The sequence below is a fragment of the Anolis carolinensis genome, chromosome 2, assembly GCF_035594765.1.
Source record: "Anolis carolinensis isolate JA03-04 chromosome 2, rAnoCar3.1.pri, whole genome shotgun sequence".
Classification (NCBI taxonomy): Eukaryota; Metazoa; Chordata; class Lepidosauria; order Squamata; family Dactyloidae; genus Anolis; species Anolis carolinensis.
This window is the reverse complement of record NC_085842.1, coordinates 307,314,629-307,458,807: the sequence shown is the minus strand read 5'-3', so window position 1 is coordinate 307,458,807 and position 144,179 is coordinate 307,314,629. Positions and strand designations below refer to the sequence as shown.

The 144,179-nt window shown below is 40.9% G+C and overlaps 1 long non-coding RNA gene across 3 annotated transcripts; it reads right to left on the bottom strand.

Annotated features, from left to right (window-relative positions):
• Window positions 1-47,284: 47,284 nt before the first annotated feature.
• On the bottom strand, window positions 47,285-114,911 carry LOC103279524 (uncharacterized). 3 transcript variants are annotated; one of them, XR_506849.3, is made up of 6 exons: window positions 81,838-83,918; window positions 78,736-78,859; window positions 52,452-52,526; window positions 50,057-50,175; window positions 48,594-48,737; window positions 47,285-47,529 (listed from the first exon to the last, which is right to left on the bottom strand). It is a non-coding gene; the product is annotated as an uncharacterized LOC103279524 (long non-coding RNA). The 3 variants fall into 3 exon arrangements; XR_010003646.1 differs by lacking the exon at window positions 81,838-83,918 and adding an exon at window positions 114,038-114,911 and having other exon boundaries at window positions 47,285-48,737; XR_010003645.1 differs by having other exon boundaries at window positions 47,285-48,737.
• Between the last annotated feature and the right edge of the window lie 29,268 nt (window positions 114,912-144,179).

Genomic DNA, 144,179 nt, shown 5'->3' with positions numbered 1-144,179 from the left:
AAGCTTATACTCAGTCTATGAAAACTTATGCCACAAACTTTGTGCCTTAAATCTCTAAGATGATACAAAATCTCATTCCTTACAGGGTATGAGAAGATTGTTGCCATATAGGCAGCAAGACCTAGTGGCTTCTGCATCAGAGGGGCAGTGAATCCATCTGAACTGTTTTTATTCCAAACCCTTAAAGAGCTATCCATGGTGCTAAATCCTATTCCAAAATTGGTTCAACACTTTGAAAAGTGCCTTCAACAGTGCAGATTTGCCACTTCTCTATGCCCAGTAGTTTCCCAAAATTCCTGGTCATGCAGAGAAGTTCTAAATGGGGACATGCAGAGGCTGTTTTCAGATCTTCAGATCTTCTAATGAAAATGCAATATTTGGGCTCATGGGGAATTCCTGCTTCATCTTGATGTGTTCCAGTCTCTCATAGTTGATGTTATAACCACTTGATTCAAACGGAAACCAATCTGATTGTTTCAGGCAGTGTGACGTTTGGGCAAATGATGGATGTGCACAGATGGATGGCCTATGGACAAATCCAGTTCCAAACATTTGTCGCTTTGGAAAAAATGCTGCAGAGGAATTTCCTCCAATGTGCTACTCTATGCCAAGGAAAGAGAAAGTAGGGCAAGAAAACCGGGATTTCAGCTGGGAAACAGAACCATGGACAGCACTAGGAGGAATTGAGAAATATTCTGGCTGGATAGAGGTACCAGACAGCAGCAAATTAGGCTGTCACTGCAGCAAATGTCTGGAGCTAGCTGAAGCATTAGGTCAGGATTAGGGAATGAGTGGGCTACCTGTGTTGATGGGCTTTATTATGGGGGGGGGGGGGGACTGAGGCAAGGAGATACAGTTTAGCTATGCAACTAAGATATCTATATAACTAAGTAGTTCATGCAGAATTCTGGTCAGGAACAAAATGGTTGTGGTGGGAAATTCCAAGATCCCTAAAGAGCCTCCTTGGATATCAATCTTTGTTTTTCATAGTTGGCAACATGTTATCCATTTATAATGCTCACCCATCCCCAGCCAACTCCTGGAGAAAAGAGGTACACTTTCCATATTTCTGCAGCATTATACCTCATTACTCAGTTTTTTTTAAAAAAAATGTCAGGAGCGACTTGAGAAACTGCAGGTGTGAGAGAATTGGCTGTCTACAAGGATGTTACACAGGGGACACCTGGATGTTTTGATGTTTTACCATCCTTGTGGGAGGCTTGTCCCCGCATGGAGCTGGAGCTGATAGAGGGAGCTCATCCACGCTCTCCCCAGTTGGATTCGAACTAGCAACCTTCAGGTCAGCAACCCAAGCTTCAAATCATCAGTCCTATTGGCACAAGGGTTTAACCCACTGCGCCACCGGGGGCTCCTATTACTTAGCTAAGATTAAATGAAAGATGAATCCAGATCCTCACATTCTTTTATTGGTGGAGACCCTCCCCTTTAGGGTGCTCCTGCCTCTCATCCAACCTTTGAACTTATGAACAAATCAAAGGCTCAAGACAGATGAATCATTTGTTCTACAAAGTTATAATCACAGTTAGCTACATCAAGACTTAAAAAACAAAGAAGAAAAATCTCCCGTTGACAGTTGCCCTCCTCCCACGGCCCAGACATGCATAGGATTATGGATTCCTGACATCATTTCTGTGATCGTTTCAATTACAGTAAATGTGATTATTTACAGGGACACCAGGAGCTTTGCAAAGGAAGGAAAGAACTTGCAAAGGGACATGGGAGTTAGGAAATGTTGCAGAGTGATTCCCATCTGGCTTGTATGAAGAGGCAGAAGGAAATGGCTCTTCACTTGGCACAGCTGCCTGCCGGTGCAGGAAAGCAGAGGAGCAAAGTGGTTCTGGGAAGGTAACATTCAAAAGTTTTACACATGCCAAAAAGCCTCTGCAGTACCAGCCAGATTTCCTTTTTAATGGTTATTAAGTAAAGGCACACTTTGCACATGGGACCAAAGTCTATTGGTTCAGACTAAAGCTGGCTTATTTAATCAATGGGATTTTCCTATGTGCAGAATCATGATTCAACAATGGATGTAATGAGGCTATTGTAAAGGAGACTAACCAATAGGATTCAGGCCCTGTTTTTCAAACTCTGCAGAATATCATATTGCTTACTAAGGGTGTATCTACAAGGTAGATCTAATTCAGTTTGGCCCCACTTTAACTGCAATGGTTCAATGCTATGGATTCCTAGGATTTGCACTTTGGTGAACCACTAGCATTCTTTTGAAGAGAAAACTAAAGATTGTGTAAAACCACTAATCCAATGAATCCATAGCCTTAATGGCAGGATAGGAGTGACAAGATGGAGAAACACATTTTAATACAAATCCTAGGAATATTTGCAAAAATAAAGAATTGAATATAATTGCTCTGATTTTGTATGAATTTTGGTACATTTTGTTCCTCAATATATATAGCTACTAGCTGTGCCCAGCCACGCTTTGCTGTGGCAAAGTGATGGTGGTATTGGTTAAAAATTGTTGTGGAATTTTTATTTGATGTTATTTGCATTTTTTAATTAATTTTATTGTAACTTATCTTTTTATTTATTATATTTTATTATTTTCTTGTATTATTGTTAGTTATTTTCTGTTATTATAGTATTTTATTGTATTAATTTTTAGTGTTTTTAATTATTTTTTAGTGTTTATTATTATTTTTATTGTATTATTTGTATGTATTTTATTTTTATTCTCTCATTATTATTTGTGTTTTTATTATTTTATTTTATTATTTGTATGTATTATATTTTATTATTTGATTATATTATTTTTATTTATAAATGCACACTGAAGTGGATTATATGGCAGTGTGGACTCAAGATAATCCAGTTCAAAGCAGATAATATAAGATTATAAATGGGTTATATAGCTGTGTAGAAGGGCCTTGAGTCTACAATGCCATATAATCCAGTGCAAATTGATAATCTGTATTTTATAGGCAGTGGGGAAGAGAGAGTGAGGCCTGAGTAGGTCGCTAGGAGACCAAGTGGGAGGAGCTTAGCCTTCTAACTGGCAGCAATTGGCTAAAGACAATTATGCCTCTCCCTCTAATTAGGACTTTATTTTTCTTTTCTTTTTGTTGTCGGAACATAGGGGCAAGGATGGTGGATTGTGCTGCCAAATTTCTAGGTTCTGGGGCTTGTACTTTTGTTGTTTAGTGGCAGGGGAGGACACCATTTGTCTTTTATATATATAGATGTAAGCAGTTTTCAGGAGCCCCAGTGGCAAAGTGTGTTAAAGCACTGAGCTGCTGAACTTGCAGACCAAAAGGTGCCAGGTTCAAATCCCGGGAGTGGAGTGAGTGCCCGCTGTTAGCTCCAGCTTCTGCCAACCTAGAAGTTCGAAAACATGCCAATGTGAGTAGATCAATAGGTACCGCTCCGACGGGAAGGTAACGGCGCTCCATGCAGTCATGCTGGCCACATGACCTTGGAGGTGTCTTTGGACAATGCCGGCTCTTCAGCTTAGAAATGGAGATGAGCACCAACCCCCAGAGTCGGTCACGACTGGACTTAACGTCAGGGAAAAACCTTTACCATTTACCTATGGTTTAAATCTGTTGTTATATGCTATTTTAGATACGACATGTATTTTATATTTTATGTGAGGCATTGAATTTTGCCATTTACTCTGCTGTGAACAGCTTTGAGTCCCCCCAGGGGTGAGAAAAGCGGTATATAAATGAATTAAATCAATAAATAAACCCAACTGCTTCCACATCATAGAATCATAGAATCATAGAATCATAGAATAGTAGAGTTGGAAGAGACCACATGGGCCATCCAGTCCAACCCCCTGCTAAGAAGCAGGAAATCGCATTCAAAGCACCCCCGACAGATGGCCATCCAGCCTCTGCTTAAAAGCCTCCAAAGAAGGAGCCTCCACCACGGCCCCGGGGAGAGAGTTCCACTGTCGAACAGCTCTCACAGTGAGGAAGTTCTTCCTGATGTTCAAGTGGAATCTCCTTTCCTGTAGTTTGAAGCCATTGTTCCGTGTCCTAGTCTGCAGGGCAGCAGAAAACAAGCTCCCTCCCTCCTCCCTATGACTTCCCTTCACGTATTTGTACATGGCTATCATGTCTCCTCTCAGCCTTCTCTTCTGCAGGCTAAACATGCCCAGCTCTTTAAGCCGCTCCTCATAGGGCTTGTTCTCCAGACCCTTAATCATTTTAGTCGCCCTCCTCTGGACGCTTTCCAGCTTGTCAACATCTCCCTTCAACTGTGGTGCCCAAAATTGGACACAGTATTCCAGGTGTGGTCTGACCAAGGCAGAATAGAGGGGGAGCATGACTTCCCTGGATCTAGACGCTATTCCCCTATTGATGCAGGCCAGAATCCCATTGGCTTTTTTAGCAGCCGCATCACATTGTTGGCTCATGTTTAACTTGTTGTACACAAGGACTCCAAGGTCTTTTTCGCACACACTGCTGTCAAGCCAGGCGTCCCCCATTCTGTATCTTTGATTTCCATTTTTTTCTGCCGAAGTGAAGTATCTTGCATTTGTCCCTGTTGAACTTCATTTTGTTAGTTTTGGCCCATCTCTCTAGTCTGTCAAGATCGTTTTGAATTCTGCTCCTGTCTTCTGGAGTGTTAGCTATCCCTCCCAGTTTTGTGTCATCTGCAAACTTGATGATCGTGCCTTCTAACCCTTCGTCTAAGTCGTTAATAAAGATGTTGAACAGAACCGGGCCCAGGACGGAGCCCTGCGGCACTCCACTTGTCACTTCTTTCCATGATGAAGACGACGCATTGGTGAGCACCCTTTGGGTTCGTTCGCTTAGCCAATTACAGATCCACCTAACCGTAGTTTTGTCTAGCCCACATTTTACTAGTTTGTTTGCCAGAAGGTCGTGGGGGACTTTGTCGAAGGCCTTACTGAAATCCAGGTACGCTACATCCACGGCATTCCCTGTATCGACCCAACTCGTAACTCTATCGTAACATATATGATTATATAAGAAGTCATAGGAAATCCTGGTTATCTATCCTCTAACACTGTGTCACATCAGAACATCAAAAAACTATTTTTCCAAACTCTGTATCTAGTACATGGTCCTATAAGTAGTTGTACAGCTAGTAAATGAATTGAAATACTTAAGATTAAGGAACATCTGAAACTGCTTTGGAGCTATATTATTTTGAGAAGAGAGTAAATGATTGAACATACTGATACTTAATAATTTGAATCTGTCTCTTCGATCTGTCTGAGTAGACTCCTGTGAGCAGCTGCCTTTTTTCACTGATGGTGAAGAAAGGTAGGTATCACCCCTTACTCCAATGTAGTTATATTTGCATAATGCACCAATGCAATTCTAGTATCTCTCTTACTCTCTTTCTCTCACCCTCCCTTCTCCACTTCCTACACATCTATCTACCTGTGTTGAAATTGTCTTCCTCTTTATAGAACATATGAGCAAAAACACAGTCCACTGAATTCTCCCATACTGTCATCAGCTATCAAAGAAATATTAGATTTCAAGGAGAGAAATATTGAGACATGAATGTCGGTTAGGTAGGTAGATAAAGAGAGAGGAGGGGAAGGAGGGAGTGAAAGAAAAAGCAATAAAGCAAAACAAAGGAGAAAAATGTGGAGCCAAGCTATTTAAATAGACGGAAGAAATGGAGGCCTGCCACAAAGATACTGAGAAGATAAAAGCAGAGGCCAAGAGCACATAAAGCAGAAGGCGAGGGAGGTGGAGAGAGAATTTGACTTCAGCCAAAAGCAGAGATTATAGTTCCAGGGCTGTTAACTCCTCCTGGCACCCTGGGAGATGGGCGTTTTTCATAGCTAGGCTAAATCAGGGGTTGAAGGATTTTCAAAGATCAAAACATGCATTAAAGAGCGCTGTTTTGTTCCCCCGTCCCTGAGTGAGGCAAAGTCCAGGTTAGCCTTTACGGGGTCAGTTTTCTTTGAAGGAGGAAGTACGGGAGGCTTACAGTGTTTGTTTACAAATGAAGACCAAAGAAACAGAGGACGGAGGAAGAGAGGAAGGATGTTCCCAGAGAATTATACGAGGATATGCATATTTCTTGGACATTTGGATGTTCTTTTTTTCATATGAATGTGTTCATATATGTGTGCCTTTTTTAATCATATACACACACACAGGATGAAAAGGGACACCCAAGAAATGCGTGTATATATATATATATATATATATATATATATATATATATATATATATATGAAACAGAAACAAAAACACACAATTTAAATAAAATGAAGACTTGGAACTGCAAAAATTGCATGATTGGTATAGTCAGGAGGACATATAAAAAGGAAGTATTGTCTTCACAGAACATATAGGTAAACTGTGGGACTTTTTTTCATGTCAGGGGTGACTTGAGAAACTGCAAGCCGCTTCTGGTGTGGGAGAATTGGCCGTCTGCAAGGACGTTGCCCAGGGGATGCCTGGATGTTTTGATGTTTTTACCATCCTTGTGGGGAGGCTTCTCTCATGCCCCCGCATGGAGCTGGAGCTGATAGAGGGAGCTCATCCATGCTCTCCCCAGGTTGGATTCGAACCTGGCAGTCTTCAGATCAGCAACCCAACCTTCAAGTTAACCCACTACCTCACCTGCCACAAGGTATAGTGATGACAGCTTTGAATGAGGTTGAATAAATCCATGAAAGCATTTTATTCTGGCTATTAGTCTGGATGGCTCTATGTCCTCTCTGGTAATAGAGGCAACATGCTTCTGTATATACGTTGCCTGAGAGGATACAGATGCACTGAACTCCTATTAATGGGTTTCCTGTGGGAAATTGATTGGCTACTGTGGGGAACAACATGTTGGACTAGATAGGGTGCATCTCCACTGCAGAATTAATGCAGTTTGAGACCACTTTAACTGCCATGATTCAATGCTATGGAATCATGGGAGTTGTAATTTTAAAAGGTCTTTGGCCTTCTCTGTCACAGAGGGAGGCTGACTCACCAAACTAAAAATCCCATAGCATTGAGCCATGGCAATAAAAGTAGGCTCAAACTGCATTAATTTTACATTGTTTCATCTAACCTGGTTCATTTTATGTTCAAGCATAAAAGTACAAGGCTTTAGGACTTCAAGGGAGCAGCCTCCATGCCTCATGCTCTTGTCCACTTTGAGAAACTGCTGTCACATGGGCCATCCAGCCCAACTCCCTGCCACTCTGGAGAAGCACAATCAAAGCATAATCCAAGCACCCCTGACATGTTTGGCTCAGATATAGTTCAATTTCAAATACCTTTAGACCTGCTGGTTTGGAGCTTCTCCTTTACTCAACAATGAATCACTTTCTCTCTTAACCTCTCTAAAGAAATGTTCAAGTTCAAGCAAAGGCACCGATTGTCCATGGATTGCTGAGATCCTTGGAACCAGGCCAGCCATTCCCCCAAATGGAGCTGAAGGTGAAATGCTTTCAAAATTCTCTCTTACAAGTTAAAATATTGATGTGCTGGTCCTCTGCTGGATTCCCACCCACTCTGAGGTTCAACGAATTCACGAGGCTCCTGCTTCAATTGGCATTGATGGGAAACACTGAGGGCTACTTTCTATTTTAAGCTGGGAGCAGGTGAAAGTTTGGGGAATGGGGAGTAAAAGCCAAGGGCAAAGAAGAAGGGCGAAAGGAAGATATGGCTCTACTTTTGTTGGGAGTAAAATGATTTAATATTGTTGTCATGCCATATTTGATAAAGGGATGGATAAAGTGTGCTTTTCCAGATGCTGCCAGATTGCAACTTCCAGTGTTCCTCCCTATATTGTTTATAGTTAATGGGAGTTGCAATCCAAAAACACATAAGGCTCTACTTTGTCTGTTATTAAATCTGACATAGACATTAGACTGGGAATACTTGTGCGATTTGCAAGCCAATCATCCTGTCATTCCAGTTCTTTATTGACGACGGTCATTGTTCCTGTTTATCTTACTGAAACCATAGGCAGAAAGGGAAGTTTTTCAGCCCCTTCCTTCCTTCCTTCCTTCCTCCCTCCCTCCCTCCCTCCCTCCCTCCCTCCCTCCCTCCCTCCCTCCCTCCCTTCCTTCCTTCCTTCCTTCTTTCCTGGTTACCAAAACAATGCAAACAATGGCATTATACTAGGGATTAGACAAACAATGAAAAATGGTCAATAAAGTGAGTCTCATCAAACCCTGATGAGAAGAATCTTGAACTGAGAAGAATTTTCACAATTCAGGAGTTATGCTATACAAATTTCATTTATGATAGTTTTGTGTATTCATGATGCAAAGGTTTCTGCACAGACAGCAATATTTTTGCAGATAATTCAGTTGTTTGTGCAAAAATCCCATGTGCATACTTTGTGCACATGTACTTTTCATCCCTTCTTATGTTTAATTTTTGGTAGCATTAATTATTCTAGATCCTGCAGCTACTCCTGGATAGAACAGACCTACTATATCAATAGAACTTATCAGTATGTTGACTCACCATTCAACAATTGATTTAGTGGTTGCTAACAAAAAGGATTCAGGCTGTATAGTCCAATATGTGCAGGCAAGTCTTTTTTGCAATGAAAGTTACCTTTTTGGGACTACAATTCTTAGAATTATTGAGATTTTGAATGGATGTACATGTTTGCAATTGAATTTACATCTGCAGGAAATAGTGGTGAGCAGTTTCGCAAGATTCATATTTGGCAAGAGACTGCTGTGGTGTTACTACGAAGGAGAGCCAGCAAAGTGACCTTCTCACATTGGTCCCATATGCATTCAGCTTGGTGTACAATGGCTAGGGAGTGCCAATATGTATCAGGACAGTCTGCTGCACATTGAAATATTCTTTCTGGTACAACTCAATAGGAGGGTTTTATAGAACCTCTTCTATTTAGCTAAGTATGTGTATTGCTTACAGTTGCTCAACATAATCTGTAATAGAGAATTATACCTTTTCTATCTCTGAAATATTCCCTAATCCCTATCCATGCTAATTGTGTTCATAGTGGGAATTCAAATACCATAATCCAGGTTGCTATGGCGATCACCAAGTTGGGAGTTGTAGCTTTTCATCATCAGGAGGGCCATAGTTTCCCCATCCCTATGAAGCTACCAGTTCCCTTTCCCTTCGTGTTTATGAAATTGTTTGCAACACAGACAGGCCTCCGTTGTCCTTCATTGAAAGTCCCCCCACATTCATTGCAAAGATAATCTTCCTGGGAAACAAAATTGTACACCATTACATTTAATGTGCCATCACATCAACTATGTAACTGTCTCTTTTGCTGGGAGTAAAATGTAGGACACCCTGCTGCTGACATCAGAAAGTTTTCTGCTTAGAAATGACCTTGAAAGCATCCTGACTGAGCTTAACCAATGGATGGGAAATGAGATGAAAGCCAGCCTTGCGCCTAACAGAGTTAGCAGGCCATAGAGGGTTTTAGAGGTCAGGGCTGAAACCGTATGCTTTGGGAAAGGAGAGATGATGGTGCTGGAGCTGAGTGTGTGTGACTGTATTTACTCATGTGGGGTGTAAATTGTCCACTATTTTGTCATGACATATGATGAATAATTTCTGTGGTTTTTCTCTTTGCCCTCAGAGAAAATGAATATTTCAGCATATCTTAAAGTGTTTCAGGAATTATGCACATGTGTGATTTGCAGCAAATAGTGCTTTTCTGTGCACAAAATGCTGACCAAGATCCTGCATCATCAGCATCGCTATTGCAATGGACAATGGCAGCCCCCAAAACCCTATCTTTGTAGCCTTGTGATTCATCTGAACAAAGTATTTCCAGCGCAGAGTGAAGTGCTGAGGAATTACATTGGCAATGTCATCCTGTTTGTAAGGCACATCAAGAACAGATCTTGAAGTCCTGCTACATCTGCTTGTCTCAATGCATCCAAGACCAGAAAAGTGTTGAAGATACCATTCCACAGTTCCTCGATTTTCAGCAATTTAGAAACACTTTGGTCAGCGTTCTACAGAAATACAAAGACTGGAAAGATTGGAAAACGCTGGGAATCCTGTTTATTATTTCATGATTGTTAACATGAATGCCCAGGAGTTATGAAAGCATGTAGGCCCATCTTTGTTGTTGTTAGCTACTGCCAAGTTGACTTCAGCTTATGGTGATCCCATGAATACAGTCTTCTAACTTTTGAACAAGATGTTAACCACTGTCTCTAGAAACCACTGGCTGGTGTTCTGTATTAGAGTTATACACTGAGTTACCTTGCATGATGGATCTGTAACTATTCCATGTTCAGCGAGACTACATATTCAGTTTCATGGCTCTTTTTCCATGATTGTAAATGTCTTTTCCTAGCCCACCTCAACAGCCAGCAGCATCACTGGGAGAAAGAGGTCAATTCAGTTGTCAAGGAAGTTAAAAGTTTCAGCTCCCTCCTGCCAGTAAGTGAGATTGCCAATTAGAAACAGGACTCTGGTCACGATTCCTCATTGTAGCCTTACATGCCGATGGAAGAGAGTGAAAAACAATTACTTGATATGTCCCAATTGCTAGTTCAACAAATCTTCTTCACTCATAGTGGCTGCTGGGTGTAAGGTAGGTTTGAGGGGTCAGGCCAAGAGATTTGGTAGTTTGGCTTGGAGTTTCGGCCTAGACTGCTATCAATATGCAGACAACACCCAACTCCTTCTGCACCTGGAGCCTGGAACAACGTCAATTCCAGACAATTTCACCCTATGCCTGGAGGCTATGTCAAACTGGCTACGTGCTAGTAGACTGAAGGTGAACCCGGCAAAGACTGAGATTCTCTGGCATGGCTGCTCAGTTGGTTTGACCCATTTGCTACCCACCTTCGATGGTGCTGCCCTATCTCCTTTGCCTACCGTTAAGAGCTTGGGTGTCATCTTGGATTCGCAGCTGATAATGGAAGCTCAGGTCACTGCTGCCAGCAAACAGGCCTTTTTCCATCTACGTCAAGCGAGGCAATTGGCACTCTATCTATCTGATGAGGCTCTGGCAACAGTCATCCACGTCACGGTCATGTCTAGGCTGGACTATTACAATGCCCTGTATGTTGGCCTTCCGATGTCTATGATGTCTACAACCCGAAAGCTCCGTATTGTTCAGAATGCGGCAGCCAGGCTACTCACAAGAACACCCATGAAATGCCACATAACACCAGTCCTGCAGCATTTGCATTGGCTTCCAACTGATTATCGTGGTTGCTAGTTCTGACCTTTAAAATTCTTTATGGCCAGGGCCCATCGTACCTTAGGGATCGTCTCTCCTTCTTCCATCACCGGAGGTCGCAATGACCATCCCAACGCGACTTACTTTATGTACCGGGTCCTAGAGAAGTGCACTTGGAAAGGACCAGTTGCAGAGCTTTTTCTGTTACTTCATTTTTGCCCTCTCCTTGGTGACATGGTTATTGGAACTCTCATACTGTATCCCTGTACTTTATGCTACTGTCAGTGCACAGAGGATATTTCCAATGGTGAAATTTTTTATGGAATGATTGGTGCGTTCTTTTCAATTGGCTGGTCAGATAGACTGCCTTTCATGATGTTCCTTTTGTGTGATACGAACTCAGCAGTCTTTGTTTTCTATGGCACCCATAGGTTCTTCAGCCCTCCAAAGATGCCTGCTGGCCAGTCAGAATTTACACATCTGTCTTCTCAATAATGGGACTTTATAGTAGTAGTAGTAGTAGTAGTAGTAGTAGTAGTAAAATATCCACATCATTTGACTTAGAAAAAGGAAAAGAAAAAGAAACCAGCATTTCAGCTGATAGCAGAAAATAATGCAGTGTCTGTAACTGTGAAATGTTGCTCTGAAAAAGACCAGGGTGAGCCAGCAATCAAGTGGGAGTGAGGGGGGTGAAAATAGCCTCCATGATATTGAAGGATGAACTGCTTTGTGTTACAAAACTGTCAACTGGCAAAAATGGAAGCTGCTTCTGTTTTTCCTCCTCCTCCTCCTCCTCCTCCTCCACCTCCTCCTCCTCTCCTTCTCTTTCCCTTCTCTTCCTCCTTTTGTGTTGTGACTTGTGTGTTGGGAGAGAGCCACACCATGATTCAAACAGACTCTCATCAAAAGGAACTTCTGCTCTGTACAAATGGCTCAACAGACACTCACTGCAATAGAATGAAAACATCATTGTCACATGCCAGATGATATGGGGAGCAAGCTGGCCTGTCAAATTCTAGGGCAATTGGATTGATTTGTGTTTTGCCCACTTGTTTTGTTTTGAAATGACCTGCCTGAAATGCACATATACACATGCACTGAGATTGCAAAATTGTACAGTGATTTGGAAAGCCTTTGGAATATTGTTTGTACTGTGGCTGCAGGACTTTGTGAGAAGGATATAAAATCCAGGGCTAACTTGACAGAGAAAGAGAGAAAGATATTTAATTCACTAATGGCATTTGGGTTATAAGTGCTGGCCAAAGCTAGGTGTTTATATGTGGAGAAGGAGGCTGTAGAATATGGAGTCTATTCATCTGGAGATTTTAAACAGAAGGTGGATGGCCATCTGTTGGGAGTGGCTTTAAACTACAGAAAAGGAGATTCCACCTGAACATCAGGAAGAACTTCTTGACTGTGAGAGCTGTTTGGCAGTGGAAGTCTCTCCCGCCGAGTGTGGTAGAGGCTCCTTCTTTGGCGGCTTTTAAGCAGAGGCTGGATGGCCATCTGTCGGGGGTGCTTTGAATGCGATTTCCTGCTTTTTGGCAGGGGATTGGACTGGATGGGCCATGAGGTCTCTTCCAACTCTTATTTTATGATTCTATGATTCTATGAGTGCTTTGATTATGTGTATCTGCATGGCAGAGGTTTGTACTGGATAGCCTTTGCAGTCTATCATTCTATGATTCTGCATTACGTCTGAAAGCAAATAATGCAGTTCTGGAGCTGAAGCATGCAATGAATGGAAGATTGAATGGGAAGTTCAGCCAGTCTTACACATTGGTTGGGAAAAGGAGCATAGGACCTCCATAAAGGCCAAAACACAAATAAAAATATTGCTATTTTTAATCTAGGAATTTCTAGATCTAGCATTATGACTCTATGGTCAACATCTGCCAGAAATTGACCACAGAAACACATTGGTGAAAATAAAGAGTTCTGGAGAAGTGTTTTCAGTGGAAGTTGACCAGAGAGTCACACTTGAAAACATTGAGATTCCCAGAGAAAACATTTCAATCCATAAACATTTAAATACACAAAAATTAAACCCACAAATGTGGAGGGTTAATTGCATATACACATTCTTCTAAGCTCTTTAAGTGATGGAATTGAGTGGGATTACTTTTTCTAGTCTATCTGGTGAGGACATGTTTCCTGACTATTGGCCCTGCCTTTGTTCTTGATTCACTGGCCGATAAATATATCTTTATTCATACAGGCATTTTAATGATTAATTCATTACTAGGAGTCTTTTATGGGGTATATGTGCTGTATTATTTATATTATTGATGCTTTTACAATGATTTTATACTTTTAAAAATGATGGTGCTTTAACGTGACAATTTGTTTATAGTTTTTATTATCAGGGTGTATCTATACTGTAGGAGCCCTGGTGGCGAAGTGTGTTAAAGCACTAAGCTGCTGAACTTGCAGACCAAAAGGTGCCAGGTTCAAATCCCGGGAGCGGCGGGAGCGGCTGCTGTTAGCTCCAGCTTCTGACAACCTAGCAATTCAAAAACATGCCAATGTGAGTAGATCAATAGGTACCGCTCCGGTGGGAAGGTAACGGCGCTCCTTGCAGTCATGCCGGCCACATGACCTTGGAGGTGTCTACGGACAATGCCGGCTCTTTGGCTTAGAAATGGAGATGAGTACCAACCCCCAGAGTCAGACAAGACTGGACTTAACGTCAGGGGAAACTTTTACCTTTTTATCTATAATGCAGTTTGACACCACTTTAACTGCCATGGCTCAATGCTAAGGAATCACTGCTGTTGTAGTTTTACAAGATCTATAACCTTCCCTGCCAAAGAGTGCTGATGCCTCACCAAACTACAAATCCCACGATTCCATAGTATTGAACCATGGAATTTAAAGTGTTGTCAAACTGCATTAATTCTACAAATGTAGTTGCACTTTTAGTCAAGGAAACTGTGGATCCTGTGCTTGTGGACCTGAGCAGAGGTATTGATGTTTTGGACATCTATCATTCATAGGGTTGACATAAGTTCAAGTCAACATGATAGCAATTAACAACAAAAAGGCATTTTGAATCCTACATTGGGGAAAAGGTGGGAAATGAATAAAATGAAAAAACAAATTGCTGCTTCAGTAACCACTTGGAAAACAAACAAACAAACCTGAATCAGTTATCCCAGCCAATCAGGGATCACATGCTGAGCAGAGCAATGATATTTATGCTCCCTCACTGTGTGCTGACATCATGGAGGAGGGGAGAAACTGCTAAAGCCAGCCAGGAAATTACAAGACGGCAAAGCAAATGAAGAAGCTGACAATTTTCCAAGAGGCACCAAACAATCAACAGAAAAGAGGGACATTTCTCAACCCTCTTGAAACCATTCCTGGAAAACAGCAAATGGTTTCAATTTAGTCCTGTGGCACGATAAATAATACTAAAGGGCGAGTGAGTGGAAATATGACTTGGATAGCCGAGTCCCGATGACATGTACCTGTACTGAGATGGGGCACAGGATGCTGTTGTTGTTTCTTCCTCAATACCCTGAATGTTCAGTGACAAACAAACTGCAAAGTGGGAATATATATATATATATATATATATATATATATATATATATATATTGCAGCAAGGATAATAATAATAACAGTGTCAAGGACACCATTCAAGATGACGCCTGGAGAGCTATTTGGTATAGTCCTATTTACGGCCATTATAAAATGCCTGTGGATAGTTCAACGACCGGTTTTCAAGAGTCTTTTTCTCCTGTTTGAAGGATCAGGAAAATCTATCAGCTGGAGAAATTAAGCTATTTTTCTTCAGGGGGAAGAGATGGAGCGGGGAAGCTTCATACATTAAAATGCTGGCTGCAGATTTGAGATGAATGAAAAATTGGCTGCATATAAATGAGCCTTGCAGAAAGATTTTTAAAAGGTTGAAAACTGGCTGGTTGCAGTTGTTGTTTACAGTGGGTAGGATTCCAGGCAACCATAAAGTCTAGAATAGGAGGGGGATTATTTTTACACTCTTTGGAATGTTGTTTCATGTATTTTAATGATTGCTTGGATTATGGTGGCTTGATAGATAGCTGATAATTGTATTAAATGTAATGCTGTGCTGCACAAGGCTCTGTATAATAACCGAGTTGTGATAAGTGAGTCAAATCCTCAAAAATATCAAGTTGTACAGTCTTTTTAAAATGGCTTCCTCAATCATCAGAATATAATTGCAGGAAATTCATGGGTGAGAGTATCTTAAAATATTTGCGAGGAATGCCCTCCTCTAGTTCTCACATGGAAGTTCTTTGTACAGGGAATATCGCAAGAAATAATCTTCATTCTGTGTTGTAAAATGAACACTACCAAGAAGTCACGACTGGTCCATATGACTATGTTTAGTCCTCTGTGTCCATGGATTCTGTATCCATAGATTCATCAACCTTGCTTTTGCCATTTTATATAAGTGACACCATTTTAATATACAATTGTATATTATGGGGCTTGAGCATCACAGATTTTGGTATCCAAAGAGTTACTGAAACCAAACCCCAACAGATATCAAGGGCTAACTCACTTACACATAGGCAGAACCTGTCTTTGATATCTGTTGTTTGTGGTTGTGGTTATGGTTACATGTCACTTTAGAAGTAGTGGCCGGCATTATGCATTTCAATTGCAGATTCTTAACTTAGAGTTATGGACTCATAACTGGTCCAAAAGCCTCTATATTCTGCTAGCCTAAACAACCTAATTCTGTATCCTGAAAAGGAGTCTTGTCCAGCTGTCAATTGGGGTGCAAGAAGGATAATTGGTGTGCAATAGCTAGTGAAACAGAAACAATGAAAAGGAGAACCCTGATTCATGATTCCTTGTTGCATACTCAGTCACTGGAGCAAGAACTGGATAAAACCAGTCTAACATCAGAAAGTGCTATATTGACACCCTTTGGATAGAGTGTAGAGCAGACTATTTATATCTTACCTTTTAAGCTTTACTAATGCTTCCTCTCCAGGACATCTCCATCTTCCAATCTGTATTTAGAAATAGGATACAAAGCATTCATGGCACCTCATATAGTATGCCAGTACAGTACTACATAATATGGGCCTGGTATTATTTCCTTCTATAGTAATACTGAGGGTGGTGATGATGAATAGTGGAACTGCAGAAGAGCAGTAAACCTTTCCTTGAAGTTTTTGGCTAACCTGAGTTCTCCCTTGGTGCTTTCCTTGCCTTGCAACATCTTACTTTTTCTTCAGTGTGATGCCCACCTTTGCTTTTAATTGTGTGCCTGTGGCTTTAAGCTCTTTGCCCTCACATAAAAATGACAGGAGATGGCTGCCGAGTACCACACGACAATAAGACATATTTCATATTATGTGTTTAAGATCCAATCAAACACACTTCACTTTCAGCAAATGGGATAAAGGTAGCTGTACAGTTGCTGTAATGAGATATGATCTGGATGTGTCACAGGAAGGATTACATTTATCCAATGGCAACAGATTATACCAAATATGTTCCAGGCATGAGGAAGTGCAAGGATGAGAGGGCAACCTCAAGGTAAGGCAGAGCCAGAGCTGGGAGGAAGAAAGCAGCAACAAATTGAACCTGAACCTGAACAAGAAGTACAAATGCTAACATTTTCTGCAGAAGTTAGCCAAGATTTGTGAGCAATTGGGTGCCGCAAACTTTTCCCAGGCACTGTCTATCCTACGTCAGGCCATACTGGCTAGTGTTTGGGGGAATATAGTCTAAAGGTGTCTCCTTCCAAACTTGGAGGGGGAGAGGAGTATACATATTGAGTGGTGAGATTACTGGCAAACACATTTAAGAGTTTGGCTGGCTTTAAAGGACCTATCCAAGGTGCTGAACTTACATAAGAACTGGGTTAGGACTTTTGACAACTTTAAAGTCTGGTTTAAACCTAAATTGGATTCACCACTCCACTGAAATGAAAACCCACAGCTACAACTGAGTAGCTATTTATAGTAGGACCTCATAGAAACTGCACTCCAGAATTTAAAGGAAGGTAGGCTAGCTTCTCTCATTGTGCCATGGCCTTCATATCGTTTTTAAAAGTATTTTTAATTTTTTTTAAAGAAGTTACATTAAAAGTTATAAAACAGAGAAAGAAAAAATTAAGAATTAAGATAAGAAGTATACAGTAGAAACATAAAAGGTGCAAAGAAAAAAAGCAGCAAAAGACATAGAAAAGAAGAAAGAGGGAATAAATAGAGAGAACAGAAAAGTAGTTGACTTCAAATCTATTTCCATTCAGCTCCGGTTGCGAAGTGTGTTAAAGCACTGAGCTGCTGAACTTGCAGACCGAAAGGTGCCAGGTTCAAATCCTGGGAGCTGAGTGAGCACCCGCTGTTAGCTCCAGCTTCTGCCAACCTAGCCGTTCCAAAACATGCCAATGTGAGTAGATCAATAGGTACCGCTCTGGCGGGAAGGTAACAGCGCTCCATGCAGTCATGCTGGCCACATGACCTTGGAGGTGTCTACGGACAACGCCGGCTCTTCAGCTTAGAAATGGATATAAGCACCAACCCCCAGAGCCAGACATGATTGGACTTTTTTACAGGGAATAATATTGGCATCACCCTCCAGGTTTCTTAGTATTGACTCTTGTTTCGAATGAATCTTCAAACCTTAAAATTTGTAAATCACTTTCTTCTTCATGCAAAAAGTCTACACAAGGTTTCCAATCATTCAACAATTTCCCCAGTGTCCATACTTTTAGTAAGTAGGTTAATTTATCCATCTCAGCCAAGTCCATCATTTTTTTCATTCAATCTTCTGTTGTCGGTGCTTCTGAGTTCTTCCATTTCTGAGCGTAAAGCAATCTAGTGGCTGTAATCATATATTGCAACAATCTACCATAGTCATTTACATCAGTCAGGCCCCTTCCACACAGCTGAACTCTAGTAGCGATCATTCGGTCTACTAGGGTCCTCTTCAGCTGAATTGCTCAATAAAGACTCCTTGGCGGATTTTCCTTCAACTTTGGCGGACCTTCTTCATTTCGGCTTCAGGTTGTATTGCGGCTCGTAATTCTCCTTTTGGCTTCGCCAAGGTCCATTCTCTCAGGACCGGATCGGGTCTCTCCTTAAGGGCCCGATCCCCTAAAACGCGGTCGACAACACTAACATGGCCCAATCCCAGATTTTCCCAAAGCAGAGAGTGTCTAACATGCCCAGGATCATCTAGTTGGTTTTCTGGACTGGACAGGGATTTGATTGCTGGTTTCCAGAGTCAATGCTCAAACTGCTACACCAAGCTGGCTGTCTTTACCTAACCCAGCATTATTCCAATAAACCCAGGAATTGTCTCATTGCATGGATCTTTCCAAATTCTGCTCCAGCTTTCCAGGGATAGGTGACTGTTAGTGACTGAAATACTTATTTTCAGGTTGGACAACTGAGAGAAAACCATGCTTTTTAAAACTGTTTCTAGGCTTTCAAAAGGGTTTAAAAACAGCACACATACACACACATTTAAAAAAATTAAAAAAAACATTGGGGGCAGATCTGATGGAGTATAGAAAAAGGCGGCAATTTGCAGACCAAACTTTACCCAACTCAATATAAATCCTTTTTGAAGTGCAGCTACCTTTGAAACTTAACTGGTGCAAAATATTGCAGCCAGACTGTTCACTGTGGAGCTGGATACAATGGCTATGGAACTTTTTGTGGCAATAGCTTGATTGGCCAGGTCACCCATCCCTTTTCAGGCTCTGTATGTTCTCTCTGGTGGGACAACTGTGATGTTTCCTGAATGGGAATAATATCTTAACCCAAATGTAGGGATCCTTTTACCATCTGTGTGATTTGGCTTACAAGTCCCATCAACTCTGCATGGAATGATCAGCAATACTATGAATAGACAAAAACATCTGGAGGACCAAAAGTACCCATTGTTATTGTTGTTTGCATTCAACTTGTTTCTGACATATGGACACTCTAAGACAAACCTATTACAGGGATTTCTTGACAAACTGTATTGAGAAGAGGTTTGCCATTGTCCTTCTCTGAAGCTGGTGAATGTAACTTGCCCAAGCTTACTCAGTGGGTTTCCAACTGCTGAGCATACATTCGGACCTTAATCACCAATTGTCTGCATGCCATACTCAAACCAATCTCCCATGCTGGTCCCCTGCCCTTGCTTTATCTAAGCTTTTCTCAGTGTAACTTGAAGCTGCATTCTCTAGAGACTTTCAACAATCTATATTTAATTTGTGAACATTATAGAAAACAAGTTTCTCCTGCTTTTCTTAATGTTTCTAATTATTTTCTTTCTTTCTAATGGTTTTTCCAGCTGGGAAATGGTACAAAGAACACGTGCTAGTAGGAAGCAGACATTTGGCTTATTTCTGTCTCTTCTTTCACTTTCTGCATTTGTTCTTAAGCATTCGTTCCCCTGCTTGGATTGAAACTGCCAGCATCTTCCTTATCTTGAATTGTTTGCTCAATGTCATCACAGATTTGGAACTATTTTATAAAATGGAGTATTTTCAGGTTAAGTGCTGGGCTGGAGTAATGTGCCTTAATTAGTCACATTAAAAGTGTTGATCAATACTGGAAATAAATGGCGCTCTCGCCTGCCCAGATGGGCTCCAGTCAAGATTCTTCCGCTCTCTGGCCATCCTGCTTCTATAAACAGAAGCCCATTTTCAGTTTCCATTGCCTCCAGTTACTTTTTGCAGAGTGGGGAAAAGCCATCTATTATTGTTATTTCCCACTCTGCCCCCCCCCCCCGCCAATAAACATCATGAAGGATGCCAAGTGCCTTCCATAGGTAACCACAAAGTGATCTTCCCATCAGCTAGAGTTTGTGGACTTCAGTTGGGACTTTGTTATTGAAATAATCTGGGACTGAATTTAATGCCAGGGTTCTGCAAAGGTGGGTAAGGAAGCATAAGAACCAGCCTCGCGCACCCTTTCTCTCCCCCCTCCTGCTTTTGCTGAGATATCTGTCAAGAGGAAGACAACAACATAGTAATATATTTAGCTTTAAATGATCTAATAACACTGCTTCGCTCACACTTACTGAGTGTGCGCCTTCCATTTTACTTTTATGGTGTGCAAGGTCTCAATTGATGGGAATGGATGGACCACAGGGGCCCCAAGTCATAAATTGGCTACTATATTATTAAATGTGACTGCCTTGCTGGTGTACAGGAAATCTCTGCTGTACATTTTGCTTTGCGCATGGAAGTATATCTAACCAGACTCAAGAGGCAGTTCAGCCATGCGTATCTTGCTTTTGAGAGGCACTTGCAAACTGACTTGAACAAGGCAACACAGGTGGAGGGTTGGATTTTGGGGGAATGCATCTGATATTTGCTCAGAGGTATCCAGACCAGGCGTGCAAGCACACTATACAATTCTGGAATGTCTGTAACATCTAACGGCTCTGTTTCTATCTCACTGAATCCTGGGATTTGTAGTTTAGTGAGGGATTTAGAATTGTCTGCCAGAAAGTTATAATGCTGCAGTTCAAGAGAATGTGAAAAAAATTCATCACTAAACTACAACATCAAATGGGCGATTCCATTTCTGTGGGATGAAAACAGTACTTGCATCTGAACACTGAAAATATACAGGGAATGATGGATAGCTTTAGCAGTTTCAAATGCTGGGCTCCTTTTATAAAGCTTCCATTTGGTGATTTAAAAAATGACCTGCCAAATCCTTTCCATGTTGTTTTCCTTCAGGTTTTTTTTAAAATGTCAAATATAAGAAGCACCCTGGAATGCAGCAGATACTTCCTATGGAGACATCCATGACACTCCGATGAGAAGAATCAGGTGCACGTGTCATATTTGGATGAGGCATTCTTGCTCCAAATATCCACTCAGCCATAATTGTTATGAATGACTTGTTTAGCTTATTTTTTCTTGGAAGCACAATATACATGGCCATGAAGTTGGGGATGTTCTCCTGCTATCACGTTTTTCAGTCTCCCACTAATACTAAGTAAAAGCAACATGGAGCTTACACCCCATTGGTTAGGCCCAACTAGAGTAAACAATACCATCAACGGTGAATCAATACACAGGTACATCCAATTGATTTGGTGGATCTACTCTTTTTGAAAGCGACTTAGCATATAAGCTATGATGTGACATAATCTTGTTCAGTATTTCCATGAAAATGCATTGGACTTTTGATGCCAGTAAACACTGTCAGACAGCACCAGGAATGAAATATTATTTGTGTTTTGTGACTCACTAAATGTCAAAATGCACACCTGATTACACAACCTAATGCACAATGGAAAGTGTACTGTAGCTAATTTCACCAAAAACATTCAATCAAAAAGCATACAAGCCAATAACCCTATAAGGATGAATTTTTAAAATAGCAGTACACATTCTAAGGGCCCTACTACACTATCCTAAAACCCGGAAGGTACTGGGTTATTTTAACCCATTTTCTCCCGGCTTGCTGTCCCCACCCCCAACCCAAACCCCAGGCTTTCCCTTGGGGATGGCTTCCAGGGTGACCTGGAAGAAATCTAGTCCCCCCCCCCCCAGTTCCCATTTTCCCCTCACCCAAGGGTCCTGCCAAAAATGATGCTTCAGGAGGTGGGGGGAGGAGGAAGAGGGAAATACCCCCACATGCACCTCCTGATGTGTTATTCTTGTGCATCAGAACTCTCCGGAGAGGCCTGTGCTGCCAGCAGGCCCTGCGGGTAAGTTTTTGAGGGAAAAATAGGGTGTTGAGGGGGGGGGGGGGGAGGAGTTGGGCACTATCCTGCTTCTTCAGGATCCAGGAGCCCAAAGAACTGTAGTAGCTGTGAAGATTGACCCTCGGGACTCGGAAGCAGTCCTGGGAATCAATCCCCACAGGGCCCTCACCTGGAAAGATCTGGACCTTAGCTTAAGGTCCAGATCTTCCCAGGTGTTTTAGTGTTCTGGAGCAAAGGGAAGAATCCCAGTTTTCTCCAGATTGATTCGGTTTTACCTGCAGCATCATTTAGATGCCCTCAGTAAAACTGAGACAGGTCCCACATTTTGTCTGAAAGTGCCCTAACAAAGTGTTCCATTGTTTTGGACTGACCATCTCCTGACTAGGTTTAGACCTACCAGAGCCTCAAACCTCCGCAAGGGTGGGGGACCCATTAAGATGGTTTGCCCCAGGAGACTTATGGATCCGGATGGATTCCTGATGTCTCTTGGGGAGTTTCCTGTCATAGCGGCAGACGATCCTGTCAAAGCCTTGATCAATGTCTGGAACATGGAGGCAACCAGAGTAGTGGACACTGAACGTCCTCTCTCGCTTAGCAGAGCCAAATCATCTCCTTGGTTCACCAGGGAGCCAGTGGTAATGAAGCAGGAGAAGGGAAGACTATAGTGTCTCTGGCGAAAGACTCAAATCTGACCGGACATGGGCTAAAGCCTCACTTAGGCCTACTCCATGGCAATAAAGGCAGCCAAATAGGCTTTCTCGACTGCTTGTATTGTGTCTGCAACGAATAGATCAACGAAGTTGTTCTGAGTGGTCAGGGGCCTCCTCCACCCTTGTTCTCAGGAGAAGGCTCCTGATCACTTGACAAATCAATGTGGCAAATTTGCCCATCATTTTTCAGACAAAGTCACTTGGATATGTTCTGAACTGGATGCCAGATTTATGGTAGTGCCAGTAGATGTGCCTGAGGCATATGCTTGTCCTATTTTGTTGGATTCATTTCAACATCTTTGGCGTGGTGGACAAGATTCTTGGAGCTGTGAGAGTGATCACGTGTGCTCTAGACCCTTGCCTCTCCTGGCTTATCTAACTTGCCAGTGGAGGATTGGCTGAGTAGTTCACGAGGATTATCAAGACCTCATTGAGACATTACCATCTTGCTTAAAAAAAAAATCGTAAAACCAATTCTTAAGAAGTTGTCCCTGGATTCCTCTGTATTAAATAACGACCGGCCCATTCCAAATCTTCCGGTTTTTTATTGTTATTAATTTATACTTTTCAGTATTTTGTTATATTTGTATACTGTTGCACTATTGAGTGCTTTCTGTGAGTTACTCCAAGTCCCTTTGGAGAGATGGTGGTAGGATGCAAATAAAATTCATCATTATTAAGAAAGTGAAATATTCATTTTGCAAAGATTCAATGCGAATGCCATTTTGCTAGCACTGGAGCATACTGGATGTTGGATCTTGCTGGGCATTTTTCTGCTGCTATTTCTCCTTTTGGCTTTCTTTGTATGTGCCACTTTTGCATTTTATTTTTCTGGTGGTGTGAGTGTTGTTTCCTGTTAAGATTGTGTCTTGGAAACAATTTCAAGGCATTCCTGTGGGACAATAACATGGATGGTGAATTTCCACAACTGACATTATGAAATAAATGCTGCACACCCTGCAGGCTGATCTTCATTTTGTTTTGCAGTAATACTGCCAAGGAATCTGACTGCCTACAGAAAATGTAAACCACTGGCTAGGGCATTTTAAAATTAAAGTTTCCTTCATCATGCAGTTCTGTATTTTCCTCTCCACACATGTCTTTCTGTTTAGCCTACATCACAATGTATGCACTAACAGAAACAGCTCCTTCATTGCTGCCTTTCTTTTTAAAGAGACATTCTGCAATTAATATCTATTAATGAATACACTTCCAATTAATTAAATAATTAATTCTTCTACTTCTAAAGCACCCACCACATAATATTCTCTGGGTGGTATACAGTCAGATAAAAGTAAAAGGCAACAACAAAACCAATTTAAATATTTGTTCAGAGGGTGTTTGTCTTTGACTCCCTCTGAGACCGAGAAAGTGTGACTCAGCCAAGGTCACCCAGTGGGTTCCCATGGCTGAATGAGGGATTCAAATCCTAGTCTCTATTTCAGTAGTCCAATGCTCAAACTAAACAAGTAAAAGCACCAGTAGGATAAAACTACAGTTTTCAAAATGCTTCAGAGAGTAGAAAAGGGGTCTAGTTGGCTTTTCCTTCTTCCTGAATGTAAAGCCAAAAATTGGCTGAACACTAACGTTGTCCAATGGTCCCAATTTCAAGGGATCTGTGACTGCATCTGGCTCTAAGTCATCTGTTGGTTTATGGTGATGCACTGAATTTAATGAATTGTCTTAAGTAAGGAATACCCAGAGGTGGTTTTTGCTAAATCCTTTCTGTGAAATATAACCTACAACAGCTGTTGGTCTCCCTCCCAAGTACTAACCAGAGCTGACCCTGCTTAACTTCCAAGATCAGATGAGATTACGGTATTTAAACCCAATTAATACCTTGTTGTTCCTTTTCCACAACTGCCTTGAAAATGTCCCAGTTACACTCGCTTCCTACTTTCTCCTTTTGTCCTTTGCTTATTTAGTTGTTACAAATGTCTTTTGCTCTCAAGTATCCCAGGAAGAGGAAGAGGAGAGGAGGTGATGGAATCTTGCCTTTCCTAAAGTCAGTACATAAGTGCTATGTTTTTGTGGCTTGAAGTGATTGTTTTATGTGTTCTTTCTTTGTGGTCTGACCACACCCTTTTGACTACACACTGAAATGCCTTGATCATGTCAGAGCAATGCAAACTCCTAGCCCACAAGCTCAGGCCTCATCAACTTGGTTTACTTTCAAGGTTGGTTCAGGATCAACGTCAGGAGAAGACCCAAGCATTCTGGTGTCCTTGGAGAAACCCTGTGGCTTGAGGCCATCACTAAAACAAACCAAAGGGATCCAAACTACAGTGAGCTAATTTCCAGATCTGGAGATCAGTTCTTTATTGCCAAGAAGGTTTATTTTTCAGCGAGGAGGAGTTTGATTGCCTTCTCATAAATTAAAAAAAAAAGGTCCAGCTCTAATTTTATACCGGAGAGGGCTGGTCTTTTTAATACCACCTTTGTCATTTTGATCACACAGTTTACATTTTCTCAAATGTTTTCATCATAAACTCATCCAAATTTTTTGGTAAAGCAACTGTGAATATTCTTCACTTTCAGTTTCCAGGGTTCTTGTGGGATAACAATATTTCCTGAAAAACACTTTCTGCAAATATTTGCTTTTTTGAATTCTGTGAGGTGGCTCCATACTGACACATGTAAAAAAATGAAACTTGCTTACACAGAGTCAGAGATGTAGATTCTGACTAGCTGCAGTCTCCCTCCATGGCCACAGCTTCCCTACTCTACACTGGTAACTTAATTTTGAGACTTCTGAATTCCAAGAATGTCTTCGTTAAGGAGTAATTAAACATGAACCCAAACCATCAAGAGCTTGTATAGTTGCACTTATACTAACCACGTATTGTGGGGCCAGGCTGGAGTATTATGCTCCAAAGTAGCTCCTGAGCAGCATGATGGTGGCCAGCTGCACCAGGCCAAATGCACTGCAGCACTACGATACTGTGCAAATGGTTCAGGCAGGCTGAGAAGGTCCAACTAAGCACCATGAGAACATCACCGTTCTCCCCATAGAGTGACCCTCTCCCTCTTGCTGGTCATATGGGCACCCCATTCTGATATCAGCAGGTTCTCACAGGAAGCTTTGTGTTTCACAGGAAGTGGCAACGGAAACAGGCAGACACCCATCTTCTTTCCAGGCACTGATGTTGGCAGTGTCCATCAGGACAGCAAATCAAAACAGATCAAACCCGATTCACCTGCCCAAACTTCCATAACACCCAAGGATACTCTGGTGTTTCTAGCAAACTCCAGTGTATCCCTTGACTTTACTCAAAGCAGAGAAAAGTTGGATTAAGGGCAGAAAACCAGAAGTTGCTATGTGTCATGGAGGCCCCTTCCACACAGTTGTATAAAATCCACATTGAACTGGATTATATGGCAGTGTGGACTCAGGTAACCCAGTTCAAAGCAGATATTGTGGATTATCTGCCTTGATATTCTGGGTTATATGTCTGTGTGGAAAGGATCGGAGACCGACAGTGCTGAATTCAAGGTGAGTCCTTTATTGGTTTTTGCAAATTAACTGTGATTCTCACTTATTGTCTCAATTACTGAACAGATACCAGACATAGTTTTTACCCTTTTGTATTGGTAAGATTGTGTTAATATAACAATCATCATGTAGTTAACCTTCACATAATAAAAGCCACCTATTACTGAAAGGACAAAAGTGGGGATGAATGTGACTTGATCATCTTTCAAGAATGCATTCATAGAGATGTTTGAATAGTTGTACTGCAGTGCACAATAGAGAAAGACTAATTCTATGAGGATTTCTGCTGCTGTCTGAATGTTCAGACTTTTGCAGTCTGGCATCAAACTGGCCCCAAATTGTCAGGGCAGCTTTGCTCTGTGCTGAAATTGCCTCCCTCATCAAAGTGCGGTGCTTTAGAATTACTGGAGAGAGAACCAGTTATCTCAGGAAAATGCCAGTATCTCAAATGGAGAGGTTCCTCTGTGCTTCACTATGTGCAGTCAGTTGAGATGAGAACAAGTCAAGGCCAGGCAAGAAGAAAGGCAAAATCACAGGAGAAGAAAGCCCACATTGTCAAACATATTCATGGGAAACAAACAGCCACTTCCATTTAGCGTTGGTTTCCAGCTGTCATGGCTGCAAACAGCTAATTAAAAATTGCGACTGCCGCAGTGGCACAGTCTGTATTGGGATACAACCTTCAACAAAACACAAATAAAAGGGCGCCTCTCTGTGTGTGAGAGAGTACGTGTGCCTTCAAGTCTAGCTCTCCATATTTTGAAGCATCCCGGTTTTTGATCAGCCACAGACTGGCAGGCCTGAGAAAGATGAGGTAGTTGATAACACAAACTGCAGTATACTATCGGAAGCTGTCGCTGTCTTTGCAGTGAGAAGAGATTGGGCTGTCTGTGCCGCAAATGAAGAAGGGAATTGCTTGGAAGTTTTGCTTTGTAGCTGAGATGGCAGTGTGCTGTGCGCTCACACACCGAACAAGGGAACAGAGTGTCTTGTCTCTCAGTTGTGCTGTGTGGGCTGAGCAAGCCATGCTGTGGTTGGAAAGCTTGCTAGTCTTAGATATTCACATCTACTGCAAGGCTTGTGGTTAGATCATGGAAGATGCAGAATTGAGGAGTTGTTATTCCTGCCTACTGGTATTATAAGTACTGGTATCATACTTTTTCCAGGACAGAAGTCTTATAATATAAATCTAGCAGTACTCTTCTATTGTGCAAAATGAGCAGAGGATCATTTGGGATAAGGAGGTGGTTGGCGTAGCAGGTTGATAGCCAGTGCTGATGATTAATGGGCTCTGATGGTTACTTGATATTCCGAGAATTTGAAATGTAGGTCACTTCCTGGTAGGAGGGTGGAATTCTAACTCAGATGGCATGTCTCAAAAGAGTTTTTAAAGGAAGCAATTTTGAATCAGGATAAATAGAGAATAAGAGTCTTGAGATTTTGAAGCCAGATTGCAGCTTCTTCTGGGACCTGTGAGGAGATGATACTGCTTTGGAAACAGATGCTACTTAAAGACTTAGCATTGTGGGTTTCCCCCTTATACCACTGGTGGGCAAGACAGAATTCTGGAGCCAAATCCAGCACATAGAGTCCAAAACTGATTCTTTGGAGTACCTTAGACCATTCCTTAAAATGTGGGTCTCAACCTCAAATAGGGTCCACTTTACTCAATGCTGGGGATCTGAAAGGTTTGGCAACAGTAAAAAATTTTGAATGTTAGCTGGTGTCTGCTTTAGACATTTAACATGAATCTGTTGTGTAGTGTTTAGTTACAGCTAACTCTGCAGAAGATGCTTTAGCTATACTTCATAAAAAGGAAAATTGGACTGTTTAGTGAGGCTTACAAATGCTGATTTGCTATCAGTAAATGTTTGACTTGTATATTTATTTTATATACATGTATCCCCAGGATCACGTAAAAATTTATAGGGCTAAAAAGGGTTGCGAGTGGTAAAGTTTAAGAAGCACCGCCTTAGATTGCCATTTTGCTTTTCCCATGGTATAACTGGTGATTTCTCAACTTCTATATGGGTTTCTCATATTCTGAAATTTTGAAATGTCTCTCCAAAGACTGAAAGGCTCCAAATTTCATCAGAGCTTGAAAGCTAAGGACCTCATCACCCTAGAGCATCTATCCACGTTAAATCCAGTTTCTGTTTCTTGCATATTTCTACGGTTTGTAGTTTAGGAAGGGTTTTTAAAATGCTCAGTCATAGGCATACTGCATCTCCTTAAACTACAAACCCCAGAATTCTGTGGGAAGCAGCAATTGGATTTAAAATGGATAGATGCTTTAGTCCAGAATTTCTCAAATGGTGCTCCTCCAGAGGTTTTGGACTTCAACTCCCATAATTCCTAACAGCTGGTAAGCTGGCTGGAATTTCTGGGAGCCAAAATCCAAACGCCGGAGGAGCTACAGTTTGATAAACACTGGGATAGGGGACCATTCAGGAATACTAAGTACTGCAAACTATATTTCAGAGGAAGACAATGTCAAACCAATTCTGAATATTCCTTACCTATGAAAACCCTATAAAAATTCATCTTGACTCAATAAACAACCTAAAAACACACACACCAGACTTGCCAGCTGCAGTGGCTTTAAGCTAAACTATGACAATATTTCAGGTCCCACCCTTTTATGCTTGGGTCTGTCTACACTTGGTCACCAAGAACTTATCTGAACTCTCCAAAAACTATATTTCATCTTCAGATAAAAGTAGCACCTTACTCTTGCACTGTGCATTAATTTGATATTTGCAGGTGAAAAATATAGAGATAAACTAATCTGTCAGTTTTAATTTTTCCAACTTTTAATCTTCATCACATTTACATTCCATCCCAGTTATGAAGAAATCTGAGAATTTTATGAAGTTCTTTTAAGAGAAAGCAGAAGCAAAACAACATTTTCAACTAGCCCCAGAACAGATATTCTGAAATAACATAAGTCTTTAGTACTTTTGTTTCACTAGGATGTGGATCCAGTACAAATATTAAGTTTTTAAGCCTCCTAAGAATCATGATTTAAACTATCAAAGTATAGATGTGCAGGTCTTTTGGACAAAGATCCGGAAATGGTTATGGGTGCTTTTTTCTTCTCCGGCTCTCTGTCTGTCTTGCTCTATCTCAGCTTCCTAATTCATACTTGAAGGTTACATCTATACTAAGGTTACTAGATCTCTGGGCTTGGCCCTGAGTCTCCAGTTTTCAAGAGTCATCTACAGATAGACGATATGGGTATGAGTTCTCCCATTTTGGTGGCTGCAGCTCCACCAAAGAGGCAAGAGGAAATTACCATGTCCAAATCTCCATCTCGACTAATAGAGCAACAGCTTCCTAAAATATGTAAGATTTAGTTTATTTGTTGCTGCAACTTGTAAAGACTCTGCAAGGTCTTTACTTAGCTTTCTCCTTTCTTCCTATGACTTGCCCTCTGCTCTGCACCCACCTGTAGGCAATTCTCCTTTATAAATCAGTAATGTGAAAACACCTCAGTAAAGAAAGAAACAGTTCTAGCAATGGGCATAAGTATGGTACTGATCTCTTGGACATTAAAAAAAATTGCACTGCTTCAGTGGACCAACCCCCAGGGTTTTGTTCTCATTTTTTGATGTGCATTTTAGATAAAAATGGCATATATCATAGGGATGCCTCTAAGGGGAAAAACATATAATTTCAAGATAGGCACAGGAGTTAAGGAGTCATGCTGAATGAAAACTAATTTCAATTGTCTGTTTCTGGGTTTTACTCAACTGACAGTACCAAAGTCATAGAAAAGTTAAAGCCTGATAAGGTTGCCAAATGAAAACTGAAGATTGCTTCTCTGCCTTTAATAGCTAGGTATTAAGCCTCTCTGAGTCCCTTGTTGGGAGATGGGGCAGAGTATAAATAATGTTATATTATTATTATTATTTTATTGTATGACACAGCAAACAAGATAGATATGCTGGATTTCGTTATTATTATTATTATTATTATTATTATTATTATTATTATTATTATTAGGTAGAAGGGATACATTCCGCAGGTATTGCTTGTCATGCAGGTGTATGTGTGTGCCTTCAAATTGCCTGTTGACTTCTGATGACCCCATGTATTTCACAGGGTTTTCTAAGGCAAGGAATACTCAAGGGCTGGATTGCCAGTGGTTTTCTCCTCTTCGTTTTCTTCCTTCACTTACTATTTCTGGGAATTCACATTTTCCAACCAGGTTTATTAGCCAGCCCACTGTGGGATTTCCTCAGCAATTCAGCCAGTGCAAGAAATTGACATATTGAAACTATTAGTCCCAGAAAATTAACATCACTTTGCTTACTGTCTCTTGCACATGAGTCACATGCATTACTTTCTTCAATCCATGCACTTTCTCCTGATCAGTGAAGCTTTCCATGTAACACAGATCAATTGTGTGTTTGTCTTGTTGACTAAGCAATTCACCCATCTTGCTCTTCTCTTGTGGACCAGATAATGTGAACTAATTAAGGAAGGAGCCCGCAACCATGGATAAAATCATTTAATTCTATGCTTAAAACATGCTGTAAAGATTTACTGGGAGAGTGAAGGATTTTGTTGCCTCTAAAAGAAAAACTCTGCCAGAAAAGGGATAGATTCTTGTAGCCACTTATACACGTTGAGCAGCTATACCTAGCAGCTATCCAAAATATGTGGAGGCAGGACTTTGCTACAAATCTACATAGCTAAAAATTAAAGATGGACAAAGAAACATTGGCTAAGATCCTACATCAAGGAAGCAGAGTGCATATGACAATCCTTTTCTGCCTGTCTTCAGGTTGTTTACTATTAATGGCATCTATTTCATGGGATTTTATTGGCCATATTTCAAAGGCCATATTACTTTAGTTTCCTCTGAGACTGAGAGAGTTTAATTTGCCCAAGATCACCAAATGTGTTTCCATGGCCCAGGGAGAGATTTGAACCCTGTTCTCCAGAGTTGTAATCGAATACTCAATTATACCATACATTATCATATTATATAGCATAAATTAGTATATTATTGCACACTTGAATGTAAAAATAAATATGGAACATATGACTGCAATGTGCAGAAAGCAGAATGTGTTAGTGCATCACATATTCAAAAGCATTGCACATAGAACCTCTACTTCAGTGCACATTTAAAAAGTCACATAAGGGAAATGTATATATGAGTAAATAATTAAAAGATCAGCCCTAATCTTTACCACGTCAGTTGTTGACACTAGGTTTGGCATTGTGGCTTGATTTCTTTCTATCAGCAGTACACATCTCCCTCTTGGTGCCTAATGATTCCTGGGTTTCTTGGGATATGAGAGATTTCTTATAGAAAGGTTTTTAAAATATGCTATTTGACTAATTTTATGACAAGCAAACCAATAGCAAAGAAAACAGCCAAACAACTGCCTCAATATATTTGCAGAACAAATAACTGAGAGCTAAACGTGGCATGCTCTATTTGAAGGAATTCATTACAGGGACATTAAATATTTCTGCATAAGATTTTCTTTTCAGCATTTGGACCATCTTTGCTGCCTCTTTTAGAGCTCAGTCCATGCATGTTAAATGCTCCTGCAACAAACAAGACCTAGGAAATATTGCAAAAAAAAAAGTAGTATTTGTCGGGTGCATGTACTCTGTGGGTTAGAATATTCTTCTTGTGGTACTTGGATCCCCAATTAGAGTTCTCCACTGGAAAAATGTTGCTTTACTGAGTGAAAGGGGCCTAGTTCTGGTCTTTTCCCTAGATAAAACCTTTTACTTTGGTGGTGGTGGCGGTGGTGGTGGTGGGGAAACATTAAAAATACATTTTATTTGGTGAATCAGAATCAGCCCCTAGCCTAGACCCTGATCACCAAAGCTTTCCAAGCTTAACATGTATAAAATAATTTCATTGTTTTAACCAGCAAACACAGTAAATGTATTTTGATGCATTTTGAAAATCAGTATAGCCTAGTGATTGGCTTCTGCTATTTAGCCCAGCACTTATATTTGTGCAATCAATGGGTCAAGACTTGTTTTTATAATACATGCAGAAGCTGAAAATTGTGAGTGGCGCAGAGTTAAAGAACTCTGGAAAGATTGTTATGTTTAAAGACCTCCAAGGAACAAGAGTATGCCACCCTTTGAGGAAGCCCATCCCTATGTCAATAAATACATTTTGAATGCTTAGGTGGAATCTCTTTTCATTTAAATGCACTGGTTCGTGTTCTAGTCTCTGCACCAGCAGAAAACAAGCCCACTTCATCTTTCCCATGACATCCCATCACTTCTTCAAAGATAGCTACCATGTCATCTCTCAGATTTCATTGGGGTTCTTCACCCTCCTTGAAAAAAAAAAAGACCTCTTCATTTCCATCTTTGCCAACAGTGGCAGCCAATGTATCTTATGTTAGTGCAGTGATAAACTTGCTCCAAGTTTTAATCTAAACTCGCCCCTGGGCACACAGAAGACCGGGCAACTTGGAAGGCACTGAACAGACTGCACTCTGGCACCATGAGATGCAGAGCTAACCTTAAGAAGTGGGGCTACAAAGTGGAGTCCACAAGATGCAAGTGTGGAGAAGAGCAAACCACAGACCACTTACTACAATGCAGTCTGAACCTTGCCACATGCTTCTTACAGCAACACCAAAGACACTCAAAGTGGCCAGCTTCTGGTCAAAGGAAATTTAGGATAATGCCAAGTGTTTAACTTTGTTTATGATTTTTCTATACATTATAACTGCATTCTCAATTTGCTTCTGACACAATAAATAAATATCTATATATATAAAAGGGTAATGAAATTTCGGCCTAGGACAAAACAACAAAACTACACACCCTAGAAACACTAAACTTGGCAGCACAACCCCTCGTCCATGCCTCTACGTTCATACAACAAAAAGAAAAGAAAAGAAAGTCCTAATTAGAGGGAGAGGAATAATTGTTTTTATCCAATTGCTGCCAGTTAGAAGGCTAAGCTCCGTCAGGGGAAAACCTTTACCCTTTACCTTAACTACCACCAATACCTCAATACCTCAATACTTTATTTCCCATACCAACATACTTCGCCACAGCAACGCATAGCCGGGCACAGCTAGTCTACATATAAAGTCAAAGGCTGAACTAATCTGAAAATAGCAACCTCATTTCAAACTCAGATTGGATTAATTGACATGGAAGCCACCAGCCTCTACTACATATCCCATAGTGATGCCAGGACAGAAGTAGGCGTTAATAGTGAACTCTAGACAATATTTTCATGCAGAGAACAAAGTCTGATCTGAAAAACCACAAGAACAATGAATTGGAGCCTCTCCAAGGAGGATCACGGTTCTGCCGGGGGCAGAGATAAGACATGCGACTGAATCTTCATCCTTCATCTTCTCATCTGCTCTTCCCCCTTCTCCCTCTGTCGCTCTCTTTCTCCATCTCTCCTCCAGCCTACTTCGTGACTTTGTTCTCTGTCAAAAGGCACAGTGTTGAGGAGAAGCTGCCGCTCTTTTGTGCCCAAGATTTGAATTTGACCCCCTGCAACCTTAAAAAACAAATCAATACTCTCAGGGAGAAGCAGTGGGTGCTGCTTTCCAAGGCTCGCTCACAGCAGCAGAGCAGGGCTTTTAGACAGATGTTATCTGGTTCGGAGACTTCTGAATACTTGAGTGAGGTTGGGTTTGTTCATTGGGGCCGTATGTTTCCCTTTTCTTCTTTCTTTACTCTTTCTTTCTTCCTCAGCAAAGTGCTCTCAGTGTATACTGTCCTTGTTTTCTTTAGACAGCTCCAGAGAATCACCATACCTTTAAATAAATAGTCCTGCTTCAGAAAATACATCAAATAAATACAGTGGCCTCCAAAGCCAGGCAGAAGGCTGGCAGGAGGGTTGGTGGAAACAGACTGCATTTACATTTAGAGAAGCACTGGTGTGTGACAGAGGTCATCGGCTGATGGTACAGACCCTCAGTCAGAATGAAAAATATATGAAGCAGAGCCGCATGGCTTGGGGGTGGGAAGAGAAGTGGAAAGCAAGGAAAGCATTAATGATACCCCTTTGGATTTGGGCCTCTTTCCCCTCCGACTCCATTGAGACACAGCCACCAAATGTCTTGATTCAGCAGGGTCACTCCTAAATCATCCTGTTATCCTGCTTTCTTCGGCTTCTTTTAAAATGTCCCTGTTTCTTTCTCCTTCTCCCACTTTCCTCTCTTTGTCCTCAGCTTCCTTCACTGAATTCAAAGTACAGAAATGGTTTGCACCAAATTAACTGGTGGCACAGTGTGTTAATGCGCTGAGCTGCTGAACTTGCAGACCAAAAGGTCCCAGATTCAAATTCTGGGAGCAGAATGAGCGCCTGCTGTTAGCTCCAGCTCCTGCCAACCTAGCAGTTCGAAAACATGCAAATGTGAGTAGATCAATAGGTACTGCTCTGGCAGGAAGGTAACAGCACTCCATGCAGTCATGCCAGCCACATGACCTTGGAGGTGTCTATGGACAACGCTAGCTCTTCGGCTTAGAAATGGAGATGAGCACCAACCCCCAGAGTCAGTCATGACTGGACTTAGCGTCAGGGAAAACCTTTACCTTTACCTTAAATTAACTTATCACACAAAGAGGAGAGGAGGGTGCGGACGTTTACTCTTTCCAGAAGGTGCAGGCAAAGCCAATGGCTGCAGATGCTCCTAGCTTTTGTGCTCTTCCTCATCAATAACTTTTGTCATTTTGATCACACTCTGATGTTGTTTGTCTGCACAAGTCCTAATTTTCATTTGTGAAATGTTGGATGGTATAATGAGATGGCCTTTGTTACTTTCCAGATAAACATTCCTTATTTATGACCCTGGATTATTTTGCACCTCAGGCCTTCTTCTCAAAAACAAAGAACCAGGGGCCACTATGGGTGCAGCTACACTGTAAAAGAAATACAATTTGGCATCATTTTAACTGCCATGGCTCAATGCTATGGAATCCTGGGAATTGTAACCTCGTAAAGCAACAGGACTCTTTGGCAGAGAAGGTGAAAGACCTTGCAAAACTACAACTCCCATTAATCCATAACATTGAGCCATTGCAGTTAAACTGCATTAATTTTTCATGCAAATAACAATAGAAATCCTTCAAATGAAGAAACCCAGGTTCCTATGTGAAAGATTCTGGTCTAGCCTAGCCCTGGCCTGATAGCTTTCAATGTGTCAGGAAGTTAGGGTGCATAGGTAGTGGAAGATAGGGCATAAATTCCATAAGGGAACAAGAACCCATCTGATCTTGAAAGCTAAGCACAGTTTTTGGATGGAGACCAATAACAAATGCCAGGTGCTGTAGGCTGTATTTCAGATGAAGGAATTGGCAAGACAACCTCTGTATTCCTGTGCATTCCTTGCTCGATGAAATCCATGGGGCCACATAGGTCAGAAGTGGCTTGAGGAGACATACACATAGGTTGGTGGAAGAGCATTGCTGCTCATGAGCTCCAATCTACAGTCTGGAGTGGTCCGATCCAGCCCTAGATTTGCTATGTCACCTGCCATTTTCAAGAAGTAGCCTCAGACTCAATGCTTTAATTTTTAATGAGTGGTTTTCATTGCTGAAGAAAAGATCCATAACAATTTAGGTATTCTCAAGGCTCATCATGCTGGTCTACTGAACATTCAGTGGTCAGAAGCAGGTGCAAGCTTCAAAGTGATCCAATTGTAGCAAAAACCAGTGACTCCAAAATAGGTCAAGCAGAGGATTATCTCCTGGCCAGAGAATATGAATAAGTAATTCCAATTCCAAGCAGTATATACCTTTGTTCCCCTTTGCAATTGTTGTATGCCTTCAAGCCAACTCTGACTTGTTCTGACCCTATTGTAGGGTTTTCTTGGAAAGATTTATTGCTTTCCTCTTGGACTGAGAAACTTGACTTACCCAAGTGGATTTCCATGGCTGAGTGGGATTTGAATCCTGGTGTTCCACAATCTTCATCCAGCTTTCAAACCACGACACAGGTTCCCCTCTTGCTTCTCAAAAGCATTTTGAAAATGTGACAAAATCTCAAGGGCTGTTCTTCTCTGAAATGTTAATTTCAGATATGATATGCTTACCTATGTCATCAGTGATGAAAACTACGCAAACATACAGAAGCTGTAAATTTGGAGTTTGGAAAAACTACATTTGTGGGCCTGATCCTTACCGATAATAGTGTAGGAGACCCAGGGAATTAATTATTAAAGTCAACACATATATACAGTATATCTCACTGATTGCATATCTCTCTTCTATTTGGAATTCCCAAGAGCATTCAGGTCATACTGGATGGAGGAGTTCAGGAGTTGCCAAGCAGAAGTAATTCTAAGCACTACAGAGCTTTTCATGTCCTGAATATACATGAACTGGTGCTGAGCTTTCTGTCTGTTTATGATCACTACTCACATGATTTCAGAACAAGAACTCCTCCCAAACCTCAGTTTATAAGTTTGTTTGCATCATTGAGCAATGTTGCATTACCAATGTCATCTAGGGTCTTTTGTATCTCATAGAACCCCAATGAAGATAAAATTGGAGCGAGATAAAGACTGACATGCTACACTGGAATTATGTAGTACAGGTTGAGCACCAGTATAGGTTGAGCATCCTTATCTGGAATTCCAATATCTAAAAAAGTCAAAAAAGGATGACTGAGATAGTGATACCTTTGTTTTCTGTTGGTTCAATATACAGAATATTCAGAAAATTTGTTTCATGCACAAAATCTTTAAAAAATATAAAATTATTATACAAATCATTGGACCACAAAGTCCAAAAGTAGTCTGTACTCAATTATTTCTGGGAGAGGAGAAAAGTGGGGATAAATCTTTCTTTTCTCAGTAGGCTCAGAAAAACGCAAACTGTTGCAGCCTCTTCTACTCGTAGCTTGTGTTTTCTTCCCCATCAATAATGTTTGCCGTCTTGACTGTGCTCTAATATTGCTTGGCCACAGATGTCCTAGTTTCCACCTGTGAAATGTTGGAGGATATGTGTTAGCAAGAAACAATTAGGTGGAAGTCTATAGTTATGCCGTAGAGCCCAGCCCTTTGCTACAGTTCTGAGGACGCATCTATTCAGAACGATTCTGGCCAGTGAGATTAATCATTATAAGTACTTCCCCCTCTTGTAATGCTTTTAGGTCCTGAAAGTTGCTAGGAGTCCAAGGACAAAGGTTACCAGGAGGTTAAAAGATAAAGTACAAAGATATGTTTACCATCCCGGAGGGTTTTGGTGACAAAGCAGATGGGCTAATAGGAACAAAGATAAGACTAATAAAAGTATTAATGAAACCTAAGGGACTGTGGACATTTAATTTGGGTTTGACCATGTGTTTCTTTTAAAGAAAAAAATGAACCCATTTGACTTGATTGGTTGTTACACTCAAACAGAAGGGGGACGTTGAACTCACTGTGTTCTGGCATTCATCCTTTCTGAAGCAGAATCCAAAAGCTTGAACATTCAGGCAAATTGCAGCAAAATGAGATACATTCAGCTGACAGGTGATCACCATTTTTTATTTTACAAGAAGGCTATTTTCTCAACTGAAAGCATAGTTAGTGTCAGTACTACTAATGGAGATTCTTAACTGCATTTATTTGCAGAATTGAAATAAGTATAGTATAAGCCTCACATCACTCTATGGGAAGGTTTGATACAGCCTCCTTTCCAGCCCCATTGTGCATCATTCACTACTTTACCAGTTGTCAATTTAGGGTTGTTGTACATTTTCTAATAAGATTTAACATGTAAAACAGAACTTTCCAAATATTTCATGTTGGTGGCACATTTTTTAGACCTGCATCATTTCACAACACAGTAATTCAATTTACCAGCAAACCGTGGCTTAAACCAACCTCTTACAAGAAATACAGATACATACTTAAATTGTAATAATGAAATGCATGGGGACACAATGTATCTCATGAAAACCTTTCATCTATATTTTAAATATATATGATTTGTAAGATAATAACATATATTTCCAAGATTTTTCTCATTTCTCGTTACATTGGTGCGACACACCTACACATTGCACCCATCACACTAATGTTTCATGACACATAATTTGATATAAAATGTTGAAGTCTACAGTACTTTCAGTCAGTTCCAGGCACTGCCTTTTCTTCCAGATTTTCCATTGTCCTTGCCCCAATTCTGCAACAACAGAGCACATTCAGTACTGACTGGATTGGGTTACAAAAGTGTAATATTTAGGGTTTGACCCCTAAATATTTTTTTCACTTCTCCAGCTCTTATAGTGCTCCAGTATCTCTGATCACCTCCCTCTTGTATGAGAGCAGTGCCATCTTGGCTACATAAGAAGCAGCATTTGATGAATTGAGATGGCTATCGGTAAATTTGATAATATTATGATAATTTCTTGTAACAATGTCCCCTTTTCATGTCTTTTAATATACACAGTTCTTCACATTCACTGTGGTTCAGGACACAAGACCCCATGAAAGTGGAAAAACTCCAAATAAAGACACTGCTAAAAAAAATGGCCTAGAGAACAACTCTCTAGGAATTTCTAGGTCTTCCAGCATAAGTGGAAAATGGCCACTACACCTTAGGATGGCAAGTTGTCTTTGGATTGTGGAGGAACTTGGTCCCTGGAGCTGAATTTGGCTTTCATTAGACACCCAGCTCTACAGGGTTTTCTAGTTGTCCACATCCCTTACCCCAAGATACTATAGAACCATAACATTGGAAAAGACCACCCAGTCCAGCCATCCAGTCTAACTCCCTACAATATAGAAATACATAATCAAAGCACTTCCGATAGATGACCATTCAGCCTCTATTTCAAAACCTCTGGAGAAGGTGATTCCAACACATTCCATGGCAGTGCATTTTGCTGTTGAACAGCAAAAATTGGCAAAAAAGCACAGTGTGACCACTTTCACAGAACTATTTCTCCATATATTACAGGATGAATTTCAAAAGTGTTGGATGAAAACCACTTTCTTTACATCTAGGCAAACTGCTATAGACTGGGCTACATGGTCATCAAGACAGATTTATCTTCCAGCCCCATCTCTTTACAAGTGAGACTGCTGACCTAAATGTTGGGTTTCTGACCTGAAGGTTCCCATTTTGTATCCGGTTGATGGGGTGAGCTCCCATCTGTCAGCTCTAGCTTGCAGGGACATGAGAGACACCTCCCAGCTAACACATCTGGGTCTCCCTTGGGCAACATCTCTGTAGATGGCCAATTCTTTCACACCAGAAGCGACTTGCAGCATGTTCTCAAGTCACTTCTGACACAATTAAAAAAAAACCCCTCTCCATCTACATGCTAACACTACTGGCAAGTTTTTTTTTTGCTTTGAAAAATTATTTGTTTGGACTAGAATGTCCAGAATTCCTTGGCCAGATCATCTGGACAATTCTGGTAATTGTGGCCCTAAAAATTGAATTTCCTGAGTCTTATTTCAGGGCCATGATAACCATCCTTCTCTTTGTCTCAGAGAAGCAATATTAGTGCAGTAGATTTGCCATAATGTCAGTGTCTGGTATATCATGCAAACCGTAAGTGTTTGGAAAGTCTCTGATGGCAACGGCCCATTAAAGAACCGTTTTAGATTCCTGGAATTAGTGATAGTTAGATTAAGAAATGCAGCTCTGGAATTAGCAGAAATGTCTAACTATGCCAAGGTAAGGGACAAAATATCACAGTAATTATTCTCCGGGGGATCAAGAAAAAACAAGACAGAGGAAATGACTAAGCGTCTGCATGCCATTAAAACAAGAGCATGGAACTGCTTGGATTAATTGTGAGCACTCTAATGTCGAGGCAAGCTTTTAAATGGGAGAGGATTCTGTCTTCCAGAGGGCATACTGATGAGAATCAGTTCAACGCAACCAGAGGTTTTCTATTCAAAGGGGAAAAAAACCAAGTGGTAGGTGAGCTGAAAATTGAAAAAAATCACTGGGGGAAAGCCTATGTCATTTTGCCTCCTGAGGCGAAAGGCAACATGGAGCACAAATGAAACTCTATCACATGGGTCAATGTCCTCCACTACACCTTAGGATGGCAAGTTGTCTTTGGATTGTGGAGGAACTTGGTCCCTGGAGCTGAATTTGGCTTTCATTAGACACCCAGCTCTACAGGGTTTCCTAGTTGTCCACATCCCTTACCCCAAGATACTATAGAACCATAACATTGGAAAAGACCACCCAGTCCAGCCATCCAGTCTAACTCCCTACCATATAGAAATACATAATCAAAGCACTTCCGATAGATGGCCATTCAGCCTCTATTTCAAAACCTCTGGAGAAGGTGATTCCAACACATTCCATGGCAGTGCATTTTGCTGTTGAACAGTTCTTACCGTCAGGAAGATCTTCCTAACATTCAGATAGAACCTTTTTCCTGACGTTTGAATCCACTAGTCCTTGTCCCTAGTCTCTAAAGGAGCAGAAACAAGTCTGCTCCATCTTCAGTGCAACACTTTCTTATAGTTCCCAAGCTAATATATAGGTTTCTTCTCATTCTAAGAGGGAGGAATGCCTTGCCTAAGACTTAATTATTGGCAACCAGAACTTTTATTCTTGCTGGAATAAAAGCTCCATATTGGATTGCAGAAAGGCAATGGAGAACAAGTCAACTTAGCCTCCCTTGGAAGGGAATCTCAATTTCACAACCTGAGCGAAACCACCAATAAGGCTTTCTCCCTGACCCGAGCTGAATAGCCTTGGGGAGATGCAGGAGAATGAGAACAGTCACCTCTGAACATCTTAAAACTTAGACAGGTTCATATATGGAAATGTAGTCCTTAAGTTGTCATGTACCAGACCCATAGGGTTTCATAGGTTGTAACCAGCATTTTTAAATTGTTCTCAGAAAACCACTGGCAGCCAGTGAAATTGTTCTGTCAAGCAGCTTGTATTTCTTCCCTGAAATTGGCCTCGGTGAAGAGTTTGATTGCAGCCTTCTGGACCAGAGGGGACCATTCACACTACAGAATAATAGCTCTGTTATTCCGTTTTCACTGTCATGGCTTCAAGCTGTGGAATCCTGGAACTAGAAGTTAGGGAAGAGCATTTAGAAATCTTAGTGAACTTAACAAACTACCAATCCCAGGATTCCATAGGATGGAACCACAGCAGTTCAAGTGGAATCATAGTACAGTATTCCATTTGTGTAGTGCTCATGTTCCTTTCTTGAAAGTTTAGAATACTTTCTAGAAGCAGCCTCATATAGATCACAACTTTCACCTGTGTTGTGTTCCAAGATTTTGGCTAACTCTGTTTTATTGCTGATTTTATTGCTGATTGCTCTGAAGACTGTTTCTTTCATCGCCTTTTTCTTAAGACGGGCTTCTTTGTAATTACTTTTCTTTGGTGTTTTTTTTAACTGAATTTTATTGTATTGCTTGGGTTATTGTTGCCATTGCTTTATCTCATCTGCCACCCAGAGAGGGTTGTGCTTTTAAAGATGTTCAAAAATAATGTTTGAAATTATAATTATCATGATTTTGTAAGAATCAAAGGGAAAGGTGAAGGGAAGGGAGGGAGGGAGGGAGGAAGAATGATTTGATGTTGCATGCCTTCAAGTTATTTCTTAGTTATGGTGACTCTCAGGCAAGCCTACCATGATGTTTTCTTGGCAGAAATTGTATAGAGGAAGAATGCCTTTGCTTTCCTCTGGGGCTGAGAGAGTGTGATTTGCCCAAGATCATCCAATGTATTTCCATGGCTGAGTGAGGATTAAAACCCTGGTTTGCCAGAGACCTAGGGTGCATTAATGCAGCTGGACACCATTTTAACAATTATGGCTCAGTGTTTTGGAATAATGGGAGTTGTAGTTTTTCAAGGTCTTCTGCTTTCTCTACTAAAGAGTGTTGCTGTCTCATCAAACTAAAAATCCCAGGATTTCATAGCATTGAGCCATGGCAATTAAAGTAGTGCCAGATTGCATTAATTCTATTGTTTAGATGTACCTCTGGTCCAGCACTTGAACCACTAAACAATGGAGGCTCCTAGAAGGAAAAATATTTCAAAATATTTATCTTTTCTTTCCATAGTGTGGGGATTCTAAGTGAGATGGGATTGTCCTCTGAAAATGGGGTTGTGCACATTTTAAATAATAAGGCATGACAATAGAGCGGCTGACATTATTCATTTTGTGATCCCATTGCTGTTCCACTAGGACATGTTGTAAATCTGGGGTACTGACCCATGTCTACACATTTACCAGATAGTCATTGATCAAAGATTTATTTATTAGCCTAGGCATGATTGATTTATTTGACTTTTGTTTGAGCAAGTTAATTACGAACGATAACTAGCAAAGTATGCTTTGCAGCAGAGCAACGAAGCTACTTACCCATCCCTTTACTGTTTGGGGCAGTGATAACGTCACCATGTTGATAACATGCCGACTAGTGTCTGGATCAACATTTGGATCCCTTACTGGGGAAAGATTAAATAGTCAGGCCATTAATAATCTACTCGCTAAGGAGCCAGTGGTTTCAGCTGTATCAGGTGAGAAGAGATATTTCACCTCATGGGAAAGTCTAATATTTAAACTGGTGTTTAAATAAGGAAAAGAGGAGGAATGATGGAGCCTGGATCCCATGGGGGGAAATTCCCACTCTATGCGATAAGAGTTCTGCAATTTTAAACTTTCAGGTTGATTTCTATTTAATCAAATACAAATATCAAGTGCTTAAGATTGAGGGACAATAAAATTTGTCACACAGCACAGAAAAATGTTCTGATGGGCTCACTTTCTTTCCTGCTTCTGCAAAAGTGATAGTTTTAGTTCTTGCTTGAGACTAACCTGCTTGTCAAGATTATACTTGATGGAAGTTATAGATAATAATGTCAACATGAAACCACAATATGATTCATTTCGTTGTTCTCTATATCTATATATATAAAAGGGTAATGAAATTTCGGCCTAGGACAAAACAACAAAACTACACATCCCAGAAACACTAAACTTGGCAGCACAACCCCTCATCCATGCCTCTACGTTCATACAACAAAAAGCTCCAGCTACTCCAAAAAATGGCTAGGCTTTGAGACTGCAAGGCTATTCACTGCTATTCCACCTGGCCAACAAAGGATTCCCATAAGCCACAGCAACGCGTGGCCGGGCAAAGCTAGTACAGATATATCCACCTTCGCACTCAATGGAAATCAGTAGTTAGAGAGGAGAGCTTTTCCTTCTATCCCCAAACAGAGTAATAATTCAGAATAAGAAAAAGTTTCATAGATTGTTCTTAATGCACAATTCCATAGGTTGGATCTTTACTTAGGTGATCCCTCGTAACCTGAGAATGATGGTCCTCCAAGTGTAGTGTCTTGGCGGTGGATGCGTAGGTGGCTGTGGAGACCTATTCTTGACCTTCATGTTCTTCCACAGTGAAGACATCGGTTTCCAGATGGAAGGTGGTCCCGGTCAGGGTTGGCTTGACGCGCCTTCCTCTTGGCACGTTTCTCCCTTAAGCCCTCAATTCGTGCCTCTTCGAATTCTGCAGCACTGCTGGTCACAGCTGACCTCCAGTTAGAGCACCCAAGGGCCATGGCTTCCCAGTTCTCGGTGTCTATGCCACAGTTTTTAAGGTTGGCTTTGAGCCCATATTTAAATCTCTTTTCCTGTCCACCAACATTACGTTTCCCATTCTTGAGTTGGGAGTATAGTAACTGCTTTGGGAGACGGTGATCAGGCATTCAGACTATTAAAATGGAATAATAGTGTTGTTTTTATACAGTGTGAGTGGGCTTCTGGATTTATTTATGTGTCAGATCCCCATATGATTCCATGGTTCTGATCTAGTTGGGACTAATCAACAGAATTATATCTCAAGTCTTACTGCTTTCAGCTGGGATGTTTATAAGTATGAATGAATTCAGATCCAACCCATTGTATTTTTATAATCTCAGAAAAGAAGCAGTGCCTGTGAGTCCTATGTAGGAAATATGCTATTCCTTGCGCAACCAAGTTCTTTTGGGATGCTCCCACATCATGTACAACTGAAGGCTGAAAATCCCATGTACATTTGTTCTGAAGGTATATGTCCTATTGAAAGTATGGAATTTACCTCTGAATATGTGTGCAAAATGCATTTGTGCGCCTGCCCTAATGTATATACTTATGTATGTCTAAAATGTTAGTAAAAATTATCTTCCAAAACCTGAGTTGACTTATCCACAGATCAATATTAGTACTGTACAACAATCCCACTACTATCTCTGCCATGGTATCACTTCTGGCCTAGAGTATTTTAGAGTGTTCAGAGCAACACTCTAAAAATGAAAGAATTCCAGACATGAATCAATCAGGGGCAGCTAATGACTCTGAACAAAGGATTCCCCCAGGCCAGGATATGAGGCCTGGAAAGCCATTTAATGCTAATCAAGGTGATTAATTATAACATTCACACTGGCCTCCAACAGACAAGAGTTCTTCCCCCCCCACCCAGTAACCTCCACAGATATATAAACCTTCCTTGCTTAGTTTCTCCATATACCTCACAATCCCTGAGGATGCCTGCCATAGATGTGGGCGAAATGTCAGGAGAGAATATTTCTGGAACATAGACATACAGCCTGGAAAATACACAACCACCCCATAAAATTCTTTGTTTGCATTACAGCTCCCAGAATCCACCAGCCACCACGAACACTTTGTGTATACTTTCCAACTCTATTGTCCCATTTTCAGCTGTTTTTAAAGTGTCTGTTTCTCTCCCCTCTGCCCATTTGCCCCCTTTGTCCTTAGCCTATTTCAATCCCTGAAAATGCAAAGGAGAGGATGGAGCAGAATTGTGCCCTTCCCAGTAGCTTGAGTGTAAATAAATCTTGCCATGTTGATCCCCCTCTTCTGGTATTCCTTGGCCAAATGTTTCCAGGTTTACAGCTGTGGAATGTTGGAATGTGTGTGGTGTGTGTATTCAGTTTGTGCCCTGAAAAGGGCTATGTTTCCAAACAATAATATACAGACACACCCTCCACACTCACCGGTGTTTGGGGAACAGTATACCAATGAAAGTGAGAAACCATGAATTTTAAAAATGCTATTTTTTTCAACCAAGAGAGCACTCATCTAGGTGTTGCAACATGATTTTATAATTGATTTCTGGATATAGAGAATCCTGGAAAAATGTTGTATCTAGAAACAGTCTTCCAGCATGACCAGAGGAATATAAAGTCACACTGGAGGAGCTAGAGGTTCCTACAAAGAACACTTTAATCAACAATTAAATCCACAAAAGTCAAAACCACAAATGTGGTGAGACAACTGCATATTCTTTGTAGTGGAGGAAGTTAAGCATCTAAATGGATTAACTTGGAAATAGTGCTTGGGTTGTTTGATCACACAGGAAAATAAATCCATTTCCAAAGAACATGTCTGTCGCAGGCTGGGCTCCCATTTAAATTAGTCAAGAGGATGGAGTGGAGATGCCTGAGGATCCCTTTGAAACCTCCAGCCTTGTTAGGCAAAGATTTCACGACAACACAACACCAAGAGGCACAGCGGTGCTCCACTAATTACCGCTAAGAAGCAACTTCTCGTACAGCCGCACACGGAGGCTTTTCTTCTGGCTGACAGACAACTGTCAGCCGGGCAAGAGCTACTAATTAGTAATTGATAAATATAAGTGCGCTGTCTTCCCGGAGTAGAGTACCACTTGATGATAGTAATTAATTGTTCATTGATTCCCATAGGCTGGCGCGAGGCCGGTTCTGGAGCTTGCATGCCTTTCGTGTGAGCAGAATAGAGGTGAACACGTCTGGCGAGAGCAAGTGGCAAAGAGATTCCCCAAAGCAGGAGGGGGAGGCATGGAAGGAGAACCTGTCTGGGAAATGATCACAAATGGATTATAATTAAATCAAATACAGGAAACATCTTTGGTGTTGAGCATCCGGAGGAAGGGAGGGGGGGGGGGGGCTGAAGCTGCTTGAAGCAATAAGGAAGAAGAGCATAAGAAGGAGAAAAATAGGAAAAGGTTGATAAATGTTGGTTTCTTATAATGATGCTATGAGCTAAGATCAGGTTTGAGTAATGTACATTGCTGCATGCCAAGATGCACATTGATTGCAGTTTTCAACTTTTGTGCAGAATGGCATTGTGGCACAATTTAAACTAGCACAAAGTTGGCAAGAAAAGTGTGTTTGCATCCAGATGCAATGTTTATTATTCAGAATGCAACTATGCATAATGTCGATTCACAATTAGGGTTGCCGGATTGAAAACTGGAGAAGATTCCTGTACATTTAATAACTGAAGACATTACTTGTTGCACAGCCAGGTAACAAACAACATCTTCTGAAACAAATATCTTCTCATGTACATGGCCCTACATTAGTTTTTAGTGTGCTATCCAAAAGCTAGTCAAATGTAAAAGCTGTCAGATGCAGAATTCATTAAGCAACTTTGAGCGTAATGTTGATGTTTATACTGGACAAAATTGCCTATGCATCTCTGTAAGAGGACATATGCATGTGTTCATGACTAACAGGAATCCATGCATATCTTTATGTCCAAATGGAAAATAAAAGGACTAATAGATATGCCAAAAAGATCCAGAACTATCATGAAATTAGCCACTCTTCCAAATATCTTGAGAAGAAGGTAGCTAGGTATGGAAGCAGCCAGTTTGCAAGACATCCCAAACTAAATCAAAGCATAGGGCTTTAGAATATGCAGAAACATCTAAATGTATAGGCTCCAACACTGCCCAGATAAAAACTGGGACATATGTGATTGAGCAACATCAGAGTATAGTCAAGATGACAAAGAGTATTACAGATGAACCAGGGAGGTTATAGCAGTTTGCTTTTGCCTGAGCCTTCTGGGAAGAGTTTCCCTCTTTCATCTACTGTTCATTGAGCACAAACTATTTTTGTTCTCTGAACCCAGTTTGTAGTAACTGAAATAATCTCAGGACCAAGGGCTTAAGTAGTGATAAGAGGAAAGGCATTTTTAAAAGCAGCTGAAAAAGTGGAAAGGGAGTAATCAGGGGAAGTAATTTGTCACTGCCAAATCTGGACAGTTGGAAGGCAAACTAAATGGGGAAAACATTGCAAATTTCAAATTATGCATAGCTGGTAGATGTTATAGGGGGTCTTAAATCTGATGTCTCTGGACAAGGTTGAGAATCATGTAGTCCTTCCAATGGTTTTGACTTCATCTCCCAACATTCGTCACCTCTGATCTTATGGAGGAACTTGAAGTTTTGCTTCCTTAGGATTTTAGTGTATCTTGACCCAGCCCTGACCTCAGACTGAAACCATTTGTGGCTTCAGAGGTAACATACTTGTTGAAATAATTTACAAATAAGTTGAATACAGGAATCAAAAATAAAAATAGTTCCCCAAATATAACGTTTTATTGTTTCTATCTCATGGTGAAGTTAAACAGCAACAGCATCAAATGGTTTGAGTAACATGGCATGAACTTTTTTTAAACCACAGGCTTAAGTGCATATTTTCAAGGAGACTGCCAATCTCTTTTCTCTTAAAAATTAAATTTGCTTCCAAAAGGTTCCTGGGGGCACATTCCAGCATGTCCATTAAGCTATTACTGATAGTTTGCACTGCATAAACCTAAAATAGAGAACATCTGCTATCAGAAAAAATTGAAACATTATGGAAAAATTGAATCAGAAAGAAGTAGGGTATATAGTACCATAAAACATAAAACTGGACCAAACCAAGCACTTGACTGTTTGAGAGAACTACAAACTCGTATCATCCAGAAGAATGGAAAATAGGCAAATTATCAATGTTGCAAAATTGTACATTTCTGTACATCCATACTAGGACCCTTTTACATTTACACAATTATAGCACCATGATTCCGTTTCAGTTTTCATGGCTGCATCCCATAGAATTATGGGATTTATAGTTTGTTTGAAACACAAAAGATCTTTCACTAACAATTCTCATTGTTTCTCCCTATGCCTCAAATCCCAGGATTCTCTAGGATGTTATGTTGACATTTACAGTGGAATCATAACATTATAATTATGTGGTATGAAAGAGCCCTAAGATAAAACTGAAAAATGCCTTTCACAGGGTTTTCGGAGGCTAAGGGTTGTGACTTGTCCAGGGTCATGAAGCTGGTCTTCATGGCTTCATGCTCCAGAATCATATGACATGTTGGTTTCTTCTGTACTAATTTTAAAACAACAGAAACATAATTTGTATCTAAAAGTTATAATTACATGGCAAAATGGGTTAAACCATTTCTCATTATGCCTGAAAGGGAATTACAGCTTTGCCTTTAAAGAAAGTTATTAGGTACAAGAAACCTTGATTAGAAGACTAATATGACATAATGGTTTTTGGTATCAGACTAGATAAATATCCCACTGGATGGAGAGCCAGCATGTTGAAATGGTTTGAAGTTTGAACAATGACTCTGAAGACCACCATTCAAATATCTGCTCACTCACAGAAACCCATTGGGTGACCTTGGCCAAGTCACGCTCTTTCAGCCTCAGGAGTACAAATTGAACAAACCCTGCCAAAAAAACCCCAACAACAACCCATAATTGGTTGACTGTAGAATTGCTATAAGTCAGAAATGACGAATGATACAACAACAAACACCACAGTTATATGCCTCTTGTCTCGTCTGTGCTCTGAAGCAAGAATGTTCCAAATACCTCCACAGGTTGATTCAGGTCCTCCAGAGGCCAGAGACTCCTCCTCTGCCTTTGTTGTTGTTGTTGTTGTTGTTGTTGTTGTTGTTGTTGTTGTTGTGTCTTCAAGTTGTTTTTGATCTTTAAACAAGCCTATCATGGGATTTTCTGGGGATGAGAGTGTGTGATTAGTCTAAGGCTATCCAGTGAAGTTCTCCTGCTGAGCGGGGAATCATACCCTGGTCCCTAGAGTTGTAGTCCGACATTCAAACCAACACACCATGCTTCTGCCAGTCATACCATAACAAGTTGGGTGAGCCTTTTAAAAACCACATAGGTCTGTAACAAAGTAATCTCTGACAATTCCTGGTTGTTATTTCAAATGTGACATCACTTACACATTTTAGAGTATTTTGCATTTTTTCATTGCACTTTACTACCAGGAAATTTGACAGGATCTGAGACAGCAGGGGAAAAGTTTGCAATCCTCCACTTATTCGCCATGCTAGGAAGGCAGACATGGAACTATTTGCAACAATCCTTTGAATACAGTTTCCTACTAGTTATGCACCAACCCTACAGTGGCAAAATCTGCCACACATTTCCTTTCCCTGTATTGGAGGAAGTCATGTGAAACAGTATCAAAGGCCTTACTCTGTCAATTTCATAAAGTCAATTTATGATGCCTATAAATTTTCTCACCAGCTGGGAGAGGGAAGGAATCTAAAATCAGAATGGATGATGCTAAAACAATAGAACAGGGATAAACTTATTGCTTGGTAAGACCAGCATGATTTTGAAAGAGCATCTCTTTTTGTGCCCCGACGGAATGCATATCCTATGTAGCTTATGATCCCATATGCCTTTTAGATGCATATACAGTAGAGTCTCACTTATCCAAGACTCGCTTATCCAACATTCTGGATTATCCAAGGCATTTTTTTAGTCAATGTTTTCAATATATCATGATATTTTGGTGCTAAATTCGAAAATACAGTAATTACAACATAACATTACTGTTTATTGAACTACTTTTTCTGTCAAATTTGTTGTATAACATGATGTTTTGGTGCTTAATTTGTAAAATCATAACCTAATTTGATGTTTAATAGGCTTTTCCTTAATCCCTCCTTATTATCTGAGATATTCACTTATCCAAGTTTCTGCCAGCCCATTTAGCTTGGATAAGCAAGACTCTACTGTAGGGAGCTGAACTGGATGGCACTTGTGGTCTCTTCCAATTCTATAATTATAAGATTATGGCCAGCTGGTTTTGTGGGAACATGCAAATACTCTCATGTTTAGGATCAAGGAGTTTTTGCATTGCACACTGAAAGATTTTGTTTTAGTGTTTGCTGACAGATGAAACTAATTTCATTCCAGATACTGGGACATCTGCACTTGGAAATCATATATCTGTGAGCCAGTATGAATACAAACTGTGCATGGTAGCTAATCACAAGCCCAAACCCCATGAATTGTCTCACCTATGAATGCAAGGTGTTGCTTACAGTAGCGTTTGCTTTCTAGGCAATTCTCTGCTGAAGCATTCTCAGACATTCGCATCACATGATAGGCTTTCCCTATCCTGCTGCAGAAATGTCAGCTATAATAGGAAAGAAAAGGATAATAAGAAAGAAAGTTGGCTCAAGCCACCGATATGGACCTCATTCTCCTAGTCTCTTCAGGACGTTCCAGTTCATTAAGTCAGCTTCAATGCGAAGGGCACAACCTCTGCTTCTGCTATTCTGCCACTGTCCCTGGGGTACTTTCCATCAAAGGAATACCTCTGAGAGCACAATGCTCTGTCAGGCCCCAGTGAGAAAATCAACCTCCTTCCAGTTTGGCAGTTCGGTTGTCTTCCCATCCCCATCCCTGCTTCAAAGATTTGGAACGGAGGCCCCTGCTTATTATCAAAAGACTAAACTGGAGATTGTGCAATATGTATTTGGAAATATCACAATGGTGAGGATGAGCAAAAGCTAGTACTCATAATTTGTCTTTAAGGAACACAAAAAGCAGGCATCCGTAAAACCAATGGATCCTGTTACTACCTTGCACATTGCTGTTTTCTAATTAATTAATTGATTGATTGATTGGGTATATATGATTTTTACATAACATGGTTTTGTTTCAGATTACATGCCACCTTGACAATGGTGTGGTGAGAAAAAAGTATTCATTATTTTTGTTGTCTTTATGTTCTATTTTTTCAGTTCCCAAACTGTCTTTATAACATTATATTCCTTCACAAAATCCTGATATTTACTAGCTGAAATGAACTGGTTCCATAAAGACAGTAATGCGAGATGAGGGGGGAAAGGAGAAAGATTTGTAAAAAAAAAAAGAAAATCAAATTTTGGACATAAAATGTGGAATATATATAGAGTCAGACTGCCATATCCATTGATTCAACCATCCATGGCTTGAAAAGATGTTTTAAAAATCCAAAAACAAACCTTAATTTTTTCCCCATTTTATATAATGGGCAATATTTTATTCTGCCATTATATGTAATGCAACTTGTTTGTTAATGGAGGTGAGGGGTGGATGGGTGGTACTGGATCTAAACCTCAGTGGATACCAACACCCCATTGTATTGGACAGAAGGAGGATATATGGCCCCAGTGATTAGAAGGGTTTACCTACTTGATGAAGGTTATTGATATGTGAACTCTCTCTCTTTTTGTCCGCTTGTCTCACTCTCAGTGTCCCATCTTAAAACCAAAAGGGACAAATTTATTCATTTATTTATTTACAGTATTTATATTCCGCCCTTCTGACCCCGAAGGGGACTCAGGGCGGATCACATTATACACACATAGGGCAAACATTCAATGCCCATAAAGACATCAGACAGAGACCGAGACAGAGACAGACGCAGAGGCAATTTAACCTTCTTCTGAGGGGATGTTTGATTCTGGCCACAGGGGGGAGCAGCTGCTTCATCATCCACTCTGACGGCACTTCCTCATTCCAGGTCGTAAATTAGTTAAACTTGCCTCCCCACTTTTATAAGTGGTACCTTATTTCCTACTTGATAGATGCAACTATCTTTCGGCTTGCTAGGTCAGCAACGAGCAGGGGCTATTTTTTTATTTTTAATTGAAGGGTGCTCACCCCACCACAGGCTGGCCTCGAACTCATGACCTCATGGTCAGAGTGATTTATTGCAGCTGCTCAACAGCCTGCGCCACAGCCCGGCCCCAAATAGGCTAGCCTAGAGCAAACTAGACTAGAGTGGTGAAGTTGAATCAACGGGGTTTATCTATTTATTGATTCATCTTTCAACATTTGCTTCAATGGACTTCTAGTTGGGACTAGCCAACAGAATTCCCATCCCCTCCAACTATCCCTGTTTGGCAATGAGACTCATGAATAATTCTCTATTATCCCACTCTTTCAGAAGTTTCTAAAATAACCCGGTTTCTGTCTACTTCTCCCACATTCGTCTTTTGTCTTCAGTGGTCCTCTTTTTTGGATGGGGGTCAGGGACACAGCACCACTGTGAAAGTGGGGGGGGGGGAGAGACGGGATATACCATTGTGGTGCTTGGGGGGGAGGGGGGCTATTGGCAGGGGTCACAGGAGGCTTCTTTGTTCTCCTGTTTTTTTTGTCTGCCCTCGCACCCACATTTTTCTTTACATGCTTGCTCATTCTTCATACCTTTCTCCTCTCACTTACAACCCTACCCTTTTCTTTAGTAGCCAGTTTGCAGCGGTGGAAAGGATCCCAAGAAAGTAGCCTGAGCAGCAAGAAAATAGTGAGCAAGCATCCAGGCAGGCAAAAAAAGGGAACGCTTCCCAGTACTTCTCTTCTTTTGCCCAAGCAAAAGAGATATGCACAACCTACAGGGCCTGTGTGCCAACACTAACAACTCACCTGCCCCATGGATCCTGCCTCCTCTTCCTGCATGCCATCTCCAGGTGTTCTACTCAGGCAAAGGAAGACAGGTACCTGGCAAAACAGACACATGTGTCACACAGAAAGCAAAGCAAGACCTGTGCCCCAGTGCCACTTCCCTTTCCTTGTGATTTCCTTTGTGCACATCTGTGAGCTATTCTAAGTAAATAGGTATGGTAAAAGTTTCCCCTGACATTAAGTCCAGTCATGTCTGACTCTGGGGGTTGGTGCTCATCTCCATTTCTAAGCCGAAGAGCTGGTGTTGTCCGTAGACACCTCCAAGGTCATGTGGCCGGCATGACTGCATGGAGTACCGTTACCTTCCCGCTGGAGCGGTACCTATTGATCTACTCACATTGGCATGTTTTTGAACTGCTAAGTTGGCAGAAGCTGGAGCAACAGCGGGCGCTCACTCTGCTCCCGGGATTTGAACCTGGGACCTTTCAGTCTGCCAGTTCAGCAGCTCAGTGCTTTAACACACTTCACTACCGGGGCTCCATTCTAAGTAAATAGCATAAACATTATTTCATTACATGGATGCTAAATAAAATTAAACGTTCAAAAGAAAAAAGACTGATATGAGTCTATTGCTAGATTCTACAACTACAGCAGATCCTATGCATTGATTCACCACACAAAGGACTTTATCACACACACTTAGGACTTTGTCACATGGCTGCCACTGGCTGGCAGTGGCGCTCCTCTTAAGAGCAAGGCATGGAGTCCTTGCCTTGTCTCACTGGCCAGCAGAGCAATCACATGGAGGGACGCAAGGAACACTTGTCGTGCGTGTGGCTTCCCCCAATGGAGCTGGCATGGATCTGGCAACACAGGGAAGCCTCCCGTGTTGGGGGGGGGGGGGGAGCTGTGCGCACTAAACACACTCCTCGCTTCCCTCCATGTGATTCCCTTGCCAGCAGGCAAGGTGAGGTGAGGGCTCCATGCCTCACCCTTAAGAGGAATGCTTCTGCCGGATGCCGCTGGCCATGTGACGAAGTCCTTATACCCCATCTCGGATGTTCTTTGCCTACTGGGGTCTACGAGTCCTATGACATGTCACAAGGTCCATTTCATCAGACACTCATAGGCATTCATAGGCAAAGAATCTGCCACAAGTACTTTTTGAAAAACAGTAACAATTTTAATGATCTTTAATTTCACTTTTTGTATCAGAAGCACTTTTTGTATGTGTCATGGGTATACTTGTCTGCAGCTTGTCTTCTGTGCCAGTGATGTGTCTTTTAGGGCATGTTTTGGGAGTGATCTTTTCATCCAATGTAATTCTCTTTCTCAAAATGGCCAGCAGTACATTTCCAGCAACAGTCAATGACAGACCATGAGTAAAGCCATAAATGTTTTCTGCTTTCCCATTATTGTTTCCTGAAAAATATATTAAATTTTGGAACTGTGCAGCTTTGTAGGACCAAAAATATGTTTTTATGTCTCTCCATTGAGACAGAAGCCACAAACTTGCATGGTTGCATAAGATCTGCCAAAAAATAGTAATAATAAAAAAGGAAGACAGTGATGTAGGGGAATATGACATGGACTGGGAGAAGTCATCCCTCAGCTATGCAATAAGTCTGACATACATTATTTTATTAGATATGGAAAGTAAGCAAGCATGTGAGATGTGGTGAGCACTCAGCAGATATCCAGTTCTCGTTTAGCATTCTTAAATGATGATTTGCCAAGTTGAAAATGCATTTTCTGAGATGTGTGATAGGGTCTTTGATGGGTCTGCTCTAATTGAGACTACCAAATTATGAATTGATATGAATGAGACATTTTAGAGATACAGTAGAGTCTCACTTATCCAACATAAACGGGTTGGCAGAATGTTGGATAAGCGAATATGTTGGATAATAAGGAGAGATTAAGGAGAAGCCTATTAAACATCAAATTAGGTTATGATTTTACAAATTAAGCACCAAAACATCATGTTATACAACAAATTTGACAGAAAAAGTAGTTCAATATGCAGTAATGCTACATAGTAATTACTGTATTTATGAATTTAGCACCAAAATATCATGATGTATTGAAAGCATTGACTACAAAAATGCGTTGGATAATCCAGAATGTTGGATAAGCGAATGTTGGATAAGTGAGACTCTACTGTAGTAACAACCTGATCACATTCATTTTTATATTGGAAATGAGAGAGTGGACTGGATCTCACAAGCATCATAATGACATTGGTAAGGCAGAAAATAAACAACTAGTACAATCCACACATGTACTAACTTAACCAACCACATACACAAGATCTAGCAGAAAAAGAAATTCGCCAGTTCTCCTTTGGAAAAATATATATATAAAAGTAGATTTATTTGCTAATACATCTGCATAGTTATATATGGGGTATTATGGATTACACAGGGAAGAGAAAAAATGGCTGCAAATCAGAGTGATGTAAGAAGAAAATGTGTATGCAAAAACAAACAAATAGGAAATCAACTAGCTATTAGTGCAGGCATGTAAAGTTTGGACACTCTAGCATTTATCCTCATTCCTCAAGTAATACTCAGAATCTGATAGTAAGAGACGCAAAGGGGAATTCAGGAAGTAGCTGAAGGAGAAAAGGAAGGCAGCTCCCTCTTTCCCCTTCAAGGCTATGCTTCTAGACATTGAGAGCCTGGAGCAATTTCTCCAATTGAGCCATTCATAATCCAGCTGTGGATCCCTCCCCTGGACAAGTTGCTCCCTTTTTGCCTCAAGCAGCTCACGCGGAAGATCACAGGAGTAAATCACCTCCACATACAGCATCATTTTTTTCCATATCATTTTTATTGCAAATATATGAGGAAGGATACAAGAATGGATATACAACGGGGCATTTTAAAGATCTTATGTCTTTGTCTTCTCCCATTCTTCCTAATATAAAAAAGCTTTCTATGATGTTAAATAAGAAAAGGGAGAAAAAAGAACACTTCTTTTCTAATCAAAAACAGAAAGATAGAAAAGTGGGTGTACAGTGTTTTGAAACAAAGGAGATAGAAAAGTTGAGAAATGGAAAATAGAAAGCCCTTTAACTAATGCTGCCTACCCTGTCTCTGCTATCTTTTTCATAATCAAAACATCTTTTAAAAAGTCATAAAACTTTTCATATCTGGTAGATTCACTTTCCAGGATTCCTTGGATATCATCGGGGTTCCTGTTATTCTTGCCACTAACTTCTCTAACTTTATTTTTCTTGTTATTCCTACATCCCCATAGTACTAATTTTCTCTTAATGTTAAAGGAACCCCAATTTTGATACTAATGTTGGATCACTCTCCAATATTAATACCAAAAGGGTTACGAATCAGATTTTGGTCAACTTTAGATTTGGTTTGGTCATTTGGAGTGCTGATTCAGAAAATTGCATTGGATAGATCACATCAGATCTAGTTTCTGATACAGAACATATGCTATCCAGTAGTTGCCATCTGCTCACCAACAGAAAACCATATTTAATAATCCAGAGCTGATGAGGTCTATCCAATACAGTTTTCTGAATGAGCACCCCAAATAGCCCCAGGAACATGCCTAAAAATGGAGACACCAAGAAAAAAACCTGGTTGGGCTGTGTTATTATTCGTAGTAGTAGTAATGGCGAGGCCATATTTTAGTTCTTGTGGAGCACTGGGCCACAGGCTGAGAACCACTGTTGTAAATAGTCAACAAAGGGCTGCTATTCTTCTTCAGATTTGGCATATACAGCATCCTGAACTCAACAAAGGAAGTTCTTAATGGATACCAATATAAACAGTGATAGCAATAAAAAATGAAGTAACTGAAGTATGCAATAAATGAAAAATGAGCCATATCATATACTGATATTGTAATCTTTGTCTAGGTGGCAAGAGCAGTGCTTTAAACTTATGATAATCCCATGGAAAAGTTAGAAGAGTGACACATTGACTAGTCCTTAGACCATATGGGAAGACCAAACTGGAGTATGTTAATGTTCCTCTATCACAATTGTTCCCAACCTTTGGTCCTCCAGGTGTTTTGGACTTCAGCTCCCAGAAACCCCATCCAGTTTACCAGCTGTTAGAAATTTTGGGAGCTGAAGTCCAAAACACCTGGAGGACCAAAGGTTGGGAACCACAGTTCTAGCGACTCGCTGTTACAATGTTGGCTGGTGGCGCCATGTTGATGGCAGCAGTGAGTTAACTTGCATTTTAATGTAAACTTTAAAGAAACTATTCGAGGTGTGGAACCTATTTAGGAATATGTGCATCTATACTGTGGAATCAATGTAGTTTGATATCACCTTAACTGCCACGGGTCAGTGTTATGCAGTCCTGGTATTTGTAGTTTAGTGAAGGACTACCACTCTTTGGCAGAGAAGTCTAAAGACCTTGTGAAACTAGAACTCTCATGATTCCATAGCAATGAGCCATGGTAATTTAACTAATTTACAACACCATAAAAATTGTCCAGCAACGTTTGGAATGAGGAAGTCGGCGTCACAGTGGATGATGAAGCAGCTGCTCCCCTTGTGGCCGGAATCGAGCATCCCCTAAGGAAGCTGGAAGCTAGAAAAGGTTAAATTGCCTCTATGTCTGTCTCTGTCTCTATGTTCATATGGCATTGAATGTTTGCCTTATATGTGTACATTGTGATCCGCCCTGAGTCCCCTTTGGGGTGAGAAGGGCAGAATATAAATACTGTAAAAAAAAAAAAAAGTAGTGTCAAACTGTATTAACTCTGCAGTGTAGATGCACTTTCAGGTACCACTGTTAAAGTTTGGAATAAAACCCAGAATGAATTCACTGTCCAGCTGGCATGGATGTCATCAGCCAGCATGTATGTTTGTGTGTGTGTGTGTGTATGTATGTGTATGTGTGTAAATTGATATACAGTTCTATATTATGTTAGTGCACACCTATGTTATACAGGGCAAATGTCTTCTTTCTTCTGAGAATACAGAACTGTATTGTATATGAATGGCATACTCACGAGGTATGGGATAGCCCTGCCATTCAATTTTGGCCACATCACTTCAACCCTTGGTCCTACCCACTGCTGTCCCTGGAGAGTTCCCAATGAGGGAGCGCAGGAGCTCTCGGGCCAAAAACAGTTTTCCACTCCATCTAAAATGTTTAGTGTGATTCATAATTTCTGGGCTTGCATTCAACATCATACTAGATGGGGTTTTTAATGTATTTTGATCTACTGAATGTTTAATTGTGTTTGTTGTTGGGATTTTTACTGTGTTAATGTGGGTCTAAAATAATTTTATTAGATATGATTATGTTTATGATGGTGCTGCTTATTTTTATTGTATATTATGTTTTTGCTTGTATATATTGTTTGCCGCTTTGAGTCCTGACCAGGGAGAAAAGCAGAATAGAAATAAATAAATTATTATTATTATTATATTGTATGACACAGCAAACAAGATAGATATGCTGGATTTCGTATCACAAAATCACAAGTCGAACACTTCCCAAGTGTCTAGGACTGTGTGATATATTTTCGGATGATGCGCGCAGATCCCAGTAGGGTGGCCTTTTGCAGTTGGCATATCGTAATTTTGTCAATGTCTATTGTTTCCAAATGCTGGCTGAGATCTTTTGGCACGGCACCCAATGTGCCCATCACCACCTGCACTGGTTTCTGCCAGAGTCTTTGAGGTTCAATCTTGAGGTCCTGATAGCGGCTGAGTTTTTCCTGTTGTTTTTCGTCAATGCGACTGTCACCTGGGATGGCAACATCAATGATCCAAACCTTTTTCTTTTCCACAACTGTGATGTCTGGTGTGTTGTGTTCCAGAACTTTGTCAGTCTGGATTCGGAAGTCCCACAGTATCTTTGCGTGCTCATTTTCCAATACCTTTGCAGGTTTGTGATCCCACCAGTTCTTTCCTGCTGGCAGTTGGTACTTGAGGCATAAGTTCCAATGAATCATTTGGGCCACATAGTTGTGCCTCTGTTTGTAGTCTGTCTGTGCGATTTTCTTACAGCAGCTGAGGATATGATCAATGGTTTCGTTGGTTTCCTTGCACAGTCTGCATTTTGGGTAATCAGCTGATTTTTCGATCTTGGCCTTAATTGCATTTTTTCTGATGGCTTGCTCCTGGGCTGCAAGGATCAGGCCTTCTGTCTCATTCTTCAGTGTCCCATTCCTATTTCCAAGGGCAAGAAAACTGGGCAAAATATACTGTTTCCCTGGGGTTGCAGGAAAACACAACAGTCCCATCCCACAACTGGAACCACATGCTGTCTGCTGAACCTGTGTTTCTACCATTCAATAATGTAACTACTTCACTATTCTGCCAGTAGCCCCCAATGGCGCAATGAGTTAAACTCTTGTATCGGTAGGACTGCTGACTTGAAGGTTGCCAGTTCAGATGCAACCTGGGGAGAGCGTGGATGAGCTCCCTCTATCAGCTCCAGCTCCATGCAGGGACATGAGAGAAGCCTCCCACAAGGATGGTAAAACATCAAAACAATCCGCTTCCTAGCATACTGCCTTCCTAGAAGGCTAATGAGTGGGTGTTTGTGGCATTTGGGGGTAAAGAGGTAGACTCAATGACCCAACGATCCCTTTCAAAGCCTGTTGTTCTAAGACTGTGTGGTTTGGACATTCTCCAGGGAGCAAAGCCTTATGGTTTTAAGTCACACACAGTGTCATTAATTCAGTCATTCTGGCTGTAACTTTTGCTTTAAATTTCCTAAAGAATGTGAGAGAAATGGAGGGAGGGGGAGTCTTGCACAGATATATACAACCCACAATATCATCCTAGTGTCACTACAGTTTTTCATCAAGATATGCTCGGGGCAATATTGTATTTCACCAGATCAGCTGGAACAGGGTGGGGGGTGGAGAGAGAGCACCAATTTCATTTCTTTGTCATAGAAAATGAACATATTTCTTTCTTCCAGACTCTCCCTTCCCCATGAACACCTCCCCTTCCTTCTCTGCTCACCCATGTTGCTTTTTATTTTCTGGATACCAGAGGAAAATATATTTGGGTGATTAAATTAATGGACAACCCCATATATATATATATATATATATATATATATATATATATATATATATATTAAAATACTTTTAAAAATTGTGCATCCTTTTCCCATAACATTATCTCTGCACAAGTAATTAAGTTAGGGAACATATAACGAACTCAGATGAAAGCCTTGTGCTACCACAGGAGGCAGGCTGTAGCTGAACTGCATTGTCATGGAAGTCACGAAAAAGAGGTCTTAAACCATCTTCTATGATTGCTGTAGTTTCAGCAATCCTTGTGTCATTTTCTCCCTGCTTGGCAGCTGAAGGGGTTATAGGCAGGTGCAATAGCTGGAAAGACTGGGGAGGCACAAAGAATGTGAACCATCTTTCAGCAGACAGGCTGCTTGACGATTGCGTTCTCTCCTGCTGCTTCAATATTTGGAAACCCGTCTTCTTACACTTTGAAGAAAGTATTCAGGAAAACACATCCCTGCTTTCATTTATATGAAGCAGAGTTTGGAAACCTACTTTTACAAATAATGAGTGTTTTGAGATTCTACTTCAGATTGCTCAATGTGGTTTGTGCTATGCAACACTTGATTACACAACTGAATGCACAATGCAGAGTGCATCTAAGTGTGCAAGGAGCCTCCAATGGCCTAGGGCAGGGGTTCCCAAACTAAGGCCCGGGGGCCGGATGCGGCCCTCCAAGGTCATTTATCTGGCCCCCAACCTCAGTTTTATAATGTAATATTTTTATATGATTTTTAATAATATAATATAGTGTATATCCATATAATATTGATAGTAATATTATAATGTTATACAATATAATACTAATAATAATACCATATAATAATATTAATTATACATTATATATTACATATATTACAGTATAGTGGTATAGCAATATAGTAATATATAATGCTAATATTGTGCTATGCTAATAATATAGCAATAATATATTGTATGTACATACAGCTTCTCTGAGTCCCCTTCGGGGTGAGAAGGGTGGGATATAAATGTAATAAATAAATGTAGTAAATGAATAAATAAATAATTTTATGAAATGACTTGAAGGCACACAACAACAACAATCCTAATTCACTTGACTATCTCATTGGCCAGAAGCAGGTCCACACTTCACATTGAAATCCTGATAGATTTATGTTGGTTACAATTGTTTTCATTTTTAAACATTGTATTGTTCTTTCATTGTTGTTGTTGTTGTTTTGCATTACAAATAAGACATGTGCAGTGTGCACAGGAATTTGTTCGGGTTTTTTTCCAAATGATAATTCGGCCCCCCAACAGTCTAAAGGATTGTGGACCGGCCCTCTGCTTTAAAAGTTTGAGGACCCCTGGCCTAGGGGATAAAAGCCTTGTGACTTGAAGGTTGGGTTGCTGACCTGAAGGCTGCCAGGTTCGAATCCCACCTGGGGAGAGTGCGGATGAGCTCCCTCTATCAGCTCCAGCTCCATGATGGGACATGAGAGAAGCCTCCCACAAGGATGGTAAAACATCAAAAACATCCGGGCGTCCCCTGGGCAACGTCCTTGCAGACGGCCAATTCTCTCACTCCAGAAGCAACTCATGTTGCTCCTGACACGGAAAAAAAAGTATGTGTGCAAAATGATTACATGTGCAATCCAATTGAAACAAATGTGAATGTTCAACACTGAAAACCAATGCTTCCTCTAGGGAATGTACACATGTGTAACACACTAACAGGAAGACATCCATAAGTGAATAGTGAAAAGATGATACTTTAGAATTAAGATAAACCAGTAGTTCAGAGGTGTAGGGTGGTTCTACACAGGCCTATAATGCAGTTCAAATCAGGCTTGAGAGCAGGGTGTCCACAAAGCATATTCCTCCAATGCGTACTGCACATTTTTAAAAACTCACCAGAAAGAGCCAGACAATGCACTGCAGTTGATCAGAGTTAATCCCATGCAGGGCTCAAAACTGGGGCGATCCTGTATGGATATGGATAGTTTCACCATTATACAGTGAAGAATTGATGCAGTTTGACACCAGTTTCACTGCCATGACTGAATGCCATGGAATCTTGAAGTCAATAGTTTGATAAGGCACCAGCACCCTTTGGCAGAGCTGTCTAAAACTACAACTCTTATGATTTCATAACATTGAGTCATGGCAATAAAGTGGTGCTAGATTACATTATTTCTTCAGTGTAGATGCCCCCTGTGTTTTAGTTTAACAGCGGCTGAGGACACTGTGGTATCTGACAGGATACAAGGTAGGTAAGAGTGCACAGTTCTGTCCTCCATCTTCCCATGTGATGCTTGAAGTCACAATCTCACCCTGCATTGGAGAAGCAATTTTGCATAGCTTTCCTTGATAATTCTGTTACTATCAGCAACACGGGCAAGGAGGGCACTCAGAAATGTAGTTGAAATTCAGGTACTTATCATTATAAGTACACTGGGCCCCTGGTGGCACAGTGTGTTAAAGCGCTGAGCTACTGAACTTGTGGACCAAAAGGTCCCAGGTTCAAATCCGGAATGAGCACCCGCTGTTAGCCCCAGCTCCTGCCAACCTAGTAGTTCAAAAACATGCAAATGTGAGTAGATCAATAGGTACGGGAAGGTAACAGCGCTCCATGCAGTCATGCTGGCCACATGACCTTGGAGATGTCTATGGACAACTCCGGCTCTTCGGCTTAGAAATGGAGGTGAGCACCAACCCCCAGAGTCGGTCACGACTGGACTTAACGTCAGGGGAAACCTTTACCTTTATCATTATAAATACAACCCCACAGACTATCCAAAAATACAGAAAGTTGTACTAATCTGTATCAGTGAAGCAGTACCAGCTGTTTTGTAAAGTTAAAGTTTCTTAATGGCTTATCCAAGAATACACCTCATAGAAGAGGTGTATTCTTGGGGTGGGGGACCCATCTCTCTCAGTTCCTGGGAGCAAATTCAGAAGGAACATGGAAGCCAACAGTGGTGGCACATGATGCCATTGCCCCTTCTCATGAAAAAGTCTCAATACTCTGATCCTGTGAGCCCCAGTTATCCTACACCACTGAAGAAACCTCCAGGTAGACCCCTCCATGGACTTCAGATGATACAGATCAATGAGGGAAAACACATCCCAACAGTTCCCAGATTGCTAAAAGTGGTTTGTTTGTTTTTTTAAGTCTTAGGAGTTTGCAGGCTCAGCTGCAAAAGGAAATCTTTGTATAATTTAAAATGGTCTCTCTGAGGGTTTTCTTCCTCTCTCTTTTTTTTTGTTCCATTATACAGCCTTTATCTCTGATGGACTTTTCTTGTTCGGCAGATGAAGTTTTTAGTGTGGTGGGATGTAGGTCACATTTGACAAAGAGTTGTGCTGTGACCTGAATGCAGAAGCAGGAACTTCTAAAAGCGCGCCTGCTAATGTGCAAACTTGCGAGCTTAGTCATCAGTGGCATTTGCCAAAAGCCAGCAAAAGTCAAGACCCCAAGAAAAAAAGACATACACATCACAACACAAAACTGGCCCTGCTTCAGAAAAATGGACAACGAGGAAACAAATAAAAATTAACCCTTTTCTTTCTGCATCTCCATTGGCGACTCTGAGATTTAGGATGCCTCGAACCAATTTTTTGTCAAATGGTTAGTGGCAAAGGAAAGAACCTGTTACTGTCTGGATGCTGCATTTTGTGTGTGCACATGTGTATGTGTCGCTCCCTTCTCCTGCTTTCTCCCCAGTGCATGATCTAAGACTGGGTGCAACATGGGGTGCATCTTCACTATAGAATGAATGCAGTTTGACACCACTTTAACTGCCGTGGCTCAATGCTCTGGAATTCTGGGTTTTGTAGTTTGGTGAGGCATCCATTCTTTTTGGAAGAAAAGGCAAAAGACCTTGTAAACCTACAACCCCTATTATTCCATAGCATTGAGCCATGGTGTTAAACTGCTTTAATTCTACAGTGTAGATTACCCATAGATCTACCATTTCCAAATGCTCAGCAGCTTGATTGTACCCAATTGAAAAGATGTTTTAATGTAGAAGTGTGCATTTTTATGTTTGCACAGGACTTTGTTGGCTACCAATACCTGCTGCCTGAAAGGAGGATGCACTCTCCTTTTCTAGAACTTTTTAAACAGATTGGATGGCCATCTGTCAGGAATGTTTTGATTGTGTATTCCTGCAAGGTGATGGGTTGGACTGGATGGCCTCTGTGGTCTCTTCCAACTCAATGATTCTAACTGAAGCACATCTCTGCTGTGTGATAAGCTTTGTTGTCTTTAGCAAAGGAATCATGATAGGTTCCATCATCCCCATGCAGCAAGTGGTAGAATCATTCCCTGGACAATGATCTCTGCCCCCATGACTGTCTTTTGGCCCTACACTCCCAGCTTTCACAGCTGGATAATGTGTCCCCTGGGCTAAGGCACAACCTCGCCCCACAAACAAGGTCACTGGCCAATGGTTCTCCAAGGTCACACAGGGCAGAATCAAACAAAGGGAACTGCACTGCGCAAGGATGACCCCCACTCATCCCAACCTAAAAGAGGACAGTCCAAACACGCTGCTGAAAAGAAATGTCACTCCCCCAGGCTGTCCCCAGCTGCTGGTCTTTTCCCAGCTTTGAACTTCCAAGTTAAAGTGAAACTATCTTGGAAGGGCTATTAAACACAAGATTGACCTTTCAGCTTACTGGACAGCTGTTAAATGTTTGGCCATGAGGCTCGGATGGACTCCAGAACCCATCTGGCTGGTAACAGGGACCACAGCCACTGCAGGGTAAAGAATCCATTCCTCTTATCTGCCACTTCCCACCCTCTTTAAATTTTGTTCAGCTTATACATGTCTGGTTTTAAATATTTCAATTTGTTAGATAGTTCAGTGTGTTTTCAGAATCCAAATTATTTTCATATATGCATAATTGTTAAATTGTTTAAATAGTTCTTCTAAACGTATAGTGCTCTGAGATATTTTGAAGTAGGACAAGATAGTCATTAATAGTAATATAATATGAGAGCCAACATTGTAGAGGCTTAAGTGTTGGAGAAGGACTCTTAAACTACTAGGGTTCAAATTCTTATTCAAGCAGGCAATCATTCTGGGTCACCTTGGGAAAGTCACATTTTCTCAATGTATAGGCCCACAACACTTTGAACAAATTCTGCCTAGAAAAATGAGGGTAGGTTTTCCTTCTAAGTCAGAAATGACTTGAAGGCACACACACCAACAACATATAGGAGGGAAGCAGCATAGGTAATGTTTTGAAAGTTGTAGCAGGACACTGAGAGACCAGGAACAAAAACCCCATTCAGCCATGGAAACCTACTGGTTGACCCTGGACAAGGTATACTTTTTCATTCTCAGAGGAAGACCATGACAAACAACTACTGAACAAATCTAGCCTAGAAAATCCCATTGCTTTAGGGCAGTGGTTCCCAACCTTTGGTCCTCCAGGTGTTTTGGACTTCAGCTCCCACAATTCCTAACAGCTGGTAAGCTGTCAGGGATTTCTTGGAGGTGAAGTCCAAAACACCGGGAGAACCAAAGGTCGGGAACCACTGCTTTAGGGTCACCATAAATTGGGATTGACATGAAGGTTTGTTGTTGCAGAATCCAAAAAGTGAGCTTTCAAGTTGTGTTCAACTTAAGGTGACCTGGTCACGGGGTTTCCTGGGGCTGAGAGTGTGTAACTCATCCAAAGTCACCCAGTAGGTTTCCATGCCTGAATGAGGAACTGAAACCTGGACTCCAGACACGTAGTTCAATGCTGAAACCACTACACCTCATAACAACAAAGTAGTGATCGTGCATAGTAGTGATGGTTGTTTGCCTTCCAGAGGGACAAATAGAAAGGAAGATTACTGTTTTAAGCCTCAGTTATATTGACCTAAACTGAAGGCATGTTGGTGAAGAGAGGGCTTTGGATGTGATGAGACGAAGGCTGCTCTTTGTGAGAAACACCATAACTGCTCCTTCACTGGTTTTTAGCCAGAATGACCAGTTTTAGAAGAAGTATTCCAGCTCTGCAGAACTTTCTCTGACTGTTCAGGAGACTTCCAAGGGCGGCTTCCAGCTCCTCTGTTAAACCATCCTTTCACCCTTTGAAGGAGGTTACAGCTGTTCTGCCCTTATTTTAGGCTGATTAATGGGATTTCTCTGTTGAAATATTTAATTTTTAAAAGTGTTTTCTTTTATTATTTTGCCTAATAAATCTGATTGGGAAATAGATGTGGTCTATTATGTATTAATGTATTAATCCATACTGTGGCATTGCCTCACATGCTTTTAAAGCTGGTTCTGGAACTACATCCTTCTACCATTCCCTTGCTATATATCTGAATTTGTGATTTATTAATTAATCATTTCATGTTTCAATTGGGTTGTTTCATTTTTATATGTGTATTTTATATTTTTATATTGGTTTGAATAATGACGAGCAGAGGACTTTTGGCAGGATAGAAATGCAAAAAATCCATAAATGATCTGTACATTATGTATAACAGCTTCACCAACTCTGGAATCTGTAGAGTTTTCAGTGAGGTAAATTCATATTGAGTTGACTGGTGTAAGAGGGAGGTCATTTACATTGTCATATTAATACAGTTTGGCACCACTTTACGTTCTATGGCATAATGCAATGGAATCATGATGGTTGTAGTTTTACAAAAACTTTAATGATGGTGCTTCACCAAACTATAAATCCCAGAATTTCATAGCATTGAGCCATGGCAGTTAAAGTGGTGTCAAATTGCAGTAATTCTGTAGTGTAGATGAACCCAGTGCCACAGAATACCATAGATTGCAACATGTATAGCTGTATGTATAATATGGTAAATACTTTTCTGGGTTTCAGGGTTTTGAAAATTGAGGTGTGCATGCCATAAAATTGATGGTGCATTAGACTCGAGTAAATACAGTAACAAAACATGAATGAATAGTTATGTGGTTCTCTTTCATGATACCTAGTATTTCCTGAAGAGCTAGAGTGGTGTGATGGTTCAAGTGGACACTTTATTCCAAGGTTTGATTCCTTGCTCTGCTGTGGAAACCCACTGTTAGACCTTGAGGAAGTTACTCTCTCTCAGCCTCAGAGGAAGGCAAGGGCAAGTTTCCTCTGAACAAATCCAGCCAAGAAAACTGTGTGATAGGTTTGGTTTAGGGTCACCATAAGTCAGAAATGACTTGAAAGCACATATTTTCTACTTGGTGCCTCTGGAATGGAAGGGTTGGTTGTGGTTTGGAAGTAATATGTCAATGACTGGCAACTTCAGGAGGAGATCACATTGAAGCAGGCCTATTTATGCCAATCTGGAACAATTGAATGGTGCGCTAGGAATGTAAGTCCTAACTTTTAAATCATCCTCTTACGATAAACAAGAACTGTACTTTTTTTTCTCTTTATGTGAACTGCTTCAAAATGGCAAGCTTTTTTCTTTCCCCCTCCCTCCCTTCTTTTCTTCCTACCTTTTCTTTTCAGTTGGCCACAGAACAAAATTACACATTTTCATGAGTGGTTTTTGCACATTTTTGTAAAATGCACACTGCTGGAAAATGCGATAACTGTCGTTTTTTATTGAATTGTGGTGGCATTGATTGTGTTGTTTTGCATCTTCATGAACGATCAGCATGTCTTGTTGTGCTTGTCATGTTCCTGCGCTTAGCTTCACGAAGAAAAAAGACACTTGTTTTGTTCAGAGAAAAGGGCTTTACATGAAGCATATTTTGTACAAATTGCAGAAACCATCACTGGGAAAAATCCACCATTTGATATCCGAGACTCTCAATAGCTATGCAGTCTTTTGAGATGGTTAGAAATTCCTTGAGGTTATATATCTCACTATGTTAAATCTCAGCTAAAATAATTGGAGCAATAAAATAATTTTATCATGTGCCATATGGTTAGATGCTGCAAAACTGAGCTGGTGTGGTTGCTATGACTTTATCTCCATCTTTGCAATTCAGTAACGGGGGCTAGTGGGGTACACTGCAAAATTAATGCAATTTGACACCACTTTAACTGCCATTGCTCAAGGCAATGGAAACATAGGAGTTGTAGCTTTAAAAGGTCTTTAGTCTTCTTTGTCAAAAGGGTTTGCGATTCACCAAACTACAAATCCCAGAATACCACAGCATTGAGCCACGGCAATTAAAGTGCATTTATTCTACAATGTAGATGCATTCTTTGTCAAATCTTTAAAAGAGCAGTTCCAGGTACTATATTTTCCACCCCAAAGTTTGGGTAGGATCTTGGACCTTTAAAGTTTGGATTAAAACCCAGAGTGTATTAGCAACTAGTTGCTACTAGGCAGAGCCGGCCCTAAGTATTTTTCAAGTGTAGGCGTACAGAATTTTGGCACCCACCCCCCCAAAAAAATCATTGAAAAATAAAAGCGTTGGATAAGCGAAAATATTTGATAATAAGGGGGGATTAAGGAAAAACCTATTAAACATCAAATTACATTAAGATTTTACAAATTAAGCACCAAAACATCATGTTTTACAACAAATCAACAGAAAAAGCAGTCTCGACTGCGCTCCCGTATGTTTGGCGCCTGAAGCGACCGCTTAATTCGCCTCATTGTTGGACCGGCTCTGCTACTAGGTAATCCCATTTAAATGAGATGAAGGCAATAGGGAGGTATGCTGTAGCCACCTAAAATAGTTCATATTACCAATGTATCCGTTTTATTACTGTTCTATTTTATTTTATCAAAAAATATCTGTTGCTGATAATGACTGGCTAGACTTGACTAATTTTCAATGAAAGCAGCTGCAGTATAAATAATTTATAGATGCTCTATTAAAATTTCTCTGTTTTAAGTTCAGAGAGTGAAAGTCTTCATTCTGAGCTGTATAAAAATAGCCTGATCAATTGACTGTCTGGAAAAATATACGCTTCTCTGGGTTTTTTCAGGGTTTTTTTAAATTCAGCAATGGCTTTCGTATAAAAATATCACCTCATTATTATGTCCAAGTTAGTGGATATTCAAGTAATTCATTATCATCATCATAATTAATGTTTGTACTGAATCCAATGTTTCCTCTTCTGCCTCTCCTTTTTGGTTCAGCGAGTCTTTGCAGAGGCTGTAAACTCTGTAAAGAATGGGTCTTCTGTTGCATTGAAAAGGATTTACTCATCTTGATGTAGTTTAAAGGCTAAGGGAACCAGCATGGTGTTGTGGTTTGAGCATTGGATTATGACTCTGAAGAACAGGGTTTGAATCCACGCTTGGCCATGAAAACCCACTGAGTGACCTTGGGCAAATCAGAAACTCTTCACCCCAGGAAACCACATGAAAGGTCACCATATCTTGGAAACGGCTTGAAGGCTCAACAACAGATGGAGCACAAGATGTTAGGAAGAGAAGTCTGAACTTAGCTCCCCCCCTCCACATTTTATTTCTTCCTTTTAAGTCTTTTGAAGGGAGCTTTTTTTTTGAAGGAGGATTCCACCTTGGAAATCCTTCTGAGGCATCTAAATTGATACCATCCGGTCAAGGAGAAGTAGACCTGCCTTGGTCATTTGGATGAGATAAAGTGAGATCCAGCAAGGATTCTCACACCTAACCCTGTTTTTGCTGTACCTCTTTCAGGAAGTAAAATTCAGATGGGTGTTTTGTGATATAAAGAAAGAGAGGAAAACTAACCAAGGCAAAAGGTGATGGTTCTTCCAACAATCACCAGTTGGTGATGACCATTTTTATCCTTACAGTAGCCCGCAAAGAAAGCTTCTATCAAAGGAAGGAAGGGACATGGCATGACCAGGCATATAACTATGTGGCCCTCTTTCATCAATTTTTTCACCTTCATCTTCAATTATAATAAAATGTGTGCTTTTGAGAAGTTTGAGTTCAATTCATTTTCACCAGTGCCACTGATCATTTATGTGTTTAGATATTCATGTGTTAAATGTTTCTAGGCAGTTTCCCCCTTAATCCAGGAATCCATTCACACTGCAAAATAATAGCTCAATGGTTCCACTTAAATTGCCATGGTCTCACTGTATGGATTTCTGAGGTTTGTAGCTGTATTATGATGATTATGATATTTATTTATAAACCACCTTTTCTTTCTTTAAAGAGACTCACGGAGATGAAGATACAAGTGCTTTGGCTGAGTATTAGAAATCCCCCCTCCCTAAAGAGGACACTATTGTAAAACCATTAGTTTGGCATCACAGGTAGAATAATAGAATCATAGAGTTGGAAGAGACCTCTTGGGCCATCCAGTCCAACCCCCTGCCAAGAAGCAGGAAAATCGCATTCAAAGCACCCCCGACAGATGGCCATTCAGTCCCTATTTAAAAGCCTCCAAAGAATAAGCCTCCACCACACTCTGGGGCAGGGAGTTCCACTGCTGAACAGCTCTCACAGTGAGGAATCTCCTTTCTTGTAGTTTGAAGCTGTTGTTCCATTGCGTCCTAGTTTCCAGGGCAGCAAGAAACAAGCTTGCTCCCTCTATCCTGATTTTATTTTACATTCTCAGAGGTGGGAAAATTTGGGGGACCTTTGAGGTGTTTTTGTGGCCCTCATGGGGCCCACATTTTTTCCAAATGTCCCTAAATGGTCTCTAGGGGGTCATGAAGAACATTTCCACCACATCTGGAGGCCTTTTGCCTTTCTCCCCAAGAGCAAACATTTCAAAGTTTTCCAGAAAATGCTTTTGCCCAAAAATGCTAAAATGGCCCAAGAATGTGGTCAAAATGACTGCCGTGTCCTTGGAGCACTGCTTCTTAAACTGTGGGCCTCAATCCCTTAGCTCAATGTTGGTGTCCCCAAAATTTTGGCAATAATGAACATCTTCTGAATGTCATCTAGTGGCTGTTTTAGACATCTATACAAATCCATTGTGCAGTGTTTACAGTGATATCTGCAAAAAATGCTTCAGATGTACTTTATTTTTAAAAAACCAGCCTGTTTAGCAAATCGGTATCAGTAAATGTTTGATTTTTATACCTGTTTTATATACCGGGAGTCATGTAAAAGTTTCTCAGGTCAATAGGGATCCCAAGTGGAAAATATTAAGAAGTCCTTCCCTAGGGGGTGTTTGGGGCCTTTGGAGGCCACAGCCTTCTACAGTTACCCACTTTGACATTCACATAATTTCCCTTATGCACCAAATGTATTTTTGGTCTATGATATAATGTTTGTACAGTTATGGAATACTGCTTATTCATGTGTGCATAAGCAGTATTTCACAAGTATAACTGTTGTACATGCAGTTGCACTTGCTTGGATGATGTCTAACTAATAATCAGTGCATTCCGCATAACATGTGATTCACTGTTACTGTGAAAACAAAAAAGCATATCCTCAGCTGGCTTCACAATGTTGGTTTTCAGCAGTCAGATGGTGTATCACAGCTGCTACTCAACTTCATAAATGTGGATTTACACCACACAAGCAGAATGCTATTAATGTTGGCATCGAAAATGGCATACCCACACGTGCACACATACAAAAGAACACCAGACAAAATCAATCAAACACAAGCTAAGGTTTTAAAAAATACATTTGTGGTGGTTGTTTTTCTAAGTGAGCATTCAAGCATGGGCCTCCTGCACCAGCAACACAAAGTTGTACAATTCAAGCAAAACTTTGTCTCTGTATTCTATGCATAAACTGTCTTTGTGAAATTGAAAGGCTTCTGGGCAGTTAGTTTTTCTCTGCCAGTTTATATAACAATAATCAAGTAGGAGCTTCTCAGTCTCTCTGAGATTGAGCCACCTGTAAGGAGTATTGCAATGAAGCTGGGGAGGATGGAGAATTACATTTTAAACTCCCAGAATCCCCTTGCTGGCTGAGGGGTCCTGGGAGTTGTAATAATAATAATAATAATGTGTTGTCGAAGGCTTTCATGGCCGGGATCACAGGGTACCTCACAACCTCTGAGGATGCCTGCCATAGATGTGGGCGAAACGTCAGGAGAGAATGCTTCTGGAACATGGCCACACAGCCCGAAAGACATACAACAACCCAATAATAATAATAATAATAATAATAATAATAATAATAATAATAATAATAATAATACATAATAATAAATCTTTATTTATATCCCATCCCATCTCCCAAAAGGACTCAGGATGGCCCACAATATGAGTAAAACATAATAAACAGTAGACGTGCATTTGTGGGAAGCCTTGTCTTGTTTCATGTCCTGGCTTTCATTGGAGCCCTGATCCATTTTTTGTAAGCCGCCCAAAATTGGGAGGGTTGTTTTCAGTTCTTAAATTTTGGGACATGAAAATCAGACCATTATGGGGGGGTGGGCTTCCCGTCCACTGGCTCCCTTTCCCGACATGTATTCTTCTTACCTGGCACCTGTTATTTCTGCTTTAAAGTAAGAGGTGCTTAGCTGCAGGTGTGCTTTGGGTCTTCCTACTTGCAGGCCTCGGCACGCACACCCGGCCACACTCTCCGAGAATGCGTGTGTGGCAAGGTGTGCAGGCAGGCCCAGCCCAGAGTGTACCTAAAGCCGAGCTCCAGGCCTGCCTGCCTGCATGCCCTGCCACACACACTCTCTCTTTCCAAGGAAAGGATGCACACGAAAGCAGATTTTCACATTGAGCAGATTTTTGTGTGGGGAGAGGGTTTCCCATTTCGTGCCTTTGAAGAAATGGAACACACAAAAGAAACAGTAGGAATGAATTTTGCACACATCTAATAAACAGTCCACAGAAGTCACTTTTTCAAACTTTGTGTCCAAAAAGGTCACTTTTGACTCCAAATCCAAGAAACTAACTTCTCAAAGCTTTGTTCTGAGCTATTCTAGAGGGAAATAAGATAAGCTTTCCCCATGTACCATTGCTGAACATTTGCTGCAACACCAATGGGAGGAAGCTGCTGTCAGGATGTGTCTTTTGTCTGCTAAAAGCAGAAAATGTGATGAAAGAAAAAGCTATTGGGGAGAGCCTATGGTGAGAAAGTACACCAGAGCTTGCTATTCTCCCTTGTATTTACACTGCCTGCTACAAACAAGGTTGTTAACTCTCGCTGTGCCTGTTTCTGCTTCCTCATTCCAGATCTCCAAGCAGAGATATTCCACCCCTCCCCCTTTTAATTAATTGATGTTCTATTTTTATCCTCGTTTGGGTCAGATGCCTAAGTGTCTATCAGTTTGATAGCACCCGAGGGAGTCTTTTGTTCCAAAGAGGTGAAAAATTGTACCCACAAAAAGAGTTTCCTCATCCGATCAATTCGCTCTAACAACTTTATTGATTAGCTGCAGCAACATTTTTCATTTATTAATTATGAAGAAGATGTTCCGGGGGGTTTCTTTAAGTTAACTATTCTGATACTCCTCAACCCTGCCGTCCCACCCTTCTCCTTCTCTATTAGCTGCAACAGGCAGAAACTCTGATTCCAGAGGAAGTTACAATCAGTAATTTATAGGAAGTCTATTAAAGTTTCACTGGTTTAAATTTGGGCAGCAGGATACTCTTCACACAGAGGTGCATTAAAAAATATATAGCCTGATTAATTGACTGCCTGGGAAAATGTACAGTTGAGGGTAATACGCCCCCCCCCTTCTCTGGTTACACTGTTAATGATTTCGACGTAGAAATATCATCTCATATTCTCATGATGACATAAATTTCCGTGCTATATGCTGAGGTGCACAAGAGTGCCGTGATTAATTTGTTCATTAATTGCGTCTGTGAGCTCAAAGCCCACCACCCACAAAAGAGTCTCCCCACTGCCTCCCTGTGTGTTACTACTTTGAGTTTCCTCTTTCTAACTGCCTGCTATTTATGGCAAAATGTCCTGATACGTAGATTCCTACTGAGTGTGATGGTCGACAGAAAGAGGAATACAGAAATGCCTGCTTTCCTTCCTTCATGATATGGCGAAGAGATGGAGGATAAACCTAAAAGGGGTGACGGAAGTAGCTAGGCAGGAGAAAAGGTGCTCAGTGATGGTCCCACAATCTGTGGAATGCTCTCCCCTGAGAGATTCAATTGACTTCTTCATTATGGTGTTTTTAGAGCCATGTGAAGAAGTTAGTAAATGACTTGGATGATGAAATTGAAGGCAAGAGTAATCGCATTTGCAGATGATGTCATATTGGAGGAGGAGTTGTGACTACCCGGAGGACAGGAGCCAGAATTTAAAATGATCTTGATAGACTGGAGAGCTTGGTCAAACCTAACCAAATTAACTACTACATCTACACGGGAAAAAGGAAATGCACAATTATAGGATTGGTGACATTTGGCTTGAAAAGAGTACATGAAAAAGGATCTAGGAATATCATCATCCTCATCCTCATCCTCATTTTTATAGTGCTGTCACTGCTCATGGCAATTTATAAATAAAATAAGAACAAAACAATTCCCTGCCACAGGCTTACAATCTAATCATGACATAATAATAATAATAATAAGAAGAAGAAGAAGAAGAAGAAGAAGAAATAATAATAATAATAATAATAATAATAATAATAATAATAATAATAATAATATAAAAAGATACTGTGGGACTTCCAAATCCAGACTAACAAAGTTCTGGAACACAACACACCAGACCTCACAGTTGTGGAAAAGAAAAGGTTTGGATCATTGATGTCGCCATCCCAGGTGACAGTCGCACTGACGAAAAACAACAGGAAAAACTCAGCCGCTATCAGGACCTCAAGATTGAACTTCAAAGACTCTGGCAGAAACCAGTACAGGTGGTCCCGGTGGTGATGGGCACATTGGGTGCCGTGCCAAAAGATCTCAGCCAGCATTTGGAAACAATAGACATTGAAAAAATTACGATCTGCCAACTGCAAAAGGTTACCCTACTGGGATCTGCGCGCATCATCCAAAAATACATCACACAGTCCTAAACGCTTGGGAAGTGTTCGACTTGTGATTTTGTGATATGAAATCCAGCATATCTATCTTGTTTGCTGTGTCATACAATGTTGTTGTGTCAATAAATAATAATAATAATAATAATAATAATATTATAATAATACAAACTATATTTCTAAACCGCCCTCTCTCCCCAGAGGGACTCAGGGCGGTTAACATACATTTAAACGGCAAACATTCAATGCCACAATTTCTTATGAATATCAAAAGTATAAAATGACATGAAACAAAAAGGGGGTGGCAGTGTATGAAGAAATTAAATCCAGCAGATTCTGCCACTTCTTTTCTCTCTCCAAGACCAGGGCAGTGGCATGGAGGAAGGACCTAATGTGTCTATTTCTTCCCTGACGAGTGACCAGCACCAGTAGCCAAAAGTGATAAAAAGAACAAAAACACACAGACCAATGTTATATCTTACTTAGGAGGCTTTTCTTTGTAATAAAACAATATGGTTGCACTATTTACAAAAACAAGGTTTCCACAACACAAATAAAGTTCTTTATACTTCTTTCTTTGCTTCCACACTAGGCTTCTTTCTCATGAAGATAAACAGCTTCACTCTCACAGAGCTTCCTCTCACACAAACTTACCCAGGAGCTTTACACACAGCAGCCTTCACACTGGAGCTTCACACACGAGGCCTTCAACCTGGGGCTTCTCTCACTGAGACCTTCTCACACAGAGGCCTCTCACACTCCTCAGGATGAAACTAGCTTTGGCCCACTAACTCTAACAGGCTTCAGCCTACACACATTCTTCAGGATGACACTTGCTTATTTAAACTTTTCAGTGCTTCACTCGCATTTTTTGTAATTAAAAATACCTAGTTAATTTTTAATATTTCTGACAACTTTAACTATTATGGATCAATCCTATGGAATCATAGGAGCTGTACCTTGGTGAAGCAACAGCAGTCTTTGGCAGAGAAGGCTAAAGGCCATGTAATAGTACATCTCCCATTATACCATAGCATTGAGCCATGGCAGTTAAAATGGTGTCAAACTGCATTAATTCTACAGTGTAGCTGCATCAGGAGATATGGGTTGGGTTCAATGCTCCATTAGGCCCTTCTATATAACAAGTTGATTCTATAACAAAGACTCCAACCTTGACCTCACCCAGGAAGGCTGTGATTATTCTTCTCTGAGGGAAAATGTACTCAAAAAGGGCTGCAGTGTTATAGAGAAAATTAGTGGTACTTGAGTAGATTTGTTACGTGCCACTGAGACTGGGATAATAAGAAAACACAGCTTGATCAATGGGAAAATAGGAGGTATAAAATTAGGACATTGTTCTTTAAATAAGAAATTTGCCCCACAAAATGATGTTGCAAATTTCTAGTATTGCTGTGAGACAATGAAAACCATCCATACCCAGCACTCTTACATTTGCTGTGCTTGCATACCTTTGCTAACTTTGCTTTCCCCTTTTCTTTGGTTGCCTAAATTCAATTTCTAAGCACTCAGCTAAAATTCTAAGTTACCGCAGCACAAGAAATTTGCAGAGTGAGGGAAACTTTCATTTGGGAAGGATCATAATTCCTATCAGGGAGACAATGTCCTTCTTCTCGCTCCCCATCTGTACTCCTGATTCTACCACTTCTTTGCTGTCTGCAAACTCACTTGCCTTTAACAGACAAAAGTAATCCATAAATAACAAAAACAACAATAAAGGCAACCAGATGGAAAGATTCTTGAACCTCAAAGAAAAGGTTCAATTTGGGGTTCAGTTTGTTTTTGTTCGGTTTGGTTGTTCGAAGGATCAGGTTGGCATGTATTTAACCCAAACTAGTTTGCTCATCCCTGGGGTAAATACAGATGCACACAGAGATAAATATATGGGCCCTGCCCCTAGATAAATATATAGTCCCAGCCCCTGTTCCCTGCAGAGTTGATAACAAAACTCCCACTCATTTAAGCCTCATTATAGGCTTATCTTTTTCTTCTTCTTCTTCTTCTTACAGTATAAATCTAAGTCATGCTAAGAGAGCAATAGCAAACCTTGTGGGAGATGACAGGCTTCTAAACTGGGCTTATCATTTTATTATTTGGCTATAATACTGTAACACTGTCATTATACTGTAAGGAAAAGGTGTGACATTTTATACTTTCTTTCTCCATCCTAAACAACAAAACCACTTGTTGTCCCTTTTTTTTACCACTCTCCATGCCTTCCAAATAAATTGGTTATTTCTTGTGCAGAAGGTTTTCTGGCATGTCTGTGTTTTGGCAAGGCATTTCCCATGGGCCAGGCTGGAAGAGACAATTTCTCCTGTGAAACAAGAACAAAAAGGATTGGTGACAATCTCAATCTCTCTTTATCCTTTCCCAGGATTGCTGGTCTTCCTCTTCTTTGTAAGGGCAATTCTGTGCCTGCGGCTTTGAGGTGTGTAAAGTGAAACACTCCTTTTTGGTAAGCAAGGAAGCCAAAGAGGTGCCAAGGGAAATGAGGGAATGAAAACCACATACAGTTTAGCCAATGTGAAGCCAGCAAGTATTCTGATGAGTTAGATATTGCAGTTTAATGCTAAGCCAGCGTGCCATGGAGACGGAGAGAGATGTATGAAGCTCTGGGTGACTGAAGGCTATTAATTTTAAAAGTGTATTACAATTACGGGAACACCTGTGCTACAGAACTTCGAACTGAGCCACCGAGAAACTCCACAGTTCATAATGGCCCTCAAAATATCTAATTTCATGGTCGCAGTAGGTTGCCTACTGCTTGCAACTTGAACAGTGAAAGAGAAGTAAAAATACAAGCCTTTCATTTGCTTCTGGGCTCCGATGGGGGTCTGCAAGTGGATGTGTGTCTGTAGTTGGCGGGCAAGCTTTTTCAGCCCTATTTTATGTGAGTTTTAAAAAGCTGTTCATTATACAATGGAAATTAAATGTATTGCTTTCCAGTGGCTGCTGTCATGTCGGTAGGGATGTGAATACATTTTTGAATTTAACCTGAATTTTGAAGAAGCTAATAAAAACGTTGAAACTTAGCCCATAGATTCACCACCTCCTCAGCGGCTGCCCCTAGCATCTGGAAACCCCTTGTCAGAGAAGTTAGGCTGGAGCTTCCCTACTTTCTTTTTACAGACAAGTCAAGACTTTTCTGTTTCAATAAGCTTTCGGTGAGTGATCGTATGAGACCTGTCTCATCTAAATAATGCTAATTTAATGCATGTCTAATTATATGTATGATTTTTAATCTCTTTTTAACATCTGTATTTTGTGAATTTTAACCATGTGCTTTTAATTTCTGGTAAGCCACTTAAAGTCCTAAACTGTGGAAAAGGCATTGTAGAAAAGGAGGAAGAGGAGGAATCCTAGAATAAAGGAGTTTGAAAATACCACAAGGGCCATCCACTCCAACCCCCTGTCATGCAGGAAAACACAATCAAAGCATCCCTGACAGATGGCCATCTAGCCTCTGCTTAAAAACCTCCAAAGAAGGAGACTTCACCACCCTACAAAGCAGCATATTCCATTGCCAAACCACTTCTACCATCAGGAAGGTCTTCCTAATGCTTCGGTGGAATCAGGAGGAGGAGAGTGGTACTACTAAATCCCAGCATTTCTTTGTTGACATGGAAAATACCAGCGATCACTGGAATCTAAAGACATGTGCCAGTAATACAACTAAAAAGGCTGGATAATAATGCAGGCCTAGGAACTCTTTTGTACTTTCTCTAGACCTGCTTCTTGGTTTTCCTCTTTTTGAAATAAATTGGGAACAGTTGTAGGCCAGAATGGGCATACACTATGGGTGCAATATAAAAGAAAGCAGCTATGGATTTTCCCCATCTAAGCCCCCACACAAACCTGGGAGAAATCTCTTCCAAAGGTTCCTCCCATTCCCTAAGCTACTGTGGAAGAACATGCGGGTCAAGGACAGGTCTCCACAACCAGCTGTGCACCCACCGCCAAGACACTACACCTGGAGGACCATCATCCTCAAATTACGAGGGATCACATAAGTAAGTAAAGTAAATAAATACAAAGTAATTGCATAAGAAACTTCGGTCATTTGAAATAATATGAAGATATCAGTGCTTATGTAATCATTTTATATTTGGTTATAGGAACATAACCAGAAACTCCTGCAATTCCCTCCCCTGCTCACCACCAGGCACCAATGGCCACAGAATGGGGATTTCATTGATTCTATGGTAGGTCCAGTCTGGCTTTGCTAACTGCTTGGGGAAATGGCAACTTTTACAGCAACCAAAAATAAACATACCATGTGTAGGGTTGATGTATGTGTGCATGTTGCTACTGACAGGATGCCAGCCAATGAGTCTAATCTCATTGGTACAGAGACAAAAATAATCCAAAACATAATCAAGGAAAGGGCAAAAAAGACAGACAAGTGCTAAGGGCTTTGTTAGACGTGTGATAGGACCTAGCAGACTATAGACCAGAGTAGTCTCATTCCAGACATATAGGATTACTGTAGGAAAGGTCCTTTCTTGTACACTTACCAAATTAATTGTTGTCAGAAGTAAGTCTCAGTTGCCTGCTGATGCATCCATTCACCTTTTCCCCAATCACTTTTGCTTCTTTGAAGAGGTGAATGGAATAGATTTTCCCCCCGCTGATGACTATCTGTAGAGAGGAGGGAATGAGAGATCTGTAAATACAGATCTACAAACCAAGGTCCTTGTACGGACAGTCACTGATGTTACTCTTGTTTCACGGGTTATTTTAATTAGTCCCTCAGTATTATCCATAATCCATCACACAGGCACCTGCTAGAGGGAAAGCTTTCTGTATAAAGTGGACCAAATAGTCTTGCATCACAGCTGAAATGAAGGTGAGACATTGATCAAAGAACTCTGTTGCATTGAGAACTTAATTCAAAAGGCAGGCTCCATGTCTATTAAAAATTCAAATGCAATAAATAAAGAACCAGATCAAGAGTAGGAAGATATCTTTGTGAGTCATCTGGGTAAAGATCATAATTGAATCTGTTCACGTAGATGAAAAACCCTAGTGCATACAAAAGCAGAGAGGAAGCAACAGCGAAGCCTTGTAACGCCACCTACTCAAAGAGACAAGATGGAATGACTCCTACATTTCAAGAATTGCAGATGGGAACTTAGTAAGCCTTGCAAATCCTTTGTACTTTTGTGGAGGAGGGTGTCAAAGACATTTGCATGAACTTCCTATCTTCTTGGGAGTTTCAGAACATACTGGCACAACATAGATGACTGTGTTGGAGGGATGGGTGCATAGCAGCATCTTAGAGGAACATACCAAAAGGACACAAGGTCCAAAGTTAATGCAGATAAAAAACCTCAAATAATCAAATGTGTCACAATTCAGTTTTTCAGTTCACATTATTCCAGAACTAATAAATGCATAGAATAGGAAGAACTATGCCATGTTAGATTCATAGTAGCTAGCTACCTAGATAGGTGCTGTTCAAGATATCAAACAGTATTCCATACTTCCCCAATAGTTAACATTTTTAGCATTATTTGGCAAAAACTGGATTTGGTATTTTCTCCATACAAATGTCTAAACAGTGTGACTGGTGGCTCTCATATCATTAGGTGGTGAGTTAGTCAAAACTTTCCCAAACACTTGATAGAGTTATCCAAGGTGCTGGGCTTATTTGAGGGGTAGGGTTTAGTATCATGGGCATGTCCTTTAAAGTTTTGACTAGAAACTGGAGCAGATCTGCTTCCACACTAACTTTAGAAGCACCCGTTTCCGAACTATGTCATTTCTGTAGATAGATCATGTGTAACAGCCAGTTTACCAGCTGTTAGGATTTTGGGGAGTTGAAGGCCAAAAATACTTGGGGACCCCAGGTTGAGAACCACTGTCGTAGTCCAAACATGTGAGCTCAATCAAACTCAAAAGCCCAGGTTCCTGCTGAGATTAAATTATTTTTGGAAGAGATCCAACCCCTGCCATTTTCCAGCAGGTTCCCAGGTCATTCCAGAAACAGAATATAAGGACAGTACTGATGCGATTTGGGAACAACTCTAGATATGCTTTGCTGCTCTATGACAAAGGGGATTTCTAAATTTATTCTAGATTCCATATTTCACTTAGAAAACTTGGCCAAATGATATGGACTGCTTTCTGGCTCCACCAAAACATTGTTTTTTACTCATCTAAGGTAAAGGTAAAGGTTTCCCCTGACGTTAAGTCCAGTCGTGACTGACTCTGGGGGTTGGTGCTCATCTCCATTTCTAAGCCGAAGAGCCGGCATTGTCCGTAGACCCCTCCAAGGTCATGTGGCCGGCATGACTGCATGGAGAGCCATTACCATCCCGCCGGAGCGGTACCTATTGATCTACTCACATTGGCATGTTTTCGAACTGCTAGGTTGGCAGGAGCTGTAGCTAACAGTGGCCGCTCATGCCGCTTCCGGGGTTTGAACCTGGGACCTTTCGGTCTCCAGCTCAATGCTTTAACACACTTCACCACTGGGGCTCCTTTACTCATCTACCATAAAGCAAATAGAAAATAACTCTGTCTTAGAGCAGAAATGATGGCATTATCTCTCTGCACACACACACACAAATACATGTTTCTTGAGTCTGGTTGTAGCTTAAATTCTCACAATATCATATAGAAGGGAAGATGAATATTCTTGGAAACATCATATTGCCCTCTTATTATGCAAAGTATATTAGCGTGATATGGCCTTTAATATGCAATACCCTCATCCTCAGCAAAAGACCTCTTCCTGGTGGAGGCAAAACAGCTAAATAGGCTTGTTTCCATTGGACAAGAGTGCATTTTGAGTTTCTCCTTGGCACCATGGCTATGAAGTATGTAACAATGGGCACTTACATTTTAGCATTATAGAACACTGCCGCCCCACCCAACCTACAACTGCCATCTAACACAAAGAGCACATTCACCTCACTGTTGGGAATCTGGCTCTGTATGCTCTGTATGTTTCTGGGTTTTTAAGGGGTACAGACAAGTGTGAGCATTACTTTTTCGAAATAAGGCAGAAAATTAGTAGAAAAATGGCAGCAGTCATCTTCCTTGCTCCATCAACTCTGCCAAGGACAAAGTGCCACATGTTTGCTTCTCTTTCTTTCCCAGAGCGATTGGTAGCCAGCTATTCCACCTGGCTGCTTCAGAGTGAGTAATGGCCACTCTGTCAGCCTGAATGAGGGACCAGCTGCTATTTTACTCCTTTCTCACAGATCTGTCTTCTGAAGTCGCTGTTTGACCTGATCACTCCACATTTGTGAAAGAAATTATATTTGCTTCTCCCATTGTTTCTGCCACATTTTCATGTCACAACTTTCAGGGCAGTCGTCAAGGGAGGTGCTGCATTCTTAAACACTGTTTAGCACCTTTGGCAATCACCACCACCACCACCACCATCATCTGTGACATTACTACCAGCGCTCTCATTACCAAGGCACCACTATCAGAATCAACAACAACAACATTGTATTCAGCAGCAGCAGCAGCAGCAGCAGCAGCAGCATTAGTATCATCGCCTTCCACATAAGTGCCCCCATAAACACTGCCATACAATGCAGTTTCATAATGCAATTTACCTTATAACAATATCACCTCCATCACTTTACTATGTCATGTCATACCTGAAGAAACAGAATGGGAAGAGCTTAGTCCACATTATAGGCTCCTGTCACAGTCATAGGAAGCAGAGCCTGAGTCTTCATAAGCTGACCTTGAAGAGATTGAGTTGGAGGCTCAGCTATTTTGTCCTTTGAGGGCTCAGACTAAAGCTAGAGCAACCAAAGTGCAGACAAAGGTGTGCCCTGCCTTAAAAGGAAAATGCCATGATAATAACATCATCTGTGCTGCAGAACAATAGTTCCACTGTCTTCATCGTGATAGTTCCTGTTTTCTATTTTTCTCAGTGTTGGCTTGTTTTTTGGACTTTTCCTTTTGGTTACTCCCTGAGTGGCTTTTGACCCTGCTTGAAGCATGGATTGTGCTTTAGGACCAAGACTACTTCAATAACACATCAATTCTTTCCATTCTTCTTTGATTGATTTGGTTGCTGATTTGTTTCCGAGCTTGTCATATGATACAGGACAATGACTATTATCACTACCACTATCATAATCATTGCCACATTCTCCTCCTCTCCCCCTTCCCTGTTAATCTTAACTATCTATACCATGTTTATTACAGCCACTATGGTCCTCACCACCACCACCATTCCCATTCTCATCAGCATCAATGTTATCGACACCACCACCACGATCATCACTCACATCACAGGGAGACAAACGCCATATTTTGTCTGTGGAAATGACTGAAACATTGAGGTCAACATGCAATCCCAAGTCACCTTTGATTAAAGCTATCACTTTCTCACATGTTGGCAAGGAAGTAAAAAATCAGGCTTCAAATCATCAGTGAATACAGATGGAGCCACAGCTTAGCACTGTAAACAGAGGTAGAGAAAGCCCATTTGATTTACATTTTAATACAAAGTGACCTAATTCACATTTCCCAAATGAATATAGAGAAAGGAATGCAATTATCGCTCTTTCTTTGCACTCATTCAAATTTTGTGATGCAGCTATCTGATTAAAGGAGTGTGCAAAATTGTGTACATGGGGAAAATGTGCACAAATTGATCTATTAGAAGACATGTATGCAAAATCACGTACTTTAAAAAGAGATGTGTATTTTACATATTTTAAAAAGAAAAGGCTGATTCAGTGAAGGGGGGAATTGTGAGAACAGGATCAAGCCCTTGCTTTCCCTTCCAATGTAATTCCAATTCTATTTTTCAGGGCTATACAAGGTATGTGCAATTCTAGCTGCTGGGACAAACTGGAAGTGTGTGTGTGTGTGTGTGTGTGTGTGTGTGTGTGTGTGTGTGTGTGTGTGTGTGTGTGCAGCATGGGTGGGCACACATAGTTCCCCCTTGGCTGCTTGGGATACTCACTTGGAAACCTGATTCTGTTCACGTCTGGCCCTTAGCAGGATCTGGGCAAAAGGGAATGAGCAAAATTGATTTTTTTTTCTCAGATGGAGGAAGACTGTGGAAAATCTGCAGCAACAGAGATTCCACTGCTCATGCATTTCTTTCCTATATTTCCTCCCTCAATCAGTACCAATGTATGTTCTTTCTATATAGCTCATTGCATTTCTAAATGCAATGTATAAATGAAAGCCTCATTTGGTTGTTGTTGCCAATGTTATTCCTATTGTTGTTAATGCTGCATGCTGCTGCTCCTCTCTCTCTGCCCTCTGGTGTAGCAGCACAGGCTGCAGTGATTTCAGCAAATCATTAGCAACTCCCTTCTCTCTGCAATAACTTGCACTGGAGCCATCCATCTCCTCAAAAATTTATTACAGCATATTGAGGTTTTCTCTTAGACTGTTCGTAGCCAATTCCATTTGAAGGCAATCAAATCTCAGTGGAAGACCCCCACTCCGTATTGATGTTGCTTTGAAATGTTTTTTCCCCTTATTTCATTCTTTTCCCTTCATTTTTCATCCTTTGGGTGTGTTGCTGTGCTTTCTCTGGATTCTGTTGGTGAGCTAAATGTAGTCCAAACAAGGCACGGGATAATCAGTCCCCACTCAGGGCACCAGGATAGATGAGATAAATGGAGAGGTAGGTACAGACAGACAGTCAGAAAACCCTAGGATGAGCTAGTTGAAAAGATACACTTTCCATCTTTTCTTGATATAGGTTAAACACATATGTTATGAATTTTCCAACTCACACACAGCTGTATTATGAAATGAATGAAATTCTTCTGTTACAGACTGTGTACCTCTCTCCCTTGTTGGCATGGCAGTACCCCTGGTGCCAAGGAAACCCAGAAACAGCATCCAAGATGCCCGATGTCACATGGTGTTGCCCTGTCCCAGTCAATTATGTTTGGGAGAATGAGATAACATGTCTGGCTTTAGGAAAGTACTGTCTAATCTGCTGCCTTCTAAATTCATAGGTCAACAATTGTCACCATCTCTAGCCATGGGCTTCTTAATCTAATCCCAGCATCAGCTATTGCTACCAGAATCAGATGCAAACTCCTTGTAAATGTCTTGGTGACTCTTCTCCTTTTAAGGAAGGAGTAAAAACAAGAAATAAGAAATTTACAAAGTAGTTCACTACCCTTTGAGACAGTTGGCCAACTGCCTCAGGTGGTAATTTTGAGTATGTGTGTTATGGCATGCCCACAGCACTTCCTCCCAAACACCCAGCTGTAACCCTTTCTCATAGGAATGCCACTACATCTTCTAATCTAGCATATTTTAGATATTTCTGATGACCCAGTCCACTACCATTTAAGTAAATTCCAAACAGCTTCTGTATAGAAAAGTGGGTGGGATCTTGTTATTTGCCTCAGAAAGCAAAAGGCCTTGGACTTGGTCTGCTAGGGAGTGTAGTTTGTTGGGAGTGGTGATGATGTATGCTGAGATCAAGGAAGGAGAACATCTTATGCCTCCCACCCTTGTAAGGTATATTTCCAAAGTAGCAGTACCCCTCTTGATCCACTTGGTAAAAAATATTCAAAATATTTTTTTGAACTAGGTCTTATATTGACTAACAAAATAAAATCTCAAAAGCAAACTTTTGAATTCTCTACATCATTCTAGATGGTATGAATATAGAGATAAAGAACTTCACATATTAGAAATGTAGCTGCAAGTTTTGCATTAAGGCTTCTTTTCAAGATAGAGATTACAAAGATCACAGAATAGTAGAGTTGGAAGAGACCTCATGGGCCATCTAGTCCAACCCCCTGCCAAGTAGCAGGAAATTGCATTCAAAGCACCCCCGATAATTAATTAGTCTTTGCTAGTTGCCAAAGGAAAGCAGAGGAGCAACAGTAAGCGAATGACCAAGAAAGGAGACAGGTGAGCAAGTAGGAATTCCAGGCAAAGAGGAAGAAGAGGGGTCTTGGCCATCCAATCTGACGGCTCAAGGAAAGAAATCACGGAGAAGATCTCCTGGTTCAAGATGTGGAGAAAGAGCAAGGAGGTTGGAAAAAGTCTGCAGCAAAGCCAGTGGGGGAGGATACCAGCTGACATCTTTGGATGATAAGAAACAGCCACCCTCAGCCTCTCTTCTTCTGTCATCCCAGGAAAAGCCAAACAAGACTACTAACAACACAGTTTCCTTGCCGATTAAGGCTTTTGCTCAGGAAACAGACTAAATATTCTAAACAGCAGCTGTATTGAAGGGTGACATTGGCGGAGGTCTCTCAGAGACCAAAGCAATGACATCATGGTTCATGTTTGTACTGTACTATACAGTACAGAGGAAGGCATAGTAACCCCCCTTTGAAAACTTTATTACCACAGGAACTCTATGATGACATTATCCAAGTGAAACAAGAGATAATGTCAGGATGCACTCAATGAGAAACTGGAGTAAAGCAGGAACATTCAAAACTGTTCAACACATGGAGACATGGAATGTGAGAATCATGAATCATTGAAACTAGACATAGTAAAGCAAGAGATTGGACGAGTGAACTAAAGTGAACAGGAATTAAATATTTTTAATCAGATAATTACACAGTGTTTCACTCAGGAAATGAAAAGCTAAAAAGAACTGGAGTGGCATTTATAGTGAGGAGAAATGCAGCAAAAGCAGTCAAAGGATATAATGCAAAATCTGATCAAATTAGATTAATAAAATTTCAGGGAAACCTCATTAATATGGTTGTGAAAGCTGAGCAGTAAAAACAATTCATGTAAGATGTGGTGCCAGAGAAGAGCTTTATAGAGAAGAAACCATGGACTGCTAGAAAGGCAAATAAATGGGTCCCAGAGCAAATCAGGCCTGAAATCTTCCTAGAAACTAAGATGACTAAACTGAGGCTGATATACCTTGGACATATAATGAGAGCATTTGCCTCACTAGAAAAGACTAGAAGCAACTGGTACAGTAGAAGACAATAGGAAAAGGGAAATCCCAGATGGACTAAATCAGGGAAGCCATGGCCTTGACTATGAAAGGCCTAACCAGGGCTGTCAGGGATAGAGAGATCTTTAATTCATAGGGTCATCATAACTCTACTTGAAGGTAACTACAACAACACAAAAGATATAGCAACAATTAAGTTACATCTGGCCCAGAGCTTCTAATGAAATTAAATGTGGTAGACTGGCCATTTATCACCAATGAACCAGAGACAGAATTATAATTATATCATATCATTATCATGTTTGTATATGGAAATTGGCCTCAGACCAGCAATCAACAGCAATGATGCACAAGCGACCACTTTGTATTGTCCTGATTTAGCTATCTGAGAAGCAGCATCAGTGGTTCATTTTTGTAACGATAAAGCTTGCTGGTTATCCAGATTTCTGAGTTCACTAAAATAAAAACAGCCATGTTTTCTTAATTTCAATTTGCTACTTAAGCAGAACAAGAAGGCTAGAGAGGCAGATCTGGCAAGCACCTGGGGTTTACGTTTTGAAAAGGGGGAATATAGCCCAACTATTAAGTACACCCCCCCCCAACACACACACACACACATACATACATACAGCCCAGTAAACTACTTCCTTTGTAGGCAAAATTCTCAACCTAGCAAAAGCATCTTCAGTGTGATTTGGACCTCTTCCTTTTGTTGGTGAAAGATGAGAAATCACATAAGAATAACCCGCTTCATCCCCTGAGGGCCTGGTTTGTGGATAACAAAGGCTTCTATGATTGCTGTGCTATGGAGCTGTTTGTGGTGCTGAAAATTCCACTTTAGAGGAAGTGTGTTCAAGGAAATGTGTTCAATCTGTTAGCTGCATTGACAGTTATCAAAATAACAGTATGAATTGTCCTCTTACTCTTCCCCAGTATAATCACATATATAGTATTAACATTTTTGAAAGTAAATGATAGCTGATCTATAATGGTTTTTGCATTTACTGTTTCTGTAGTTGCCAGGCAGCACAGCTTAGTATATGGCAGCACGTAATAGGTAACTGGCAATTGTATTTATTATTTTGACGGTACCTGAAAATGTACTTGATAATGTCTGACATGTTTGACAGCCAGCATCTTCATCTTTCATTGACACCAAAGCAATCAAGAGATGGCAAGTCACATGTACTCACATTTGGGGATGGGGTGCTTCACAATGTGAATTTGAGCTTTGTATTAAAAACTCCACATTCAGAGACTGGTGAGACATGTGAAATTGCACTTCTCATCTCAGTTTCAGGATAGCTTTCCAAAGCTTTGAATAGCTCTGAACATTATATGATATTCCATCCAGTGGAACCTTTCCAATGTATTTATCTGTGTCACCTATAATGTCTCAACTGGGTCTTACAGCAAAGTGGTGATTTCTGGGTATTTTGCTATAGATTGTCAGAACTTTTCATAACAAATTGTTTAGCAACCGTAACAACAAAATGCTATCCAGATCCCACAAACTATTATATTGTCATAACCCAGGAGGTCAGCAGAAGGTTCAATAGAAATTCAGATGCCAAGGTCCAATGATGACAGTAGAAAAAAGCAGTAGGCTCAAGTACCACCAGGGATCTGGAGATCCATGAGCCCAGACCAACATGGTCACCTGCTGAACCTAGTGCCAGCATTGGAATAGGACGCATACACACACCGTTGTGAAGAGATTCACAGCACTTGGAGCTAGTACACCAGCTACATGATCCTCTTGAGCTCCAGAAGAGACAAATGAATGCTCGGCTTCACTCAAAATGTTCATTCTTTTATCCAGCTACATTGTCAAGACACCTCAGAGCTGTCATGCTTGTGTGTGGATGTGCCTTCAAGTCACTTGTCAATGTATGGCAACCCTATGGATTTCATTGGGTTTTCTTAAGCAAGAAATTCTCAGAGATTATTTTGCCAATTCCTCCCTCTGAAATATAGCACACAGTGCCTGGTATTCATCCAAGTGCTAACCAGAACTGCCCCTACCTAGCTTCCAATATTAAACTGTGTCTGGTGCCTTTAGGGTATTTGGATGCCTATATCCTCCCAAAATTAATCTTGGATGGAGGGTCTTGATTCAAAATGGCTTTTGAAACAAACACTTAAAATGTTTCTAACCACTCTCTGTCCCAGTCTCTGCATGCCATTATTTGTTTGGAAATTGAATGGGGGGAGGAGTAAAGAACGGTTAAAAAAACGAAACTGTCAATCACATCCAGGATTGATTTTCAAACAAAATTCATGAGATACAGCCTGCTGCAGTGATTTAAAAAAGTGATTGTTTCACTTCAGTTGCCTACTTTAAGTCTTCTTGTGAGAAAGGATGGGACATAAAAAATGCGATCTTGGCCAGACTTGCTGGCCCAATGTACTCATTTGGAGCTTTGAAACTTGGTCTTTCTAGTTTCTCTTGCTATCATGTATTACTTGGCTTAGTGTAGCATACAGTGTTGAAAAAACAACAACATTTGGAGTAACCAAGAATTACTTTTCATGTGGAAGCAATGTGAATTTAGCTTGTTGTTATGTGCCTTCAAATCATTGCTGAATTATTGTGATATTTAGACAAACTTAGGGGCCAGGCTGTGGCGCAGGCTGGTAAACAGCTGCTGCAATAAATCACTCTGGCCATGAGGTCATGAGTTCGAGGCCAGCCCGTGGCGGGTGAGCACCCGTCAATTAAAAATAAAATATAGCCCCTGCCCGTTGCTGACCTAGCAACCCGAAAGATAGTTGCATCTATCAAGTAGGAAATAAGGTACCACTTATAAAAGTGGGGAGGCAAGTTTAACTAATTTACAACGTTGGAATGAGGAAGTGCCATCAGAGTGGATGATGAAGCAGCTGCTCCCCCCTGTGGCCAGAATCGAACATCCCCTCAGGAGAAGGTTAAATTGCCTCTGCGTCTGTCTGTCTGTCTCTGTCTCGGTTCGATGTGTTTATGGGCATTGAATGTTTGCCCTGTATGTACATAATGTGATCCGCCCTGAGTCCCCTTCGGAGTGAGAAGGGTGGAATATAAATACTGTAAATAAATAAATAAACCTATTGTGTGATTTCCGTGGCTGAGAATGTGATTTGCCTAAGTCACCTCATGAGATTCCATGGTTGGGCAGAGACACAAACTCTAATATCCAGAGTCATGGTCCAGTCCTTGAACCATTACATTTGCTGGCTCTCCATGAGCCCAGCCACTTAAAATTTTCATCTCAAATTTCTTTAATTCTAAGTCCATGTCTTTTACACTAGGTTACAGTTATTCACTTGGGGTCCTAGCTTTTTAAAAATAATAATAATAATAATAAAGTAGATTGACAAACCAGAGACTTGCTCACTCTGGGCTAGCTGAAGCATTGGAAGGTAGCTTTGTATGGAGCATGCTTTGTGCTTTTCACACCGCCTCCATTCTCCTAAGGCAATGGAAAATTGGCTGCTCCTCATCTCTGCTCTGTCAGCTGATCTTTATCTCTCACAGCCGATCAAGCAGCAACTGTAGAGGAACTGTGTGCTCTCAGTGAGGGGCCTTTGGCTAGCAGTTCATTAATGGGGCTCATCAGGCATTCTTCAGAGATGCCTCTCAGACTAAGCAGTGGCTGTGTTCTTTAGTAGCTTCACTCTTGGCTGGCATGTCCAGCAGGAATGAGGAATTGATCAAAAATGTGTCAGAGATGAGCTGAAAGGGCTCATGGAAAGCATGCTGTGGAGCAAATAGAAGGGGTGGCATAGATATCCTAGGAACTCCATTCCTATTTGGGGCTTTAATCACAGCATCTTCTCAAATTAACTTTTGTGTTCTTTCTTCTACATAGCAGAGACTAAAAATATCTAGCAATCTCAGTTGCGGACAATATTTTTCACTAACAGACATACAATTGCAGCTTGACAGCATGCGTGAAAAAGATCTTGGAGCCCTCATGGACAACAAGTTAAACATGAGCCAACAATGTGATGCAGCAGCAAAAAAATCCAAAGGGATTTTGGCCTGCACAAATAGGAGTATAGTGTCTAGATCCAGGGAAGTCATGCTCCCCCTCTATTCTGCCTTGGTCAGACCACACCTGGAATCACACTATGTCCAATTCTGGGCACTGAAATTTAAGGGAGATGTTGACAAGCTGGAAAGCGTCCAGAGGAGGGTGACTAAAATGATTAAGGATCTGGAGAACAAGCCCTATGAGGAGCGGCTTGCAGAAGAGAAGGCAGAGAGGAGACATGATAGCCATGTACAAATACGTGAGGGGAAGTCATAGGGAGGAGGGAGCAAGCTTGTTTTCTGCTGCCCTGGAGACTAGGAAGCAGAACAATGGCTTCAAACTACACGAAAGGGGATTCCACCCGAACATTAGGAAAAACTTCCTAACTGTGAGAGCTGTTCAACAATGGAACTCTCTGCCATGGAGTGTGGTGGAGGCTCCTTCTTTGGAGGTTTTTAAACAGAGGCTGGATGGCCATCTGTTGGGGGTGTTTTGAATGTGATTTTCCTGCTTCTTGGCAGGGGGGTGGACTGGATGGCCCATGAGGTCTCTTCCAACTCTATGATTCTATTATTCTTTCTTCCCTCTCAGCTTATGCCTGACTGGCTCTCTTGACCTATAGGATTATTAAGAAGTCCTCAAGATCTCTCCCCAGAGTAATATTGTCTCATAAGAACAAAATTTGAGTTGTCTTTGATGGCCCTTAACTTTTCTATGCCTTGTTCCAGGTATGTCTTTGTCCTGAATCCTGATGTATTCATAACCAATACAAGGACTATGGGAACTGATGTGCATCACAGGTGCCCAATGCATGTCCAGCACAAATCAGAACATTATCACATATCTAAACAGATGTGTCTATATAAGAATGTTATGATTCAAAACATCACTCTGAATAGGCTTCCTTATGATCCACTATAGCTATGTTACCTATGTAAATTCTTCATGGGAAACATTTTTATTTCATCCCATGTTGACTATCCCTCTCTGATAAAGAAGAACAAAGACCAAGTGATGTCGAAGGCTTTCATGCCCAGGATCACAGGGTTGTTGTATGTCTTTCGGGCTGTGTGGCCATGTTCCAGAAGTATTCTCTCCTGACGTTTCGCCCACATCTATGGCAGGCATCCTCAGAGGTTGTGAGGCATGGAAGTGACTTCTTGGGAAAGGGATGAAGTCTGAGACTAGCAATCTACTCATGGTTTTCTTCCTCCTCCTCCTTTGAACTTCTACAAGCTTTTAGGCTTCTTCAAATCTGCAGATATCTTCCTCTTGTGTTTGAGTTGTGTCATGTTAACTACTTAAGAACAAGCCTGATGTTCATTCATATATAGGTTTTATATATATATGATATTTCCCAAGTAGCCATTCATTATTTGGGAGATAGTGAATGGGGCCATTTGGACTTGAATTCAACTTAGCACTTATGCTTAAGTGTCTTGTTGAACCGAAGCCTGGAAGAGAAGTGGGGGCAGAAAATATACTTCCCCATAAATAAAGAAAATGTAGCTGTGGTGGACAGAAAACCCAAAAGCAAGGTGAGGAGAAGGACAAGGAGGCAAAGGAGAAGGTCAGAACAAGGGTAATTAAGGAAATGCACCAAAGAGAAATTATACAAGAGAGGATTAGAAAACTACAATTGGTGTCACTTCCAGGAGGCATAAATCACAGGTAGTTGTAAAGCAGATAGCAAAGATGTGATGGGAAACCCAGGGATGTTGCAGCTGGGATATGAACTTGAAATACAGTATGTCGGCGAAAAAAAGAAGAAGAAGAAGGGGGAGAAATATAGGCCGGATGATTTATATGCTGTCATAGGCTGTGTTGGGGAAGTGGCAGTTCCAGTCCAGGCAGCTCTTGGGAGACTATAACTGGAATGCTGCGTTCTGGTCTGAGCACATCAATAGCTGAAAAATAGCGACAAATAACAAAAAGAGCCACGAGGCAACACACTGCCCAACATTACTGGGAGGGTTGAAAATACATAACGGGGGTCATTAGTGGTATGGGAAAAAATAGAAAGAAATGTGGCCAGAGGGCATACATAACATAATTGAAAGAAAGCAGATTGGCAAGTGAATTTGTTCAAAGGATGTTAAATCTTCCTCTCTTTGGAGCAGTACATATTAATACTGAAGCATTTATGCCATTGTTCTTCTAGTTTATTCATGTTGCTAGCCCACGGCAGGCATTCAGGGGGGTAGAACTGGGGGGCTGCTGGGTTTTTAGCTCCTGGCCTTGTTCCCAAATTCCAAAGTTCCTAAGAATCTAATGTCTCTCAATATAATAACATAATAATAACTTTGTTTTATATCCTGCCTCCATCTCCCAAAGGGACTCAGAGCGGCTCACATGGGGACGAGCCCAGCAACAACATAGATCATCATCATCATCGTCATCATCATCATTTAATTACTTATTAATCGCCCTCCATCCACAATGCTCTAGGCGATTTACAAGATAAAATTGTAAAGGATAAAAATATATACATACAAATATTGATAAAATTAACATAGATTAAATGCTCTAGTAAAGAGCCAGGCCTTAAGTGCTAGGGTAAAAGCACAATCCATAAATTAAAACAATGTAACCATAAAAGTATAAAACGACATAGGTAAAAGGTAAAGGTTTTCCCCTGACATTAAGTCCTGACTCTGGGGGTTGGTGCTCATCTCCATTTCTAAGCCGAAGAGCCGGCGTTGTCCGTAGACACCTCCAAGGTCATGTGGCCGGCATGACTGCATGGAACGACATAAAACACATCAAATACATCAATGTGTGAAATAGACTTGCCACCTTCATGGAACATGTGTCCATCACACATATTTTAGGTGCATGTGTGCCTTGCCTATTTTTACAAGTCTACCTGATGCAAAGGGATCTCCCATCACCTTAGAGACATACAGATAACACATTTGGTAGCATGCATCTGAGGGAGAAGACTGAGTGCATTGTAGAATTAATACAGCTTGACACCAGTTTAACTGCCATCATTCAACGCTATGAAATCATGAGAGTTATAGTTTTACAAGATATTTAGCCTTCTTTGCCAAGGGGTGTTGCTACCTCACCAAACTACACATTCCATGATTACATAACATTGAGCCGTGGTAGTTAAATTGGTATCAAACTGCATTAAGTCTGTGGAGTAGATCTTCCCTTAGTGTATGAAAACTTATGTTACATTCTTTCTTTCTTTCTTTCTTTCTTTCTTTCTTTCTTTAAATTATTAACATTTTTCCATACATATATAAAAAAATCAAAGAAAAATTAAATGGGGTGAAGGAAGGGAGAAAGAAAAAAGAAAGAAGAAAAGAGAAAAATAAATAAATAAGTAAAAATAATAAAAAGGGGGGATATATAAACTGAAGATATAAAAAACTGAGACTTCCGGTCATCCTCAATGCAACATTTTCAATCTGTTCTTCATTCTTTACACAATTATTTCCTTTTTTTTCATTTTACCTTCTGGTGTATATTTTTTCATATTTTGTTTGTTTATTTAATTCTTGTTATCTTTTGTAATATATTCCTCTATTAGGTTCCAAACTGTTTCTTTTTGTGGTCTTCCTTACTGTTTCATCATTAGATATGTCAATCTATCATTTTTTTTATTTCTAATAGTTTAATCAGCCATTGTTCTAGGTTGGGACTTTCATTTTGTCTCCAGACTCTGGCATATACGATCCTCGCAGCTGTTAATATATAGTTAAAAAAAAATTCAGTATTTTTCTCCAATGTCATATCTGTCATTCCTAATAAGTATATTTCTGGTCTCATCTGGAAGTTTAAATTCAGTATTTTTTGTGTCTCTTTGTAGACGCTTTGCCAATAATCTCTCACTTTTGTACATAACTACCATATGTGATAAAAGGTCCCCTCTTGTTTCCCTTACTTCCAACATTTTGTATTTATATCTTTGTATCATTTTCCTAATTACATTCTTTCAGTTAGTCTCTAAGGTGCTACAAGATCCCTTTGTAGAAGGGGCCTTCATTGAAGGGTTCTAGACTCTCTCTCTAGTCATCTGCAATGGAAGTGGTGCATGGCAGAAGAAGGTGGGCCGTGGCCAGCATTGTTAAAAAGCATGTTGCCAAAAGGAATATGGTTTCTGACTCTCACAGTCAGTTTTGCCAACTTGAAACATGTTATTGTGGGATTTGTGTATTGGTAGTGTTTAAATGAAAATTGTGTCTTGCCTGTATTGCATACTGATTGCATCATCCAGAGTGTAACATAGTCTGGAAAGAGTTAATTACTGAGAAGCTGTGATGTCCTTGATGTGTGGCTGGAACCAGGGAGTGTCCAGACACAAGTGTGTGTGCATTGCTGATTGCATCAGTTCTGTTCTGTTCTGCTCTGAGTTGAGTTGAGTGCTGTCTGCTGAGAGTCAAGTCCTGTGTCAGTTGTCTACAAGTCTGTATGTATTGATTATAACTGCTTTCAGTAAAACTTGTATATAGTTTTACCACCGTCTCTGTCTTTCGTTCTGTGTTCCACTGATTCCATCCAACTACTGCTGCGCTGCTTAAATTACTCTGACAAAACAATCTGGTATATTGTCATTCATCAAAGCAAAAAAAAAAACATTTTAGAATCTTGAAGCAGAAGATTTCCAATGTTTCTCCTTAATGGCCTTCTTCAAAATTTGCATTCACCTTCTCTCCCCAAAACTATAAACTGAGAAACAACTCTATATGTATGAATGTGCCTTCAAGTTGCCTGTCAACTTGTGGAAATTCCAATAATTTCATAGGGTTTCCTTAGTCAAGGAAGGTAGTTTGCAATTGCTTTCTTCTGCAATGCAACATACAATGCTTACAATTTGTTGGTGGTCTCCCAACTAGTGTTGACCCTTCCAATATTAATAGGTATCTGGTGCCTTTAGGATATAAATAGAGTCTCACTTATCCAACACTCGCTTATCCAACATTCTGGATTATCCAACGCATTTTTGTAGTCAATGTTTTCAATACATCGTGATATTTTGGTGCTAAATTCGTAAATACAGTAATTACTACATAGCATTAATGTGTATTGAACTACATTTTCTGTCAAATTTGTTGTATAACATGATGTTTTGGTGCTTAATTTGTAAAATCATAACCTATTTTGATGTTTAATAGGCTTTTCCTTAATCTCTCCTTATTATCCAACATATTCGCTTATCCAACGTTCTGCCGGCCCGTTTACGTTGGATAAGCGAGACTCTATTGTATATATATCTATATCTATATATATATGAATAAAAAGACAGAGAGAGGGTTATTTAAAATGGGATAGGGATGACCAAGATCTCAAAACACAATGACTAATACTATAGCAGAGCTCTCTCCTTCCCTCTCTCTTTCACACACACAAACGACTTATATGAGAAAGGTTTTTTTCTCCTTCTTTGCTGAGACAGGGAGAATTGGCTCCGGGAGAATTGTCAAGAGAATTGTTGGTCAGCATGCAATTGTATTGTTCGAGGGTAATTGGCACAGTTTTGGGGAATAGGTCAAAATGGCTAGAAACAGGAAGGTTGTACAATATACAAAGAAAGAACGTATAGTTGTAAGAGGGTTATTATATAGAACACTGTTTGGTGTAGGATGGAGGTTGACACAAAACTGGAGGGGGGAAGCTTGAGGATAAGCTGCTTGTGAGTAACGTAAGCCAAAAATAAATGGGACTAAAGGAGAAAAACAGCGACTGAAGAGTGGGGGCAGTAAAAATGAATGGAGGTGATCAATACTGAAAGAATGAGAACTGAACCATTTTTGCCACTGATCCTTGAAGTATTTGCAATAGAATGAGTGAAGCACAAAGATGTTTTCATCAGGATAAAAACACAGTAATAACAGGAGAAAAGACTGCATTTCTTGCTGCTCACATAACACAAATATTGTGACCATTTGCAGTTCTGTGTTTTGCATTATCTACTGTGCTGCTTTCTCACTGTTTGTATTATTTTAAAAGAAAAGGCTTAGATTTTGGTTAGACAACAATAAGAAAAAAATAATCTCAAAATTATTCTTGTTGTGTGCCTTCAAGTAATTTATGGTGACCCTAAGGCAATCCTAACATGGTTTTTCTTGGCATGATTTGGTCAGGGAGGGATTGCTTTCCTTTCCTTTGAAGCTGAGACTTGCCCAAGGTCACCTGGTGGGTTTCCACAACTGAGTAGGATTAAACCCTAGTCTTCAGTTATGATCACAGTCCATCACTCAAACCATAAGACCACATTGGCTCTCCTACAGATACTTTACAGCAGTGGTTCTCAACCTGTGGGTCCCCAGGTGTTTTGGTCTACAACTCCCAGAAATCCCAGCCAGTTTACCAGCTGTTAGGATTTCTGGAAGTTGAAGGACAAAACATCTGGGGACCCACATGTTGAGAACCACTGCCTTACAGTGCCTTTTAAAAGTAATGTTTAAAAATAATTAGTTACATTGATGGATTTCTTTTATTTACAACCATTAGATTACTTTTGAAACACTACTGTATGGCTTGGATGAAGATTATCTGAAACACTATATCTCACTATACGAGTCTGCCCAAATTGTAAGATCTTCCACTACATCCCGCCATTGACAAATGCACATCTGGTGATATAGAGCAGGGCCTTTTCAGTGGCTGCTCTCAAGCTGTAGAATCCTGGCCATTCACTCCTTTTCTTTCCTTTTTTCATCAGTCTGAGCAATGAGGGGACAAAATTCCCCCCCCCCCCCACCCTTCCATGTTATGGTCAATGTCACTCCAGGTGACGAGCGGCCAACACAAGCCATGTTGTTCACTCTGGCTGAAGCAATGACAATAATGAGAGGGGTCTGTCGGTTTTTCCTCCCACCTTTGCAGTGGCCAAGGGACTTTTGGTCAAAAACACTTTGAGGCCAATTCAGATTGATCCCAGGATAAAGGATCTATGTAGAGCTGCCTTAAGACTGTTATTTCTGTGGTATAGTGAGATAAGCTGCAATTTGAAAGCAACAGCAGCAGTGTAATAGTACAGGTCCTGACTGGAAGGGCCTGCTCGGTTGTGCCCTTCCCAAGAAGCCCGGTGACAAGTTTGGGCCTTCCTCTGTTCCAGCCTTCCTGGAAATCCCAATGCACTGGCAGAAGGTCAGTTGTCCCAGTGGCATATTAGGCTTAGGGCTTGGGGACTGCCAATGGTGACAAAGGAAAGAATCACCTAAGATAGCAGAAGAAGGAAATAAATACAAGTGGGGAGGGATTTGTCCTAGTTCTGGTCCTGGTCCAGTCCTTGTCCTGGTTCTGGTAATAGGCTTCCTCAGGCTCTTTCAGTATGTGTCATTGCAATGGTGGAAGCTGTAATTAGATTGAAGCCCTAATTCAGCTTGATGAATGTTGCTTCTCTCTTGGGGATGTTAAAATAACCATCTATGCTGAGTGTTAAATGTAGAGCTTGTTTCCAAAAGCTACCCAAACCATCTGAACAAATTTTACGGGAACTGAAAAAAGATGTGTTGATGATATGCATTCTTTTACTAAAAATGCAATTTCCCAAGCCCTGTACCCAAGTGATTTGATAACTCATTTTTCAATTTTTTTAAATTTGGTATCTTTTGGAAACAAACTCCACAAATATACCAGGTATATATTTGCACTTTTCACTAGTCTCTTCTTTATCTTAGCCTCAGAAGTTGCTAAAGATTCCTTTGCAAAGGAACGGCACTGGCATCATCATCATCATAATTTTCATTTTGGGCTGAGACAAATAAATATATGGTGCCTTCGGCAAAATACATGCAAAACCAACCCCTAAATCATTTTCAGGCAAAGTAGCTCCCTTGAAATTAGACATGGAAAAGAATCGCAAGAATTATCCTATCCAAGATTAAAGATCACTTATTGCTACAATTTTAAAGGCAGGTGGCCACATGACATAGTATAGATTGGTAAATCTCTCCATTCTGTTTTCCCCTTGGTCTGCTTCTGAATTTTAAGATGTGCGAGCAGGGACATGTCTGCCTTTTGTTTACATTTTTCTGGGATGCTTAATTACTGTGACCCAGGGCAATGGTACTTTTGGATATGAATACAAACGCAAAATCAGAGTATTAATTGTGAGCTCCCGAAGCTCTCTCTCTCTTTGTGTCACAGATACACATCATCCCTCCATTTGGGAAATGGAATTGCTTTCCCATTGCTCATTCTGTGAAATGCCACATCTTATGTTTTTTTTAAAGGATGTCCTACTTTTAGGCGGGTTTATCTGGGTTTGAGCAGTTACAAAGAGGTCAAGCGACAGGCCTGTCTACTGATAGCAGTAAGTCACTCAGTGGTCACAGCTGGGATTAGAATCTGGGACTTGGCTATCGTTTTTCTTCTTGGTTTGCAAGGCTAGCAACCCTATTCCAGTCATTCCCCCTCTAAACAGATGACCCGGGGGGTTGGGGTGGGAGAATGATTGGAAAAGATTAATAATCATAATCATAAGGATGAAGCCTTAAAACCCAGAAGGGTCGGGGCACTGTAAGGGCACAATTATTTTACTTGGGAGACAAATACTGGCTTCAGCTGGGGGGGATTAGGAATCTTGGCTCAAAAAGGATAATGACAAATATTCCAAATGATTATTGAAATTTTTATCTCTGTGGCGGCAACAATAACAAGGGAAATGACACATATGATTATTAGAAACATATAGGGCATAACATTCCTGGATGAGAATGCTATCGCCTTGACCAGTGAAGGAAAAGTGAGATGTAAGTGACAATTTAAGTGAGACATAGTTACATTGTGAAGTTTAATGAGTCTTCATTCTTCTGGTGGGAGAGGGACATGTATTGTAGTTGTTGTGAGGTATGCAAGGAATCTATAGGTTATAGCGGTGGCAGCCAATGCCATATGTGCCAGTGGGGCATTCGTTTGGGATTTTGATCTGAATGATCTAAGGTCCCCCCATTTCCAAAAGAGATGGTGGTTGTGGTTGCTGTTGTTATATTTGTATCTCACTTTTTTCTCAAGACTGAGACCCAAAGTTACTCACAACTTTCAAAACTATACAATTAAGAAATAAAAAATATTAATATTAAAATAAAATTAAATGTTATGTCTATGAAAACAATTCAGTTAAAATAAGTAAGTTTTTAAAACTGTGGGAAACATTGCACTAAAAGCATGCAAAAATATGTTGTTAGGGTAAGGGTAATCTAAACAGTTGTGTAGACTGCATGTTGCATAGAGATATTATGAAAATAAAGAATGGCAAACAAGTGAATTAGGTTGTTGAGGCCACACTTTCATGGCCTCTTACCTTGAGCATATGGAAGGCAATAAAAGGCAGTGCATTTTGATACTACATTTTGAAAATGTAGGAAACCTTTCTGTGAAAATCAAAACAATCACTAGTTACAAAGTGTGAGAACTTTACATTAAACAGACATACTGTAGTTTTGGTTTTTAAGACAGACATAGAGACAGACAGGGAGGGAGGGAGGGTGCCCATTTTATTTGAATGTTGCTACGAAGATGCAATACATATTCTAAATATAAATACATGCCTCTGTGGTGAAGCAGGAGGAGGGCACAAAAGTCCTTTGTAAGAGAAAACTCTCCTCTTTGCACACAAATATCTAGAAACTATTAATTTGGGGAGGGGGGAGCAGCTAGGAAGAAATACATGAAAGGAAAATTGATTTCTATTTAAATGGTATGTTTTCATCACCTTTTTTCCAAGCCTGAACATTCATCTTTGAGCACCTGTGCTAATTGATTTCAAGTGCAATTTGACGCAATCGCTGTAGAATAATAAATCTACGCCCAAGGAGCCCAGAAGGGGAATATCAGCTAATGCTACAGGGCCTGGAGAACAATGACTGGGAAAGGAGGGGAAACATGAATTTTAACGCAGGAGTCACTTGAGGTTTTGAAAAGAACACAAAGAGTTGGGAGGGGTCAGATTGTAAGCATACTGGTAAAATCATTGCAAATTTCCGCCACCTTCTGTGGGATGATTTTACATGTGCATGGATGTTCTAATTACCCTTTGGGCTGAAACCGTATAAAACATCTTGACTGCTATCATTTCTTGCAAGCATAAAGTCAAACTGAGGAGAGAGGTGTTTTAATTTACTGAAATGATTCAGGGGGTGATATAATTAAAAAGGCTTATAGTTAATATAAAAGCTACCATTAATCTAGGCAATGTTCATAGAGCAGGAAGAAATTTGAAAGTAGCCCCTAAATCTAAAAAAGGAGGAGGAAAGTAGAGACAGAATGATTGCAATGAAAATTAAAAAGAGGTAGAGGATAGACATATAGATAGGTGATAGATAGGATTGAATTATTGAGCTGTTGGAAGGCATATCTAGGTTGTATTGTCCAACCCCTACCAGGACATCAAACCTTACAGAAAAATCTCCAACAAAAAGGAATCTATCTGTTGGAATCACAGACGCCTTAAAGGGCCAGACTTAAAAGTGGCTTCAAAACAGAGTTTATTGAAACAAAAGGAAAAGGACGCAGGGATATGTCAACGCAGTTCCACTAGTCAAAACTCAAAAACCCAAACCAGACCTGGTCCAAAAGGTAAACAGAAATGTAATCCAGATTAACTGGATGCAAAGAGCAACAAGTCAAACAAAGCGCTCTAAGGCAAAACAAAAAGGCACAGTACACAAATGATTAACAAAGGGAGTTGCAAGAAGAGAAGCATCGTCAGCTGAAGTCCAAGGTTGAAGCAGGAGAAATCCAAAATAGCGTTGCTTCAGTGTCCGCAGAAGCAGCATCTTTAGCCAAGTCCAACGCCGAACATGAAACAGGCAGGAGCAAGAGTACAAGAAACTTTCCCAATACCCAGCACATGAACGCACATCAACACCTTGCCTTCTGCAAAGACTCCTCATCCCTGAACCCACTTTTATCTACAAATCACCATCAGAAGATGAACTGACCACCGCCCCATCACCATCTCCCGCAGCTGCTCCCAGCTCTTCACGTGAATTCCCTTGACTCTTCCTCCATCTCCTGTCAAGACTTAGAGCCCCCCAAGAATCAGTTGGATCCCCTGATAGCCAGTCTTTACTCCCAGAGAACCCCATAAAGGTATCACTAGTTGTTGGTGCCTCACAAATAGCTTGCATTTCTCTTATCTTAGTCCAATCCATGGTGTCTCCTTCTTCTCCTTCACTCATTGACCCATCATCCCCAGAGAATCCCTCAAACGACTCCTCATCTGTAGATGCTGTAAATATGTCCCATATCCTCTTTCTCTGCTGTTCATCATGAGATTCCTGCTCCCGAGTAACTCTTTTCCCCCTTCTGGCACCCATACTACTGTTTGTAACGTTACTCACAGGCTCTACTACAACACTATCCCCTGCTGAGGAAGGTTCAGTGGTTCTCAATCACTGAAAAAAAACAAGCTCACTTCCATATACCATCCCTTTACTGATGGCTACAATGTCGCTTTTCAATCCTCACTTCTCCAGGCTAAATATGCCTGGCACCCTTAACTATTCCAGATGTGATGGACATGTAATAGAGCAAAGAAATTCTGGCTTAAGGTACATAATTTAAAGAAGAAATTGCCAAGTGCTCGATGGCTTGTAGGCCCTGTCTGCCAGGCCTGCTGTCAACCCTCGATCATAGACCCGACAGCCAGGGCTTACGAGCATTAAGCACTTGATGGCAGGCCCTGGCTGCCGGGCCTACCATCAAGCGCTCAGCTGTAGGCCCTGAGAGCCGAGCCTGGCGCTTTACCACCCAAGGCCTGAAAATGTTTGGTTTTCTTTCAGACCTTTGATGGAAAAGTCCATTTGTATTGGCACCCATTTCCGTCAGCGGTGGACAGAAACAGAAATGGGGCCATACAAATGGAACAAACAGAAACTATAAGTAATTTTATACAAATGCACAACCCTTGTAAGCAGGTTTGGGTATGTGACCCAAAACTCCTTAGAAGAAAGAGAGAATATAACTGAAATGTCAATGAGTAGATAAAAAGATGGCTAGATAGATAGTATGTGCATCCATCTATCTGCATATCAGAATGTAAGACAAGACTTTCATCATTGCGTTTTCTTAATTTAAAATTGATTGTAGCAGTATGATCACAAAATATGAGAGAAAAAGAAGAAAATAAAACATACAGAAGATATGAACAATGTATAGAAATAGACATTACTATAAATTGATTATAATTCCAAGAATACATTTTCATGAAATTGGCATCTATAAAATTCATCTATAAAATATCAACTCACCTTGACTCCTGCCTTTGTCCCTCAGATGACCATGGTTAAAACTGAACTTGTCACCTTGTTACCAAGCCAACAGGTTTTGCATTTCTGTTCTATTTCATGCATACCAGCCGTTCATTCATAACTATAAAGTTCTTTTCCTAGGCACTTTACTCCATGCATCTGATGAAGTAGACTTAAGCCTATGAAAGCTGATGCTATCAATTTCTTTCCCTCAGTCTCAAAGGTGCTACAAGATTCCTTTCCATACTAATCCAGACTAACATGGTTCTGCCTTTGATTTCTATAAATTTTATGTTCCTGTAGCTAAAGCAGGGATTCATAACATACTTTTATGAAGACCTCATCTTCAGTCCCTATCATAATGATGTCATACACACCATATGGCTTTTTAGTTGTTTGCTTATTTATTTGCTTATTTCATTTCATATAAATCAGATATATAATTTAAAATGTTAATTTTTAAGTAAAAAATAGATAGAGGAAGGCCATTAACCTTACCCTCCCAATTATTAGGTCTATCAACCTCCACATCTAGAAGTCAAGTTTCTAAATAGGAGAGCCTGCCTTATCCATAGGGGCTCTCCATTGAAGTAGGAACGTGGATTTCCTGTTATTTCTGGTTTCATGGGGAATGTTTCCTCTTCAGAAATCTTCCTCCTAGACATGGAAAACCAAGGGCCCTTCCACACAGCCACATAACCCAGAATATCAAGGCAGATAATCCCACAATATCTGCTTCGAACCGAGTTATGAGTCCACACTGCCATATATTCCAGTTCAAAGCAGATAATGTGGGATTTGAGTCAGCTATGTGGAAGAGGCCTTAGAAACCAAGTGAAACTAATGTGTTCTCCCTCCTCATGCTTTCACAAAGACAACTGAACAGGGTTTCTGCCAACTTTCATTGGTCTCTTTACTTTTTTTAGTGATAGACGTCTCAGGGCCCTGCTAATGTTTCAGCACTCAATGCCTTGCTCTGAGGACCCTTCCACACAGCCATATAACCTAGAATATCAAGCAGTATTCTGGGCTGGGCTGGGGCGCAGGCTGGTGAGCAGCCTGCTGCAATAAATCACTCTGACCACGAGGTCATGAGTTTGAGGCCAGCCCGTGGCGGGGTGAGCACCCGTCAATTAAAAAATAAAAAAATAGCCCCTGCTCATTGCTGACCTAGCAACCCGAAAGATAGGTACATCTATCAAGTAGGAAATAAGGTACCACTTATAAAGTGGGGAGGCAAATTTAACTAATTTATGACGTTGGAATGAGGAAGTGCCATCACAGTGGATGATGAAGCAGCTGCTCCCCCCAGTGGCCAGAATCGAACATCCCCTCAGGATAAGGTTAAATTGCCTCTGCATCTGTCTCTGTCTCAGTTCAATGTGTTTATGGGCATTGAATGTTTGCCCTATATGTATATAATGTGATCCGCCCTGAGTTCCCTTTGGGGTGAGAAGGGCGGAATATAAATACTGCAAATAAATAAATTAATTAATTATCTGAGTCCACACTGCCATATATCCCAGTTCAAAGCAGAAAATGTGAGATTTTATTCAGCTGTGTGGAAAGGGCCTCAGAGACAAACTGGGAAATAATGGAGTCCTTTGGGAACGGTGAGCCCCAAACTTGTGCCACCCCTTCTTTCTGGCATGTATACTGAGGAATGGCATGGCTGTCCCTCACTTTAGGGAACCATCAGTGCCTTTGTAATGTTGACATCTCTTAAACTAGGAGTGAGCAGAGGATAGAACTGGTAAGCCAATTGGTAAATCTCTGGCTGATGGTTTCAGTAATGGTTTCAGTTATCTTTCAGTGCTTCTCACCTGTAAACTATGAATCTAAATTGCTTCCCCTTGAACAAATCTTTCTAGAGCTCACTGGCCACTATGGAAGCTTTGTGCTAATACCTCACATGTGTTGGTCTGTATTTATGTGCAACATAAATCTCCACATGCAGTTGGGAATATGTTGTGCTGCACAGTCTTTGTACTGAATTGCAATGCCGTGCAACCAAATGTGCAACTAAATGCACAAACCACCAGTGCTCAACCTACTGCACAACTGAGGCAACTTTGCAACCAATTTGAGCAGGGGTAGAAGGAGACAATGGCACTTCATGAACAACCTCTTGACTTTAAGCTGGTTGCCAATTGAAATATGGGACAAGGCTTCTGTACCTTTATGTGGAAGAGGGAATTTCAGCAGCGATTACTTGTCAGGCAAGCAACACTTGCTGAAATTCCCTCTTTTCTACAACCATTAAAAGTACAGGAGTTCCAGCCCTTATTTCAGTGTTACCCAAATTGGTGTTCCCTGGACAATTTCCAAGAAGGAAAGAAACAGTATCAGCTAATGGGCACAAATATATTGCCTGTCTCTGGCACAATGGAAAAAATAATTACTGGTCCTCCATATCAGCTTATTTCACCTGGAAATTATATTTTTAAATGAATGTAGACATTGATCATCACCCAGCTGAGGATGTTCTCATATGTCATTTTATTCATACATTTATTCTTTTTAAGAGTCCTACTAGGGATCTCATCACATTTAAACTTTGAAACACTTAATCAGTATGCATCCCACATTTTTTTTTTACAACAGGATACATGAAAGATCCTGACAGGATGCATACCTTTGTTACTAGTGTGATGTCTCTACTCTTCACAGAAGCTTTGGTCCTCCCAATCATTGTAATTTCTGCATACGTCACAGATTATGTAGATCTTGCATCTGCACATTATTGCTGTCATTTGACGCGAACCAACAAATAGCGATTACTATCATGCTGTACGAAGGTATTCTGAGCTATCTTCCTGTCAAATTCTTTCGAAAACACATTTTTAAAAAGGACTGAAAACTACAAAGTAGTTGTTGCAGAGATCTTTTGTCATGTAGTTAGAGACAAATGGCAACGGCTCCCTTCATGACAAATCCTGGGGTCCGCAGGGACCGCCTACAGGCACACCCCCAAAGGAAACATCACAGCACAGGGAACAGAATGCTTACTGTTTTGCCAATCTCACATAAAAGAAGTGGATTTCATGCAACTTATATTTAAAAATATAATATGAATCTAAATGCTCCATTTCTGCCACCTTTTGCACATAGTTTCCAACAGGTAGATGATGACAGGGGACAAACATCATTTGATGGGACTAGTTGAGATTTGTATGCAAATGAACTCAGAAACAGACTATCGCTTAATGTGATCAGATACTATGTTGTTGTTGTTATTATTATTATTATTATTATTATTATTATTATTATTATTTTATATACAACAATTTGATATATTTGAGCACACAGCAAACAAGATCACTATGCTGACTGTTGTATTTGATCACACATTATACACTTCCCAAGTATCTAGGACTGTGTGATGTATTGATGAGCAATGCCTACAGATCTGAGTAGGGTGGCCTTTTATGTTGTTGTTGTTGTTGTTGTTGTTGTTGTTGTTGTTGTTGTTGTATGACACGGCAAACAGAAAAGATATGCTGGATTTCGTATCACAAAATTACAAGTCGAACACTTCCCAAGTGTCTAGGACTGTGTGATGTATTTGCGGATGATGCGCGCTGATCCCAGTAGGGTGGCCTTTTGCAGTTGGCAGATTGTAATTTTGTCAATGCCTATTTTTCCAAATGCCAGCTGAGATCTTTTGGCACGGCACCCAATGTGCCAATCACTACCGGGACCACCTGCACTGGTTTCTGCCAGAGTCTTTGAAGTTCAATCTTGAGGTTCTGATAGCGGCTGAGTTTTTCCTGTTGTTTTTCGTCAATGTGACTGTCACCTGGGATGGCGACATCGATGATGATGATGATGATTATTATTATTATTATTATTAGCTGTACATTTTAGAGCCCCACTGGAAAAACTGTATTTGCACTTTCCCTTTCATTGCTTTTGTCACTGAGGGTTGCTATTTTAATCTGAAGAAGCCAAATGACCACCATATACATTTACTTGACTTCCTATGTTAGGATGAAGCAGCTTGCCTCCACTACTTAATGCTTCCAGTACAATCTGGGGCCAATTACCCAGGTACCTTTGAAGAGCTCAATCATCTTAGAAAACGTTTCTTTTTTAAATATGTGTTCAGATGCACTGCGCTCACTAAATTTCCAGCTTCTTTTGGCATGCATTATGGAATTCGCTGCTGTACCTTGAGGTGGGCAACTGTGGAAGGATAGGGAGCTGCATCAGCCCTCGGGTCATTTTAGACCCAGAATAAACCTTTTATTTAACAAGAAGTGAGTTTTTTAAAAATGAGATGGGAACAAATAAAACTAAATTGGCAAAGGGAGCAAACTGTGTTGGAAATGCCCAAATTCTTTAAAGGGCATTTTGTAGAAATATTTTAAATTTTTGACAGATGGGGGGGGGGGTCAATGTCATCTTGTTCTTAAAATAGGAGTAACCTGAATTAGGGGCAAAACGTTGAAAACCTCTTTTTGATTATGACTTTCAGAGTTCTCCGTCAGGCACAGCCACTGTTTAGCAGTAGTTCTCAACCTGGAGTCCCCAGATGATTTTGGCCTTCAACTCAGAAACCCTAACAGATGGTAAATTAGCTGGGATTTCTGGGAGTTGTAGGCCAAAAAAATCTGAGGACCCCAGATTGAGAATCACTGGTTTAGGGGATTATGGGAGCACCTTTGTGGTACACTTTGCCTCTTGAAGAAAAAGTTTTAAAATGTAAGGAAGGAGTAAGTTCAATTTGCAAAAATCTGGTTACACTTCATACTTACAACTGAATCCTGTGTACTGAATGGACAAAAACTGCCCCTTCTCTCAGTTTCTCACTCATCCCCCCCCCCCCAAATTATATATCCTGATGAAAGAACCCAGCTGGAAACACATCAGGACTTGATGGTTTTGTTTAAAAGAATTTTGTTACCCACATGACTGAACTTTCTTCTGTTGTCACTTAACAGAAGAAGAAGCTGGGAAGGAAAAATGGCCAGGTGGTTCCTCTTACACAGATGGAGCAGCAAGAAACAGAGTAGCAGAAGTGCCCGAAAGTGTGGAACAGATGGTAGTTCCAGCAAATCTTTCTTTTATGTAAGGGTTTTGCCTGTCCTCATGTTCTCTTTTGGGCCCTACTGCCTTGCTTCACGCCGATTTCCAGCATGCTGTGATGTAAAATAACACACCTCGGTGTAATCCGGTGTAACGCAGACAAAGTGGAAAGAAAAGGCCTCTAGGTCTCATGCGGGGAGCTCCTCCTTACCGGCTTGCTGTCAACCCCTGCGAAAGGGCTGAATTAAATTTATTGCAAGAGATATTGGCTACAGTGTCCCTTTGTATTTGGGGTGGAAGGAAGCGGGGGAGCAGGGAGAGAATAAATAAAATTTCCTTGAGGCACATTGATTTTCACTGCTAGCCATCTGATAGTTAGAGAGAGATCTGGGGGGAAACAAACCCTGCAGGAAAAGTGTTTCGCAACTATTTAACGCACTTCTGATGGAAGGACTCTTTGTCTCTTTAAAGAAAAGTAACCCATGCGCGCACATGAACATCCATGCACAGCACAGCTCAAGTTGGTACATTCAGCCTCCAGTTTCTATCAAAAAGTGAGCAGAAGAAAGAAAGTGGCGATAGAGAGAGGAGATAAGAGAGACGGTATTAAACATTTATCATTTGCCCGAGATACCCTTATTAAAGGGATGCAAGCTGGCTACACTAATTGGGACCAACAACAGCTTTCACCCTAAGCTGGCGCATCAAGTCAAAGTTCTCTTTGTTCCACCTCAGGGAAAAAAAACAACCCAACATTTTTGTTGGAAAAAATCCAACATGGACCCCATTAGCTTCAGCTGAGAGAGACGAGAGGTTTGATTCCGGTGGACCCAGAGCACAGGGTCTGACGCACGAAATGTACCCCTCCTCAACCACCACCGCTTAAAGCAGGGAGTCATTTACTGCACAGCAAGAGCTAAGGATCACCAAGGGGATTCGGTCTACCCAGGAGTTGACCCAAGTCTTTGTCACAAAGATAATCAGACCCTCCCCCCTTTCCTCCACCACCCCAGGAGATAGGAAGATTAGCCTCTCTCTTCAGGTGCTGGTGACCTGATTCTACGGCTTCTTCTGCTACTCATTGCTAATTGGCAATAAAAAAAATTCAAACTGCTCAGGGCCTGTTAGCGCTGATATTGTAGCATGCAAAAGTGAGCTGGATTATCCATTGCATTAAGCGTTGCATAGAATACAACACTGACCACATCAACACCTATTACAGGACAGTTTCAGATGCACTGGTTCTGCATTTTTGGGCATTTCCTAATGTATACTTATTTCATATTATCCTTGCACCTTGTTCCAAAATGTACTGCCTTGAATGACTGATAGTAATACTTATAACTATTGAAAATGCTGGAGGGGGGCATCGTTTGTATGCATTTTTTCCCCTTGATTAAATTGTAGGAAATATTCTCCTGTGATTGAGAAAAAAATGACTGATGCAATTTGCTGTCAAGTAGACTTTAACTTATGGCAATCCTATGAATCAGAGATTTCCAAGACCTTCCTAATGAGAGAACTGTGATCACGGACTACCCAGCTCAGCTCTTGCAGACTTTGCATCAAGGCTTCCTTGATTGTATCAATCCATATGTAAGGGTGGCTTCCTCTTTTTTCTTGACTTCCACCCTGCCAGCATTGTTGTCTTTTCAGTGAGTTACATTGCCCCCTGATATGTCCATTATACAGCCATTCCCTGGAGCCTCCGATGGCCTAGGGGATAAAAGCCTTGTGACTTGAAGGTTGGGTTGCTGACCTGAAGGCTGCCAAGTTCGAATCCCACATGGGGAGAGTGTGGATGAGCTCCCTCTATCAGCTCCAGCTCCATGCGGGGACATGAGAGAAGCCTCCCACAAGGATGGTAAAACATCAAAACATCCAGACGTCTCCTGGGCAACGTCCTTGCAGATGGCCAATTCTCTCACTCCAGAAGCAACTCCGGTTGCTCCTGACACGAAAAAAAAAGCCATTCCCTTTCCCCCAAATGGAAGGCATATCTACACTAACCATTTAATGCAGTTTCAAACCAGTATTAAAGAAAATGGTTTTGTAGTGGAGAGGATTATACACGAAATCCTGAAACCAGTCTGAGAACAGGATGGTGATTACATAAACCAGTAGAAGGCTCAGATGTTTTTGCCTTCAACGCTCAGAACTCCTCACAGCTGGTGAACTGTGAGGATTTCTGGGAGTTGTAAGCCAAAACACCTGGGGACCCACAGGTTGAGAACCACTGACATAAACCGTAAAGCACTGATCCATATTAAGGACTTTCTTTTCCACACTTTTGTGACAGCTTGTTGTCTAGCTGCTGCAGTTTGAAGCTAGCTTTGAACTGTATTGAATGATCAATGTACGTGGGGCCTGAGACTCAAAGTGATTTTAAATTACAGCAGTATGATTCCACTTTAACTGCTATGGATGTCAGCTATCTGCCTGATTGTTTTAAATACCGCTCCCTACACTATAAATCCAGTATTCCATAGGAAGAAACAGTGGCAATGACATCATAGCCCCATAATTGTATCATGTGAAAATTCCTTATGGGCCTGATTGTCCATCACTCTTTCTTTCTGACTCTTTCCTAGCGGAATTGTCTGGTCAGCTCTGGAAGCCTTCCTACATTTCTTGGCCTAGAATTTCCCAGTGCGCATTCCTTTTGAGCTACCTTATTGCTATGCCAGAGGATATAAAATGTGCCTCCAAGTCTTGAAACTCAGAACCAGCTTCCTCATGGCCAAGAGGACAGACTGTGTTGCAGGACCATGCAGGTCTTCTGTGATTGACCACTGTCATCCCATGGCAGCTGTGAATCCAAGCTAAATGTTAACAGTTGATCCTAAGGCACTGGCTAGTTTTTAAAAATAAGGTCTAAGTTTGAACACTATTGACAACTCTAGAATGTTCTCCATCTAAATCTGTTTTAAAATCACAGTACAAAAAAGTATTCTTTTGGACCACAATTACAGGAACCCTTGTGCCGACTGAAGCAATCTGAGAATTGTAGTCCAAAATGGAGTCTAACATTGAAAAACATCTAGGACCTCCAATAATGGCTTAGCCTGCTCCCTGCATCATCACCCACCCAAGTCTTAGAGATAACAAGGTGGCTATAAATCCTAATCCCATAATAAGACATTGGCTATAAGCTGTTCTGAGAACACCCTGTTTTGAATTACATGAAGCTTCTCAAGGCATTGTGTTAAGTAACCTCTTCATTTCTTTGTTTGCCTTCCAAATTTGTAGATCCTTTGGGGAGCCTTCATTTACATTTTAAAAATGTGCATTTAAGTTCATTGTCCTCTTTCCACAGTCCAGTTCACAGGTGTTTGCAGTCAAGCATAGATCTTGAATTCAGGCTCCATGCAAGAGATGGCAACTAAAATGTTTATCCATGGGTTTCATTACCAATTTTGATGGGGCTGTTGACAAGCCTGCAGCAGGTTTTCTCCCAATGTATGGAATTAATAACGGAGTGTGGAAACTGAAGGTAATACTGCACTATTTGTTCACTGTGCTCAAATATTGAATAATGTGCCAACTTTTGATTCACAATATATTTTTTCACACAAACATATATACACATAGAGGAATATATATGTGTGTGTTTGTGTGAAGTCAGTATTTGTGGATAAGGCCAAATTGAGACAATAGTAACAAGACAGCAAAGCTTGACACTTAACATTTTCAGATGCCCTAATACAGAGCTACAGAACATGGTCTAAATGAAGATGACTGGTAAAATGATGATGGATTGTCAACCCATATAGTACCATGCAGCCTCTTAAATTCACATATACGGCTTAAGCATCCCAATGCTTGGAAGACAGAAGTGTTGTGTACTTCATTTTTTTTGCTTTTAAAATTTGAAATAGTTGTATCTACATAATGAGATATCTTGGACATGATACTCAAGTCTAGACATGAATTTCATTTATATTTTAAATAACCTTGCACACATACCTCAAAGTAATTTTATAAAACACTAGCTGTGCCCGGCCACGCGTTGCTGTGGCGAAGTATGGTGGTATGGGAAATAAAGTATTGCGGTACTGGTGGTAGTTAAGGTAAAGGGTAAAGGTTTTCCCCTGACGGAGCTTCGCCTTCTAACTGGCAGCAATTGGATAAAAACAATTATTCCTCTCCCTCTAATTAGGACTTTATTTTTCTTTTCTTTTTGTTGTATGAACGTAAAGGCATGGATGAGGGGTTGTGCTGCCAAGTTTAGTGTTTCTGGGATGTGTAGTTTTGTTGTTTTGTCCTAGGCCGAAATTTCATTACCCTTTTATATATATAGAATTTTAAATCATATTGTGCATGCAACAAATTTTGTGTGCCCTGAACCATCAAAAAGCAAACGTGACACCATCTTAGCCATTCATATGAATGATTTTGGAGTACAGTAGAGTCTCACTTATCCAACATTCGCTTATCCAAAGTTCTGAATCATCCAACGCATTTTTGTAGTCAGTGTTTTCAATTGATATTTTGATTTTGAAACAGTTGAAAAGCAACTCACCAATGCCTTGAAAATCTCTCCAGCTACTACAAAGAGAACCACCTGAAGCCGAACCCTTCGAAGACACAAGTGTGTGCTTTCCACCTACGTAACCGCGAAGCCAACAGGAAACTGAAAGTTACTTGGGAAGGCCAAGAGCTCGAACACTGTTTCCATCCTAAATACCTTGGTGTCACCTTAGATCGAACACTAACATATAGGAAACACTATATGAACACCAAGCACAAAGTAGCTGCACGCAATAACATCCTGCATAAACTTACTGGCAGCGCATGGGGTGCAGACCCACAAGTAGTAAGAACATCAGCCCTGGCTTTGTCTTTCTCAACTGCAGAGTATGCCTGTCCTGTTTGGCACAAGTCTGCCCATGCAAAGCAGGTGGACATAGCACTGAATGAAACATGCAGAATCATCACGGGATGCCTTAAACCTACACCTGTTGATAGACTCTACAAGTTAGCTGGCATTGCCCCTCCTGACGTGCGACGGGAAGTTGCTGCTAATGGTGAGAGAAAAAAGGTCGAACATTGTGAAAGCCACCCACTGCATGACTATCAGCCTCCTCCCACCAGACTCAAATCAAGGAAGGGCTTCATGAGAACCACCACTCCTCTTGATGTTCCTCCAGCAACAGCAAGGGTGTCCCTCTGGACAGCTAAACCTGGCAATTCTAACTGGATGGCCCCCCATGAGAGTCTTCCTCCAGGGGCAAACCAAGAATGGGCAACTTGGAAGTCCCTGAACAGACTCAGAAGTGGAGTGGGCAGATCGAAAGACAACTTGGCAAGGTGGCACTACCTGAAGGAATCCTCCACCTTGTGTGACTGTGGAGCTGAACAAACAACTCCGCATATGTATGCTTGCCCACAATGCCCTGCCTCATGTACGGAGGAGGAGTTGTTTAAAGCTACAGACAATGCGGTTGCTGTTGCCCGCTTTTGGACCAAAACTATTTAGTTGCTTGTGATTTCTTTTTTTTTTCTTTTCTTTTTTTAAATTTTATTTTTATTTCCATTATTTGAAATGTACAATGCTTTTGACACGAAATAAAAAAAATAAAAATTGATATTTTGATGCTAAATTCGTAAATACAGTAATTATTACATAGCATTACTGAGTTTTGAACTACTTTTTCTGTTAAATTTGTTGTATAACATGATATTTTGGTGCTTAATTTGTAAAACCATAACCTAATTTGATGTTTAATAGACTTTTCCTTGATCCCTCCTTATTATCCAACATATTCGCTTATCCAACATTCTTCCGGCCTGTTTATGTTGGATAAGTGAGACTCTACTGTATTTTGATTTTGGAATATGGCTTATTCCAAAGTCTGCTCTTGTCTTGTTTCAAGATGGCTGGAGTTCTCGATGTCTGGGGTGGTAGATCTGCTCCAGCATTTAGGTCAGAAAATTTAAAAGGCTAAGTGCTGAACCTAGTTTGGCTCTGTTATAGTTTGGATTACAACAATCACTGGGTTGGTGTGAGTTTTCTGGTCTGTATGGCCATGTCCCAGAAGCATTCTCTCCTGATGTTTCACCCACATCTATGACAGGCATCCTCAGAGATTGTGAGGTATATTGGAAACTAAAGAGAACGCTTCTGGAACATGGCCCGGAAAACTCACAACAACCCTTAGATTTAATCTTTTTTTTTTTTTTTTGCTGAAATTTGAATCCTTTGCTCCACTGCGTCCTAGTGTCCAGAGCAGCAGAAAGCAAGCTTTCTTCCTCCTCAATATTTCAAATTCCTTTCAAATATTTCAACATGGCTATCATGCATAAAATAAACTTCTGCACGACATCCCTTCGGATATTTAAAGCTAACCACCATGTCAATCTTCATTTTTCTATTCTTCAAGTTATATGTATCCACCAATTCCCTCAGCTGTTCCTTTTAAGGCTTAGTTTCCAGATAATTCTGGAATTCTTAGTTTCCATTGATAATTTTGATTGCCCTTTTCAGGGTAGGCACATTCCAGCTTGTTGATATTAATAATAATATAATAAAACTTTATTTATATACCACCCTATCTCCCGGATGGGACTCAGGGCAGTTTCCAGTCATAAAAACAACACATACATTACATAGCAGCATAATAACACATTGTTAAACAAGGTAAAACAATACAATTATATATCAATAAATAACACTTACACAACCTGATCAAGGGGACGGGAAGCATAAACCCAATATATTAAATAGTATATTCTCCTCTTGAACTGTGGTGCCCAGAACTGGACACAGTACTCCAAGTGAGGTCTGAGCAAAGCAGAACTGTTATCGTATGAAGCCACCAGTTCTTCCATTTTAAGTCTGAGGAAATGGGAGAAAATTCTGAGATGTTAGAGTGAATGGTAACACTTCAGTGTGTGTGACACATTTCAAAAATTATATGATCTGCAGAATACAGTCTTTTAAAAAGACAGCAAGAGGTTTCCATCAATGAAAATATAACAGCCTCCCCCAGGCTTAAATAAAGGAATTCATAATGGCAAATTAAACCTCCTTGTATGGGGATTCTTTCTAAGGGGGGCACAGGACCCTCAGCAAAAACAGCTTTGGCCCACAAGTGACTGACAAGTAACACCTTGCTGACCCATTTCCCTTAAATCTAGTCTGAGAGAAGGCTCCCTCCCCTGCCTTTCGAAACAGAATAGTTCTGAATTGCTGCAAAGTGAGTGGATAGATATTATTGGCATTTCTTTTCTTCCCATCGCTTTGTGCCTCATGCTTAACTGCTGCTAAATGCGCCTTCTGAATCCCGCAATAATTATATAAGCCTATCAAATCCTCCCCCGTGTGTACGCCTCTGTCTTTATGCTCAGGAAAAATGCACAGTAACTGAGAAAGGGGTGTGAACCTGGCTTGCATGCGTGGGTGTTGTACTGAAAAGAATAATACGCTAGCAGACTGAAGTGGCTCGTGGCACCAAATACTTTTTTTCTTCTCGAAAACACGGGAATGTGTCACCTTGCCAGCAAAAGCAGGAGATCTCTAAAAAGAAGAAAAGTGGAACAGGAAGGTGGAGGGCTAGTGGCAGTTTCTACAATTATGCTTAGCAGCAGTTTGAATGTATTGATGCCACTGGTAGAGTTAAGCAAAATACAAACTAGCAGATCAGCCAGTGGACAAGCTGAGACCATAGAAAACCTATTGATTGCAACAGAGGCTCTTTGCTTCATGGTGATCTCTAGGAAGAGCTGAGATAGGTAATTTCAAGCAATGTGCCTTGATTTCCTGATCCTGAAAATTGAACCAAAGCACCCAGGTCTCTCTTGGACATCCTTATTTAATATCCTGGTAACAAAGAGCCAGTCTTTGTCAGTAGATGCTGTTTTGCTTCTCTCTCAGCTCACAGAATGCACTAAGCTTTGTTTTGCAAAAAGTGGTCCCAGGTGAAGGCAAATTGTCTCAACATTGCTGCACCTGTTCTTCTGCTATGGTTTCTGAGTGCAAGCCACTCACAATGTGAAATATCTTCCTTGTGAAATGTGGAGTTTGGATGGAGTTATTTTTCATCCCTGATACACCCACCAGACCACATCAATATACCAAAAACAAAACTGGAAGGGACATGATCTCAGTTCCAGTTTTGTATTCAGTCAGTTGTCTGCTGTCTTTTGAATTGTGACTGAGGAGCAGCTAAACAACTGCATTTTGCAAAAGAAAAAGAAAAAACACTTTGGGATGAAAACCTTACCCTTCAACATTTCACAACTGAAAATTGGGACATATGAGGCCGAGCAACATGTGTGTTGTCAGAATAAGAAAGGATCCATCAGTTTGCTTTTGAATGAGTCTACTGGGAAGGGAAAGACTCCACCTCTTCCCTTCTGCTGAGTTACTTGAGTGAAAGCTACTTTTGCATTTTGATCTCAGGGGGCATCTACATTGTACAATTAATGCAGTTTGACACCATTTTTACTATCATGGCTCAATGCTATGGAATCAAGGGGGTTCTAGCTTGGTGAGGCACCAACACTATTTGGCAAAGAAAGACCTTGTAAAACTGCATGGTGTTTTCTTTGCACAATGTATTTAAAGGGGATTTGTCTCTCTCTGAGGCTGAAAGAATATGACTCGCTCAAGGTTTCCATGGTTGGGTGGGGATTCAACCCTGAGCCCAGAGACCTGCACTCAAGGCACTACATAAACATCAACAACAACAACAACAAAAACAACAACAACAGTGCTGTTTTCTGGCATTGTATATTTCTGCCCCTTCTGTGACTGTTCATTTGTATTTTGATTCCCTTGCTCACTTGTCGATGGATGTCCAGAATCAGCAGCATCCACTGCGGTTCTTTTTATCCTGGGCGATGACCGGGCCAGTATGGACTTCGTTTTGGTTTGATTCTCCATAATGCTAATGGGTTAGGTGCTCTTAGTTCTACTCAGCCGGCATTTGGAAACAATAGACATTGACAAAATTATGATCTGCCAACTGCAAAAGGCCACCCTACTGGGATCTGTGCGCATCATCCGAAAATACATCACACAGTCCTATACGCTTGGGAAGTGTTCGACTTGTGATTTTGTGATACGAAATCCAACATATCTATCTTGTTTGCTGTGTCATAAAATAAAATAATAATAATATATTTGAATACTGCTCTATCTCCCCAAAGGGACTCAGAGCTGTTTCCAGCTAAGGTAAAACATTCAATTACCAACATAGAAACATACAGCATAACAAAAAAAAAATTAAAAAAATGAACGCATTACTATTAAAACAATCATACACATTTAAAATTAGAAGCCAATTCCAGTACTACTCCACTGGGTGAAATTCAACTGTCAATTGTCAGAATTTGAGGGTGAGCCTAGACAACTATGAGAGGCTGGGCCAGAGCTAGTGCAATGAAGTAACATAGGGCTGGGGGAGTGATGAGGCTTGTCTTATCTCTCTGGGGAGGGCGTTCCAAAGGCGGGGGGCCACCACCGAGAAGGCCCTCTCCCTCGTCTCCCCAACCACACAATGGTTATTCAGTATCCACTTGTGAAGAACCTCATCCTTCAAAAAATAGTAGGTAACAGCAGTGATGATGCATGAATCTCCTTCCAACACAATCTGATAGAAAATACAACAAAATCAGTGACTATTAAAAAAAATAGCAGCAGGAACCACAACAGTTGTAGATGAAATCCTAAGATTTGAAGCATCATTATAATTGAATAATAATGTCAGTACTGATTGGAGCACATGAATATTAGAAGATTCAAAATGTTAATTAATTAATTAATCAGTTATTTACCTTATTTATACCCTGCCTTTCTCTATCGCAAGAGGGACTCAAAGCGGCTTACAAACAACACTTATACAATGCCTTAAGGCATAAAACATAAGCACAAGATAAAATTAGAATTACAATTAATACATACATAATAACATAATTAAAATATATTTGAATTTTATAATCTTTATTAAATTTTGAAAATAACAATAAAATCCACCTTAGTGGGTTAGGAAAGTATGGGGGGGAAGAAAGGATGGGGGGTAGGGAGGGGGGTGGTAGAAAGTGAAGGGGAAAGGGGTAATAAGGGTAGGGGGGGTCAGGGTCCTTGTCGATTCTTGACTTCCATTCTTCTCTATAAAGTTGTCATAACTATTTGTATTATTTATGTTATTGGTATCATTCATAATTTTTTTTGTGTCGACAGTTGACACTTCTCCTTCGTGTCAAGGGCTTTATAACAACATTCTAACTTTTTCTTTCTTCATCCCGTCCTTTACCAGTGTCCAATCTATCCTTTTTTTAAAAAACTTATTTTGTGTTGTTGATAGCAAGAGCGTTAGGTAGTCCATATTCATTATATCCCATATTCTTTTTTTTAATCCATTTTTCCACTTTTGGTATTAATTTCTGTTTCCATAATCTTGCAATATATTTCAGTGTTAAACATGTCTTCCAAAGACAAAGACTAAGGCCATTGCGTATTAATTTTCACAATTTCCCAATAAGATTGTGGCACTGCGCTGTTTTTCAAAGGCCTGCTCCCAAAGCCAAATTAGCATAGAGTTTTAGCCTTGTACGTGTATCAATACAGTTATATATCAGCTAGTCTCACAAAATTGTTTTTGTGGTTATATCAAACTTACTACAGGGATATTTTAAAATAATTAAAATAATTATAATATTATTCTGCCAAAACACTGCAAAAAATGTTATAGATGGTCATGTTGGGGTAACACACACACACACACACCTCGATGGTGTCACCTGGTGTTGCTTGTACCCCCCCCCACCCCAAAGATACCTTTTCTGTTAATAATAAAGTCAGAGTTGAGTCACACAGAATGAGATTTGGTTGGAGAAGAGCCTGAGTGGCCAGCTCCTGGGCATGTTTCCACTGTGGATTCCTACACTAGGAAGGGATTAGATGAGTGCAAATTCAAATGGCGGTCTCCTGGGGTTCAACACTAAAGCCATTCTACCACACTGCCTCATGATGGCATGATTCTATTTAACTTTGCCCTCTGAAATCCCACGGGGCAACAAGCTTGCGGCTGTGTGTGACCCTCTGAATCATAGCCTATCGCCATAAACCAAATCTCCCTTGGCCTTGGTCTTTTTTCCTTTCAATATCGCAATCTTAAATCAAAACTTGAAAGAAGCATCCATCTTTCAATTTTTATTTTTATAGGGGAGGGGTTGGCATCTGACTAGAAAAAAAAATAGGTCAGAAACACCGCAAGGGGAGGAAAAATGCAATCATCTATAGAAGTGATTGCTCTGAGCCTCCTACATATACCGAGGGCTCAGTCATTACTTGTCTGACATGGAGTGAAACAAACAACAAAAAATATTGTACATGGTGTGCTTTGCATGCACATTAGGAGAAAGCATCTGGCGCTCTACAGCAGTTTCATACAGTCTGGGATACTAGAATGAGTGAATGAGTATTTCAAAAGCAGGTAAGTATACACAATGGAAAACTCTAAGAACATAAAAATATATAGTTTTGCTAGGTCAAACCTAGATAGAGCTCTTGAAATTTGAGACTTACTGCATTTCTTGTTACCTTTTCTGCTAACCAGGTTGTTGCAATTACTGGATAATGGTTGTAAATTATCTCATAACAAGTCATCAACACATTACCAATACCATTATCCTGGGTCCCCACCATACCCCCAAAAAAGATTAGAAAACCCATATAAATCTTTCTCCTACCCCGACTGACACAATGAAGGCTGTAGCCAGAAAGCCACCTCCATGCGGGTGAAAACTTGTCTGTTTGCCCTTTCTTTTACCAAAATCCAAGCCATCTAGGATCTGTGCAGCTTCATCACAAAGATAAGGCCTTTCTGAAAAGCTTCTGGGAAGTGCAAAGGCTGGGATTTCCAGAGCAGTATACAGCTACAACTCTATATCATCCTAGTCAGTAAATTTGTGAACTTGGAAAAGAAAGAGTATTCAAAAAAACTTTCAAAAATGATTTTAGAATGCATTAATTGAGTGATGGGAAACACTGGGCACATCTAATTCAATGCTATGGAATCATGCCTGAATTTTCTGCACAGGCTTTTTTTGTTTCTTGTGCAGAAAAATATGCATGAATTTTGTACAGAATAACTCCCAAGGTATGCATAGTCTCAAAGAAGACAAGAACACTCAAAATAGTTCATTTTGTGAGATTCTTCAACCTGGTAGAATGCCTGCTGGAGATAGCCTGAAGCTTCTTATGAGAGTAATGAATCTTAGGTTGAGTGCACTACCTTGAAAAGTGGATACATATGTATTTTCCACATTAATCATAGTTAGTGATTTGAATTCAAACATCTGTGAAGTTGTGGTTGATGCTTAATCCTATCCCTGGAAAACTATGCTTTGTAACAGCATCCTTGAAACACTACCAGGACTCCCCTCTTACAACATCACATGGGGTAGTCCCTAGGTCTCAGGGTTTGTTGCTTAAAAATAGGGCCAGCATTATGATAACCTCTGGTCTTTCAGAGAACAAAATTATGCATTCCTTGTTTTTTCTATGTTCAGGTCCCCAGAGGTCAAGATTCTCCAAATGTTTGGGGTGTTTTCCTTTAATCGCTTTCAATCCTGCCAAAATGAAAGATGGACATAACCTTTTCTTCCCCAAGCCGGGAACACCCATGCCGACTGAATTTGGGCACTGAGAATGGTTAGGAGGAACTTAGGTTAGGTTAGGAAATGTTCCCATATTTAGAAGAGAAATAAACAGCCTTTTAAAAAAAAAGTGGAATACACCCAAACCTGTCTGAATACAGTGAATCAGACTGATTTAGGTGTGAGAAATGCGAGAAACAGTATGAATCTCTAAAGCAGAGTCATCAATTGGCATAGGAGAAGCTGAACAATCAGTTCCACCCCCAGTCTTACAAGAGCTAACTGAGAAAAAAAATAGTTTTCTTTATATATAAAAAATAAAAGTAGGTTTACTTAAGCAAATCTTTGTTTTATTGTAGGACAGAGAGGGGAAAGGAAAATGGTCCATATTCAAAATTGTTAACTTGGTTAAAGGTAAAGGTAAAGGTTTCCCCAGATGTTAAGTCCAGTCATGTCTGACTCTGGGGGTTGGTGCTCATCTCCATTTCTAGGCCGAAGAGCCGGCGTTGTCCGTAGACACCTCCAAGGTCATGTGGCTGGCATGACTGCATGGAGCGCCGTTACCTTCCCACCGGAGCGGTACCTATTCATTTACTCACATTGGTATGTTTTCGAACTGCTAGGTTGGCAGAAGCTGGAGCAACAGCGGGTGCTCACTCCGCTCCCGGGATTTGAACCTGGGACCTTTTGGTCTGCAAGTTCAGCAGCTGAGTGCTTTAACACACTTCGCCACTGGGGCTCCTTTGTTATGAATGTCTAAACAACGTCTTCTGACCCAACCCTCCCCCATCCAACTTACTTTTAACAAGCAGTGGCCACTGTAATTTACAATAATATATAATAATTATAACATATTGTATCTACATATAATATTCATAATATTATATTGTAATATGATATAATACTAATAATGCAATATAATAATAAATATATATTATATTTTACATGTAATATTACTAATAATATTACAATACAATTAAAGCACTGAGCTGGAGACCGAAAGGTCCCAGGTTCAAACCCCGGGAGCGGAATGAGCGCCTGCTGTTAGCCCCAGTTCCTGCCAACCTAGCAGTTCGAAAACATGCCAATGTGAGTAGATCAATAGGTACTGCTCCGGCGGGAAGGTAACGGCGCTCCATGTAGTCATGCTGGCCACAGGACCTTGGAGATGTCTACGGACAATGTTGGCTCTTCGGCTTAGAAATGGAGATGAGCACCAACCCCCAGAGTAGGTCACGACTGGACTTAACGTCAGGGGAAACCTTTACCTTTACGTAGTAATTTATTGCCAGTATTGTACTATGCTAATAATATAATATTGTCTGTAAATTTAATTTGTAAGCCATTCTGAGTCCCCTTCGGTGTGTGAAGGGTGGCATATAAATGCAGCAAATAAATAAATAAATAAATAAGGGCCCATCAGCAAGGGCCACCTGATGTCAGTACTTCAGATTGTGCCCAAGGGTCACACCACCAACCATCTCTGTCCCACTGTGACAGAGTCCTAACTGTCCAGCCAGGCTGAATTTGATTCAATCCCACTGGATGGTCACCTTACCTGTGTCATTTTTGGCCTCCACAGCAGTGGCCATGGATCATCATAGAGGTCCTTGCTATTGCTTGGCACTTTCCCAATGTCAGCAAGGGTATCCATGTGACTTGGTCAGGGGAGAGCAAAAAGGATATCCTCCCCCCTCCAAGTCACTTGAAACCTTTGCTGACATTGGCAAAGACCTTGAGGGATGGCTACTATTGGAGTGACAAAAATTACTCAGGTACACACCAACCCCTTTCCCCATGCCATGGATTGAGGGAAAAACAGGATGAGAGCACTGTATTATGTGAACTCTCGGGCTGATTCTGAATCAGAACCAGCCTAGCTTTTGACATGCAGAATTGCTCTGGAGTTTCAGCGAAATTTTGGAGTGTTCCCCAACTTTTCATGATGCGAGTCAAAATCACGTTAACTATTTCTACCCATTTTGGAAGTCTTGCTGAAATCTTGTTCTTTAAGCAAACAGATGCAATATTGAACCAATCTCTTTCAAACCTTGGAATTTGTTGATGAAAATACCCACAATTAGTCCTCCACACAGCCTCATTTCCTGCCCGTTTGCCCTACCTAGTGCAACAGACACTGTGTATTTTCTATTTTTCTTAACCCACCCACCCTCACTTTGCCACAATTGTGCAGTCTCACAAGAATTTTGGCACTCTTGTGAGACCTTCCTCTGCTTTGCAGTAGTGGGACAATAGAAGAAGGTGCCTATTACACAGGGAAAAACAGTGGAACCACAGTGATATTGGATTCATTGAGTAGAGAGGCAATTTCTACTCAAGCACAATGCAGCTACAGGACAATAACAGCATCACGCAGTAGCATAATCAACAGCTGCTTTTACCATGTTGTAATTGCACTTTAGCAACCTTCCCTGATAAAGTCCTCAGTCTTAGAATGGAAGGAGTAGAACCATTATCTTATTGCATCCGACTCAGCAACGGAACAGAACTCCATCTTTCAGTATGGGTGCTCCCTGTTAAAAGGAGGTTTGAAAAGGAATTTATAATCACAGCAATAGTGCCATGATCATCATTACATTGTGCTAGTGAAAATGGAGCAGTAATGAATCCATAACAGCAATACTGAATGCCAGCTAATGATTGCAGGTCAGAATGATGCAAAAAGAAAATTGGTGTGATAAACAAGCAAAACAGAAGATATAAGAAGACACCGTGATGCAAACTATTAATGATGTTATTTATTATTATTTATTATATACAGTATTTATATTCTGCCCTTCTCACCCTGAAGGAGACTCAGGGCAGATCACAATGTACATATACATGGCAAACATTCAATGCCATTAGACATATGACATACAGACACAGACAAAGACACAAAGGTAATTTAACATTCTCCAGCTTCTGGCTTCCTGAGGGTATGCTAGATTCCGGCCACAGGGGGAGCTGCTGTTTCATCATCCACTGTGACACCGAGTCCTTCATGGAGGACTTCCTCATTCTTCCGTACACACGCTTCGGAAGCCGGGGCGTTGGGATTGCCATTCTTCAGCCACGCGATCACAGGTTGGGGCGTCCCATGGGCCTGGCACTCAAGGACGATCTTCTCGCTGACGTTCACCTCCAAGTCGGTGACATTCTCCATAATATGAGGGACAGTCTTAAGCTTGATGCTGAGCATGGTGCTCTTCTCCAGCCCCTCGGTGCTGTTGCCATGTTGGCATGCAAAAGGTGCTAACTCCAACAACCACCTTATTACATTGAGAAATTTCCCAGTCGTAGGACACTTCAGCCCCTTTTCAAGCATGGAGAGGCACTGAGCTTATCACATGAGTTAATCTACTTCCAGCAATAACACATATCTCCTTGGTAGAAAAGAGACAGAAGAGTCCTGAAAGGAGGGAACTCCGGCAATTGACCTCATCACATTGAGAAATTTCCCCCTCATAGGACACTTCAGCCTCTTTTCAAGCATGGGGAGGCAGGAAGCTCACCACATGTTCCAGGGTTGAAAAGAGGCAGAAATGTCCTGAAAGGAGGGAACTCTGAACATGGTCCAGCAATCGTGTTCAGAGCTCCTCCCTCCTAGCTTTACAACTGAAAAAAGGTGTGATTGGAACCATCACAGCTTCCCATCCTGTTTCATTGCCCAACCATCAACAGCCTCTTGTATCCTCTGGGGTTCGATGCAGATCAATAGGATCCCATTGAAAGCAATTGTTTTAACCTAGATCACCATTTCTTGTATTCTATGCAGTTCGATGCATAATAATAGGATCCCATTGAAAGCAATGGTTCCAGCCTGGATCGCTGTCTTTTGTATCCTATGGGGTTCCCATGGAAAGCAATTAATTTAAACTGGCATCACTCTCCTTTGATAAGAGGCTTTGGGGCAGTGAAAGGGATCTCTTGGTTTTCGGATATTGTTTTTTCTCCTGATTTTTTAAAAAGTAATACTGACCTAGTGATGAAAGATGAATGTATTACCAGCTCTTAAGTTTCCACTAGTGAGTGTGATCGGGAGGCAGAACTCAAAATGGGACTGCTGATGATATAAGAGGGGCGATTCTCAATGCTAAAAGAATGGTCACCCATGCTTTCTGCTCTCAATGTGATAAGGTTTCTAGACTCTCCCATTCCATCATTCAACAAAGAGGAAATCTCTACTAGATAGCGGGAGGGTATATATAATTATAATGCTTATAATTCAGACTTGGAATGCTTTTCTGTTTTGCAGGGGGAGGAACGGGTTGGAGGTCCATTTATACACTCAACCATGATAAAGCCTGAAGGTTTTTTCTCCCTGGCGTGCTAGTTTAATATATTTGGTATTGCAGGAGGGTTGATGAATTTCAAATATGCCTTATGCAGCCCTTTGCCTAGGGTGTTACAATCCAGGCCCTAAAATTACAGCTTACATTTCTGGGGATTGCCCTAAGCAGCCCTTAGGATGGTCAAAATTTGCAAAGCTAATCACTACCAAGTGTATAGCCAAGAAAAGGGAAAAGAGGGGCCTGTAAAGGCAGAGAGCTTGAAGGAAATCTTTCAAGAGGCGGTAACGGAGCCTTGGTCAGCCAGCAATAATCAAGGTCATTACAGAACATGCAGTGAGTGTCAAGTGGATCCCGTAATATTTATGATCCTACAAGCAGGGTTGAGGGTAAGACGGCAATTGCCTTTCTACTTTATGAGGGCCATATACTGCTGAGAGGCAGTGGAAAAGAGGGCAAGGCAAAAAAAAAAAAATCAGAATTACTACCAAGGTAGAACAAAGTGTTATAAAAGAAGGACATGAGTCCAGGTACAGATACGTTTGGACTATGTATCAAAAGCAACAATTTCACTAGCTTCAGATTCTATGTTATACACTCAGAATGAAATTGCTTCACATCTATCCAGTGATTTCTGGGCAACCAGTGCAACAATGTGTTGGACTGGGACTTGGGAGATCCAGGTTTCAGTCCCCACTCGCTGTGTGACTCTAGGGTTGTGAGTTTGTATCAACCTAACCTACCTCATAGGGTTGTTGTGAGAAAGGGAGCCTTTATATCTCTTGAGTTCATTCATTGAATGGCAAGATATAGGAGGAACTAACAAAGGAAAGAAAGAAAAAAGAGAGCCTGTATGATGTAATGGTTCAGCTTTGGAGACCAAGGTTCAAATTGCTGACTATGGAAACACACTCTCTCAGCCTCAGAAGAAGGCAATGACAGCCTACTTCTGAAGAAATCTTTCCAAAAATCCTATGATAGATTCACTGTAGGGACATTATAACTCAGAAGCGACTTGAAGACACATACCCTGTTTCCCCTAAAATAAGACATCCCCAGAAAATAAGACCTTGTAGAGGTTTTGCTGAATTGCTAAATATAAGGCCTCCCCCGAAAGTTCATGGAAAAATAAGACATCCCCTGAAAATAAGACCTAGCGCATCTTTGGGAGCAAAAATTAATATAAGACACTGTCTTATTTTTGGGGAAACACGGTACAAATAATAATATAAGACTCTGAACACTTCACATGGATTTTACAACAACAAATTCTGCAAGGTGTGCCTGGACTAATATCACTATATTGTTGATGGGCAACAGCATGAAATCACAGCAATGGTGTGATTGTTAGCTGCACACTTCTCTCTTGTGTTAGCTGTTACACAATATTAGCCATTTGCAGCTGAAGGCTGCTGCTGTAAACTAGCTCCTGGGCTGTGCAGAATCGTGTGAGGATTTGGGTACTATGAGGAGCCTAAGGCAGACCCATTCCATCTTGGCTTCAGCTTTCCTTTCTGTAAGGACACGAGAAGCTGTCTTAAGCCATAAAGCTAGTCTGTTCGTCAAGCGCTGACTGTGGCTCTCCAGGATCTCAGGCAGAGCAATGCCACCATCAATTGTGTGCTACCTAACTGATGTGTTCTACTAGAGATACCGAGAACTGAGATCTTTTCAAGCAAAGTGTATGTCCTACCTCTAAGCTATCAACTCTACCTGAAACATTGGAGTAAATGAGTGATATGTCTCACTCAGTTGCTAGGAAGAGAAAACACTATAAAACCCCAGTGGGCCATGGGCCGAAAGAGGTGGGGGTCTACGAAGTGAGGTTTTTTCCATGTCAGGAGCGACTTGAGAAACTGCAAGTCACTTCTGGTGTGAGAGAAATGTCTGTCTGCAAGGACATTGCCCAGGGGACACTCAGATGTTTTGGTGTTTTACCATCCTTGTGGGAGGCTTCTCTCATGACCCTACTCAGTGGGTGATGGGACAGCTTGAACTGTAAGAAAAACTTCAGAGAAATTGATTTTCTCCCAGTCCTGTTTGGCTATTTAGTTGTGGCCCTGTTGCTGCCTTTGGGTTAGTGTGGGTTGCAAAAGGGAAATGGATTTATCAAAAAGGCAAGGCAACTTGTTAAGGAAGCAAATGAGGCGATGAAATAAAAGTGTGGTTACAGTGAGACCACCCGTAGGTTCATTTTCCATGGTTTCAGCTACCCACAGTCAACTGCAGTCTGAAAATATTACATAGAATCAGAATAGAGTTGGAAGAGACCACATGGGTCATCTAGTCCAACCCCCTGCCATGCAGGAAAGCACGATCAAAGTACGCCTGACAAATGGTCATCCAGCCTTTGTTTAAAAGCTTCCAAAAAAGGAGCTCCCACTCCTTATTTGTTTTTCATAGTTTCACTTATCTGTGGTCAACCAAATCATAAAAAAAGACAATGTTCCCTTACTTGTCACGCGTGTTCCATTCTAGGGCCACCCATGATGAGTGAAAATCTGCAAAATAGCGGCACTATTTTAATTGTAATAAATACTGTATAGCCTCCCTCCCTCTTTTAATGTATAGTACCTACTGTATTGGAGCCCTGGTGTTAAAGCACTGAGCTGCTGAACTTGCAGACCGAAAGGTCACAGGTTCAAATCCTGGGAGCGGAATGAGCACCCGCTGTTAGTTCCAGCTTCTGCCAACCTAGCATTTTGAAAACATGCAAACATGAGTAGATTAATAGGTACTGCTCCGGTGGGAAGGTAATGGCGCTCCATGCAGTCATGCCGGCCACATGACCTTGGAGGTGTCTACGGACAACGCCGGCTCTTTGGCTTAGAAATGGAGATGAGCACCAACCCCCAGAGTCAGACATGACTGGACTTAACGTCAGGGGAAACCTTTACCTTTTTACCTTTTTACCTACTGTATTAAGCCATGGCCATCAAGCTGCAGAGGGCTTTGTGCTTGGACTTGGAGGTGGGGCGCTGCCACTGCCAACGCTCTGCGTGCACCCTGCTGCCACTACTGCTCCGCACCCTCGCGCCCCACCGCCACCACCACCACTGCTCTGCGCATGCACCCCGCCACCTCCACTAACGCTCCACGTGGAGCATTGGCAGCGGCAGCGGGGCGTGTGTGCATGGAGCGGCAGCAGCAGGACAAGTGCAGAGTGGCGGCAGCAGGGACAGCACCATGTGAGGTGACGCCATCCAGAATGGGGCCCTCAAGGATCCAACCAGGGCGGAGGAGGAAAGAGGCCCTGCCCCAGCCCCGTGGTTTTTGAGGTGCAGGCCGGGCCTACTGGCACTGCCGGCGGGCGGCTGAGGAGGACAGGCACGCATCTGAGAAAACCCGCAAAACAGCGAGTCTGAGAAAAGCGAACCGCGAAGTAGCGGGGGAACACTGTAACACATTTTGTTCACAGAAAGCAGTATTTAATGCACAGAATACAATATTGTTGTGCAAAAAGATGTGCTAAGCAAGAAATTTTTTTTATGCAGATATGTTGTTTTCTGCACTTTTTTTTGCTCAAAACACCATGCACCTTTTTGTTGCACAGAATAAATTTCTAGCTGCCAACAGTCTTTGGAGAACTGCATAGATTTTGACACATTTTTCACAGCAAGGGGGAGGGCCTCCGGTGGCCTAGGGGATAAAAGCCTTGTGACTTGAAGGTTGGGTTGCTGACCTGAAAGCTGCCAGGTTCGAATCCCACCCGGGGAGAGTGCGGATGAGCTCCCTCTATCAGCTCCAGCTCCATGCAGGGACATGAGAGAAGCCTCCCACAAGGATGGTAAAACATCAAAACATCCGGGTGTCCCCTGAGCAACGTCCTTGCAGACGGCCCCTTCTCTCACTCCAGAACCAACTTCGGTTACTGCTGATACAAAAAGAAAAAAGAAAAAAAAAGCAAGGGGGAAAGTAATAAAATTATCAATTCTTGTCCACAAGAATGAAATTTGCAAAGATTTAGTTTCCTAGCCAATACAGATGGTGCATAGATACAAGAGGCTATGTAGTGCATGGAGACAGCACACTCATAAGAAGCTGTTTGCCGAAAAATGTGGCCTGTGGAAATTTGCCTGTAAATCTCCACATGAAATAACCTTAAACATATTCCCATGGTGCCGTGTGTCATTATTGGGAGGTTCCTCTCATGCACACACAAGAAAACATTTCATTTACCTTGTAAACCATCACTCTCTGTGATTCATGTGTTGAAATGACAAGCAGGGAGACTGCCGCTGCGCCATAAAATCTTTTGGGCTTCATCTATGGTACTTATACATCAGAAATTTAATTCACTTGAAAGGTTTCAGCAGGAACAAGCCTTTTATAGCTTTCCTCTTCAGGTTACATAGCAAATTTCTTGAGGATTAAAGGAAGAAGGGGTGTTGAGGGGATGGGAGGAGGAGGAGATGGAGAGGAAGAGGAGGAGGAGGGAGGAGAAGCAGAGTTTGACCTGCCTTGGCTGGGCTAATTGCCAAATTGTCTTACTGTCCCCTGGCTTCTCCCTTGTCTGGTTAATTGGATGGACTTGAGTCCTGGCTGCAAGGCAGTTTTGAAATGAGGCAGGTCACTGCTGATATGAAGCTTTGGTCATAAATAATTTGAAGGCACTTCACCCCCGCCCTCGCCCACATTCGTAATGTGCCAGAGGGAGGTGGATCCCAAAGCTTTCGCTGCTATGGAAGCTAACATGGCTCTGGAGCTTCCTAGGATCATTACAGCTACAGGTTGAATGAGTATCCCTTATCCAAAATGCTGGGGAGCAGAAATATTATGGATTTTTTCAATTTTAGAATACCTGTATTTGCCTATATGTATGTAATGAGATATCTTGGAGAGGTCTAAACATGACATTCATTTATATTTCATTTTTTTTATTTGCAACATTTACATCCCGCCCTTTTCACCCTGAAAGGATCTCAAAGCGACTTATATGAGTGGCATTATTCCATGGCCAAATAACAACAATAATTAAAAGCAATTAAACAACAATTTAAAACAACATTAAAACAACATATGTAAACGTTAGAGGACTATTGTGCATAGATCCAAAGCCAGATAATCAGATAATCATATTCATCAATCCAAAGCCAGTTCTAACTATATTGCACATATAACTATGCTGGGCCAAATGCTTACTCCCAAAGCAAAGTTTTCACTTGTTTGCAAAATATCAGGAGCGAAAGGACCGATCTAATCCCACTAGGGATGGAGTTCCACAGCCGAGGGGCCACCACTGGCGCAACGGGGGGGGGGGGGGTTGTGTGCTCCCTGAACACTGCTCCTATTAGCAATCTCGCTGCCACATGATGGACTAATTGAAGCTTCCAAACAGTCTTCAAAGGCAGCCCCATGTAGAGCACGTTGCAGTAGTCTATATGAGATGTGACCAGTGCATGAACCACCATTGCTAATTCTGACTTCCCAAGGTACAGGTGCAACTGGTGCACTAGTTTTAATTGTGCAAAAGCCCCCTGGCCACTGCTGAGACCTGAGGTTTCAGGCTCAGCAATGAGTCCAGGAGATGTGTTTCATGGCTGGGATCACAGGGTTGTTGTATGTCTTTCGGGCTGTGTGGCCATGTTCCAGAAGTATTTTCTCCTGACGTTTCGCCCACATCTATGGCAGGCATCCTCAGAGGTTGTGAGGCATGGATAAACTAGGCAAGGAATGTAAATATATATCTGTGGAGAGTCCAGGGTGTGACAAGAGTCCTTTGTCAGTTGGAAGCCAGCGTTAATGTTGCAATTAATCACCCTAATTAGCATTGGAAAGGTTTGTCTCTTGCCTGGGGGGCATCCTTTGTTCAGAGTCATTAGCCATCCTTGGGGCTCCTCTGCCCTCAGAGTGTTGCTTCCCAACTACTGATCTGATTTTTGAGTTTTTTAATACTGGTAGCCAGATTTTGTTCATTTTCATGGTTTCCTCCTTTCTGTTGAAGTTGTCCACATGCTTGAGGATTTCAATGGCTTCTCCGTGTGGTCTGGCATGATAGTTGTTACCCTTTCCAATGCAAATTAGGGTGATTAATTGCAACATTAACGCTGGCTTCCAACTGACAAAGGACTTTTGTCATACCCTGGACTCTCCACAGATTTACTTTCCTTGCCTAGTTTATCCATGCCTCACAACCTCTGAGGATGCCTGCCATAGATGTGGGCAAAACGTCAGGAGAAAATACTTCTGGAACATGGCCACACAGCCCGAAAGACATACAACAACCCTGAGTCCAGGAGAACTCCCAAGTTGTGAACCTGTACCTTCAGGGGGAGTGAGACTTCATCCAGCACAGGCTGTAACCCTATACCCTGTTTGGCCTTGCAACTGACCAGGAGGACCTCTGTCTTGTCAGAATTCAATTTCAATTTGTTTGCCCTCATCCGGACCATCACAGCAGCCAGGCACCAGTCCAGGACCTGAACAGCCTCCTTAGCAACAGGTGGAAAAGAGTGATAGACTTGGACGTAATCTGTGTATAGATGGCATATACACATAACCTGTGAGTTATGTATACAATATTTTCAATAATCTTATGTATAAAACAAGGTTTGTGCAATTGGATCATCAGAAAACAAAGGTGTTTATCTCAGACATCTATGTGGAGAATTCTAGGTTCTGGAGTATTTTGGAATTCTGAATTAAGTATCCTTAATCTGTAATTAAAAAAACAATTTACAAATACATGTAATCCATGAAGTGGCAAGGAGATAATTGTTACTTACCTTGAATCAGCTTAATGCAAAGTGCATGCAAGTGAAAGAGAGAGTACCGTATCCTTGGATTTTTATGTAAAACTTTTTCTATGTTAGCATGAATTTTTGCAAATCTCTTTTTGTCACATTTTTTTCTGGAATCCCTCTTTGCAAACAAAGGAGATGCTTAGAAGAAAGCAAAATAACAGAATCTTAGTTTTCCAGATTCTCCCATTCCCTGGTGTGGTTTTTTTTTTTGTTCCAATTTAAATGAAGACATGTGGAACATAATCCAGTTTGCAAGTAGTTGTGATATTTTATTCTGTTCAAGAAAGACAAGTGAACTTTTTTGAATGTTCTTGTTCTCTAGAATAGTGTGTGCATCCTACTGCTTCATGCCAAGAAGAATTCAGCCAAAACAGGAATTCTGAGAAAAACAATGGAAGAGTCAGCATACCTCATAAAACCCTGAAGTTTGCAAAGTACAAAAATATATTTTTTAAATAGTAGGAGTAAGCTGTTCTGACCTAACCTGGCAAGGCCTGAAAATGGTCAACCAAGAACAATTCATGATTGTGGAATGGAGTCTCCTGGAAAGCTGTAAAAGAGCATCTATTGATGTCCCCTCTCAAAATGCAAGGTTTGAGTACCCGTGTTCCAAGCATGAGAATGAAAGTACAGTAGAGTCTCACTTATCCAACACTCGCTTATCCAACGTTCTGGATTATCCAATGCATTTTTGTAGTCAATGTTTTCAATACATCATGATATTTTGGTGCTAAATTCATAAATACAGTAATTACTACATAGCATTACTGTTTATTGAACTACTTTTTCTGTCAAATTTGTTGTATAACATGATGTTTTGGTGCTTAATTTGTAAAATCATAACCTAATTTAATGTTTAATAGGCTTTTACTTAATATCTCCTTATTATCCAACATATTTGCTTATCCAACATTCTGCCGGCCCATTTATGTTGGATAAGTGAGACTCTACTGTACTTATGCTTTCTTATGTTGATGCATAATGCATTTCTGGACTGGCTTGTACCTATGGAATTCATTTCTACAACTTCTTGTGATGGCAACCAACTCAAGCAGGTTTACAGTGCATATACTCATATACTGTAGTAATAATGGAGATTGACACCATTTTAAATCTCATGGCCTAATACTATGGAATCATGGGATTTGTAGTTTTACAAGGTTTTTTGCCTTTTCTGCCAAAAGACTGATGATGCCTCATCAAACTACAAATCCCAGAATTCCTTTGCATTGAGCCATGGCAGTTATAGTGCTGTCAAACTGCATTAATTCTAAAGTATAGATGCACCCTTATGAGGGGGTTTATTTATTTATTTATTTATTTACAGCATTTATATTCCACCCTTCTCAACCCGAAGGGGACTCAGGGCGGATCACATTACACATATAGGCAAACATTTAATGCCTTTTAACATAGAACAAAGACAAGACAAACATAGGCTCCGAGCGGGCCTTGAACTCATGACCTCCTGGTCAGAGTGATTCATTGCAGCTGGTTGCAGCTGGCTTGCTCTCCCGCCTGCGCCACAGCCCGGGGTTGCAAAATTCATGGAGGATAATGCTAACTGAAAGGTTGATGGTTCAAATCCAGAGAAGGGGTGAGCTCCTGCTGTTAGCCCCAGCTTATGCCAAACTATTGGTTCGAAAACATACAAATGTGAGTAGATCATAAGGGAAGGTAATGGCACTCCATGCAGTCATGCTGGCCACACGACCTTGGAGGTGTCTATGGACAATGCTGGCTCTGCAGCTTAGAAATGGAGATGAGCCCCAGCCTCCAAAGTTGGACACGACTAGACTTAATGTAAAGGGAAAACCTTTACCTACCTTTTAAGATCACTAGTGGTCAAAAGCAGTGTGCTTATATAAAACACTTGCTGGGAAGTTTGAAATAGAAGGTGTGTTGCATTCATTGCCAGTTTGTGGGCAATGCTTGGGTATCTCATGCACAATATAGATTTAGAAACATTTGACTAGCTGGGTTTTGGTTTGATTCTGGCAAAAAGTTCTTCTTATGTTCCCATTCTCCATACAGAAGTCCCATAAGAGAAACTTCTTTCAAGTCCTGTCCCTTGTATATTGGTGTGTGTGTATGTGTGTTTTCTTCCTTGTGGCCAATAAAGCGTCTCAAATGAAAGAAATCATTGATGGAAAGAAACTTGTTAGACCATCTAGTATTACAGTTCACACTGGCTTCCAGATCATTAACACTGGATCTAGCCCCAATTCCCCATGGTATCCAGCCAGACAGCTCCCCACAACTTGATACATTGCTAATAATAATTATCGACTGTTTACAGTGTTTCAACCATTTTCTCTGCTTCATGACAGTTCTCATGCCCAAGCCAATTTGAAATATTTTCCCCCCAACTAAGATTTCATGATCCACAGCTATTCTCCGGCAATCTGTTTTCAGATGATAAAGGATGCTTAGTTCCCATTGGAAATGTTCCTCCTTTCTCTTCATTTTTTTCAAAGGTACTTTTAAGAAAAGAAGAAAAGTAAGAGATAATAATAGCAACTGTGTCTATAGCACACCTTACATCCTGCTATACATACATTATCTCACTAACCCTTTCATTTAGTCTGTTAAGGTAGGCTGATACGATGACGCCCATATTATAGGAGTGAAGACTGTTTCTATCCTATGAGCAAGATGCAGAATTAATATCTGATTTACTAATTTCCAGCTCACAAGTCATGCTTCCACCACAACTCTCTGTAGTAGCCATTTTCTCAAAGTACAATACAGGCAAAATCATATATTTCTAACACTGATGTGCACTTTCTCCTGCTGGTATTCCCTCCCCATTTCACAACTGGTTCTGTTCACAAATGAATTAATTTAATATATACACATTTGATTAATTCATTCATTTATGAATTAGATTGATGATAATGATGATGATGATGATGATGATGATGTTTATTATTATTATTGTATGACACAGCAAACAAGATAGATATGCTGGATTTTGTATCACAAAATCACAAGTCGAACACTTCCCAAGTGTCTAGGACTGTGTGATGTATTTTCGGATGATGCGTGCAGATCCTAGGAGGGTGGCCTTTTGCAGTTGGCAGATTGTTATTATTATTATTATTATTATTATTATTATTATGAAAAACAACAAGATGAGTCCACAACAGACACTCTGCTGGCTGTTGTATTGGATCACACGTCGGACACTTCCCAAGTGTCTAGGACTGTGTGATGTATCGGCGAATAATGCGTGCAGATCCCAGTAAGGTGGCCTTCTGCAGCTGGTAGGTGGTAATTTTGTCAAGTGCAGACCAAGGTCTTTAGGCACTGCACCCAGTGTGCCAATCACCACTGGGACCACCTTGACTGGCTTGTGCCAGAGTCTTTGCAATTCGATCTTTAAATCCTCATATCGTGTCAGCTTTTCCAGGTGTTTTTCTTCAATCCTGCTGTCCCATGGGATTGCAACATCGACAATTCATACTTTGTTTTTTAACACGATTGTGAGGTTTTATTATTATTATTATTATTATTATTATTATTATTATTATTATTATTATTATCTGCATTTCTATACCACTTTTCTCACCCCTGGGTGGACTCAAAGCATAATAAATGGCAAAATTCAATGCCTGACACATGTATAAAAATACATCACATATCTAAATCAAAAACATATAACTGTAGATTAAACCATTAAAACTATAAAAACATCAAACATAGACATACGCATGAAACATGTTATTGTAGCAATTACATAGATCCCTTCTCTTCCCCCACCACCATCCCCCATCTCCCTCTCCATAGAGTTTTAACCCTTCTTTTTATATCCTGTATGGCATACATACATATACAGGTAGTCCACAAGTTACAAACAATATAGGTTAAGCCCATGTCTGGAAGGAGATTTATGCTATTTTCCTAATGCCTGTTCTTGCCTAGATTCCTGCTCCTTTCCTGGCTGAAGGTTTCATTTCAGAAAGAAAAAGAATTCCATAAAAGGAATACTAAGTATTTTGCTAGCTGTCCAGCAAGATCATTTTCATGTTCCCCATCCAGGTGACAACAGGAAGCAATGCTGAGCATGGAAACAGATTTCCTCCAACATTTCATAGTTGAAAACCAGGATATTTATGGCCAAGCAACATCAGAATGACTTCAAGATGGCAAACGTCAGAAAACTTAGGAGAGATTGCAGCTGTTTGCTTTTGCCTGAATCTACAGGGAAAGACCAAATTTTGCCTCTCTTCTCCCCTCTGCTTGGTTAAGTGGTTTCAAACTGCTTTCATACTTTGAATTTAGTCTGGAGCAAATGAAGTAAATGGACAAAAAGGAAAATGGGCACGGGAGGAGGAAGAATCTCTTCTCAGACACACACACATTTTCAATGCTTATCCTCTCACAGTTGATCTTATGGCTGAGCTTGGCTGGGGAGCAGCTTGCAATCTCAATGCTGTTCATTGTTTTTTGTTGTTCATTTGTTCAGTCACTTCTGATGTTTTTTGACCTCATGGACCAGCCCACGCCAGAGCTCCCTGTCGGCGGTCACCACCCCAACTCCTTCAATGTCAAGCCAGTTACTTCAAGGATAGCATCTATCCATCTTGCCCTTGGTCGGCCCCTCTTCCTTTTTGCTTCCATTTGCCTCAGCATCATTATCTTCTGCAAGCTTTCCTGTCTTCTCATTATTTGGCCAAAGTGCTTCATCTTTGTTCATTGTTAATAGATAATAACTGGGATTGACTGTGATGATGTTAATCAGTATGCAGAAATCCAAAAACGTAGACTCCCAGAATTGAAGTTGTTTTTTTAAAAAATGGTGACATTAGCCACCCACCAATCTGACTGGAGAAAGTTGACTATTGAGTCACACTGGAGGACCTACAGAGTCATTTTGAATCAATTTTTTCAAATCTTCAAAAGTCAAAACTGCAAGAGTGAAGGAATGGTTGCGCTACTTTGCTAAGAATAAAGAAATTAGGACAAGGACAAGAAGACAGGTTCATAATTAGTAACATTCCCAAGATTCACCCCCCTCCCCCCGGGCATTTGAAGGAAATAGTTTCCAGTCATTCATTAATTCTTCCATTCTGTTCAGATTTCCAGGTGATGTATATTGTAAGATAGTGCCACTCTGTATCAAAACGTCTGGCAATATTGAACTCCAATGCCAAGGTGTTCCTACTTTTTTTGGATCCCCTCCTCTCCCATTCCAAATTTTTACACAGACATAAAAGCCTTCATTTGTACAACATCTTTGAAAAGGGAATTTGTAAGAAAAGAGTTTATACTCTCCATGTGAAACAGGAGTCTTTTCATGGCAAGGGGTTTAAGAGGTTGTGAATTTGATAAACTGTCCCATATTTTTTCAGGGGAAAAAAATGATAGCTCATCTCTCTAATGACAGAAAGCTTGGGGGCGGTTTACAGTAATATATGCCTTTTTTTTAGTACACAGCTCACAATCCTGGCCCAACAGCTGTATGAAGAATGGAGTAGCAGGCAAAAGGTTAATAGAGCATTGGTCCTTTTTTAATTGAAAAAATGACGGAGGGACCATGTAGCAGGCTTAGCGGTAATATTATTACAGGCAGGCAGTATTGTTCCTGAGATGTAGTGTTCATTTAGGGGCACGGTAATGAACATCAAGTGATGTTTCTCGGCTTCGACAAGAAAGTGAACTTATTCTCAATGAGGTTAATAACCACCTCCCTCTGCTTTGTTGTTAAACTCACCAATGTTTTCCACTTTCCAAAATAATATTTATCTCTATTTTCACAGTTTATTTGCTCCCTTAACTTTCCAACAGGAATGACTAGCAGAATTAAGAAGGAGCAGTTGGAAGAATCAGGAAAACACTAGTCCTTACATTCTCTAGGGTTTGGGGCACAGGACCCCTGTAAAAGTGAAAAACGGTGAATAAGTAAATTGCTATTTTTAGACTAAGAAAACACCTCTCTAGGAATGTCTAGTTTTTCTAGCATGACTCTACTGTCAACCTCTGCTGGAAACTGAACACAGAATGTCAGGATGTGAAAGCCCAACATTCATAACAACTGTACTCTCCACATCCTGCCAGAGCAATGGGGGGGTGGGGGGTGGGAGATAATCTAAATGATAAGAGCCATCTGGCCAGGAATGGGTTTTATGGCCAGCTCTGGTCTTTCAAGCCTGGGAAAAGGACCATATAACAGATACGTATGAATGTGGGGAGGGGGGAAGGTAGGAGGTGGATATACTCGGGGTTTGGCAGGAATACGGCAGTTCTAGCTTTGTTTTCATCTCGTAAAGAAGGTCTTCAATAAAGCGTTTCCATGGAGCTGCCTGTGTGAGCCTGCTTTGAGTCCTATAGCTTTCAAGAGCTGACACAGAATTGCATTGGAGGACCAAGAGACTTCTAGAGAGGGGTTCTCTCTAGAAACAGCTAGATCCTCCAGCATGACTAAAGGAATTTAACTACTAGAAAATCTAGTAAACCCTAGAAAGAACATTTTAAATCAAATTGATGAATAATCAAATCTGCAAAAATCAAAACTACAAATGTGGAGTGACGACTGTACTTCCCTCAAAGAGCTTTTCCTAGATGTTCTCCAGAACTCTCCATGATGCTCCAGAAGTTATTAAATTGTAGCTCTCAATATCTCTCATCATTGCCTATGGGTTGGCTTACATGGATAAAAAACCCTGGACTCCTCTTGAATACAATGCTGGTAGTCTACATGATGCACAACAACTTTTGGTAAGTATTCCAGATTTTCTGCCCTTACCCCCACTTTGATCCACTTTAGGCAAGGCCAAAGGAAACTATGGAGTTTGCAGGAAACTTTGAAGCACCTGTGGACTTTGTTGGCATCTAGAAAGCTGGACTGAGTCCATTTCAACCTGTTTCACTGGATCAGGTCCACTTCAATCTAATCAGCTGAACAGATCTGATTCAATATCTAGATGGGCACTGCCACCATCAATAAGCCAGCAGGGAGTGGTGGCAGCAGAGAGTGGTGACAAGGTGACAGGCCAGCAGGTCCAATGTGTTATTGGCCTGGCTGAACAGCTAGATCCCAACATGGCACAACAGAGACTTTAGCCACCATCATGGTCACTTCTGGGGCAGTCTGGAGCATAATGTTCTGGACTGGCCCTAGATTAAATGGTTGTTGTAGACATAGTTTATATTGAGTAACAGTAATACAAGGTGCAGTCCAATCACAAGAAGAGGACCACACTTTTCCCATAATGAGGGAAAATAGCTCAAAACACAGATACATTGCATGCTCATAACACATTATCAAGAACCTTAAGATGAGAAAGAATAATTCACCAGAACTGTTTCAAGTCTTAAGTGACAAGATTGTTCTTGGACTCTCCAGTATATGGCTCATGTTAGTGTTCTAGCCAAGACTTGCAGACCAGTCTTGGCTGTGTTTACCCAGAAATGCTACACAGCCCAATGGGACTTATTCACTACAACACTTACCATCCCCTCCCAAGTCGTTTAAAAGGAGCAATTGTTTTGGTGGAAGGGGGGAGTCAGCAAAAAAAAAAAAAAGGCCTGGTTGGAAACTCTATACCACCACCCAAAATAAGTGGAGAAATTGCTTCTGTTTGGGGAATAGACTCCAAGGTGTCCCCCTCCCTTTTTTCTCTCTCTTTTAAACTGTTGTTGCTGTTTTCTTAAATGGAGAAAAACAGCCTGGTGAGCAGTATTGCTAGGATGAAGGAGACCCTGTTTTAAAAGTAAACAAGATCTCTTGGAACACATAATGCACTTGGATGCATGCCAAAGATCCTCAAATTACACAAATAAAATTCTGCCCCTGAGATGTAGATCAAAAGCAAGGGCTTCCTTTGTTGTTTTTGGTTTACCATTACGTTGAAAGCCTCAAAAGACCTGTCCTACCTTGATTCACATTAAGTTGGGTACAAAAGCTGGCACAAAGGAGTTCCATTGGCAAAAAGGTGCACATCTGTCCTGGCAGGGCACACAGAGCCAGCAATGGATCAGGGCATTCTAGGGGCCAATCAGAGGAAACCTTGAATACAGTGGATTCAAAGCCCCTTCATCTTCCCTCCCACAAAAGACTGCCAGACTACAGGTGCATCTACATTGTAGAATTAATGTAGTGTACTCTCCAATGTTGCACAAGCACATATACATACCCCCAGGAAATCTAATCATCTTGTCCAATAATAAACATGATCCCCTCATAATAGCCGGGGAATGCCACAATGAGCTTTAAAAGAGCCACAGAGATTTCCCTAGATACTATCCCTGGGAATTCCTCCCGGGGAATTCATTAAAGCTATGTCAACACTCTTGGCACCCATTGTGTGGGCAGCCAAAATCCACTATTCCATTCCAGGCAGACAGGATCAGAGCCATCAGCCCCATTAGCAAGACTGTGCCCACATTCCTTTCCATCTACACCTCGCCATGAGTGGATCAAGAAAACAGGCACAAGACTTGAAATCAAGCAATGACTGTTTATTAAAATTCTTGCCAAACCTGCAAGCCAATCCACAGCAATGGTGGACACTGGACAGCACATTTCCAGCAACCAGCAAGTAGATCCTGACCAGCCCTGGTCTGGACCTATCAGCATCCAGGGCGGCAAAGTCCTTTTGTTTTGAATTGCTGTCAAACTGCTATAAATAAATCTGTATGTTTGCAATTGCACTTATGTCAGTCTTTAGAGTGCAGATTCTGCTGACATTCACTTTGGCCAATATTAATATATGCCTTTGTTCTTTGCCTTTAACTTGTTCATGTCTTATTTCAGACTTTGGAGGTTGGCATGCCAGGCCCCCGAGCCCAAGGTTCTTGAAAAACTGAAATAACTTCCAAGAATCATGGGCTATAATTTAGTGAGGCATCAGCACTCTGGCAGTTTTACAAGGTCTTTAGCATTCTCTGCCAAAGAGTACTGATACCTCATCAAACTATAAATCCCAGTATTCCATAGAAAAGGAAACCCAGACAATTTTCTACTAAGGTTTTAAAAAAAACAGTAGAGAAGTTTTAGAATTGTGGAGTTTAGGAAGAAAGAATAGAAAATGGTGTTACTGTCTCTGTTATAGCCAGGACGGTATTCTGCTCAGCTGAATTCCACTGGAGAAATGTTAAAACCATAGGTCTAAAGATCAGTAGGACATCTGCTAAGCTGAAGATATTCCTATATTTTCTTCAGAGTAGTATTTGAAATACAGCCAGAGAAGGGATTTCCTTTCCAATTTGGCCTGATTGAAATGGCCCACTCACCATCTTTATAACCATGTAAACAACTGGCTAATAAGTGCGAATTGGTATGTTCATACTTTTGTATGGGAGTGGGGAATTAGCAGCCAGTTATCAGTTAACTCGAGATTGGATCACCTCTTCTGAGATCGAAGCAGTGTCTCAGGCCTTGGACAGGAATTTCCAATCTATTCTATGGCCCCTGGGACGCTGCTCCAGGGAGCAGAAGATTGCACTGTTACTCTTATCAGTTTGGGTTATTAGACAGCATACTTCCTATCACTCTTGCTTGTTTTCAGAAGTGCCTTTTCCTCACATAGCTGTCTCTTTTAATGCAAAGAGAAGTCTGACAGATATTAGCTCAAACACTCTACCTATCTATCTTTCTATGGACAAACTCTTTATATAATCATCATGGGCAGCCCAAGATATTTGTGGCCTGAGCTGAGATATTGTCCATTCCCATGCTATGCATAAAAATTTCAAGAGATGAATCCTGGAGATGAAAGCTGATTAGAAACTGGCAGATGAATCCATCTTCATCACTGACATTCGGATGGTGTCTTTCGCTGCTCTGTTAATACTATTTTAATCTTAAATGTATATGTTTTTGACTATATGAGTGTTATTGATCTTTTTTGTAAGCTGCCTTGAGTACCACTCCAGGAGAAGGCAATATATAAATAAAAGGTTGATTGTATGGATTGATGGGTGGATTTTGTGGAGTGAAAATTTCAAGATCTGTGCTACTGAGTTTTGTTTCTCATCCTTTTCACAAGTACAGTAGAGTCTCACTTATCCAACATAAACGGGCTGGCAGAACGTTGGATAAACGAAAATAAGGAGGGATTAAAGAAAAGCCTATTAAACGTCAAATTACGTTATGATTTTGCAAATTAAGCATCAAAAACATCATGTTTTACAACAAATCAACAGAAAAAGTAGTTCAAAACATAGTAACGTAATTAATGAATTTAGCATCAGAACATCGCAATATATTGAAAATACTGACTACAAAAACATTGGCTACTAACAAATTCACTACAAATAAAGATAGAATTGCATAAAATGAACTTACAGTAGCAACATTGTCGGATATTAAATCCATAAAAAGTTCAATGCTTGCTGCCTAGAGAAACAGCTGTGGATTGGGGAAGGAGGCAAACTGTGTTGGATAATCCAGAATGTTGGATAAGCGAATCTTGGATAAGTGAGACTCTACTGTACTGTTATCAAGCCACTGTCACCCATACTATGTCTTTTTCTGCCTAGGTGTAGTACCTTACATTTCTCCTTGCTGAAATTCATTTTGTTAGTTTTGTCCCAACTCTCAACTCTGTTATAGTTATTTTGGATTCTGACAGTTTTTCTCTAGGATATTAGCTATCCTTCCCAATTTGGTGTTATCTGAACATTTGATAGACACGTCCTCGACTTCCTCATCCAAATCATTGATAAAGATCTTGACTAGCACCGGGCCCAGGATAGGACCCTAGGGCACCCCACTGGCCATTTTTATCCAAGATGAGGAGGAGTAATTTTACCTTTTAAACTCTTGCTGTAAAACTGTTTGACTGTTCAATAATACTTGCAAAGCATAGATTTCAAACCACATCTTGAAATCAAATATGTTGATTGGTCATGCAGGGGAAGGTATTATTAGATGTGGGGAAAAGTATAGATTGCATTTGGAATCCCATTGGTCTTTTATATACACATGCATTCCCTTAGTCATGTGGCTGCACTTTTTTTGGCCACTGTGAGGCATCCATATCCACCTCGCATTTGCATAAATCAAGTTCTGCTTGAATAACCATTTGAAATGCAGTTTTGTAATTCTTGTGTAGTCTGTGATAGATGTGGTCAGTCTCTCTATCAAAACTTAACAGAAACACCCATTCACAGTTGCAAACAAGAATAAACAAGTAGAAATGTATTACTACAAAATATGATCACACACATTCACCCCTAAGCTATTTGATCATTCACAACTCCCTCAAACCCTGTGCACTGTATGGGATAGTACTTGGATGTTAGACAGGGGTTATGGACTGTATTTCAGAGGCAAACCCATCTCTTCATATTCCTTGCCTAAGAAAAATATACGAAATTCATGGGGTCCCATAAGCTGTCAGTGACTTGAAGGCTAACTCCTTGCAATTTTCTCTCATTCTCTATGCCACCTTTCTCCTTTGTGCCTTCTGACACATTCTAGCCTCATTTTTGTATCCTTTCTGCCATGTATGCCCCCCTTAACAGCATTCATTGAGCTGGGATTTGCTGGGCTGGCTTGCCCAGTTTTTCCCTTCACATGATGTAACTCTCACTTAGCACCTTCAAAGTACCATTTGAATAATTGGAATTGTGGGCACAGCCATTGTACAGCAGAATATTCAGCTAGGACATTTTCTGCACAGTTTTGGTATACTATAAAAGGAGGTGTAGAATAGTCTTGTGAATTTGTATGGAATCACTATCCATTTCTGTTTGTCCCATTTGTATGGCCCCGTTTCTGTTTCCATCTGCAGCTTCCAAAAACGGGTTCCTATCCAAATGAGCCCATGGTCCAAAAAACCCAAAGATTTTCAGCCTGTGGATGGAAAAGCGCCAGGGCCTGCCAGCATCAAGCACTCAGTGCTCGACTGTAGGCTCTGCCAGATCCTGCCAGCCAGGTCTACAAGCATTGAACACTCAGCACTCAGCTGTAGGCCCTGCCAGCCAGAGCCTTCATCTGAGCAGGCTCAGCACTCAGCGATCGGTATTCAGCTGTAGGCTCTGCCAGCCAGGTCCTACATCCAAACTGGCCCGGGTTGGCGCTTGGCTCAGCGCTCAGACGATGCTATAGCCATCACACTCCACATTGCTCTGATCCACCTGGAACACTGTGGGAACTATGTGAGGATGCTTTTTGCAGACTGTAGCTCCTCGTTCAATACAATGCATAGACTGGTGTCTAAACTCATGGATCTGGAATTGTCATATTCAATCTGTTCCTGGAATATAGACTTCTTGTCAGATTGTTCTCAGAGAGTTAGATTAGGTCACCATACCTCATCAGCTCTCACTCTCAACACTGGAATGCCACAGGGCTGTGTGCTGAATCCTCAGCTTTTCAATCTGTACACATATGATTGTATCCCCGTCCACCATAGCAGGATCATTACCAAATTTGCAAATGATACAACTGTGGTGCGGCTTATCTCTGAAGGTGATGAGTCTGCCTGTTGGGATGAGGTGCAGGGACAATAATCTGGTTCTTACCATCAATAAGACCAAATTGCTCATAGTGGATTATAGGAAGAACCGATCAGAAATTCAACCCTTGGTCATAAATGGAGACCAAGTGGAGTGGGTGGCCAGTTTTAAGTTCCTGGGTGTCACTGTGAAGGAGGATCTGACCAGGGATGTCCATACAGCAGCACTGGTGAAGAGGGCCCAGCAGAGACTGTACTACCTGAGACACCTAAGGAACCACCAACTGAATGAAAAACTGCTGGCGATTTTCTACCACTGTGCTATAAAGAGTGTCCTATCCTACTGCATCTGCGTATGGTTTGGTAACTGCACAGTGGCAGATAGGGAAGCGCTCCAAAGGGTCTCCTCTTCTGCACAGTGAATCATTGGTTGCCCTCTCCCCTCTTTGGAAGAATGTTATAATTCCCGCTGCCTTAAGAAAGCTCAGACCATTCTTGGAGCTCCACCTCAGCTGGCATCTTCGTTTTTTGAATTATGGCCATCCGGCAGATGATACAGAGTGACAAAGACAAGGACAAATAGACTGAAGGATAGCTTTTATTTGAGAGCTGTGGCTATGTTGAACTCAGTGGTTTCACACTGATGTGGTATTGAGGGTTGTGTGGTGGCAGTGGGGTGGAGATATGGGTGTGTTGTTTTGTGGTGTGTATGGGTGGAAGGCATGTAATTTCGTTGTGCAATAGCATAGCACAATGACAAATAAAGCTATTCT